At 52.9% G+C, this 139,011-nt stretch overlaps 7 protein-coding genes across 13 annotated transcripts in view; 4 read left to right on the top strand and 3 right to left on the bottom strand.

Annotated features, from left to right (window-relative positions):
* The first annotated feature begins 19,479 nt into the window (after window positions 1–19,479).
* Window positions 19,480–24,438, top strand: NAGS (N-acetylglutamate synthase). 2 transcript variants are annotated; one of them, XM_059998056.1, is made up of 7 exons: window positions 19,481–19,963; window positions 20,530–20,804; window positions 20,919–21,132; window positions 21,433–21,613; window positions 22,167–22,338; window positions 22,437–22,619; window positions 23,823–24,438. In XM_059998056.1, the coding sequence occupies exons 1-7, from the start codon at window positions 19,538–19,540 to the stop codon at window positions 23,974–23,976; spliced, it is 1,605 nt and encodes a 534-aa protein (XP_059854039.1). In that variant the 5' UTR covers window positions 19,481–19,537; the 3' UTR covers window positions 23,977–24,438. The 2 variants fall into 2 exon arrangements, with proteins under 2 accessions (XP_059854040.1, XP_059854039.1); XM_059998057.1 differs by lacking the exon at window positions 22,437–22,619 and having other exon boundaries at window positions 19,480–19,963.
* A 1,109-nt stretch (window positions 24,439–25,547) lies between these two features.
* Window positions 25,548–28,836, bottom strand: TMEM101 (transmembrane protein 101). The gene is made up of 4 exons (XM_059998059.1): window positions 28,700–28,836; window positions 28,193–28,373; window positions 27,160–27,306; window positions 25,548–26,440 (listed from the first exon to the last, which is right to left on the bottom strand). Exons 1-4 carry the CDS (start codon window positions 28,834–28,836, stop codon window positions 26,132–26,134), a joined length of 774 nt encoding a protein of 257 aa, XP_059854042.1. The 3' UTR covers window positions 25,548–26,131.
* A 10,864-nt stretch (window positions 28,837–39,700) lies between these two features.
* LSM12 (LSM12 homolog) lies at window positions 39,701–59,494 on the bottom strand. The gene is made up of 5 exons (XM_059998722.1): window positions 59,294–59,494; window positions 57,313–57,446; window positions 43,736–43,845; window positions 42,203–42,329; window positions 39,701–41,416 (listed from the first exon to the last, which is right to left on the bottom strand). Exons 1-5 carry the CDS (start codon window positions 59,415–59,417, stop codon window positions 41,324–41,326), a joined length of 588 nt encoding a protein of 195 aa, XP_059854705.1. The 5' UTR covers window positions 59,418–59,494; the 3' UTR covers window positions 39,701–41,323.
* A 2,631-nt stretch (window positions 59,495–62,125) lies between these two features.
* G6PC3 (glucose-6-phosphatase catalytic subunit 3) lies at window positions 62,126–66,351 on the top strand. 2 transcript variants are annotated; one of them, XM_059998461.1, is made up of 6 exons: window positions 62,126–62,434; window positions 64,309–64,415; window positions 64,732–64,822; window positions 65,020–65,138; window positions 65,322–65,463; window positions 65,687–66,351. In XM_059998461.1, exons 1-6 carry the CDS (start codon window positions 62,217–62,219, stop codon window positions 66,048–66,050), a joined length of 1,041 nt encoding a protein of 346 aa, XP_059854444.1. In that variant the 5' UTR covers window positions 62,126–62,216; the 3' UTR covers window positions 66,051–66,351. The 2 variants fall into 2 exon arrangements, with proteins under 2 accessions (XP_059854444.1, XP_059854445.1); XM_059998462.1 differs by lacking the exon at window positions 65,020–65,138 and having other exon boundaries at window positions 65,687–65,852.
* Window positions 66,352–68,227: 1,876 nt separating this feature from the next.
* On the bottom strand, window positions 68,228–103,057 carry HDAC5 (histone deacetylase 5). 5 transcript variants are annotated; one of them, XM_059997827.1, is made up of 27 exons: window positions 102,909–103,057; window positions 97,297–97,507; window positions 90,376–90,450; window positions 79,263–79,522; window positions 79,021–79,165; window positions 78,796–78,910; window positions 78,382–78,512; window positions 78,100–78,246; window positions 77,898–78,010; window positions 77,474–77,605; window positions 77,031–77,253; window positions 75,846–76,057; window positions 75,246–75,572; window positions 74,314–74,479; window positions 73,364–73,497; window positions 72,886–73,006; window positions 72,391–72,440; window positions 72,141–72,248; window positions 71,719–71,774; window positions 71,494–71,581; window positions 70,449–70,568; window positions 70,099–70,196; window positions 69,808–69,926; window positions 69,199–69,332; window positions 68,850–68,934; window positions 68,541–68,706; window positions 68,229–68,449 (listed from the first exon to the last, which is right to left on the bottom strand). In XM_059997827.1, exons 2-27 carry the CDS (start codon window positions 97,316–97,318, stop codon window positions 68,410–68,412), a joined length of 3,387 nt encoding a protein of 1,128 aa, XP_059853810.1. In that variant the 5' UTR covers window positions 97,319–97,507; window positions 102,909–103,057; the 3' UTR covers window positions 68,229–68,409. The 5 variants fall into 5 exon arrangements, with proteins under 5 accessions (XP_059853809.1, XP_059853810.1, XP_059853812.1 ...); XM_059997829.1 differs by having other exon boundaries at window positions 90,376–90,447; XM_059997828.1 differs by lacking the exon at window positions 102,909–103,057 and adding an exon at window positions 102,658–102,789.
* A 15,714-nt stretch (window positions 103,058–118,771) lies between these two features.
* Window positions 118,772–132,610, top strand: HROB (homologous recombination factor with OB-fold). Its single transcript, XM_059997956.1, has 10 exons — window positions 118,772–118,873; window positions 120,108–120,158; window positions 123,344–124,513; window positions 125,724–125,807; window positions 126,930–127,070; window positions 127,669–127,777; window positions 127,966–128,051; window positions 128,427–128,552; window positions 130,393–130,513; window positions 132,447–132,610. Exons 1-10 carry the CDS (start codon window positions 118,772–118,774, stop codon window positions 132,536–132,538), a joined length of 2,082 nt encoding a protein of 693 aa, XP_059853939.1. The 3' UTR covers window positions 132,539–132,610.
* Window positions 132,611–137,192: 4,582 nt separating this feature from the next.
* The window catches only part of ASB16 (ankyrin repeat and SOCS box containing 16), an 8,187-nt gene continuing 6,368 nt past the window's right edge, over window positions 137,193–139,011 (top strand). The window contains exon 1 of the mRNA XM_059996817.1: window positions 137,193–137,493. Coding sequence (XP_059852800.1) covers window positions 137,193–137,493 — 301 coding nt within the window. The remainder of the gene's footprint in view (window positions 137,494–139,011) is intronic.

The raw sequence follows: 139,011 nt of genomic DNA, 5'->3' as shown, positions 1-139,011 counted from the left end.
TGCACGGGCTTAATTGCTCTGCGGCATGTAGGATCTTCCTGGACCAGGGATCGAACCCGTGTCCCCTGCATTGGCAGGCGGATTTTTAACCACTGCGTCACCAGAGAAGTCCCTATTTCTTCATTCTACTGTTGATGGACATTTGGGTAGTTTCAGGTTTGGGGATATTATGAATACTGAGGCTATGAACATCCTTGGAAGTGTCTTTTGGTGACTACGTGTACACATTTCTGTTGAATATATATCCTTGAGTGGAACTGCTGGGTTATAGGGTGTATATGTTAAGCTTTATTAGATAGAGACAGTTTCCCAAAGTGTTTGTACCAGTTTACACTCCCACCAGCAGGAAAAGAGCTCTGGTTGCTCCACATCCTTGTCAACACACGGCATTATCTCTCTGTTGCATTTTAGCTATTCTGATGGATGTGTAGTGGTAGCTCATTGTGGATTTGTTTGGGTTTTTAAAAAAAATTTTTGGCCATGTTACGCGACATGTGGGACCTTAGTTCCCCAACCGGGAATCAAACCCATGCCTTCTGCATTGGAAGCATGGAGTCTTAACCATTAGACTGCCAGGGGAGTCCCTTATTGTGGTTTTAATTTGCATTTGCCTGATGACAAATAAAGTTGGGCATCTTTTCATATGTTTATTGACTTCTTTTGTGAATTTCCTTTTCAAGCCTTCTATCCAATCGTTTATCAAATTGTCTACCTTTTTCTTATTGATTTGTACAAGTTCTTTATGTACTTTGGATATGAGTCCTATACAAATCTCTTCTTCCACTCTGTGGCTTGCCTTTCCAATCTCTTAGTGGTATGATCACTACAGTCCAATGTATCGATTTGCATAAACATTTTAAATTGGCAGCCAGAGAACATATGCATTCTTTCAGGTACTGGATGAAATTATCACTGCGCAGACACACCTCCAGCTCTGTCCAGCTCTGCCTGGACAGGGACAGGGGACTCCAGAACCCCAGACAATGGAAGCCCTAGCCACATTCACACTTGAACCCACATTCTCACCCACACGCATCTCCCCAACCCTGAATCTGAATGGCAGGTCCACGCTAATTGGCAAGCATCCCCACTTCAGAGTGAATGGGCTGGGAAGCACATCCCACGTGGCAGGCTGTCAGGAAAAGCTGGAGGACTCTGGAGCACAGATTGGATGTGGTCAAACCACTTGCACATGTGGGAGCCAGTGAGTGTGTTTTCCCATACATGGCCCTGGGTGCCTGTGTAGGCTCGCCTCTCAATCAAGGACTTGACGAGGAAGCCACCGCATGCTCAAATGTATTACTCTGTGTCTACGATGTGAACAGTGCCTCTGAGGGTCAATGCTGTAGCGCAGTGCACAACCTGGATCCTAGTACTTGGCAGCCTTGCTTTCAAGCAGGAATCAGTCAAAATCAGAGAAAGTTTAGCCAAGGTTCTGGCCAAAGTAGGAAAAAAATGTAGATTTAAGCATGTGGCAGGAACAGGCATGACTGCACAGGACTGGACAGTCTTTCAAGCTAATCAGATGTCAGTAAGGCTTACCCTTGAACTTGGGCCAGGCTGGATTCTGCTCTCAACTGGGAGTCTGGGCCATACACCTATGACCAGTCTATGTTCGGCAGGCTTTCCTGGTCTGGGCAGTTGCTCATTTTTTCCTAGATAAGACAGTTTCTCCCTCAGGCTACCTTGGGCATGGGGTATCCTAAGGAGGAGGAGAAGGGTGGTGGCCCCAAGTCTGCAGCCTCCAGCAGTATGTTGAGGTCCTGAAGGTGCTAGGAGTGGAAGATGGGGGCCAAAGGAGGGACGTGGGGACAGAGCTGACAGCCCTGGGATAGAGCAGGCAGTGGGACGGGGGGTGTTGCCCTCCAGGGGCTCTCTGGCCCTGACCCCTGCCTGGTGCAGTCCCCAGCTCTGGGGTTTGCTCAGTGTCCCACAGTCCCAGCCCTGCTGGGACACAGGCAGCCTGAGTCTCCCACTTCTGGGACCCCAGGGGTGTGGGTGCCTGTCCCCAAGGGGAGGAAGGGGAGGCTTGTTAGGGAGCAGTGGACGAGTAGGTCCCTGAGGCCTGGCTGGAGGGGACGCTGCAGGACGTAAGGGCTGTGCCCTGGAGACTCACACATCACAGGATGGCACAGTCCCTCTGATACCTACTAGCGCCCACTGCCAGCACCCCACAAGCTCAGGCACCCAACTGTCACCTTCAGGGATGTAGACACTTCACACATGCTTCCATTCAGACCCACACGGACTCCCACCGGCTCAGGGGCGCACCCTCCTGAAACTGACAATGCCCCGCGGCTCATCAGCACCCCACACCCCCCACGTGCCCACTCCCCACGCTCTCCCACCAGTCACCTCATACTTCGCAGCTCTGGCCAGGAAGTCGCCGTCGCACCCTCCCCGCCCGGGGGTCCCGAGCATCCCGAGGCAAGCGGCTCCTGTTTGCGCAGCTAAGTGGCATCTGTGTACAGAGCTGCGCGCTTATCTCAGCAAACACGGTGCCCGCCGCCCGCCTGCATTAGCCCCGGCCCGGAACCCTTCCCCACCGCGCGCTCATCCGGCCACCGCTGATAAGGAGCGGAGGGGACCGCCACTCCCCGGCACTCCACCACCTCCGATCGCTCCGCGGAGCCAGGAAAAGTGACCGGATCCCTGTCAGTGGAGCTCCAACCCAGGCGAGGCCAGAGCCCCTCCAGCGCCTCTCCCGTTGCTGCCCACTGCTGCTCGGTCAGCCCTGCTTCCTTCCTCTCCCCACCGCCCGGACCGTGGCCATCAGCCTGGCTGCCGCAAGAACACCTGGCTGTCCCGGCCTCCTTCCCCTTGTGGGATCCACGTCTTGACCTGGATTCCCAATGGATGTAAGCAAGAGACTCAACAGGAATTCCTAAATATTACCGCTGCTGCTGCGGCTACTACTAGTAGTAATAATAATCATCAAAATAATATCAACTTGACCAAGGCTTAGCGGGGGCACAGGGCTGCCTGAGAAGCATCCTTATCATCTGATTTCATTTTCCCAGCAATTGAGTGAGGGAGGCAGTGTTATTAGCCCCGGTTTACAGAGGTGGAAACTGCTGACTTAGAGAAGTTGAAAACCTTAGCACATGGATTTAAACCTGGTGCTGCCTGAACCCAGAGCCTGCACCGGCCTCCTCAGAAGACACCAGCTGGTTAGTCCAGCCTCCTCGGTTTACCGATGGAGAAACTGAGGCACAGCCAGGAAGGCAGCTCCCAGACCGGCCTCGGCACTGCCACATCTGTCAGGCACCAAGTCGGCTCTGAGGTTACCGATGCTGATTATCTAAGTCTAGTCTCAACTGGCGAGGTCGTTAAATCTCGATTTTGCTCTTAATTAAATCCAGTCGGGTTACATAAGTCGGTGAGAATCACAGAGACGCCTATTTTAAAAAGTAAGGAAGGGCAATGCACAAATGACTCACAAATGTGAATTGATTCAATTCCACTATTAATCAAAGAAATGCAAATTAAAACAGATACTTTTTTTTTCTATTAAAAAATGTTGGCAGGGCTTCCCTGGTGGCGCAGTGGTTGAGAATCCGCCTGCTAATGCAGGGGACACAGGTTCGAGACCTGGTCTGGTAGGATCCCACATGCCGCGGAGCAACTAAGCCCGTGCGCCACAACTACTGAGCCTGTGCGTCTGGAGCCTCTGCTCCGCAACAAGAGAGGCCACGACAGTGAGAGGCCCGCGCACCGTGATGAAGAGTGGCCCCCGCTCGCCGCAACTGGAGAAAGCCCTCGCACAGAAACGAAGACCCAACACAGCAAAAATAAATATAAAATAAATTAATTAATTTAAAAAAATTTTTGGCAAAGATTTTTTTTAATGATAATGCCCAGTGCTGCCCAGGCCCCTTTGCAAACACCAGAGATAAGACTATAAAAGAGGGACTTCCCTGGTGGCACAGTGGTTAAGAATCCACCTGCCAATGCAGGGGATGTGGGTTCGAGCCCTGGTCAGGGAAGATCCCACATGCCACGGGAGCAACTAAGCCTGCGAGCCACAACTACTGAGCCCACGCACCACAACTACTGAAGCCCGCTCGCCTAGAGCCCGTGCTCCGCAACAAAAGCCACCACAATGAGAAGCACACACACCGCAACGAAGAGTAGCCCCCACTCGCTGCAGCTAGAGAGGGCCCGTGCACAGCAACGAAGACCCAACACAGCCAAAAATAAATAAATAAATTTATCACCAAAAAAAAGGCTGTAAGAGAACTTTCAGAAGGCTGATAATGTGTATAACCTTTCAACCAGAGTTTCCATTTCTATGAATGTAACCAATGGACACATCCAGAGATAAGCCAGGATATTCATCATAGCTGCAATTAACAATAGCACACACACAATAAGGGAAACAACCCAAACCCCCAAATGGTAAATATAGTATATAGAAAAGATGTACTATTTTAACGGAACCATTAAAATCACGTTTTAGAAAAATGTTAAATGATATGGAAATGTTTATGACATATGCTTACATGGGGGGAAGCAGAGTACAAAAATAATTCATATAGAATGATTCTGAGTCTGTAAATATATATATATTTATAGGAAGAAATATTTCTATATATATTTCTAGGAAGAAATCCAGTAGGGATATTCTATACATTAAAATGTCGATATATGTCAACTGATACACTTTGCTGTATACCTGAAACTAACACAGCATCATAAATCAACTATACTCCAATAAAAAAATTGTTTTTAATTAAAATTAAAACAAATGTTAAGAGCATTATCTCTTGGGATGGGATTACAGGTGGTTCTTTGTGCTTCTCTGTAATTTTTCTAGTTTAGAATGAATATGTATTTATAATCAGAAAAGTTCTAATTGAAAAAATCAAGAACAAACAAAAGAAATGAGAATAAAAGATGTATAATCGACCACCACCTCCCTGGCCCAGTGTCAAAGTCCAGCCCGCCTCTCCCACCCCTTCCAGCCTCTGGCCACGAGTGAGGGCCCAGGTTAGGACCAGAGCCCAGTGGGGCTGTGGTCTCAGCAGGGAAAAAGCAGAGGCCAGACTCAGGACCTGAGAGGAGCAGAGACCCACGATTCACCAGGATTAGGTAACGAGGTGGAGACACCCCCTTGGCCCATAAAGAGAGAGGTGAGTGTCCAGCAATTTCTCCCCTGAAGACACATGCCCAAGTGTATGTCCAGGGAGGACGGCCTGTGGGGTGTCTGAGGAGGAGGTTGGGTGCCCCATCGCTCCCATGGTTCACCCCAGGATGGGGTCACTTGGTTTCCCGTGACTTGTGTACCCCAAGTTTCTGTAGCCTTGCAGCCTAAAGGAAAGGATCATCTGAGGACTGTGGCACCAGGCAGGCTTAAACTAGAATCCCAGCTCTACAACCCACTGTTTTTCAGCAAGCCACTTTGCCTCTCTGAACCTCAGTTTCCTCTGAGGCATAAATGGGCATAAGAACACCCTTACAAGGGTCATTGTAAGGACCACAAATAATGGAAAAAATGGACAGAGTGTCTGTTAAACGATACCCGAGGTTGTTTTGCCTGCCCCAGGACTCAGAACCACGGGACCCCGTCAGGAAAGCCTGCGTGTTCTGGACTCCCCACCCAGTCATCTGCTCCCATGTGGATTCTCACACCCAGCTGCCACAAACTACTTTTTGAATCCCAACTCTACATGTGTTTGCTGCACGCTAGAGGCACTGCTAAGCATTTTACATTTAATCCCCAGAGCACTCCTATGAGTTCCGTGTTATTAGTGCCATTCTACTGATAAGGAAACTAAGGCTCAGAGAGGTTAAGCAACTTGCCCCAGGCCCCACAGCAGGTAAATGGCAATACCGGGGCTGTGGGTCGGGCCAGTCTAGCCCTGGCCTGAGCTCTTTCTTCTGTCTCAGGCTGCCTCATGGAACCAGATGCCGTCACATTCCTTGGGCCCCTGCTGTTCTGGTGGTCAGCACCGATGTGGGTGACTGAGGCTGTGAAGCCATGTTTCTATTATTGATATTCCCAGACTGTGCAGAGCTCTGCCTTCCTCTGCCCTGATTAATTACACCAGGAGCCTACTGAGAAAATCAGGTCCCTCTCCCCCAACCCCTGCTGTTCTCTGGCTTAATTACTTCTCCTCCTGGCTGTAATGAATGTCTCAGGAAGCTTCATAAGGAGCTGCGGTCTCCATGACTCAGCCCATGCCTCCCATAGCCCTGTCCCTTTGGGCTCAGACACAGGCCCAGCCTCTGCCCCTGTCTCCTACCCCTGCCTCTGTGCCCCGGCTTCAGCTACAGAGAACATCTGTGGGAGGGAGACTCCCAGCCCCTCAGCCTCCCTGCCCCCCATGGAATGCAGACCAGAAAACCAGACACAACAGGTCTGCCCCAGACTGGGGGCAGTCCCTCGCCCAGCAATCTGCCCGCAGGCTTTGGAGCAGATGCTCGGAATGGCAGTTCCTCCTGGATCCCTACCTGCTTACAGCCCCACGGGGCCAGCTCAAAGAGGCCATTCTTTCCTTTCCTTCATTCACCCAATGTTCCCTGAGCACCTACTCTGTGCCAGTCCCTGTTCCCGGCACTGGGAATACAACAGAGAGCAAGAGAGACAAGGCGTGCGTCCTCCAGCAGCTTACGGTCTAGCAGGAGCACAGATGCAAACAAGCAAACAAACAGATACATACAACTATTCATAAGGAGGGGGAGAGTGGGAGCAGAGAGTGACAGCTTGCGGGGCAGGGGATGGGCAGGGAGAGATGGCACATACTCCTCCATCCCATGCTGTCTAATCCCTGTGCTGGAAGTCCTTACAGCAGTCTGCTCTGCAACCCTCATACTTCAAGGCCAACGTGGTCTTACTGGATCATCACCTCCCATGACCCAGGGCTTCGGTCACACACACACACACCAGCCGTCTCCCAAAAGAACCACAGGGAGGAGAGAGGGTGATGAGCAATGAAGGCAGGGTTCCTGGTAGCCACCAGCCTCCCCTTCTGCCTCTTTGCCTTTCCATTGGGGGTCCTTTATCCCCCCATCAATCACCAAAATAATTTCCAGGTAGATCAAAGAGTTAAATGTAAAACTAGACTGAACCACTGGAAACCAGGAAGAAACAGAACGATCAGACCTCTTGAGGGAAAAGCTCTTTATGAGCATGAAAACACTGGAAGAAATCACAGAGAGAAAGGTCAACAACAGCCTTGCCCACGGAAGCGTTAAGCGTGTGTGCGTTTCATAAAAGCACAGCCGAAATTACGACTCAGACCTCCTCCCTCTGCTAGACTAACGCCTAAGCTCTTCCAGCTTTACTTACACAAGGAACTTGGCCCCCACCCCACCGCTCACCCACTCTGGGTCAGCTGTCACCCCTGACTGCTGCCTGAACCCCGGCTGCTCGACCCTCTATCAAAGCAGACATGAAACTGCATTGGGACGGAGCTTTCTACTTCGATCCTCATGGTGCTTGGGTACCTTGATGTCTTCCTGTTTTCATAATCTCCGTGCCCAGCATACAAAAATACTTCACACAGAACTCAATAACCTTTTTAGTGTTATATGTTCTGCTTCCCTAGGTTTTGTGTTTTTTATAATTATAGTAATATACACATAACATAAAATTTCCCGTCTTAATATTTTTGAGGAACTGCCATATTGTTTCCATAGTGGCTACACCATTTTGCATTCCCACCAACAGGGCACAAAGATTCCAATTTCTCCACACCCTCACCAACACCTGCTACTTTCTTGGGGTTTTGATAGTAGCCATCCTGATGGGTGTAAGGTGGCATCTCACTCTTGTTTTGATTTGCATTTCTCGGTAACTATTTTTTTTTCAAATGAAAGTCAACAGACTAAAAAAGAAATCATCCTTATGGTCGTTATGACAAAAGGTTAGTATATTTTATGTGTAAAATGAATGTATAAATCTCTAAGTAAAACAGTAGAATCTTTTGATAAATGGCCGTGAACAGACAACTCCAAAAGAGGAAAAGCAACATTAGAACAAATAGTTTAGCATCATCGGTTACAAAAAAGACAAAATGGGACAATATTTTACCTGGTAAGACTTCAAAACTTAAAAAAAAAGATAAAACTCACTGCTGACAAGAGTGCTGACAAAGAGACACTCCTTCATGGCTGATGAGAGTGTATATTGGTACAACCCTTTCGAAAAGCAACTTCCAGGGACTTCCCTGGTGGTCCAGTCGTAAAGAATCCGCCTTGCAATGCAGGGGATGCCGGTTCGATCCCTAGTCGGGCAACTAAGTCCGAGCGCAGTAACTACGGAGCCCGCGCCTCCTAGAGCCCCTGCCCCACACCTCACAACTAGAGAGAGAAAACCGGAATGCCACAACTAGAGAGGAGCCTGCACGCTGCGAGGAAAGATCCCGCATGCGGCAACTAAGACCCGACTCAGCCAAAAATAAATAAATAAATATATTTTTTAAATGTTAATCACTGTATTGTACAACTGTAACTTATATGATATTGTACATCAATTATATTTTCATTGGAAATAAAAAGAAAAGCAACTTCCAAAGACTCAAGAGCATTAAAATTATTCATGTACTTGAACCCAGAAATTCCGTTTCTGGGCACTTACTGAAATAAACTCAATTTAGAAATCTAAGCACAGGGACTTCCCTGGTGGTCCAGTGGTTAAGAATCCGCCTGCCAGTGCAGGGGACACGGGTTCAATCACTGGTCCAGGAAGATCCCACATGCCTCGGAACCCGTGCACCACAGCTACTGAGGCCACGTGCTGCAACTACTGATGCTCGCGCACCTAGAGCCCGTGCTCTGCAACAAGGGAAGCCACCGCAATGAGAAGCCGGCGCACCACAACGAAGAGTAGCCCCCGCTCGTGGCAACTAGAGAAAGCCCACGCGCACCAACGAAGACGCAACGCAGCCAAAATAAATACAGAAATAAATAAAAGAAATCTAAGCACAAAAAATGTGCACCACAGTTTATTTATAATAACAAAAGCTTGGAGGCATTATAAATATCTAATAATAGCATATTCAATATTAATTTTAAAATATTCCTATTGCATAACACCATGCAGTCACCCAAAACATGGTTATGAAGTCTATGGGATGAAGCTGTCTAGGATCTAATGTTATGCGGGAAAAGCAGGATCCAAAATGTTACCTGCAATAACGTCTAAACTAGGGAAAAAATTAAGGGTAGTAAGTGTATATGAAAATATACGGCAGGCTGGTGGAAACTATCTCTGGCTGATGGACCTATGCGTAATTCTTCTTTTCTTCATTTTGCTTCTCTGTGCTTCCTCTCTCCACACCAGACCTCTCCCCAAACCGATAACATAATTAAAACATTTCCCAAACTTTTCTGAATATTGATCCTTAAAAAACGTCATTCAACAATATGAGGGAATTTTAATGCATAAAGTGCTAATTAGGACGTTGTTTATAATCATACAGAAACTGGACGCAAATCAAGTTTTAATAATAGAAAATTAATTAAGTAAGTGAGGGAATTTTACCCTTGTTGAAATCTTAGGCAGTCACTACAAGGCCGAGTTAGGAAGTGCTATCGGTTGAATTGTGTCCCCAAAAAGATACGTTGAAATTCTAACCCCTGTACCCCAGAATGTGACCTTATTGGGAAATAGGATCGTTGTAGATGTAATTAGTTAAGATGAGGTCATACTGGAGTAGGGTGGAACTTAATCCAGTATGACTGGGACTTCCCCAGTGGTCCAGTGGGTAAGACTCCACGCTCTCAATGCAGGGGGCCTGGGTTCAATCCCTGGTTGGGGAACTAGATCCCGCGTGCATGCCGCAACTAAGAGCCCACATGCTACAACTAAAGATCCAGAATGCTGCAAGGAAGATCCCGTGTGCCACAACTAAGACCCAGTGCAGCTTAAATAAATAAACAATTTTTAAAAAATCCAGTAGGACTGGTGTCCTTATAAGAAGAGGAGACACTCAGGGAGAAGATTGTCAGGTGACAGTGGAAGCAGAGATTGGAGGGATGCATCTATTGATACAAGGCAAAGAATGCCAAGGATTGCCAGCAAACACCAAAAGTTAGAAGAGGCAAGGAAGGCTTCTTCCCTACCAATTTCAGAGAGAGCATGGCCTGCTGACACCTTGATCGATTTCTAGCCTTCAGAACTGTGAGACAATAAGTTTTTGCAGTTTTAAGCCACCCAGTTTGTGTCCTTTGTTAAGGCAACCCTAGGAAATGAATGCAGGAAGTAATATGAAAAATGTTCGTGACATCCTGATAAATGAAAACTCAGGAAAATTAATATGTACACAATAACACAGCCATGTTTTAGAAATATATAAAAAAAGCCTGGAAGGAGACAGACCAAATGCAAACAGCAGCTGTATTACTAGACTAGGTGGGTTTTGTTTATCCAGTTTTTCAGTTGTTTCCCTAAATTACTTTTATAATGAAAAAAAGTTTTATTTTTTTTAAAAAAGTATATCCTAATTATAACCACCAGCTCCTCTTTCCATTCCCACTGTCAGGACCCTGGCCTCTCTGCCAGGGATCCACCACTCCCACTCCTCCCACCCCATCCCACATCCCTTCCTTCTTCCAAGAACCCGGCTGGGATCTGGCCACTCTCCTCCTCAATATCCCTCAGTGGCTCCCCAGGTCTGTTTAATCCTCACCCACGGCACTGGCCTCAACCCACCCTGGGCTGTGCCCTTCCCTCCCCTTCGCCTGCCCACCACACTAACAGTCCAGTCGAGGAACATTTGTACTTTCCCTGAGGTTTCTCAGTCGGAGGTAAAACAACCGGTAAGGTAGTGAGGGAAGCGAGTTTTCTCCCTGCTGGGAAGACGGAAACAGAGGATCCATCCCTGCGTAGGAGGGAGCGAAAATCCTATTCAAAGCCAGCCCGAGGCCAGTCTCTGAGGCTGGGACCCGAACCTGCGCGTCTGAGGCCAGATCAAGGCAAGGACCGTGCCCGATCCCCGTCTCTACTCGCCCAGCGCCCTACCGGGTACCCAGTGGGAGCTCCATTAATGCGTCCCGTCCCGACTGAGGATGCCTGAGACCCTTCCTCCCATCTTTGCCCCAAATAATACCCCCACTCCTTTCAATGCCTTGGCCCCTGCCTCCCCTCTTTGACTGTACCCTCACTCCCTGACCTGCGGGCTGGGTTTTCAGGGAAGAGGGTTGGAGTAAGGGATCCGAGAGAGGCACGCGAAGATGGGGTGGCTCTGGGAGGGTGCTGGCTGGGGGTGGGGGTGGCCAGAGCTCGGGGTGAGGGGCGTAAGTCTTGGCACGAGAGAGCCGGGAGTACCCCGCCCCCAGACCCACCGCCCAGGGTGCGTTCCCACCGGCCCCTCGCGCGGATCTCTTTACTTCGAGGATGTGGGCACTGCGGGCGGACTGGACGCGGCCAGTCCGGGACTCACCAGGATCTCGTACCGCGTGGCCGGGCCGGCGTTGCCCTCTCGTGGCACTAGTGTGTAATTACAGCCTGCGGGCACACAGCGGAATCCGTCTCCGCCAGCCACTGACGACCAGAAAAGTATTTTGGGGTGTGGACCTACGCCCTGAGTTCCCTGAGCCCCGGAGGCTGACTATTCAACCTTAGGACAGTTTCCTGAGCCCTGAGGCCCCACAATCCCCTACCTACACATTAACCTCACCTCTGGACATGCACATCTTAGGATGAACTGTATGAAATTTCCATTAGTTGACCTTTCTGATGTATAAAAAACACACATACTGTCCCACATCTCACCTTCACACATGCCACCCCACACATACACACACACACACACACACACACTCCCCTCTCCTCTGGAGAACACACAGAGCTTTCAGCCGCGCGACATGGAAATACTGTTCCACTTAGCCCCACACTACCTTAGCCATGAGTCCCACACAACACCTAACCCCTGCCCAGCCATAAATGCACCCACAACCACCCTCAATCCTCACCCCAGTGTCTTCACCTCTCCCTCTTCACCTCCTCAAACTCACTAGGGACATCCCCATATAGAAAGCCACCTTTCCTGACCTCTAGGGACCAGCCCACATCTCTGCTCCACTACTTTTCAGACTTGAATGCCCATAATATCCCCTGGGGATCTCATTAAAATGCAGATTCTCACTCAGTAGGCCTAGAGTGGGCCCCAGATAGGGCATCTCTAACCATCTCCCAGGTGACGCCACAGACCATGCTTTGAGTACTGTAGCCCTGTTTCTTTCTCCAGCCTCAATTTCCCCAGGAGTTCCACGCTATGGTCTCATCCCACGCCTCTCCCCAACCCTCTGCCACCTGGTTCCCCCACCCTGCCTCCCCACCACCCCACTGAAACAGAAAACTCACTAATGAGTGAAGCCAATGGCCTTTTTTTTTTTTTTTTTTTTTTTTGCAGTACGCAGGCCTCTCACTGTTGTGGCCTCTCCCGTTGCAGAGCACAGGCTCCGGACGCGCAGGCTCAGCGGCCATGGCTCACGGGCCCAGCCGCTCCGCGGCATGTGGGATCTTCCCGGACCGGGGCACGAACCCGTGTCCCCTGCATTGGCAGGCGGACTCTCAACCACTGCGCCACCAGGGAAGCCCAAAGCCAATGGCCTTTTCTCAGGCTTTGGGGCATCTACAGTGCGAGCTGCCCTTTCCTTCTTCAAACATCACCACCTGTGGATTCTTGGTGACTCCTGACTGGCCTCCTACTCTGGACCCCCTCCAACCTCTCCCCTTTCTACAGCCCTCCCTGGCAGCTCATGCCCGGGATCAGGGGTCTCGTCCACTACCCTCTCCACACCTCTCCCGCCCAGACCCCTCTCCTGAGCTCCAGGCCCCTTTTCCAGTTGTCTGCTAGGAAGCCCTGCCTATACCCTGAAAGCACCTTACCTCCACTTGTCTGAAACCAGCCTCCTAGGATCTCTGTAATAATGGTGGGAATTCTGTGGTGGCCTAGTGGTTAGGACTCCACTTTTACTTCCGAGGGCGCAGGTTCGATCCCTGGTTGGGGAAATAAGATCTGTAAGCTGCGTGGGGCAGCCAAAAACAAAAAAAGGTAAAGCCTAACTTCAGGGCATTATGTGAGAATTAAGTAAGTTAATATATATCACGTGCTTATGGCAATGAAAGCACTGAGTCCTAACCACTGCACCACCAGGGAATTCCCAGAATTTGCTATTGTTATAGTAGCCCTTCCTAAATACACCCAATACCTAGAGATTATAAACTGAAGGAAGACCCTTCCTATCATAGAGTTATGGACAAATCCTGCTTTTTCTCTCCCTCTGTTTCCTTCTATCATCTCAGAGAAAACGTCCCCATCAGATGCTAACACGCCTGCCTGTGTGCATCAGGGCATCACCTTTCTTACACTGCTGATAATCTATTCCTTTTTTTTTTAAATTTATTTTGGCTGTGTTGGGTCTTCATTGCTGTACGGGGGCTTTCTCTGTTTGTGGCGAGCAGGGACTACTCTTCATTGCTGTGCGCAGGCTTCTCATTGCAGTGGTTTCTCTTGTTGCAGAGCATGGGCTCTAGGCACGCGGGTTTCAGTAGTTGCAGCACGTGGGCTCAGTAGTTGTGACTCGCGGGCTCTAGAGCGCAGGCTCAGTAGTTGTGGCGCCCCAGCTTAGTTGCTCCGTGGCATGTGGGATCTTCCCGGACCAGGGCTCGAACCCGTGTCCTCTGCATTGGCAGGCGGATTCTTAACCACTGTGCCAGCAGGGAAGTCTCTCTTTATTGGCTTTTGAGCGGCAAGCAGCCAGACCCCGTTGTCGGTTACAGATCCCTGTATAGCACAGGGAACCATACTCAATATCTTGTAATAACCTATAATGGAAGAGAATCTGAAAAAGAATATGTACATAAAACTGAATGATATAAGAATATATAATATATACAACTGAATCACTCTGTTGTACACCTGAAACCAACACACATTGTAAATCAACTATACTTCAATAACAAAATAAAAATTAAAATTTTTTTTTAAAAAGCACATTTCAGTTCAAACCAGCCACATTTCAAGTAATGAACAGATACATGTGGTTAATGGCTGTTGTACCGAACCCCTCAGAGTCAGAGAATTAAAAATAAAGGGGAACAATAATCGAAGGACAGCAGTGTTCAGAAAAGAGGCTGCCTGCCTGTTGCAATAGGGGAAGAGGGGCGGTGGTTCTCTGGGAAGAAGCCACCACAAGTGTTGATGGAAACATTGTCATCATCTTCATGGTCTCCACAGAGCTTGTTCCATCTTCAACCCTGACCTTGTGAACTAAGGATTACTCTCTCCTGATTAACAATAAGGAAACAGGTTCAGTAGTCTAAGGGCTGGTCCAAGGTCACACCGTGAAGGAGAATTGGGTGTGGGATTCAAGCCCAGGGCTCGTGACTCCTCGTCTTGGCCATACCGTGCTCTGGAAGAACGCGGAACGATTCCTGAAACTCCAAGGGACTCTCGTGGCTTCGTTCTGTCCCCAGACCTCTCTCAGCTCCGTAGTACACTGCGAGCACTGCTCTCCGCTTAAATGATGGGGTGTGCTAACGTGCTGGACTCGGGGACACCACTGAGGGCACGACAGGGGCCTCCGGGAGGGACACCTAGACCTTACATAACAAAGGAAGAAGGAACGGAGACCCAGGACAGCACAGTGGGCAGGAGAGATGAAGATGAATGTAAAAGGGAGGCTTGGCGCTATCTTCCAAGCAGATCAGACTAAAGACCGGAGAATGGGTCGGATACCACCTCTGAGTTCTCATATTTGTTTCCGGTAACATCAACGTAACTTGATGAATGGTGATTCCTGATAAGGAGAGTGTGCCCAAGCAAAGCAGGTCCGTTGGCCAACGCACAGCAAACCAAACGCTGAGATGCCATGGTTCGCAGCCGAGAAAGAGTTTACTCACAAGGCAGCCAAGTAAAGAGATGGGAGAACAAGTCTCAGATTACCTCCCTGAAGTCCGGTTGTCTATTCCTTTTAACAAACCCCCGGGGCAGCAGCGAGAGAGAGGCAGAGAGTAGGGAGCCCCCTGCTGGACAAGAGGTTCATGGCACATTTGGAACTGAAAATCTTATAGCCATAAATCTGTGGGTTTCCTCCTCCACGTTGTACTATGTATTTGTGGAGTATTTAGCATTTCACATATTTATGCCTTGGAGGGAAACTATGCCTGGAAGGAGAAAACTAGCTTTTACTAAGTGTTTACATTATGTCAGACTGGGAACATGCACGTATGGGAATTCACTGAATCTTTAATTTTGCAAACGTCCAAGCATTCATAAAAGTTGGGAGATTGTATAGTGAATCCCCTGTATCCATCATCCAGCTTCAACAAGTAGCAACTCCTAATTCATTGTGGCTCTGTTCCCCCACCCCGCTTTCCCTTCTCCTGGGTTATTTTGAAGAAAATTCGAGGCATCTTATCTTTTCATGTATAAATATTCAGTATGTATACTAAAAGATATGGAATCATTTTTAAAACATTAACAATCATATCACAACTAAAAAATTAATATGTCAAGTATTTTTGTGCTCAAATGTTCCTGATCGTCTAATATTTTATGGTTTGTTTTTATCAGAATCCGAATAAGGATGAAAAGAGGCTTTTAAAATGCTTCTTTTGATCTATAGGTTCATCCTTCCCCTCCTACTCTTTCCTTGCAACTTATTTGTTGAAGAAACCAGGTTGTTTGTCCTATAATGTTTGCGAGGATTTGGCTGACTGCATGCCCACAGAGAACTTTACATCCTCACCACGATTCAAGGAGATTAAGTTTTCTTCCCCCATTTTACAGGTGAGAAAACTGAGGCTCATAGAAGTTAAAAGCCTTGCCCAAACCTTTGCATCCTAGTAAGTGGCAGAGCCCAGGCCTCCTGACTTCCAGCCAAAAAAAAAAAAAAAGGGACAGCTTCCTCAGAGCACCTAGTTCAGTACCTGGCACATACTGTGTGCTCCTCACTGGTGGAGAGGGCCACCTTGGGGCTGCCTGGGCAATCCTAGGGCCAAGTCCACGAACACAGATTCCACAGACCCCACAAACCATGAAGCCAGACTTTTCTTTCCACAGGCTCTGCTTCTTTCTCTCTGTCCTCTCTTCATTAATTTATCCAATAAATAACTACTGGGCACCTCTCACATGCCAGATGCCACCTGGGCATATGAATGAGTATGGCTGTGTGCCTCTGTACATGGGTAGATGGGTATGGTCTCAGGGAGAAGTGGGTTCTACTTCTAACTCTGCATGTAGTGTGTGTGTGTACACAAGTCTGTGTACATTTGCATCTCCAGATCTAAATATCCCTGTGGTTGTCAATGACTACAATTGGCTATATAGTTGTGTGTTCTCAGTATCCTTCCATGTAAACGTGCGTGTGTTTCTATGTGTGACACGGTCACTGAGAAAACCTCCACAAATGTACACAATTCTGTATGCATATGTGTGTCTGAGTGGACCTGTGTCTCTCTGTATGGCTGTGTGTCTACACACGTGTATCTATGTGCACATGTGTATCTGTGTGACTACGGATGCTGGAGCTCTCCATGTTATATCTATACGCTCTGTGTATCTCTGTACGCTTGTGTGTCTACACACCTGTGTATCCGTGTGCATCTCAAAGGGTGGCGTGGGTCTCTACTTTTGTGTACTCTGTGTATCTGTGTGTATGTCCCCTCTGGTGCTGTGATGGGGACGGTCACCTATCAACCCTCACCTGCCCAGATTCCTGTCACCTCCATGCCCACCTATACTAAGTGGCGGTCAAGGAGGACTCCCATGGGAGGGAAAACCTTGGCCCTTCAAACCAGCCCCTGTGCCCAGGGCTGAGGCCCCTGCTGAGGGGAGCGTGTAGAGGGGTTGGAAGGTTGTGTCTGCTCCCAGCATCTCGAGGACCCGAGGCCTGATTAGAAGATAGGAGCCTGACTCTGGGCCCATTGACAATAGGCTTTGCTCTGAAAGACGAAACATCAGCCAGCTTCAGAGGGGAAAACATAAAATTCAAGCGGGAACCGTAGGCCCACAATGATCCTGTAGGCCTTCAGTTCAGACGGGTGGGTCAGGTAGGGATGTGGACCCCATACCCACAGCCATCTCCTCCAGAAAGCAGGGCCAATTCCCCAACCACGGGCTGGCCTTCTCCAGGGAGAGTGACCCCAGGGTCACCCGGCCTGGAGTTAATCATCTACTCGGGGTATCCCTGGGCCCCATTGGCTGCCTGGGGACACGGCCCTCTGGGCTGAAACCCAAAGGAGAGGAGAGGAGTTCCCCAGCCAATATCTGCCCCACCGGCCCAGGGGAGATGGGGAGGATGCTGTTGGCTACTGGACCTGGTGGGCCCTCAGGAAGCCCACAGTTTGGGAAGGAGACAGCAGCCCCCCACTCAGGAAGCCCCAGTCTGAAGGGAGAGGCCATCCTTGCCCTCACGGGGGCCCCAACCTGGCAAGAAGCAGGACTCAGCCGCAGCTGGGGAGAAAGGACCTAAAAGGGGTGTACGCTTTAGTTGGAAGAAGCGAAGAGGGGCCAGGGTAGGGGCAGAGACCCAGAGCAGCAAAAGCGGGAGAGACCCAGAAAGAGGAAGTCTGAGTAAAGCGTGGCCCGGAGGGTGGGCGCTCTGACGACGGGTTTGGATGGAGAGACCAGGAAGGGGAAGCACATTTGAGGTTGAGGGTCTCTGAGAGCAGAAAGAAGGAAAATGATTTGGGCTCCAAGGGTTAAGACCACCTCCTCTAGTGGATTCTGGGAAGTGTGGGGATCGGAGGGGCAGCAGTAAAGAGAGAAGAGAACGAAGGCCCTGGAGGTGGCCCCTCAGAGCAAGGGGTACACACCCTCCCTGCCATTGCTTCACTCTGTTGGAACTCAGGATTTCTAAGTAGGAAAACGGAAAAGTCAATGGAGGAGATCACAGAGGTCAGCTCCCGTCTCCCCCTGCCAGGAGTCTCCTGCCCAGGACGGTGCGTGCATGTGCTGTGCCGTGTGTGTGTATGTGCCTGCTCGTGTACGTGTGCACGTGTTCACGCGAACGTGTGTTTTGGTGGGGGATCCTTGGCAGGGTCAGTGCGCTCACGCAGCATCCTCTGGGACACCCAGGAGAGAAGAGCCCAAACCGCTGCTCCCCATTCAGGCAGAGCCTGACACCCAGCACAGGGAACACAGAGCTGTACAAAAGGAAGGAAAGAGCAGGGGGTAGGAACTCAGGATGTCAAGGGTCCAGCCATGACACTAACAAGCTGTGTGACCTCGGCCAAGTCACCTCCCCTCTACAGTTGATTTCACCGCCCTCTGTAAAGACAGAGGGTGGGACCCCACCGGGATAGAGTGTACCCGAGGGCAGGGTATGTACAACTGTTAGCACACCAGGTGTTTTTAGGCAGCACAGGGGATACAGTATTAAGCAACAATGAATCACATCCTGTGAAAGTTTTCAAGTCCTTTTCAAATCTTGCTTAAGAGCATGGATCGGGAGCAAAACTGCTTTGCTTCAAAGACCAGCTCCACTGCTTACGAACTCAATGACCTTGTCCCTCACATATTTTTGTGCCTCAACTTCCTCGTCTATAAAATGGATGTAGGGCCTCCCTGGTGGCGCAGTGGTTGTGAGTCCGCCTGCCAATGCAGGGGACATGGGTTCGTGGCCCGGTCCGGGAGGATCCCACATGCCACGGAGTGGCTGGGCCCGTGAGCCATGGCCACTGGGCCTGCACGTCTGGAGCCTGTGCTCCGCAACGGGAGAGGCCACAACAGTGAGAGGCCCGCGTACTGCAAAAAAAAAAAAAAAAACAAAACAAAATAAAATGGATGTAATAATAATACCGATTCTGGAGTCGCTGTAAGGATTAAATGAGTTACTATGTGTGAAGTGCTCTGCACAGTGCCTGGCGTTCTGCACGTGTCAGCAGCTATTATTCTATCTTGGAGAAAGCCTCACAGTGTGCTAGGGGACCTCTCCCACCTGGTGCCTGCTAACATTCTTTGTTCCCAAGAGAAGCAAACGACACTAACCAGCTGGAATTTATAACATTTTGTTCTCTCTTTATTTGTAAGACTTTCTTTCGAGTGATAATGGCCTTCTAGTTACACTCCTGATGTGGATAAATTTTAAAATTAAGAAGTTCATTTTTAACAGGACAGAGGCATCCCCGCCCTCCACGCTCTCACTCTTCCCCCACCTCTCCCCCCAGTCTCCTCCCTCAGCCAGGCGTCAACTGCAACCTGCTCTCCCCTCTTGCCCTAATCAGACTCCCCCTTAATCATTCAAGACCCCGCAGAGCGCCAAATCCACCTGTGGGTCCCCTGAGCCCTTCCTGGAACCGGCCTTGGCAGCAAATTAAAGACACCCAGCCACCGTTTATCTCTGCCTCGTGACTCTCCCTAGTGGGTTCCATCCCCCCACCCCAGGGGCGGGGATCCTGTCGGCGCCGCCTTCTGACCCATGGCCTGACCCTCCTCAAACGCACCCGGAGGCGACTCCGCGGCCCCCGTCGGCGCCCCGCCCCGGCAGTCCCAGCCCCGCCCCGCCGTAGGTTAAGAGGCCCCCAGAGCCAGGAGCTCTGGACAGACGGTCACTTTTGGGGGGGCGAGCTGGTTTGGTTGTCATGGCGACGGCGCGGTTGGCCTGGGCCCTGCGGGCCGCCCCTGCGGGCGGGAGGCTGCGCGGCCCCCAAGGCACTGGGGGCGCCCGGAGGCTCAGCGGCAGCACGTGGCGGCGGGCGGCCAGGGGCACCAGCCCGGGACGCCGGCTCAGCACCGCCTGGGCGCCGGCCCAGCCCGCCCAAGAGGAGGCCGAGGGCGCCGTGTACGACATCCACTCGCCTGCAGCGGAGGAGCCGTCGTGGACACTGCCCCCCGCGCCCCCGGTGTCCCCCGACTCCCCCGGGCCCCCGGCCGGCCGCTCGCTGGTGCAGCGGGACATCCAGACCTTCCTGAACCAGTGTGGGGCCAGCCCCGGGGAGGCGCGCCACTGGCTCACGCAGTTCCAGACCTGCCACCACTCCGCGGACAGGCCCTTTGCCGTCATCGAGGTGAGAGAGCCCGGCGTCGGCCGGGTCACAGACAGGGGACGGGGGTTGTGTAGCGACGTTTTGCCAGGCATGGCAGGAATACGGACTCTGGGCAGCGGAGCCAGGAAGGGGCTCGACGGAGCCCAGACGAGCGCCTGGGACTGCGCGAGGCTGTGCGCTCCTCGAAAAGTCTCGCGCCCAGCCCGGGTGAGGAGCCTCGGGTCCCCAGCCCGTCAAACGTGATGCACCAGAGAAGTCCTCCCAACCTGGGCGCAGTTAGGGGTTCAGTTGGCAGTTAGGGAACCTGGATAGAAGCCGCCTGCGTCACCCCTCCCCCTATGGTGTCCTACAGTCCAAGGTCGCAGGGAGGAGCGGAGGGAGGAACACTAGTGTGAGATAAGAGGATGGCAAGACCCAACGGGGCAAAGGGCGAAGCAGGTGGGCGCAGGTGGCCAGAAATGGAGCCTGACAGCTCCTGGGCAGGGTGGGGGCCCCGAGAGGGCCCTGAGGGCCCGGCTGTAGGAGCAAGCGGGTGCAGCAGGAGTCAGGGCCGGTGTCGTGCCCGTTGAACGCCCACTCCTCCGCAGGTGGACGAAGAGGTGCTCAAGTGCCCTAAGGCCGTATCCAGCCTGGCCTTCGCCCTGGCCTTCCTGCAGCGCATGGACATGAAGCCCCTGGTGGTCCTGGGGCTGCCCGCTCCCACGGCACCCTCGGGCTGTCTTTCCTTCTGGGAGGCCAAGGCACAGCTTGCCCAGAGATGCAAGGTGCTGGTGGACGCCCTGCGGCATAATGCCGCCACTGCCGTGCCTTTTTTTGGCGGCGGGTCGGTGCTGGGCGCTGCTGAGCCAGCCCCTCATGCCAGGTTAGTGCTGACCCTGCGTGCCCCTGCGTCCTCAGATCACGCTACTCCACCCGCCCAGCCCCAGACCCGCGGGTCCTGGAGGCAACCTCCTTGAGCACCACGTCTGGCCCCCAGCTATGGCGGCATCGTCTCGGTGGAGACCGACCTACTACAGTGGTGCCTGGAGTCGAGCAGCATCCCCATCCTGTGCCCCATCGGGGAGACGGCCGCCCGCCGCTCCGTGCTCCTGGACTCACTGGAGGTGACCGCGTCCCTGGCCAAGGCGCTGCGGCCCACCAAAATCATCTTCCTCAATACCACGGGCGGTCTGCACGACAGCAGTAACAAGGTGTGTCTCCTCCTTTTGGACCCCACTCCTCGCGACTCTGCGCCAGGCTGAGCCCCTCTCTTAGGTCCCCTGCACGCCTCCCAGACGGGCCCCAGAGTCACTCTCTCTCCAGCCGCATGAGTCGGAAATGGAGTGTCAGGGAAGGACTCAGCCTATGGTGCTCAGATCTGAGTCCCTTACTGGCCAAGGACTTCGGGAGGAAGTAAGGGAAAAGGGGTCAGTGAGGAGAGGTCCGTGGGGCGGGGGCACAGTCCTTGTCCGGCTGCAGGTCGGAGGCTCACCCCCTCGTCCTGGACACAGGTCCTGAGTAACGTGAACTTGCCCGCCGACCTGGACCTAGTGAACAACGCCGAGTGGGTGAGCACCAAAGAACGGCAGCAGATTCGGCTCATCGTAGACGTGCTCAGCCGCCTGCCTCACCACTCCTCGGCCGTCATCACCGACGCCAGCACGCTGCTCACCGAGCTCTTCAGCAACAAGGGTGAGGGCCGGGGCGGGGGGTGCGCCGGGGTTTGGGGAGCCAGGAGAAGCGGCTTCCTCTCCAGACAGTAAAGGCTTCCTGCTCTTGCCAAACCTAGGGGAGGTGAGCAAGGAGGTGGACGGCCCTGGGCTAGAACTTGGGTGGAACTAGACAGATGGGAGGGACTTGGGTGGGTGGGAGGAACCACAGACCCAGCGGAACCAAGTGGAATGGACAGAGCTAGGAAACGTGGGCGGGGTTTGGACGGGTGGGCGGGACCAGGGGCGGGGGAGGGCAAGGGTAGGCGGGACTAGGAGAGGTAGGTGGGACTACAGGCGATAGGCGGAACTTGAGGGACAAACTGCCTGGGGAAAAAGCAAATCCCTTAATGAAAATCGCGCATAAATCTATGCAGATCTTAGGAAGCGTCTCACTATGGAGAGCTCCCAAAGAGAGTAATTGCCCCACTAGCCCCTGTCCTATCTGGAATCCCCATCAGGCTGCGCAAACGGAGGAGCGAAGGGTACCTGGATCTCGGGCCGAACTCACCCCTCCTCCTCCATCCCACCCCCAGGGTCCGGGACGCTGTTCAAGAACGCCGAGCGGATGCTGCGAGTGCGCAGCCTGGACAACCTGGACCAGGGCCTCCTAGTGAACCTGGTCAACGTCAGCTTCGGCAAAAAGCTCCGGGACGACTACTTGGCCTCGCTGCGCCCGAGGTTGCACTCTGTCTACGTCTCTGAGGGGTGAGCCTGCGGGCCCCAGAGGGCAGGGACCAAGGGACAGAGCCGGGGAGCTTTGGACCAAGGAGAGGTCCCAGCCTGCCTCTCCCCCGCTGCGCCAGGTACAACGCGGCTGCCATTCTGACCACGGAGCCTGTACTTGGGGGCACCCCGTATCTAGACAAGTTTGTGGTGAGCTCCAGCCGCCAGGGCCAAGGCTCCGGCCAGATGCTGTGGGAGCGCCTGCGGCGGGACCTGCAGACGCTTTTCTGGCGCTCCCGGGTCACCAACCCCATCAATCCCTGGTAGGTCCCGCCCCTCCCGGCTCTGGGCTGGGCCCCGCCCCCACTCTCCTCTCCAGCTCTGGCCAGCTACGCCCCGGGGACCACCAGCCAGGAAGGCTGGGCCTCCCCTTCTTTCATTAGCCATTCTTCCCCAAGGGAAATGGCCCGCTCAGTGTGGCCCCACATTCCCCAGGGAGTGGACCACACACGGAGCCTGAGATTTCCCTAGAGGCAGAGCACACTTAACCCGGCTCTGCCCGGCTAGGGTAGATTCCTTGAAGACAGTCTCCACCCGGGAAGCAGCCTGCCTCTCCCAGGGTCTGCAGAAATCCAGCACCTCAGGGCTCTATTCCAGGCCGAGTTGCCAAGCTCCGACCCCAGGCCCACTGCATCTCCAGTGGAACACTCCCTCCTCTCTTTCCTTCTGCAGTTATCACCTCATCCCCCACTACTCTGCTCTGTGGGCACCAAGAAGTGAACAGGAACCCCTCCCCGGGCTGCACAGCCAAGGCAGTGTGCAGAGAGCAAAAGAGGGCCTCACTCTAACCCTCCTAGCTGTGTGACTCTGGCTAGTTAGCTAACTTCTCTGAGCCTTAGCTGCTTCTCCGTGAAAAAAGCATACCACCACCAGGCTATTGGCTAATGCTATAAGGATAAAATCAGATTACACACCACAGGTCCTAGCAGAGTGTCCAGCATGTACAGGCATACCCCAGAGATATTGCCAGTTTGGTTCCAGACCTCCACAATAAAGTGAATATTGCAATAAAGTCAATCACATGAATTTTTTGGTTTCCGAATATATATAAAAGTTATGTTTACACTATACTGTAGTCTATTAAGTGTGCAATAGCATTATGTCTTAAAAAAAAGTGTATATACCTTAATTTTAAAATACTTTTATTGCTAAAAACTGCTAACCATCACTTGAGCCTTCAGTGAATAATCACCTATTTGCTGGTGAAGGGTTTGAAATATTGCAAGAATTACCAAAATGCAACACAGAGATACGAAGTGAGCAAGTGCTGTTGGAAAAATTACCCTGATAGACTTGCTCCACACAGGGTTTCCACAAACCTTTAATTTGTAAAAAACGTAGTACCTGCAAAGCACAATAAAGTGAAGCGCCATAAAACGAGGTATGCCTGTAGTAGGTCCTCAGAAAATGAACCAGTGAGCAGTGAGCGCTGGCCTTGCCTAAAACCTGTCTCCCACCTCCACCAGGTACTTCAAGCACAGCGATGGCAGCTTCTCCAACAAGCAGTGGATCTTCTTCTGGTTTGGCCTAGCCGACATCCGGGACTCTTACGAGCTGGTCAACCACGCCAAGGGGCTGCCAGACTCCTTCTGCAAGCCAGCTTCTGACCCAGGCAGCTGACCCTCTCTACCAGCCCTGCAGGCCCTGGGACAGCCAGGGTGGACCAAAAGCCATGCCTGCTGAAGGTGACCCGAGGCAGCCACAGGCCGGACCAGGCTTGTTGGCTGAGTGAGCTGCAGAGAAGGCAGCAGCCCCTACTCTACCCTGCCCAGAGGGGGGCACCCAAGTGAGGACAAGTGCAGGAAGGAGAAGGGCCTGCCCAAGACCCCCTCCTTGCTCCAAAGCCACAACCAGATGGCCTTGAATTTTCAGTGTAGGGATTTGGGGGGAGGAGGGCTTGCCTTTGAGGGCTCTACTCAAGGCTTGAGGGTGGGCCAGTGTCTGTGGTCTCTGTGCTGTTTTGAGGCTCCCTTGCCCAAAATATCACCCACATCTGCCTGATATTCTACCATTCGTTTTAGTTCCTTCGGGTCTTGCAACTTTTCAGGAGACCTTGATTAAAATGCAAATACTTGTCTGAAAGTCAGCTCACACTTGAAAGGAAATTAGCAGTGACCCTCTGGAAACAAGATGTTGAGGGCTGGGGAACCTCTTCCTAGAGGGAAGAGAGGAGCTAAATGAGGCCGAGGCCCCCAGATGAATGCTGCCACCACCTCCCTCCCCCAGCTGTCAGCAGTCCCGAGAGACTCCCCTACCCCTTAGTTAGGAAACATCTTCCATGCCACAGACCAGACTGACAGCAGCCCCAGCTCCCTTTCCAGGCAGGGCTCAGGGCCAAGCCCAGACTTGGATGTTTTCCCCTGGGCCCCCCTGGAGGTTGTGTCTCCATCTTTGCAGGAAGAGAACATCTCAGACGGGTAGGAGTCCAAAGCCTGAGGTTTCATTTCACATTTCTGTCCCCCACCGTGTGCCAGGAACCATACTGGCTGCTGGGGCTACTTTCTGTCAGGAGGTGTGCGGACGAGTAGGGAGAGGGTCACCATGGCGCACACACGGGGCTGCTGTGACACAACCCACCCCCAAGAGAGGGCTGGTGTCCCGTACATATCTGGGCGTGGGCATCAGACAGACCTGACCTGGAACCCAGCTCTGTGGCCTGAGGCAAGCTGCTCACCTTCTCTGAGCCTCCATTTCCTCACCTGTGAAATGAAAACTCCTCAGCCTCATAGTGACACTTATCAGTTCTCTCCCTCCAGCTGCCCTCACCAAAGGTTTCTTCGAAAAGACCTGGCACCAAATGGGGAGGAAAAGCTAAGCCACGAGAGGGACTGAAGTGAAAGGTCAAAGCATATACCACAGGGAGCATTCGGAGACTTGAAAAGAGAGCCAAAGGACTGTGGGAACTCTCAGAACAGGGGGAAGATCATGGGCGGATCAAGGTGGGGCTTAACCAGATATGGTATTTCAAGAAACCCGAGATCAATCCCAGCCAATGGCTAAGTGCCCCGTGGGGAGAACAGAGAAGCAAAGCCAAATGTCTATATAAAATGTTTATTTTCGGAGGACTGTGTGGTCTGGTGTTTGGGCGGGCACTCACCCCCACCAGGCCAACCACGGAGCTGGAAACAGAAGGCCAGAGGCAGGAAGCTGGCTGCTGCCTGTCCCACCCCTGCAAACCCCAGAGTAAACTGGGGCCTGCTCTACCCTCAAGGTGGGTGACAGCTAGTGCTGTTTCTGCCCCAGCACACCCTGAGAGCCCACATGACTTCCGTGGTGCCCGGCCCCTCTGCTCCTCCTGGGCCTGAGCCACGTGTCAACGTGCACACTCACTCGCTCTCAGTCTCAGAAAAGCACTGCGGAGCCTAGCTACATCTGCCAGGTTCAAAAAGGGCTGTTTCACATTGGCTCTCTTCCGGTTCTCCTCTGTCTCCCACTCTCAGTACCCCACCCTAGCCCTGCCTTACTCCCTTCCCTGGGACAGGAGACCCAAGGGAGCAGCTGGCCTCAGCTCTCCTCATAACAAACAGGAAAAAGAAACCTGTAAGGCAGAGTCATCAGGGCTCCCACCTCACCAAGGCCCAAGCCCAGGAACTGGGGAAGAGACCTGCCTCTTACCAACACACGCACACACATGCGTACGCACACACATGCACACAACGCAAGTGATCAAACAAACAGACCAAAAAGCATAAGTAAACATACTGGGCCAGCAAGGAAGAAGGTAGGGTAGCCCTCACTGGCTCCCTGCACCCATCTCAGACTCCCGCTGTGCAACTCAGCCGTCGGTGGCCAGGATGACAGCGGCCCCAAAGATGCCCACGCTCTCTCCAAGGAGCTTCATCTGGTTCCAGAACTCAACACGCCGCGTGTTATGCCAGTAGGCAACGTTGCCATCAATGAGCAGCATAACCGGGGGCAGCAGAACAGCCAAGATCTGGGCAGCCAGGGTCACGTAGTAGCCTGACAGGAAAGCCAGGGCCAGGACGCCATACAGCACGAAGAAGAGCTGGATCATCAGCTCCCCGCCCGGGAGATGGTTCAGGTACGCCAGCCGGTCCTCCTTGCTGTGCTGCAGCGAGTAGGCCTAGAGACACACCATCCTCTAAGGCTCTCCAACAGGCTGAGGAGCCTGTCTGGGTAAGGCCACCCCTGGCATGCAAGCAGCCCCTACAAGGTGGGCTTCTGACTCCCCTCTCAGACTTGGGGGCTTTCGGAAAGTAAAGCCTGTGTCTCCCCATCTGACTAGGGAGCTCCATGGGGTTAGGACCTCTGTCTCTCCTCACTCTGGGGTCTCAGAAGGGAGGAGGTTCCACGGTCAGACCGGGGCTCTCACCTCTGAATACAGAGCTCTGCACATGGGAGATGGTGCCCAGCAACTAAGATGAAGCCAAGTGACTTGGGGCCTGTTCACGTCCCCATCCACACTGGCCTCCCCGAGCACCAGGGAGGACATAACTGGCTACACTAGGCAGCCCCATCAGCTCTAAGTGGCAGAGTCCCATCTAGGACCTGAACTCTACCCAACCTCTCCTTTGTCCCCTCTCCCAGTCCTCTGGGGGCTGAAGCCATGAGAGGACCCGTCCCGCTTGCTCTTCTGGCTCTCAGGCTTGGGACTGAAGGGTCAACCCATCCTCTTCTCTCCCCAGTGGCAATAATGCCGGAAGAAGGGCCTCTCGGCCAGGTCTCAGGCACTTGAAGGGCCCCCGAGGCCCAGAATTTGGCAGGGGCCACTGCCGGGAGCCAGGCACGGGCTCACTTCTCACTCCCAGTCAGGCACCTCCAGCCCACAGTCCCCCAACCTACCACGCAGATGAGGTAGATGCCCAGGAAGACCTGGCCGGTGGACTGGAGGGAACGGCTGCGGGGTTTCCGACGGTACAGCTCCCCAGCACCGCTGGCCAGCACAAGAAAGCCACCGATGATGGCAACTGTGCGAGAGTACATACGGACCTAGGCCGAGGTGAGGGGACCCCAGTCAGGACCTGAAGCCACCACACTTCTCCTGGCTTCCCGGAGCGCAGAACTGCCCATCTCTATACATCCCATTCCACCTGATGCACCCTCTTACCATTTCCAAGTGTGGTGGGCAGGTAGAGCAGAGATAGGTAATTTTTTTTTACCAGAAGTAGAAACGGAGGCCCAGAGGGGTTAATAAAATTGTCCAAGGTCCTACAGAAAGTAAGTGGCAGAACCCAGATACCAAGCGTTGCCCCCCTCCCCACCCCCAGGTCTGCACACTCGAAGCCCAATGTTCTTTTTGCTATATAGTATACGCTGTTCCATAACTAACCATTGATCTCACTGTCCTATAGCTATTCACACATCTGCCTCCCCTGTTGGACTGACAGTCCACTCCTTGCGGGTAATGCCTTGGTCCAGGCTTATCTCCAAGCCTGTAGTGCCTGGCACAGGTCCTGGCATCTACAGGCTTAAATGCTGCCCTAGGATTAGATAAATTTCATAAAATCGGTTGGGTGGACCAGGTACTCTCTAAGGTCCCTTTTGCCCTAAGAGTCTGAGATAACTAATGGTTTAAAGGGTTCTGGGAACCAGGTGACCTGGGTTCTGGTCACACCTGTAATGCTAACTGTGGTGTAACTTTGGGAAAGTCTGTTTTGCATCTCTGGACCTCAGTTTCCACACTCTGAAGGGGAGGTTTGCGTGGTGTCTAAGGTCCTTCCATTCTCGCCGTCTGTAATAACCTCTACGCGCCTGGGGGTTCAGCCTTTCCAGGCTTCGCACTGTGCTCCTGGATAGCACCAGGCATCGCCCAACTGTCCCGGGCATTGGCTCCCCAACACCCCAGCGAAGTCCCACTTAGGGCCGAGGCGCTCACCTTCAGCCAGTCCCCGTAGTGGACGTAGCCCCCGATGTAGGCGGCGTAGGTACTAATGGCCAGCTGGAGTGCGGCCCCCAGAGCGAACCAGCGCCGCTTCACTCCAAAGGACATGAAGCTAGCGCACAGCACGGCCGCCCCCATGTCGAAGTACAGGTAGGGCACTGGGATGTCGGGCTTCCTGCGAGCCGGGAGGGGGGAAGGAACGAGGACAGCATGAAGCACAGAAGGAAGCGGGGAAAAGAGCCTTGAGACCCCTTAGGTTCCCGCAAGCTCCACTGCTTCCCCAAACCGGCGGCCCCTCTCATAGCTAGGACCCCCCCACACTCCGCTCCACGCCCACCTTGCTCCGGACCAGAGTCCCCAACAAGTCCAAGGTCCCAATTCCTCCCAGTCCAAGGGTCCCAACTTCTGGGCCGCAACTTCTTCCCCACCTCACCGCACCCTCGTTGCTGGGACAGGCCGGACCGCCCCCACCGCGTTCGGCGGCCGCGCGGGCCTGCTCACCGGCGCGCCTCGGCCCTCTCAGCGTACAGCATCAGCTGGCTGAAGCAGCCCCAGAACGGGCAGCGTGTGAGCAACACCGAACCCAACTGCATGATCAGCTGCAGCATCCACCGTCGCGAACCTATCTTCGACGCCATCTTGAGGAAGGGCAGTCCGCCGCGGCCTCACCCCGCGGCCCAGGAGGCCGGCGCGAGGACGCGACGCACAACTTCCGGCTCTCGCGGGGTTTTTTTCCCCCACTTCCGTCAGGAAACAAAGCTCTCGCTCTCTAGTTCTGGACCGAAGGAAGTGTTCTAGCTGCAGGGTTGTCTTTCCTTCTGCCCATGGAGGCTCAAGGGTCCCTTCTTGTAGCTGCAAAGTTGAAAACTAGAGTAGAGGAAGGAACAGTAAGCGAACTAGCCTTTGAATGCAGCTAAACTTAGGCTCCAACCCCTAATGCAACCCTGTGACTTTGGGCATATCGCTACACTTTCCAAGATTCATCTGGGAAACGGAGATGACGCCTATCTCACAGGGTTGTTGTGAGGTTTAAATGTGACAGTGTTGGTTCGAGCACATAGTAGGGGTTCAATAAATGGTACACAACACACACCCCAGAGGAAATCCCTCTGCTTCTGTTAAAGCTGAAAGTAGAAGGTTTTCCCCATAATTCAGAAAGACACATGCACCCCAATGTTCATTGCAGCACTACTTACAGTAGCCAGGACATGGAAGCAACCTAGCCAGGACATGTCCATCAACAGAGGAATGGACAAAGAAGATGCGGTACATATATACAATGGAATATTACTCAGCCATAAAAAGGAACAAAATTGGGTCATTTGTAGAGACATGGATGGACCGAGAAACTGTTAAGAGTCTTTACAGAATGAAGTAAGTCAGAAAAACAAATATCATATATTAACGCATATATGTGGAATCTGAAAAAATTGGTATAGATGAACTTATTTACAAAGCAGAAATAGAGACACAGATGTACAGAACAAACATATGGATACCAAGGGGGAAAGGAGGGGGTATGATGAATTGGAAGACTGAGATTGACATATATACACTATTGATACTACGTATAAAACAGATAACTAATGAGAACCTACTGTATAGCACAGGGAACTCTACTCAATGCTCTGTGGTGACCTAAATGAGAAGGAAAACCAAATAAGGGGGATATATGTATACATATAGCTGATTCACTTTGCTGTACAGTAGAAACTAACACAATGTTGTAAAGCAACTATACTCCAATAAAAGTTAAAAAAAAAGAAAAGAGGTTTTCCTAAGAGCCACTTGTAGAGAAGTGTGATCTTGGTCTGGCTTCCTTCTGTCCCCTGAGAGAAGAGAGATCTGATGTGGACATATGGGACAACTCAGGCAGTCCATTTCTCCAGCTCCGACGCTCCCACTCTAGCCCAAACTACCACCTTTTGTCAGTTTAGCTGCACCAGGTTTCCAACTGGTCTTCCCCACTTCTCCTTTGGTGCTGTCTGTTCTTAGTTCCTCTATTTTATGTTCTCATAACCAAAGGGCACCCTTCCTTTGAATCAGCACGGTGGCAATTATATATTTGTGATTTTTTTGTTGTCATTGATGACAAGATTAACACTAGACTGTGAGCTCCATGAGGGCACGGACAGTGTCTGGTTTCTGTTTACAATTATATCCTCCGGGCCTAGTAGACAGGATGCATTCAGGAAATGTGTGCCGAACAGATAAATAAATGAAAAGGTGTTACTGCTATTTCTTGCCTGAGGAATCATTTGCTGAATAAGTAAATGAGCAAAAGTTCTGGACACTCTGGGATTGCCACCACAAAGCCACCCCCACCTATCTTCCTGCACACCCCACCACCACCCTGCAACATACAAATTCATCTTCTGATATTCAAGTTAAGACTCTACAAGCACTTCCACAAGGCCATTTAATTCAGTTTTCATTCCCTGGGAAAGGGGCCTCCTGCCCAAGAAACATTTCTGACAATATGAATTTAAAATTCCCAATCAGCCAGTGAAAGCTTGGGACAACAAAACACCTTTTCACATCTAATTTCTTACAAAGTCACTAGGATAAAGCCTGGGTATGTGAGAAGGGATGTATCCAGGCAGAAAACTAGGGAATGAGATTGTGTGATTGCGGGGTGGGAAGACGCCAGTCAAGGGGAATGAGAAAAAAGACTGGGTTAAAGGTCATTTTGCCTTCCCCTCCCACCCCTCCCACCCCCTACCACATGAGGCAAGTTTTCTTCACCAAAATGCAGGCACATACTACAGAATCAACTTTCCAACTGATTTTCTTTTTCCAATCTCCTCACCCAACCCCGATTCAAACGGGACAAGACGCACAGCCATCGGGAAGGAGCTAAGGTGTTGAGAACTGGGATAGTGTACATCCACAAGATAGTTCTAGGAGCCTGCCTGGGTTGTGCCCACGGGAACAGTACCCTTACCCCACCTCCATCATAACTTTAGCAACCAGTTTCTGATCAAGTCCCCAACAGCAGAGGCCAGGGACATGTGTGAGGAAGGGGAAGGAGATGAGGATTAATGCTTTCCTTGTACCCATCCCACCCCAGTTCCCTCTGGTCTTCAGTTTCTACCTTTTAGTGTCCTCTTCCCCAAAGAAGTGTTGAGGACTAGGGGCCAGATCCCTCTTTTTCTAGGGCTGGAAAAGATGGCATTGTGCTAGATCGGGGGAAATACGTGAGGAGGGTGGTTGGCCCTCGGCCCTGAGAGATGAACACAGCCATTTCTCTCCCCTCCCACCATTCCTCCCACCCTGCCTGGGCAGACAACTGAGCCCCGAAGACTTCTAAGGACCATCCCTTTTCCTCTCTCACAGCTTCATCTTCTCCCCCTCCTCCAGCTGCCTCTCTAGAGGGCTCCCCTGCTCTCCAGTTCTCCTGGGGCCCCACCTGCACTTGCACTCAACCATGACCACAGCCACATTGACTAGAATGGTGCCCGATACCTAGCCAAGGCAGAGCTGGGGCTCCGCACTGCTTAGCACCGCCCCGCCAGCCGCCCAGGGCCACCACAAGTCATGCTACCCAGGTCAGCCACACACAAGCGCCACAGGTGGTCCAGCTTCCCAAAGGCCCACCGCAGGTCAGTCGCAGACCCAGGGGTTGCTGGTCAGCAGCAGCAGCATGCCTGCTGTCCGGATGCCCGCCACATCTTGAACTTGACATGCTGCAGCAGGCTGCCTACAATAGAGAGCTGGCCCAGCGCCTGCAGGGCTGCAAAGGCCTCAGCCTCCTGCTTGCTGACGTCGGTCCCAGCCAGAGAGCACCTCCAGGCTGGCGCCCCTGACTCGCTGTGCCGGTTCCCAGCCAGCCCCGCCCGCACAGGTGGAAGAGGCCCCTGGCTCCAGCAGTGCCCAGCTCAGCCCGGCTGTGTGGCTCAGGTCCAGCTGCCCCAAGTTTCCCAGGCCCCACAGGCTGCAGGGCTCCAGGGTAGCAAGCAGGTTGTGATAGGTCTAGACAGAGCAGAGAGCACAGGGTGATGGAAAAGTCTGGGCACAGGTGAGCCAGCTGGTATGGCTGAGGGCCAGATGCTCCAGGAAACCCAGGCCCCTCAGCCAGGGCTCCACCAGCCAGATCCCACGGGACACTGTGAGAAAGCAGCGGCACCACAGTCCCCACAGGCCCTGGAAGGAGCCACCTGCCAGGTGGCTGAGACTACTGTGGCTCAGCCCCAGGAGCTAAACGGTCAGGGAGCCTGGGAGGGGGCTGAGCAAGTGGAGGCCCCCACAGTCCACACAGTGCCCAAGGCTGGGCAGGTACATGGTGCTGGCCACGCTGCCGCCAGACTCCCAGCAAGGCCAATGCCACCATTGTGGCCACGGTCACCGTAAGGAAGGAGTGGCCACACCTGCCCCATCCTTGCCCCGTGAGGGGCTGGAGTGAGGGTGGCACCGGGCCGTCATGGATGCTGAGAGCCCACGCCACCCTCCTCCACCCAGGAGCCCGGGGAAGCACGGTGATGCCAGGAAAGAAAAAGACACGCAAACACCATTCAGAGGTCGCGCCATGTTGCCAGGTCCCCCAACATGGTCTCAAGGTCACCTTCCCTCCATCTGCCAAGATTTTACCTGCTACCTAGGCTTCTGGCAAAAGCCAAAATTTCAGCCTGAGACCCCAGCAACCAGATCCCCCAGCCCCAGACACCCGCCCCCCCATTCCATTATTCCTACTAGGATGACAGACAATCGAGGAAGGCGGCCTTTTTAATCCTCTCGACCTTTTTTACTCACACTCCACACCCCACCTCACTTATTTCCCACACGATCGCAGGAGAAACGCTGCCTTCTCCTACAAGAAGAGCTTCAGCTAGATCCTGGCCTAATTTGGCCACTGAGGTCAGGGACTCAGGCGGAAGCCCTGGGCACTCACATATATTCCTGGCACTACTTGCTGAGTGCAATCCCAGCCCAGGAATGGCAGAGGAAGCTCAGCTCTAGTTACCTGCTTTGCTGGCCTCCTGCCAGAGCCCCACCCCCCAAAGCAGGAGCAATCAGCTCTCAGGAAGCCATAATCCTGAGGGTGGGGATGGAGGACAGGTTGAGGAAATCTCCAAGGCCTTTTGGCCTTATATCCAGGGGAGCAGGACCCTGCCCTGCTTTTCTAAGAGCAGGTGTTCCCCCCTCCACCTCTTTCTCCCTTCTGGAGACCCAGGCCCTCCTCTACTTCTTGTCAGGATGGCAGCTGGAGGCCCCTTGGAGCCCTCCCTCAAGTGAGGAAGCAGCCAGGTGTCTCTTCTTTCATTCTTACTTCCTGCCTAAGACATCTGGACGCAAAGGAAGGGAATGCTCGCTCTTGTTCTCACTAGGCCAAAGGTCAAAGTACTCCACTCTGGCCTTCCAGGAGTACCCAGCATCTCCTTCTGAAACAGAGGGGTCTGGGGCCAGGGTACCCCGTGCTTCTGCCTTGCCCTGGGAGGCTAAACAAGTTACTTTCTCTCTAGGTTCCTGAGTGTGCTCACGAGCCCCACCCAGCAAACTCTTAAAGAGAATAATAATAATGGCCGTATGGAAGAGATGGTTACCAAGGGCCAGGCATCTCATTAAAGGCTTCATTTAATTCTCAACTAAGACACTCATTTCACAGATGCGGGAACTGATGCTTGGCAGGGCAAGGTAAGTTGCCAAGTCATACTGCTAACTAGTGGCAGAGGTGAAATCTGACATGACTCAGGCTTCTTTGAATCCAGGCAAGCGCCTAACCACTAAGCTACAAGGCCCCAAAGAGTGGGCCACTGTTTCCCATGCCAGCCAAACATCCCCCTAAGAAGTCAAGGTCCCAGGTGAATAATACAGATGATGCCCAGAATGGTAAGAGCAGCTGAGCCACCACCAACGTGGGAAATTAGTCTCGGCTTGTGGTTGATCAGACTTGAGCCCCTTTGAATTAATTCAAGTGTGATCTCGTTCAAGCAAATTATACCGGAAAAACTTGAGGAATCAGTCAATAATCTTTGAGAAAACATTACACACAGAGGGTTGCCAGAGACTAGAACTCAGCACAAGTTCCAGTTTTCAAAAGTCGATAAATGTAACAACAGTTAACAAAATTTAAAAAGAGCTCATGAAACAGGTAGTCTCATCAGTTACCGAAAGCATGATGGCCACTAGGTGCCCACGTGAGTCTACCCAAACAAGTTTATTTCCCTTTTTGGTAAGAGTTGTCATGTGGCTATCACAGACAAACATCTGGATCTTATTAAAGTCTCTCATGATATCCCTTTAGATAATATGAAAAGACAGTTTATAAAAACTGGAACACAACGTTGGGATGGATAACTAGTATATTAGATTATAGCACCAAAATTTTTTAAAAGCTCTTAAGAGGCTGGAATAGTTGGCTAAAAATAAGCCATTTCACTGGAGAAGACAAGACAGCTCCCAGTCATATCTGCCTGTTTAGCTACTTCAGTGACCCTCACTCAGGGACATAAAGAGCAAGGACTAGAGTGCAGGAGACCGGAGCTCTAGCCTCAGTTCTAGAGCTGCTGCGTGGAGGACCAAACAGCGAGGTACAGCTATCACACGTTGCTTTTCAAAGTAATGAGCTCCCCATCAATGGAAGTGTTCGAGTAGGGGCAGCCTGTCAAGGATGCTATAAGAGTGGATATTTAAACTGGGAGGCAGTTTAAATATCCATACAAGCTCCAAAATCGTTGGCATTTCTCAGTGCTAGGATACCTGTGCTGAGCTTCGGACACCACACCTGGGCCACCCCTGGAACTAGAAGCATCCTGTCTAGAAGCACACTGTTCACACACTGCCTTCTGGAGTTACATGGCTGCATATCCTTCCATTAGCCAGTGCATGTGAATGACGGCACGACACTTTCATAAAGGTTAATCTGAGCAAGAACTGAACTGTATTTGACAGGAGCATGCATTGTAGGGGTCAAGGGACCACGGCTATAATCACTCCCCCTTGCAAACATCCTCAGCTGAATTCCCTTCTCCCACCACAGTACAGACCTGATAAACCTCCCATCCTGCTTACACCTAACCATCCACTCTCTGTGTCTACACCAAGTCACTCAATATGACTCACACAGTGGCCACGCGGTTACACCCTGATGCTTGAGCAAGCACCTCTGAAGAGCACTCAGCAATCTTAAGGTAGTTCCCTCACGTGTTTACTGAACCACTGGCCACATACTCCTTCACCCCCAGCTCCCTGCCAAATCTACAAACTCACCTGCAACGGTACTATCTTCTCCTTCCTTCCTCTTTATTATGGAGGAAGAGCCCCCTTCAATCAGAGGCCAAAACCCCTGCTGTGGCCATGGATCCTCATCCGCTTCTCGGCATTCAGGACGAGGTCACAACTCCTAAAAGTCTAGCTCCAGCCCACTCCTCTCCTCTGAACTCCAAGCTCGTTATCCAGCTGCCCATTTGCCATCTGCTCTCCAGCTTTTCATGGGTGAGACAAAATAACAGAACTCCACTTTCCCACAAACCTCTTCCCCTCCCACTGTTGGCCATCCACTCAGATGTCATTCTTAGTTCCTCTTTCTCTGACCACCTTGCCCTCACATCCAATCTATTAGCCAGTCCAATCAGTCCTGCAATGTTTCTGCCACCACCATCTCTTCTCTGAACCACTGCAACAGGCTCTTAATGCCAACAGTCTTTCTGCTTCCACTGCTGCCATCTAACATCAGCCTACATCCCCTGACAGCTTAAAACCCTCTAACACCTTCCCACTGTGTCTGAGAGCAGAGATTCCAGTCCCTGCTACAATGGCTACAAGGCCCTGCGTCATCTGGCTGCTGCCAAGTTCTCCATCTTGCTCACCAGGCTTCAGCCTCCTACATTCTAGCAGTTCCTAAACATCCCTAAGCTCCTGTCAACCTCAACTTTACCTCCTGCTGGTCCCTCTAACCAAGCACCCTTTGCTGGCGCCTTGTTCTTCAGATTTCAGCTTCAATTACATCTCAGGAGCCATCCCAGAATACTCTCTTTAGAGCAGTACACGTACCTCCCTACAGTAAGCATAAGCAACTACTTTAAGACTAACTGCTGCAGTCAGCATCAGGATTAGCTGGGGGAAAGGGAAGAGAGGTTGGTTGAGAAGTCGCTAGAGAACTGCCTTACCTTGCCAGTTCAGGAACTTAGTTTTTTAGTCTTTTCAACAAAACTGGAAATTTGGGAGGCCACAATCTGACCTACCTTGGTCCTAGCTGCCGAGGTCTGCTCTGGAGAAACCTGGGGGAGGGCCCCGGTGCTGTTCAAGCTGGAACCCGGTAAACCCTCCTCCCCAGCTCCTCCCATGTTCTTTACTGGTCCCTCATCCTTTTTCCAAATTTGACTTCAAGCTTTCCTCAAAACTCAGTCAGCCTGGACCACTTTTCATCTTGGCTCAGGCAACTCATCCGGTTATTAAACTGATGACTTTCAAAACTCTACCTTCAGTCTTACCTTGATGGCTGGATGCTAGGGAATAATACATTATCCTCGCCTTAGGGCCTCAAAATTCCTCATCAGACCATTTAAGATAAACCCAAATAACTATAATGCAGGTTATACATGCCACACGGTACGAGTGATATAAACACATTGTAGGAACCCCTTTCCATTCTCACTGTCAAAGATGGCTTCACAGGTGGCACTGAAGCAAGATATTGCAGGAAAGGACAGAGAAGATAAAATAAAATAGAACAGATTATTGAGCTTGGAAGTAATCTTAGAGATCACCTAGCCCCCATACCTTTTACATGTATCAGTTCTAAGGTGCCAACTGATTAAAGAGTGCACTCTGTGGGCTGGGGATGAGGGAACTGGTGGGCAAGTTTCTTTTGACATGGTGAAGCACGCTGCATTTTCAGAAATGCAAGGGTCAGGGAGAAGGGTGTTAACATCTAGAGGATATGAAAGATGTCAATAATGTTTTGGGGGGTGGTAGATGGAACATATTTGCCTTGCTTTCTCATTTTCCCGTAACAAGCCATGTCAGGTTTTTATAATAAAGAAGAACAAACCCATTCTGAAACTTCATTGCCCAGCAGCAGTCTATCACCAGTGGATGGCAGCCCAACAGCACCCCTTTTTCACCTGTAAAGTACTTCACGCCGTTATGTTAAACCCCTGAAGTCTAGGCAGTACATGACGATTTCACGTTTCTTAAAGGGGAACGTTCTGGCACCGGCGGCCTCCAGCAGGGATGGGAAAGCAAATCTGCCACGTAAACAATGACTATCCTCCAACCCAGATGACCAATCCCAGTTCCCAAACTCTTGTCCCCAGCCTGTCCCCACAACACATCCCGTACAATGCAGCTTCTAAGCTTCTAGTATTACACATTCTCAGTATCCTCCACATCAGCAGGACAGTAGATTCTATTTCTGTGCATGACTGAACGCCCTCTACATCTTCCTTTACCAGTATGTCTTATGGGAAAACAGATTTTTGACACACACACTCTTACCTTCAAAAATGTCAAGGAGGGCTTCCCTGGTGGCACAGTGGTTGGGAATCTGCCTGCCAATGCAGGGGACGCGGGTTCGAGCCCTGGTCCAGGAGGATCCCACATGCCGCAGAGCAACTAAGCCCGTGCACCACAGCTGCTGAACCTGCGCTCTGGAGCCCGCGAGCCACAACTACTGAAGCCCGCACGCCTAGAGCCCGTGCTCTGCAACGGGAGGCCACCGCAATGAGAAGCCCGTACACCGCAATGAGGAGTGGCCCCCGCTCGCCGCAGCTGGAGAGGGCCCACGCCCAGCAACAAGGACCCAATTCAGCCAAAAATAAATAAAATTATTTTTTAAAAAATGTCAAGGAGCCTTTACCATGAATCAGTGGTTCCTAGGCTGCAGCCCCTTAACTAATATTGAAGTGCTTGAGCAATATTCAATACACGAAACATAAATCAGCAATGAGCTGTTCAGACTTACAACAGCACAGATTCAGTATCAACTCACCGTGGTAAGGCTGTTTTACCATACTGACCAGACGCTCTAATTAGCAGTAAACCCAAAGGCATGTATGTGGTAGTGCGGTGGTGACCGGGTGCTGGGGTGTAAAGGTATGTGTGTTTCAGGAGAAAGGAGAATGCCTCAAAACTAAGGAAACACTGCAAAACCCCCTGTACGTGTTCCACCATAGATGCAAGCCCTCTGCACCACATTCAATAGTTCAATGTTCTTTCCATCCAGGGCACAACTCCTGCCCCTCTCACCAAGCTCCTCTGTGTTCCACCCCAAACCTGGCTAACAAAGTGAACAATACACATACCATCAGTTCGTAAAGTCACAGGGAAGCACTAGGAGCCCACAAGTGCATAAAGCCTGGGGTTTGTCCCAGCGCTGCCACTGTGGGCAGCGGCAGTTTCTAAACAAGTCACTTAGCCCTGGTGGAACCCACTCACCTTCTGTAAAATGAGTGGTTTTCAAATTATAATCAAAGAAACTTCTCAGAGACTTCAGGGAAGAGGTAGGGATGAAATCTGTAAGAGACTGAGAGGGCAGGGCTCCGAGGCCCCCTATCTCTGCCCAAATGTTTTACATATTAGCCTCACTTAAAATGGCATCTAAACAAAGACTTCTAAAACAAAGCTGGAGCTTCTGAAAACCAGGTAATTCAATCTCATCTCCAGATTTAACAACCCCAGGACCAAGCTAACATGTATACTAACATTTACAGAGTACCTTCTAAGTATTAAGCATTTTAAATATCTTATTTAACCCTTCACATCAGTTCTAGGAGACGAGCATTAGTTTCATGTTTACAGGTGAGGAAACTAAAGCTTGGACAAATAAAATGACTTATCCACAGTCACAAAGGGAGGAAATGGAAGTGTGAGAATTTGAAGCTAACTATTTATGTCTCCAAAGCCTTTGTTCTTCCTTCCACACTGCATGTCTTTCCCACCATACTAACTCCACCTCTTGAATTGCTCAAAGTTCCCCCACATCATTTCATGAAATAAAACCAAAGAGTCAAAAGTGCTTCCTACCAGAAACAGTTGGTACCCACTGTCTCCCATTCACAGACCTAGAGACCAATGGGGAGAAAGTGATGATGTGGGACACGTGACACAGAGCTTCCTTCCAGGATTGCCATTTCCCATTAACCACGTTCACTTCTTTAATCACATCTCTCAGGTTTTCTAGACCTCGCAAGGGCGCCTCTCTTCTCCCTCTTTTATCTTCTCCAGAAGTCTACATTTCCATGCGGACTAAATCAAAGGCTTGGTACTTTAAATCAAGTTTTGGCCAACGGCAGGTGATATGAAAGTATACTTCTTAGTCTTCTCTCATTTTTCCTCCAACCAGTCCTATAACAAATGGTCTCATGTATGTACCCACCCCCTTTATTTCCTCTACTCCACTTACATGCAGCTCCCAACCCTGGATCCCCTTCTTAACTTATATACCTGGCACTGTTTTCTAGATGAGTTCTCAGTGGTAGAAGGAGAGAGGGTAAAGAGTAGGAAGCCAGAGAGTTTAAAGGGAAAGCTTAAACCAAACACACACATCCTCAGACCCCTCCCTCTGGGGCCTCTAGAGCACGCACAAACCCGAGACATGAGTGATGGTTAAAAAAATTTGGGTTTTATTGTTTTTGCTAAACAATACTAAAAAAAAAAAAATTTCATTTTGAAGGCAGGGCTTGAATTATTTAATTTTGATCCATTTATTTAATTAAAAAAAAAAGGAAGGGGAAAGAGATCATGGCCAAAGCAATAGTAGTTAACCCCCACCCCACCCCCACAGCTCTAGCCAGTCACATGAGCATCACCCACCTCCCACGCCACGGTGCCTGATATTCAGATGGTGGTACACTCTACCCACTGGACCGCCTTGCAAGTGCAGGGGCAACGGGTGCCAGTCTAACTCTCAGCAGGTTAGTCAAACCAGACAAACCGGTGGGCTGAAGTCCAGAAATTCTTCCCAGGTTTTCTGCCCATCGGCTGAGCACATACAAACTGTCATAAGCTTGTAAAACTTAAGGGGGGGTAGGGAAGGGCATAAGAGCAGGAGGTTGGCAGAAGAGAAATGATAGGTCACCCAAGCTTTCTCCTGGGCTAGTGGCTCTGGATACAGACTTAAAGAGAGGTCGGAACAGGCAGACTCCAGGTTTCTCATGAAAGAAAACCATCCTTCGAGAAGGAGCTGAGATGTGCCGTGCAAAACAGTTCTTCCTGCAGAGGGCACAGGAGAAAGGGCAGTGGACGCTCCCATCTAGGAGACAGGAGAGTGGTGAGGAAGTTCTTCTAGTACCGTGAAGTAAGACAAAGGCAGAGGGAGAATCCTGAGGTTTTTGCCAAATGGGAGACTGGTACACATACAGTTAAAGACTAAAAAGCTACCAGGAACCCTCAAAGCCAGATCCCATCTGCATACACTGGCTCTACAAAGTGCTGCAGGAGATTCTTGCTGTGAACTAAGTCAAGTCAGTTGCCTGGCTATGGGTGGTGGGGAGGACAATACACTTTTATTTTCAGAGGGATGAGGTGGGAAGAGTGGCCATGATCTAGTAAAAAGAGACCTGCAAGAAGCAGAAAATATTTAGAGAACATTTTAATATATATTTTCATATATATATTTAAAGTTAAGAAAAATAAAACTAATTCAAGCCATGCCCTGTGCAAAAAAAGAAAAACAAAACAAAACAAAACAAAAAAAAAAATTTAAAGTGAGACCTCTGTCTGCTGCTCTAGTCTCAACTTAAGTATCACAGTCAGCTTGTTACTTTTATTTTGGAAGAGAAGATGTAAAAGTTTCTTTCAATCACTCAGAAGGCAAGTGTAGCCACTTATAAAAACAGAATGGCAGAGACAGACTGGGAAAGGAAAGTCAGAGGTGAAAGGGCAGAGCAGGAAAGGAATTTTCAAAAATAAAATTAACAAGGTGACTGTTCCAGAAGGGGGCTGTGAAAAGGACATGGTGGACCGAAGTCTGTTAGTCAAGTAATGATTCAACTTTTAAATTATTCTCTTGTTCTTTTCTGTTGGGTGTTTTGTTTGTTCAAGTCTAAGATTTGGAAATGCTGACCCTTTGTTGACAAGAGCCAACAGGAAATATGGAATCCCTTCCCTCCCCCGGCCTGCCTCCGCTGAAGCCACCACCATCGCCTCCTTGGCTGGATGCTGGAAGAGTCCTCTGTATGTGTGGACTCAGGATGACAGGGCAGCCTCCTTCTGTGGTTGCTGGGCTTGTGAACGCTGCAGTATCTTTTGGCTTTCCACGTCTCTAAAATGTTTTTCAACCTGAAAGAGACCAGTCAGCCTAGATCAGAAAAAGAGATGGGCACACAAGGCCTCCCAAACAGTTCACTCTAGACGTCAACAGCCCGTCCTGGCTGTCTAGCTCGTGGGTTATTCAGCACCTTTGCCCTTGCTGTCTGTTGGCCTTCCCGACAAGATAGCTGGGGGGATCCTCTTGTTTCAGCCACATTTTTTTGCAGCTTCAGCTAAGACTGTCTAAAAGAAGGGGAATCTATAAAGTAGAGTATGAAGGGAGATTATTATGACCCAAACTCCCTCTCCCCTCCTTACACAAGTGCAGAATGAAAAGCTGGTGGGGAATTACAGTCTTAAAACTTTTTACATCCACAATGTTGGTCTCTCAATGCTCAGTTTGTTTTTACAAATGCTGCAACTCAATCTAGAAAGTCAGATGACACATGAAGGGTCACAGACTCCAACAGCCACTGATGTACACCAACCAGCCCTTCTCGAGAAGAACCCTGCCTGGGTTCAGACGCAATATCATGGGATGGTCTGGATAATTCCAAAAAGCCACACTGCAGAGGACACAGGGTTGACCACTCGCTTTATTCTGCACCGCCCAGTGGTTCCACACCCCCCAAGTGTCCAAGCCATGGCTGCAGAGCACCATGGTGCCGGGAGGCAGGGTGATCAGGCAGGGCTGCTCGCAGGCTGGCTGTGTCGAAAGGGGCAGGGACTGTGGCGTAATGTCTTGCCCTGAGGCTGGCGGGGGGAGAAGGCTGAGGAATCACCCTCTCCCTAAGGTTTCACGGCTTCTTTACTTACTATTTTGCGTACATGGCTCAGTGCACTCCCCTCTTTGCCTTTACAGTTTTCCACTTGATATGGGGGTGTAATAACAACTTCTTCCATGACTACGATGTTTTTTTCTTGCCATTTACAGTCTTTAATGCTGGAAGGAGAAGAGAGCAGGTGAAAGTTACCTCTTGCGGGGCATCCCACACCTCCTGCCTGATGAATAAATAACTCCAGAAAGCTAACCCCAAGTTCCTAGCTCACCACTCAGCCAACAACTGGTTGCCATCAGCCCACAGGGAGAAGTAGCCAAGAAACATTTCCTGGGCACCACTGGCTAGGAAAAGCAATGAAACCAATGCACACTTATTCCAAGGATGGTCCAGAAGAGTTAAGAAGCATTAGGGACCTGAAAAACCGCAGAAAACTTGGTGGCAGCCTCAGAAGTCCAAACTAATTTGACTTACAAATAAATAGCTAGGCTCAGGCCACTAGATTCAATTTAAATAGCAGCCTAGGGCAGGGGTTGGCAAATTTTTTCTGTAAAGGGTCGGACAGCAAGTATTTCTGGCTTTGCAGGCCATACAATCTCTGTCACAACTACTCTGCTGCTGTACCTCAAAAGCAGTCACAGATGATACATAAACAAATGAGTAGATCTGGCCCACTGGCTGCAGTTTGTCAACCTTTGGCCTAGGGGGAAATGTTACCTTTAAAAAGACAGAACAAACTCCCCATCTTATTGCAATCTGTACTCTGCTCCCCACCACCCGAAATGATAGCTGCTCCTCAAACTGGCCCTTCTCAATTATCAGACAGCTGGGTAACTTGCCAGACTGGGAAAATCCATCCCAGTTCACACTTGGGGGAACCTAGGGCAGCTGCCACTGCTAAGAGAGTTCCTTCACATACCTGTAAATGCTTAGATACTCACACCATGGCCTCAAACAGCTCTGATGCCAGCTACCATCTGTGCACCAGACTCAGGTGGTTAAATAGGGTAACAGAAGGCAGCAGGAGGAAGGGGGAGTGTCAAATGTTTCCGTTTTTCAGCAGCTAGGGAAGCTAGTGGAGAGTCAAATGACTTCTGCTGTGACAAAATGTCTTTTATGAGGTGGTAATAAGGTGGCCTTCTGCTCTCCCTATGTTCACCCCAATATATAATTGGGAAGAGGGAGACAGATATAACTTTCCCTTAATAAAACTGCATCAGCTTTTAGAGAAAGGTACAAGATCAAAATAATAAAAGAGAAAGAAATCACTAGTTCTAAATTATGGAATACTAGGTCTGGAAGGGACCCTTAGGGATACTCTAATCCAAAACTAAGTTCTACAGATGAAGAAACTGAAGCCCAGAGCAGACAACTTGTTGGAGATTACACCATTCTGCCACATAGAAAGGCAACAAGCGCCGCACCCCTGGAAGCCGAGGTACTGCTAACACACTACCCAGCTTCCCTTGTGACATTCATAAACACAACTACCCCAAAATCATCCACCAGACAGCACAGCCAGGCAGCATCACCCCCGGGGCAAGGGACCCCTATGCTCCCCCCAACTCACGTCTTGTGTATGGTCTGGAAGAGCTGCTGGCCCTCTAGGGAGACACCAGCGCTGATTGCATAGGCCTGGCTCAGCTTCTCCTCCTTCTCTGTCCGTGCTTTGCTGGCAAGCTAGGGTGGGGGAAAGGAAAGAGACTCAGAAAAGCGTTCACCTTCATCCTTCCTTCAGGACCTAAGTTGAGGAAAAGGTGCTGGAAAAGACTGATTTGGGTAGATTCAGTTTTCTCAGAGATCAAAAGTGAAACAAACAAAAACACACACAATATACCTCAACAGTTTCTGCTATTCCTGGCAAACATGCGTTCCTTCCAGTACTTACTGAATGCCTACCATGTGCCAGACATTCACTGCACTAAGCTAGAGATACAGCACAGAAGGGGGCAGGGGAGACCGACTATAAACAAAAACAAACAAGATAACTTCAGACAGAGCTAAGTGCTAGGAAGAAAACAGAGCAGGACAAGGTTATAGAGTATGACTGGGGGGCGGGGGGGACCCTACCTGATGGAAAGTGATGGTCAGACATAAAAGGTAATGCACACATTTCTACGAAAGGAAAGAATTAAGAATTTTTATCAGCTAGTGCGCTAGAGCCTCAGGTTTAGAAATAAATGTCTACCACACCTTCAAAGACCAGGATTTGAAGTTCTAAAGACTCAAGCATTCTAGTACCATTATCTGTACTCACATAGGGAGCCAGGACTCCAGGAAACCTAACCGTGGATACCGTCCACCGACTTGGGCTGTAGATACCATGCTCTTTAAAAAAAAGGAATGGTCTGCATTCTACCGCGTGTCTGTTCCTTAACTGCCCTCTAGTGGAACAACCATAAACTGATCAAGAATTGTAGTAAAATCTAGTAGGTCTACTCAAATCTAGTAAATCGCTCCCAGCAGGGGTGGGTATCCTGTCTATCCCTACTGCCCCTCTAATACATTTCTGGTCCCCAACCCACACTATTGGTTGCTAGACTACAGAAGTACAAATTCGAGTGGAAGCCAAAACAAATACACTGATGGTTTACACGAGAGGCAGATAATGCATCTGAAAGTCAAACAAATGACTTGGAGATTTTCAGATCCATGAACAAGAACATATACTTAGTATACTGATGCTGCAGCATACTAAAGAGATATGCACAAACATACACATGAGAACACCCAACCTGTCCCCAAATACCAGCTCCTTAAATGCAAAGAGAGATCATACCTCCAGCACATTCCCAAAGTACCTAGATGCTTGGAATTCTTAAACATTCATATTCTGCTTTAACAGTGACCTTTCAAACCATAAGCCAAACATAGTTCTACAGCGGGAAAAATAAGCAAAGTGTCTAATTGTTGGTAAAATGAAGCACTTTCTTAAGTGTGGGTTTGACTATGAAGAAGAGAAAAGGAGGCCTTCAATCAGGTTAGGGTAACTGAGGAGTCTCAACTGCCCCTGAGTTTCAAGGACTGTCTGAGGGAGGAGGGGGTATGAGCAGAGCTCATACATGCTGTCACTTCGGACTCCCTAGGTAAAAGCGGGAAGAAAGGCCAAAACTCTGCAGTGATTTAAAGCCAGAGCTCCCTTTTCACTTGGTCCCCAGGACATGGAAAGAGACAAATACAGCAGCAGTAAATAAATGATCTTTCAAGCCAGGTTCTGCCATTGTGGTCCCACCAGGCTCCAACTTTACAGAGAAGGAAAGGCACAGGGCTGACTCCCCTGAGCACTGGCAATCCCAACTGCAGCAAGGAAGCCTCGTGGCTTGAAAGCACTCAGTTTCTATGGAACGAGAACTGCTAGGGGTGTGTTTTAAGCAGCAACAAGCAAAGCTTACTTGGTCACCAAGAAAACCCTAGTAACAAGGAGTTTCCTTGAGTCTCACTTTCCAAACAATCCTGAAGAAAATCTGAAGTCTCCAAGGAAAGAAAGGAAAACTGGAGGGAAGCAGAGCTCCCTTGGATTAACCAAGCTCCTGCAGAGCTCCTGAGAAGTGGCTAGTGGTCAGGCAGATGTCTACCCCATGAGCAGGCAGAAGGGTCTCACTTTGAGGTCTTTTAAAAAATATTTATCCCTGAAGACCAAAAACATCTCCCAATGTTGGGTCAGACAAAGCTGCTTCTATAAAGCTTGTGTTGCCTAGATAGTAACAGCACCCATTCAGGAAGACAAGAGTCGGCTCAGGAAAAGCAGGCATCCATGCAGAATATTTAAGAATGGAACTGACAAATTAAGCTGGGGTTGGGGAGGGGCAGGAAGGCTGGAAGAAGAACCAGTTTTGAATTTCTGCCAGAGGCAGAGTAAAATGGATATAAATCTCAGCCACAAGTGACTTGTTTAGACAGCCTGAGTCAAATCAACACAATGGTTATAGAACAATGATTTCAAAATACGCCCTAGCCACTCCCACCCCCGACCTCCGCCAAATACCTGTTGTACAATCTCTTCTAAAGGGTCTGAAAGCAAAGGAGAATGGACTAGATGACTCTCCATCTCAACCCATAGTGCAGACTGATCCCAAATGCTAAATGATACAAGGGAGAGCCTTGGAAAAGTCAGCAGAAGTCAGTGTAAGCTGACTATTTCAATTTGCCCCAATACCCTCAACTACTCTACCTGTACCTGCAATTGTGCTTTGGGGATTTGGATTCACAGCAAACCCTGAAGCCTCCAGCTGCCAGTTTATGAACTATTTTCATGGCTATCTGAAAATGCTTAAACCTAATATTCAGCTACACAGATCTGCTTTCACTAAGAAGCTGTATAAATGGGGTAAATTTCTGCCACAGAGAACTGCATCAATTAGGCAGGAGGAAGATTACCTTCACAAAAAGAATCTAGACATGTTTCTTCTCAAAACTGGGGTGAGAAGGGAAGGGAGATTACCCTGCTCTTTTCACACATGTTCCTGAAAACCCATAACAAACGTGGATAAGCCTCCTTTTGTAAAGCAAGTGACTATCACTCTACCCTCAAGTTAGCTGTAGCTCTACATTTCCCCACATCATATTTTTGTAAACTAATGCATATCTATAAACGGTCCAGTTACTCCAAGTTCATAAGTTTATGGTTACTGTCAAATCGCCAGACAGAACCAATAAAAGCTGTCCCCAATAGAGAAGGTGTAGGGTGTGCCTTTTAGGCTTCGGAGGGTCTTCAGGACTGCAGTTTTTAAATTCAGTAACTAAAATTAAATTAAATTCAGTAACCATACTACATTCATTTTCAATGCAAGCATGCTAACTGCTGGCCTCTCTTCCAATCAAAACTGAAGCACTAACCGGTTAGAATCATAAAGAATGTTAAAGGCACCAACTTTAAGAATACACTGGGTTCAGGCAAACTGAGAAGCACAAACCTACAAATACATGTTACTAATGTACATGTGACCTAATTGAAATAACTGTACAAGACAACCTGCATTTATCTACCCCTCCTTTTATTTTGCACAATTCCCAGTGAAAACATTCATTCCTTGTCTACTAACCAGTTCTTCCTCTCTTGGCCATTTTATATATAGCATCTTGATGTGGGCAAAACAAAGTGCATGAACGTGTCTCCAAAGCACATCAATATTAAAAGGCTTCTAGTCATGCCCGCTGCTGGGTAACCCTCAAGTGAGTGAATCAGTGAACAGCGGCAACACATCTCTCCTCCTGCACTCAGTGACATGGAGAAGAGGAAGCAGCCACAACAACATAATCCAAGCATCTTGTTATAACCTCATCTTGTTACTTGGTAACCAGCTGGGCCATCTTATTTCCACATACCCAGACCAGGAAAGCACAGGTGCTGTGAGGAATCCAGAGGGATTCCTACTGCAAGTATTTAACAGGCTGTGACAGCTGATCCAACAAGGGAAGCAAAGTCCAGAGAGGAACCTGCTGGATGTGACCTACTGACTCCACTGAGCCACTCTTGGTTTGTCTTCCCTCTGTATTCGGGCCTTCCAACCAGCTGCCCTCACTGAGGGGTTAGGAAGCACTGCAGCTGCTGCCCAGAACTGGCAGTGCTGCCTGCAAGGCCTGATGGAGGCTGAGGGACGGCAGACCAAAGCAGCCAAGAACCACTGTCATCTTAAGGGCCCACGCTTGCTCCTGCTGTTTCAATTCTGGGGTGCACTCCTGGAAAGCCCTCATTCTTGGCTAGCAACAAGAAGGCTCAAAAATATTTCTTCTGGGGCTTCCCTGGTGGCGCAGTGGTTAAGAATTCGCCTGCCAATGCAGGGGACACGGGTTCGAGCCCTGGTCCGGGAAGATCCCACATGCCGCGGAGCCACTAAGCCCGTGCATCACAACTACTGAGCCTGTGCTCTAGAGCCCGTGAGCCACAACTACTGAACCCGCATGCCTAGAGCCCGTGCTCCGCAGCAAGAGAAGCCACTGCACTGAGAAGCCCAGGCACAGCAACGAGGAGCGGCCCCCACTCGCTGCAACTAGAGAAAGCCCGCGCACAGCAGCGAACACCCAACGCAACCAAAAATAAATACATAATATAAATAAATTTTTTAAAAAGTAACCTGAGATAGATGAATAATATGAAAACCCCAAAATAACCCAAATATTCATCAATATGAGATTCATTAAATAAAGTTATTTTAAAAAATATATATATATATTTCTTCCAACTATCAATATCCCCAAGTCTTCCTGCTCCCTGGCTGAAAGCTCCTGTCTGAAAGTTTCTAAAAAAATACTGTTCTTTACAACCTCAGATAGCTGGGAACTCAAATAGAGAACCCTGCTTGAAGTCATGTCCCAGAATACATAACAATGAACCAAAACACTGAATCAAACAGGGGAACAGTAGAGTCCAAGAGGCCTGGCAGTGAACACTAAAATCCTAAGAGCTAATTTGTTGAGTGAGAAATTACTCCACGCAATGCACGGAACAACACGCTTTACATGTATTAAATGTTTAATCTTCCCAACAATTCTGTGAAATAGGGACTAAAATTACTCCAACTTAACAGATGGACTTGCCCAAGTTTACCAAGTCACAAGTGGGAGAGTCTGGATTTGAACCCAGACAGTCTGACTCCAGAGCTTGCATTCTGAACTCTGCACTATACTCAAATAGTTCCACCTAAGAGAAATGTTGAAAATACACTTATAAATTTGAATGTAAAAGAAAATGTTTTATAAAAGAGAAAACATTTTAAGCCTCAGCTGCCATCTTCTTTTTATCAGTGAATTCTGACATTTCCATCAATGTCCTCTGTACAGAACACAATTGTCTGCCTTTTAATGAAGGGCCTCTGTTTTCTGAAAAGGGTCCCAGTCTCACCCTAAACCTCAAGGACATCCTTTATTTCTTTGGTTGAAGGTAATTCATAGGAATGCATTTAAGAAAACAGATCCTATGTGAGAAAGCATTTCAGGCCGATAATAATGGGCATTCCCTGAACCCATCATTTTCTGATGTGCCAAGACTAGAGAAGGTAAGTCAAGCAAGTCTTCTGCACTAGAAAGTTAAGGTACATTGAGAGTGTTGAGCTCTGATGAAAAACACCGTGCAGCAATTAAACTCCAATAAAGATGTTTTAAAAAAAAAAAGGAAAAACACCCTTGCAAATCCAGGGGCCACAGTGCCACCTCAGTCTCCAGGCTCTGACCACCATATTGCTGTCGTACAATACAGGCCAGCCTCAAGACAGTCAGTACACGCTATAAGCAAAGTTTTATACTTCACCTGGCTTAGAATAAAAACTAGTTGCCAGCAAAGTCAATAGTTTTTCTTAGTTATTTGTAATTATGTCAACAAACACTATTCATAGCTACAAAAGACAGCTAAACCTCCTGGACACCAACAGAGTAACTTCCTAGTCCCAAGACCCTGACACCAGCACTGCTGTGGAACCTCCACAGGACTCTGCCAGGAAAAAAAACTGGCGCAGATATAAACTGAAATTTGACCTCAGCAACCTATCTGTGAGAGTACACGCTCAAATTAGCCATCTCACACATGGCCGTGAGGATTAAGGGAGATAACATGGGTGAAAGCACTAGGTGAGTTGTAAAGCACTGTACAAATATTAGCTGTTAACATTATTATTATAATAACATCATTATTATTAGCACAGAGAAGGTGGCTTGTGGGTTATTTCAAAAAAATTCATATAATCCAACCTTCCTTTAGCCAATGAGCTCAGGGCTCTCTCTCTTCTGCTTTCTGTAAGAGCTGCTAGAGAGGCTATAAATCCTTAACAGAATAAATTCCAAAATATAACTGGAATAGTAAGTTGGAAAATGCACTTTATGTGCCAAAATGGGGGCTTTGCTTATAGAATAAAGAGTTGATTTTATTCAGAGATAGTGAAAGAACCAAGTGCTGTCGTTTCCTGGGCTCTGAAGAGGGCAGAAAAAGAAAAGTAAAAATGAAAAGCCACCCCCTTGCCACCCCACCCCAAACAAAAGAGATTCCAGATCAAACCCCTACCTACCACTCCCTAGCTACATGAATCTGAGCAAGATGCATAACCTCTCTTGAGCCTTAGTCCATTCATGGGGGCCCGTCCTAAAGGGTTGTTATTGGAGTTCAGTAAGATACACATCTAACACCAATACTGGCACTTAACTAGTCCCTTCCTTCATTTCTAAGAACTGCCACCAGTTTAGCTCACTGACAGAACAGCAAAAGTTTTTAAAATTGCAAAGATGGACAAACTGAAGTCAATCCAAGTCAGCTTGATTCCATTTAACTTCCCTCCCTTTACCTAATGAATTGTGATTTATTCTTCAAGACCCTATTCCACTGTTACATCTGAGAAGGCTTTCCTAAAATGTTCACTACTCTAAGCCAAGGATTGGCAAACTACAGCCTGTGGGCCAAATTCAGACAACCACCTGTTTTAGTTAAGTTTTATTGCAACGACCATGACCATTTGTTTACATATCACCCACGGCTGTTTTTGCGGCAAAGGCAAAGTTGATAGTTGTGACAGAGAATGTATAGCCCACAAAGCCTAAAATATTTACTATTGGGCCCTTTACAGAAAAGGTTTGCTGCCCCCCTGCAAAAAGTTAAATGCTGCTGTCTCTCACCACTCCCAAACATGAGATTTTTGAGGGCAAAAGCAGTATCTTAATCATCCTGACATTCCCAGCACCAGGAAGGCAGGGGGAGAGAGAGGGAAGTCAGATCAAAGGAAAAGAAACCTTGACTATTAGAGATTCACAGAACAGCTCCCAATGGTTAAGTGGCTAACACACAGTCATACAACAATTCACTAGCAGCCCAGCTGTGAAAAGAACCCAGTTCTTCAAACTCCCCACATTCTACCACACTATACTGTTAGCTTTTGGCATGGTATATAGATCCTTTAACTTTCTAGTTCATGTACAATTTGCTTCACTCTCCAGGGTAGTTTCTGGTATTTATCTAAGCTAGCCTTAAATTCCAATGCTAGAACTTGACTGCACCACTTGTTTTTTTCTTCCCCCCAAGCCTGGTCTCTGCCAGGAAAATTAAACCAGTTAGAATGCCCCTTTCTTAACACTGTAAGAGATACTACCACTGAGCTATCAGTAAAGTGCTTATTTTGAATCGTCTCTGTGTCAAAGAGATAGAATGCAGGGGTGGCTGCAACAACACACCTATGGCACGTCTCTGCCAGTCACCTGGGCCGAGCAATCTGTCTTTTCACGTAGACGATTCTCCCCACACCCCTGTGATGTCAGGAAAGCCCCCTTCAGAACCAAACTCTTGACCTGAGGACGGCTCCACCAAGTCAGCTGGCTGCCATGCACTACAGCCTGAAGTGAGTCATGAGCTGTAGCCTGGAACACCGCACCCCCTATTATAGTTATCAGGTTGACCCCAATGTTTTAATGCCACCAAATGTGACCTCTTTCAAAGGTTAGTGATTTTTAAAATGGCAGTCAATCACCTACCTCTCTGACTTCAGCTCACACCACTCACTACTTACTGTGTCCCTGTTACTCAGCAATGATGGGTTCTTCCTCTTCACCCCACACTTGCTTGCATCTTCATGACACTTCTGTGAGGAAGCAGCTGTCTGCTCAGAGTCAGGTGCAAAACTTACTGGTGGACTCTAACCTGGGACTGTGGCCTTGACAACATATTTTAATCAAGTGAGCCAGTAGGTTACACGTAGCTTCTAGAAGCCAGAAAAATTTTATCTGACAAAAAAGTCTTGCCTTCCCTAGACAAGTTATTTTCCTTCCACTTTCACAATATGAACACATTCTACCTTTTACTAATATATACATAGCTAAACATAGGGTGGTCAAGTCGTCTGATTCTACTTGGTGATAACTCCATACCTCAACACATTAGGGTCAAGATATGGTCAAGGTCTCAGCTAACAGGATACGTCCATGAACACAGGCCACAATGCAGTAGCTACCAACGACCCCAGGAATTTTCTCACACTTGAGGATTATCCCTCACATCAACAAAAAGCCGTACGGTTATGCTAAATCTTAGCTTTCAAGCTGGTTAGAAATCAAAACAAAAACCAAGTCAGTTCTTCCCTGTGTGACATCATACCTAAAGGTAAGCAATGACGTCAGTTCCTTTCAAAAGTGAACTTTGTGACTCTTCCATTTTCTCAGCCTTCCCAGGCCCTTCCACTCCCAGACCAATCTCCCAAGTATCATTTTTATCCAAAGGCAGCAAACTCATTCTTCACTACCAGGTGCTGATGAAAAGCTCTTTGAATCTCTTCTTCCTGGTTCTTCTTCCATTTAATCACTCACTGCTGGTTAGTAAGGTACAAATGGGTAATAAATACTCAAAACAGGCTGATCAATCAGTCAGTGGTTTGGTAAGGGAGGTAGATGCCTTATCTGTGGAGTTCACTTTTCCATGCTTTGTCCCTTTTCCTGCCTCCTGCACAATATACGAGCATCTCCTCCAGAAAGTCTTCTCCAAATCAGCAAAGTGAAAAGAAGACTTACATATCATTCGATGCACTGGAGGCATTTATCCAAACAAATGAATACCTAACACTTGCCTTGGCTGTCTCAGTGAGTTTTTTCCTAAGAGTCTCAGGAGTTGAAAGCACAACCTCTTAGGTTCTGTGACTGCTCACACTAACCTCCAGTACTCAGGCAAGAGTTCACTTAATTATGCCCCTTGATAACACTGCCCTGGAAACTCACATTAATTCTGGTCACAACAAGAGGTATCCAATATAATTTTGATTTTCCCCAGTCTTGGGTTGGCAAGTTCTGATATCTGAGTGAATGTCAGATCCAGTATCAGGAAAGACTGACATAGGAACAGTGCCAATGTTCTTGGCTGCTTCCCTTTGTCATACTGTCCCTCTCCCCCCATCCTGCTCCTACACCATAATTCAAGGAACATCAACTGGCTGCACATAGCTAATGCGGGAGAATAGGACTAACATCTGCCAACTCTGGTCAACTTGACCTAATCCTCCAAACAACTCTATGAGATAGGCACTAACATGATCCCATCTCCATAGTGAGAAAGCTGATGCTTAGCAAGGTTAAGAGGCAGAGAAGTGACTTTAACGACTTATCCACTTGGTTCCAATGTTCTTTCTACTAGACCATTCTGCTCCTGACCACACAACACAGATGTTTCTCTTTACTCAGAAAGATTACTTAGGATTATAGATATCTGCATACTCATTTCATGTCATCAACCTACTCTATAAGTTCCTTGGGTATGCACACAGAAGCAGAAAAAACATGGGACTTTGCCATCAAAACATTAGACCTGAGTTCAAATCCCAGCTCGATCACTTACTAGTTGAATGACCTTAAGCTAGTGACTCATCCTCTCTGAGACTCAGTTTACTCTTCTGTAAGATGGTGATGGTACGCACACCGTAAGAACTATTGTTAGGATTAAACGAGATGTCTACCGATTACTAGTTCAGAGCGTGGCATGTAAAAATACTAGTTCCCACACTACTTGCCATATAACCTAGAACAAGTCACTTAAACTGATAAGCCTATCTTCCCATCCGTTAAACTAAAAGGAAAAGAATACACTCTAAAGATCACAAAGCATGGTTTTGAGAATGAACCTAGATGTGTCAAAGCTCTTTGTAAACTGTAAAGCCCTAGAAAAATGTAAGGTGTGGTCCCCAACAGAGCTTACCACAATGCCTTGCACAAAATAATTTTCAGTAAATGTTTGATAAATGCTACATAGAAGAGAACTCTGTTAATACTGACATGTCCCAAATCATCTGAGAGCACTGCTAACTCATGGGCAATCTCTATCCCCAGAGAACAAAATGTGGAGTCAACTCAAAGGAACTTGTTAAGAAACACTTTACTTCACCCTACCATGCAGACCCTGGGCTCTCATCCTCATGCAAGATTTAAACCTTCCTTGTGACAGAAAACTAATAAGCCACATGGTGAATAACCTGAACCTCACTTATGATTGGCTTTGGTGTGCTTTTGTACTTTTACAGTCAGGAAATTCTAAACAATTTTACAGGGTACAATGTTACTGTGGAGAAGATAAAATGACATTCAAAACTTCCACCTTCTGCGACCTCACTGTCATCTTCCAAGCTTCCTCCTACATCTCACTGCTGTGGACAGACATAGGACATCTTAGCCTGCAGTGAAAGTGCCAACCAAAAACTAAGCAAGCTCATCTCCAAGAATTGCTAGTTCATACCATCTCTAGTTGGGCTGGAATTAAATATTTCCTTTAAAAGGCCTTCTATTCCATTTCCTGCTGGGTCGGAGTAAATATCCGGTTTATATCAACACGTTTAATTAAACACAGCACTTACTATGTCAGCAAGATGAGCCATCATGTGATGTTATCTTCCACTGCAAGTGGAGTACACAGGTAGTGCTCCCTAGACTGCAAGTATCAACAGTTTTCTTCCAGGGATTTCAAGGCACTTTAGTTCCCTTCTAAAATGCTTAAACAATCCTCCATCCTAAAAAAAAAAACCTCAAGCTCATGCTCTTAAATGAGATGAACTGTTCATGTCATTCAAGCAACATGTAGTTGCCCAGATTAGCTGTTTTCAGTAACAGTAAGAGCCCTCAGGAAGAATCACAAAGCATCCTCAAAGGTTGGTTTCAAGGGAAAACCAATATAGCTTATTCATAAACAACTCTACGAATGAAAAATGAATAAATGAAACCCAAAGATAGCCCTCCAACCTAATTTTAGTCTTCAGTTTCTGACTCCTTTTTCAAGACTTGGCTAGCAGGCCACAAAGTAAGAAAAGTAAAGATTTCTGGTATTCCACAATCTATTACTTCTGGCTGCTTTCTTGAAAGAGTGGGTAAACAACTAGTTTACAATAATGCCAGTAGACAACTGACCAGCAGAAAGCAAAACCCTAAAGGCAAAGATAATCCGCAAACTAATAACCAAGAACCATTTATACTTGAAGTCAAATGTAAGAAAAGAATTGCTTCTCAACAGCTCCCACTTAACAGTCCCACCCACACCACTCCAGCCCCTCTCAGATAGATGGTGGCACTTGGTGGTCATAAGAGCAGAATCTTGTATCTTTTAAATTTGAGAAAATCATCCCTCTTTCAGATAACCTTTCCTCAACTACTCACTAAAGGTTGTTGACAAACTTCTCATACCCTACAAACACTAAAGGATAACTTAGAGCCCCTTTCACCCTCAACATACCAGGCATAAACTATTTTATTTGAAACTTTTAAAATCTCTTCTGGGGACTTCCCTGATGGCACAGTGGTTAAGAATCCGCCTGCCAGTGCAGGGGACACGGGTTCGAGCCCTGGTCCGGGAAGATCCCACATGCCACAGAGCCACTAAGCCGTAGCACCGTAACTACTGAGCCTGCACTCTACAGCCCGCGTGCCACTACTGAGCCTGCGCTCTAGAGCCCACGAGCCACAACTACTGAGCCTGTGCTCTAGCGCCTGCGCTCTAGAGCCCGCGAGCCACAACTACTGAAGCCGTGCACCTAGAGCCCGTGCTCCGCAACAAGAGAAGCCACCGCAACAAGAAGCCTGCGCACCGCAATGAAGAGTAGCCCCCGTTCACCACAACTAGAGAAAGCCCGCACGCAGCAACAAAGACCCAACGCAGCCAAAAATAAAATAAATCATCTCTTCTGCTAACAGAAGATCATCCAAAGACGACCTATACTTTAATAGGAGGACTGAGCCAGTGTTCTAAAAGTCTATAAGTCTAAGAATGGGACATTCTGTGCGCAACAGCCTTTAATATGAAACCCAAGACCCTTCTGAATCTGTCCTCAGACATCAGTAAAACAGAAAAGTGTGGCACTTCCCTGGGACCTAGTAAGAAGGGAGCTCCAGATCTGAGGTAACTGCATTCTGCCGGCCTCAGTCACTCTCCTTTGTTTCAGCTGCCTGAGTGTCTCCCTGCTTTGCTGAATTGTAGCAAACACACTACATTCCCAAGAGAGGCAAGAGAATATACATTATTACAATACTCATATACAGGGAAAAAAACTTCCACCACACTAACTCAAGAGACTTAAGGCAACAGTTATGAAAATTGAAGGCCTAACTTACTCATTCAACAAGTACTTACGAAGCACCTACTCTGTGCAAGGCTCTGTATATTTAGTGATGAACAAAACAGGTATAGCTCCGATCCCCACAAAACAAATTTTGGTTAGATAGAAAAGTAAACAAATGATATACAATTATAATTACAAAAAAGCTATGAAGAGGGTAACCTTAAGTCGCAATTTGCCCAGGACACACCAATCTATACTTGGTGTAAAACAAAAGCACCACCCACCCCTTTACTCTCGAAAATGTCCCAGGTTGGACTGTAAATGATATGTCACCTTATCTCTGAAGGCTAAGGTACTGTAAGCGAGAATGGGGGCAAATCACTTTAGCCCGAATGATCAGAGAAGACTTCTTGAAAGAGGTGCCATTAAACTGAGTCCTGATGGATACGACTCCAGTCATTCTGAAAGGGTGTTCCCAGTGCAGGGGACAGCAAAGGCTACAACAGGGCTTGGGGTATTACTATTATTGATCAACATGAACTCTGGCTAACAGAACAAAAGAATCAGGAAAGTTATTTGAGGGTTCCCAGAGACCAATTTGTACATCCAAGATTAAAATATCCTAAAACTCTAATTTTGTTAGACCTCGAAATTCAAACATAAAGACAAAAACAAAGCTCTAAGGCAGTGGTTTTCAAATTTTTGTAGGTCATTAATCCCTCTGAGAATCTAAAAACATATTCCAAATCTTCACCCAGGAAACATATATTCTCATGTGCACACATACACAATTTCAGGAGGTTCAGAAGCAACGCCCCTACCCAACCCTCCCAACACTGGAAGTTCACACATGGACTGCAGGTTGTGGGGGCGGGGGGCGGGGAAGCCCTCTTTCACAAAGGACAAAAGCCAGCTCTCAACTCTATTTCTCTATTTGGGCATTAAGACATTTCTTAAAATCTTCTGAAGATACCCAGGAATAAAGAGAAAAGTTAAACTGATATATTTTTTTAAAAAATATATCAAAACAAGCAATTGTAAATCACTGGAAAAAATGAAAAACAAACAATGGACAATGTATGTACCACCAAGAGTCAATGAGACTCAAATTTCCCATCATTTTGGAGAACCAGAACTGCCCTCAAGTCCTTACCTTACTAACATTGAGTGAAGCTAGGGGAGGAGGGGTTTCTGTTCGGTCATTAATTATTTCCACTTCTGAAACATACTGTAAGTTTATGAGCAAGATGTCTGCGTGGTTGGGCTTTCCACTGGAAGAGGGACATTCTGGTGAAAAAATAAAGTTAAGGAAAATAGGGGCAAGCAGAGAACTGACACATCCCAAAGGGGCATGGAAAACACAATTCACCCAAGGCTTGTGTAAAAGGTGTGCCACAAGCAAGAGAGGGAGCCTCACAAGAATCACACCTCTCCTCAGGAAATCTCTGCCTGTCACTTTCCTGCCGCACAACCCCATAACCAAAAGATCTCAAGCTTTTCAAAGCCAAACACGATCCAAAACTGGAAGCCTCAACAGTGTTTCTGTCACCTTCTCTTTACCGGTTTTATGAAGAGGCTTAATACAGTTTTAATGCCGTTATGTATACTGTTTGTCTTGAACCTAATGAACCACACTGAAGAGCAAGTACTTTCTGTTCTTGGTATAATACTCCCTATATCTAAACAGTGCTCTTTTCTCTTTTTCAGATTTGAGATTTCCCATTTTGCACAGGAAAACTACAACACTGGAAAGGAAGCTCACTCAAGGTGACCCAGCTAGCTAACCCATTCATTCATTAATTCATTCATTCACTCACTCACTCATTCACTCATTCTCCAACCATTTCTCAAAAGCATACTGTATGTCAAATAAAGGTAGAGTAATTCTTCATTCCGAAACCCTTCCAACTAAACCACTAATGTAAAAGGTCTTACTTGGTCCAGGTATGAAGTCTTGTGTTCAAAAAACAAAAATTAAAAAAAACCTGCAACTCTTCTTGCTGTAATTAGTTTCAAAGGACATCTTCCTAAGCTACAAATCCACAACCAGTAGTTAAATGAATTAAAATACTTGCCAGTCAAAGGCAGCAGCAGACTCAGTAAGAAACTTCCTTTTGAAAGGTGCCATAAGAGATTACTTAAAAAAAAAAAATCCAAATAAACCCACCTGTGGCTCAAATAAAAGGGGAAGGGGTGGCATATTTATTACAACCAGGTAGTATTCCATTTCCACGACTGAGTTTCCTGGAGTAATTCAGAAATCACTTCCACCCCAAAGAAAGAGACCACCTTTTCCATTCTGTTAAACACTGACACATTCAAAAGGGAAGGCTACTGCTATGGAGAAGTCAGGACTCCATGTGCTGAGCTGACAAGAGAAGACAGTTTACTCTTTCACCTGTAACCCACACGTCCATACATAAGCCCCTGAAAAACGTGGTCCTCTCTCTAGACCAGGTTTCCAATACAAACATCCCCAAAACAGCAACTTCCAAATCACTGAGAAGCCGAAAATTCAGCACTCCCTGCCCCCAGCGGCACCACGCATACACAAGCACCAGCAAAACAAGCCCCTATCCCCAGTTCTGCTACAAACTCTGTCCTGCAGTTACTCTCCCCCCAAACAGGCGAGGCCCATTTGGTTACCACCCCACCGCCCTTTCTTGGACCAAATCCCATCAGTGGACAACCCCTCCTGAACTCCATACCCTTGTACCACTCACTAGCAGTTCCTTACTCTACACACCCCTTCCCCACATGATTTTACCCGTCCCCCTCCCATCCGGGCTCCAATCACCAGCCCCCTCCCACGACCACCCCTCTCCGGATTACTGTGTCCCCTCTCCTAGCGTTCCCCCCGAAAAGCAATCAGCGTGTCAAGCCCCCCTCCACCCACCCACCCTCGATCGGGGCCCAGCTCCCACAAGGGGTGGGAGACAAGGGTCCCCAAGGCGGACCGAGGGACCCACGAGAGGGGGAGGGGAGCTCAGGGCCGTGCGCATGCGCTCCGGGCGCCGCGGTAGCCGGTCGCCCCTAGGCCCGGAGAGGGCCCCAGCCACCGCCGTCGTCCCCCGCCCCCCCACCGCCGCACATACACGCCGGCCCGGCCTCGGGCTCCGCGCAGGGAAGGATACTTAAAGCCAGCATCTTGGACTGGTAGTCGAAGGCTACCACCTCGCCCTGCAGCCGCTGCTCCTGGCACGTCCGGCACGACACCTGGCTCCCAACGCTGAAGTACTCGCCCGGAGGAGCCGCCATCTTGGGAGAGCAGCCGCGGCCGGCGGCGGCGGCGGCAGCAGCGGGCGAAAGCCGGGCCCCCAGTGAGCGCCGCGCCGCGACGCACGGGGCGTGCTGACGTCACACGCTAGGGCGTGGCCTGGACTGGGTGGGGCGGGAGCCTAGGTGGATGAGGAGAAAAGAGGAAATAAAGAGGAATGTGAATAATTACGTTTGTGCGGCTGCGCCCGGTTTGTAACAGGCTTGCAAGGTCCGTTTTAGAAGTTAAAGATAAATGACCTACGTGGAATGAAAAGGGGAGGGAGGAGGGAACTGCAGTCTCCCTTATGTGCACACCTTGACACAAGAGTTTGATGAATGAACTCTATATTTTACAAATGAGGAATCCGAGGCCCAGAAGACTTAACTAAACTTGCTCAAAACGGTTACACCTAACTAAGTGGTAGTGGAAAGAACATTGGCTGTAGAGTTAGCTAAAACGGAATCGGAATTCCACTGAGTTATGTGACCTTGAGCAAATTACTAAGCCTGATTCTTTTCTTTATTCCTTCTGTATTACCACTGTTGAGCATCCAGCAACCCTTCGATGTAGGAATCAATATCCTCATTTTACAGAGGAAGTAACTAAGTCTTAGACTAAACTTTGTCCAGGGGGGTCGCACAACTAGCAAGGATCCGTTCTACCTGTTTCCAAAGGCGGTGCTATTTACTGCTATGCTAATTAGATAATACCTCACAGAGTAGTTAGGAGGAGCGGGAGATAATGAGATAATGTGTACAAATGCATGGCACGTAGTAGATCCTCAATAAATGGTAGTTCCTCCGTGATCACCCATCACTGTTGGAACTCAAGATGCTTCCCCATCTCCCATCTTGCCCTCTCCTCTAGAAAACCGGGCAAAGAGCCAGAATGAGGAGCAATGGTATTGACAAAGGGAGCCTTGGAGCAGGAGTTTTGGGCCCCCCATTAATGACTGTGTAATATACGAAACAGTTTTCTTAACATGTAAGTACGATGCAGATGCATTTTCAAGCCCTACCATCACCAGTTGCCATCCCTAACCCACCTACCCTTCCACTAAAGAAATTCTAGAGCCTCATGTATGAGTAACAACAGGCAAAGAGAGGGAGGCAAAGGGCCAGTCCTGGCACTACTTAACCTGAACAAGTTTCAAAAGTGTTTCCTTGCCTTGCAAGAGACATCAACTTCCTAAAGTTGGGCCCGTATTAGTACAATCATTGTAATAGAAATAAACATACTGCTCCCTCATACTTGGGTTTTTCCAGAGAACTTTCACATCTACCCCATAACAAGTCATACATAACTGCCACTCCACCTTTTATATAACATTGTGATTATAGGTTCTCATAAATGACTGCCAGGCACTGTAAGGAAAAGCTTCCTGGAAGAAGTGGAAAAATCTGAGATCTGAAAGACAAGCAGGGAGAGTGGCCACATTCTAAGCAGAGGTAACTGCAGACGTCAGGACCCCTAAAAGGAGAGAGCTTGGTGATTTCAGGGAGCGTAGAGTAGCTCAGAAATATCATGAAACAGAATGTGGGACTGGGCTGGTAAAGGTTGTTGTGGCTAGAGGCCAAGCAAACTTTCAAAGACAGAAAATTTAGGCTTTTTCCTTGGGGCAATTGAAAAACATTTAGCAAGGGAGCAAAATGAGATTTGTATCCAGCTTCCTTTCCCCACACCCTTTTAATTAGTGAAATTAATCTCTTTCCAAGAAGAACCCAAATTTACATTCTCATTTTTACCCCTCAAAAACTCTCGAAGAACAAAGTTGCTTGAGGTAGGAAGGAACCACTTCACCAGTCTCCTCCCACCTCACCTCTGCCTCTAGGCAAGACCTCACCTAGAATTGCTGAGATTTCTATTTTCTGTGTGTTCCTCCAAGGGATTATTCCAATTTTTGTCGTGAGTGTGTGCCTTTCCTCTTCCTTTACCAACCCAGCTACTATCTCATGGTTTATCTGCCCAGCGGGGTTCTGGAAGGCAAGATGACAAGATGACGAAAGGAGAGGAGCAAGGCGAGCACAGAACTGGGAGGAAGGGTGATTTAGACTGTGCTATGCGTAACAACTCTCAAGCCGTTAGGCATGACCCCTCAAAATCAAGAGGCGGATCTGTCAGCCTCCAAATCAACAGCAGAGGAATTCAAGCAGGAGAGTCTTGGGCTGGGGGAGGAAGGCGTGTACCGATTAGCCAGCTGTGTGTGCAAACGTAGGGGCCCGCTTCAGCACCAACCAGGGATGCCCGGCTCCCCGGAGCAGGGGTTGTCCCTAGCCTTCTCTCCAAGAGATCTCGAAATATTTTTGGAGGGTAGCTGTACTGGAGGAGAAAGGTCTGGTCTGGAAGGAATCCTGGCCCGGGATATTACATATCCATCTTCACAGAAGTAAAGGAGGGACCCTGGACGCACCGCCGACCCTCAGGTTAGTCTGTCCCATGACCCGGAACAGCAGCTGGAGCCGCCTCTACGCCCTCTGCCCACGTGCCGGCAATAGCAGCCACGTGGGGCTCTGCGGAAACGCCTTCGAAAAGATTTGTCCCCTGCGCTGCCCAGTAGAGAGGGAGGCCCGGGAAGAGCGCAGGAGGAGGAAACGGTACCGGCAGGAGGCCTGGCTCGCGCGAGCCTGAGGCTGCAGGGGGCGGGGCAGGAGGCGGGGCTTTCCCGGCCAACGCCAGGGGGCGGGCCTCGGATCCGAAGGGTGGGCTTTGGAGGGCCGTGAGGAGCTGCTTCCTGGTCGCCTGGACTCCTCGGCTTCCGCCTTAGCTCAAAGCCTGGCCGGGCCGGCCCCGTGGTCGCCATGGAGTCCACGCTGGGCGCCGGCATCGCGATGGCCGAGGCGCTGCAGAACCAGCTGCCCTGGTTGGAGAACGTGTGGCTCTGGGTCACCTTTCTGGGCGACCCCAAGAGCCTCTTTCTGTTCTACTTCCCCGTGGCCTACTACGCCTCTCGCCGGGTGGGCATCGCGGTGCTCTGGATCAGCCTCATCACCGAGTGGCTCAACCTCGTCTTCAAGTGGTGAGACAGCGAAGCCCTCCCGCGTCCTGGTCCCCCACCCCCAAAGGCCCTGAGCCCTGTGCAGTCCTTGATCTCTCTCGTCAGCTGCCTCAAAGGCCTGGCTTCCCCCCCACCCCACCCCGACAGTGAACCCATGGCCTTAAGACGTCCCACCCCTACCCCGTGGCCACTGACTTTTCCCCTATGAGCATCTTTGTGCATCTTGGACCTCAGAGTCCCCATCCTAATCACTAAACTAGTGTTTAACGGGCCTGATCAGAGAAATCACCTAAGGGGGCGTATTTAAAATGCAAATACCCCATTCCACCTCAGACAGACAGATTTTGAAACTCCAGGGGAGGGGCTGGGAATCTGTATTTTAACAGGCATCTGTGGTGACTTAAGTAGCAGAAAGTCCTGCTTCTCAACTCACTCTTTGATTCATTTATTCATTCGTTTATTTGACATAGTTTTTAAGAAGCATGCTTTGTGCCAGGCTTCACACTAGTGGCTAAGGACAGAAAAGGCTTGCAGATTAAGGTGTGGTCCCCCAGACCGTGGCCAGCAGCATAAGGAGCATTTGAAAACTTGCTAGAAATGCAGAATCTCAGGCCCCACGCCAGAGCTACTGAATCAGAATCTGCATTTTAGCAAGGACCCCAGGCGATTTGTGTGCACAGTAAATTTCAAAAAGCACTGGGCTAAAGCATTGCCTTCCAGGGAACACTTTCTCTTCTCCCTTTTCCCCTTCATTCACTAGTAGGCTCTGCACACAGACTTAGAAGCCAGGAAGCCCAGGCAAGTGGGTGGGGCCCTTGGGGTGTATCTCTTTGTGCCACCTGTTCTCTCTTGGGTGCAGAAGGCATGCAGCTGCACCTCCCCTCACCCCTCACCACTGTCTCTGTTGCCAGATTGCCAGCCTGGGGGAGGGAAGGGAGGTTCATAGGAGACACTTGAATGGATGGGCTGGAATGACTTGCTGAAAAACAAAATACCTTCCCTTCCACTCTTCTCAGCCAGGGCTTCATCCCTGCTGTAAACGGAAAGCAATTGTCTGATCATTTCCTTCCTACTGAATTGCTCTTTGCTTTGTGCTCTTCTTCCTCAGAGTCTGTATAAGCCTTCCTCTCTAGTCCTGTTCCCCTAAGACCGCCCCCTTGGGTAGACACCCTTAATGCCCCCCACATGGCAGAGCCCCTGTTCATTTCCTAAGTATGTGTTGAGCATCTGGTGCATGATCCAGGCTCACTTTTTGGCAGGGAGAGGCAAGTCCCTTCCGCACCTCCCTCCCCAGCACTTGGCTTCCTGCCAGCATCTCTTCTGCTCTCCCACCTTTTCTCTTTCTGGCCACAGCAGCCTCTGCAGTGTGTTTCCCAGGGTCCAGTGAAGCACCTGGCTAAGCCAGTGGATTTTGAATTTTTTTGTCTTCCTTATTCTCTCTCAGCCTCCTTGTCCATTCCCCACTCCCATTTTCAAAGACCAGAGGCTTACCTAAGTAACTCAGGCTGGAATTTGGGAAATGGAGAGAGGAGAAGCAGGAGGGTCAGTGAGGGTCTGGGGAGGGAGGGCGAGGGGCAGGTCCTGGGCTCTCTATAGATGGCAAGAGCAGAGCTGGCCCTGTAGCGGGAGGGCTAAGGATGGGACTTCTGAGCATCTCAGAGCACACACACGCACACACCACAATCTCTTGCCTCCTTATCACTTTAAAAAAAAAATAGCATGCTTTCTCCTGTTCCAAGGTAAAAAACCCTGGCAAGGCAATGGCACAGAATTGGACACCCTTTCTGACTCCAGCCTGTAAGCCCTCCAGAGTACTCCAGGTGTCCTTCTGCCTCGGCCCCCGTTCCCCTGGCTGTGTGTGCGTGTCATGGCATCTCGCATCTGTTCTCTTCTAGGTTTCTGTTTGGAGACAGGCCCTTTTGGTGGGTCCATGAGTCTGGGTACTACAGCCAGGCTCCAGCCCAGGTTCACCAGTTCCCCCCTTCTTGTGAAACTGGTCCAGGTGAGAAGCCTCAAACTTCCCTCTCCCAATGTGGTTAGGGTTCAGTGAGTGTTTGGTCGTACTTTTCAGCTAGGGCAACCTAATCAGAGGCCCAGCCTCTCAGTTACTGGGCCAGAGAACAAAGAAACCCAGGGAAGACCATGTTGAATTATAGGAGGAGAGCACCCATGCCGCTTCAGGGCAGAGGGAGCTAAGGGTCAGTGCTGGAGGAAGGCTCCCCCCTCGGCCACGGGGAGGCAGCCGTGTTGAGCGATCACCAGGGGCACCTGGGTTCCACCAGCATCCTCTCACCACAAGCTTCTAAATCCCCTGGCAGGCAGCCCTTCCGGACACTGTATGATCACAGGAGCAGCCCTTTGGCCCATAATGACGGCCATCTCTTCCCAAGTGGCCACTCGGACCCACAGGTACACCTTGGCATTGCCCACCAACGGGGGCAGAGGTGATGGTACCCTGGACCCAAAAGACCCAGCAGCAGGGCAGCCTGGGAGCTGGAGTTCTGCAGACGCCAGGGCATCTGGTCAAACTGTGAGGTGCCTGGGTGCTGAGGGAAGCGCAGCTGTGCGTGGACGCCTCCTGAACCATTTGCCTCTCTTCTTTTTAGCCGCTGGGTGAGGGTGATACCTAGCTTGGCTTATTGCACCTTCCTGCTGGCGGTCGGCTTGTCCCGGGTCTTCCTCTTAGCACATTTCCCTCACCAGGTGTTGGCTGGCCTAATAACTGGTGAGCAACTGGGGCAACAGGGTGGACCCAGAGGGTGCCGTTGGCAGTGGGAGGACCAGCGTATGATCTTCCCATTGTACAGCCAACCCCAAGGGCCCCCTTCTCCTGCCAAACTACCCTGCGGCTCGGGGTGGGGGTCATATCCCCAAACTCCTTGAAGCTGCTGTCACCCCACTTCCCTAGGTGCTGTCCTGGGCTGGCTGATGACCCCCCGGGTGCCCACGGAGCGGGAGCTAAGCTTCTACGGGTTGACCTCACTGGCCCTCTTGCTGGGTGCCAGCCTCATCTATTGGACCCTCTTTACACTGGGCCTGGATCTTTCTTGGTAAGTCCTGCTTTGAAGCTTGGGCAAGTTGGGGTCTCACCTATACCTGGCCCGGTGGGTCTCTGGTTGGTTGTAGCTAAAATGGGACATTAGCTGTTCACAAACATTGAGTCTCCTGGGGTCACGGCAGAACATGGCGGTAGGCCCCAAAGGGGTGGAGAGCCATCAGCCCTCTAGGACCCAGGGGAATCTCTCTCCTGGCAAAGACTCTCGCTCCCCACAGGTCCATCAACCTAGCCTCTAAGTGGTGTGAACGGCCTGAGTGGGTGCACTTGGACAGCCGGCCCTTTGCCTCTCTGAGCCGTGACTCAGGGGCCGCCCTGGGTCTGGGCATCGCCCTTCACTCCCCCTGCTATGCCCAGGTGCGGCGGGCATACCTGGGACATGGCCAGAAGCTAGCCTGCCTTGTGTTGGCCATGGGGCTGCTGGGCCCCCTGGACTGGCTGGGCTACCCGCCTCAGATCAGCCTTTTCTACATCTTCAGTTTCCTCAAGCACACCCTCTGGCCATGCCTGGTCCTGGCCCTCGTGCCCTGGCTGGTGCACACGTTCAGTGCCCAGGAAGCACCACCCATCCGCTCTTCCTGACTCTAGGTGCCTCCTACTGCCACTTTCCCTCTCCCAAAGCCCACACACTCCGTGACCTCCACACTCCGGGGAGGCAGCCCCGTCCCCTTCCAGCCCCCAACAGGCCCTGCTCATGGTGAATTTTCTACTTCTCCCACCACCTGGTCTCAGCCCCAAAGAAGGGCCTTCTCTCTCCCAGGAAGGCTGGTCCTTCTCCTGCCTTCCCTCCCATGTCCCCAAAGGGCAAAGGCAACAGCGAGACCAGTGGGTTCCTGTAACACTGTGAGGGGCTCAGAGCAGCCCCAATAAAGCCCTTCCACACCTCTGGACTCCTCTCTTGACTCTGTGCACATCTCCACTGGACTTGCCCGTGTGGCTGCAGGTGGAACCCTTGCCAGGCCACCTGTTCTGCACCCGCTTCAACCCTGTGCCCCCAGAGACTGAGAGTCAAAAGGAACAGGGAGACCTTCAGCCCGGACCCTCTCCCCACCATCACCACGTAGGCCACACAGAGGTTCCAGGAGATGCTGTGGCTACGTTCAGTGAAACCTTGTTCTTAACCCACAGGACAGAGATCCCACTCCCTCCCACCCCAGCCTCTTGTTTCCTAAATTGGCTAGTCTAGGGGCTGGAGAAAAGTAGTTTTTTTTTTGGCCAGGAGGGGGAATGAGACCCTCAACTCCATTTGAGAGCCCAGAGAACAGAGACATTGGCCCCAGAAGGCACTGCCAGAAACAAGTTTATTTACACAAGGACACACAGTGTAACAGGTTACACAATACTTAACTGAAATCCATGTCCAAGGAGACAAAGCAAGGAGTGGGTTTACATGAGAACCAGACCAGCCGTGGGGAGAGGGAGGGTAAGCGGCCCGGAGCTGGGGCTCGGCATGGGGAGGCCTGGTACCCTGGGCCCAGCCCCAGCCCCATCCCCCAGGAGGATCTAGAACACACTAACAACACACAAGACACAAGCGCACAATGAACCAATGGTGGTGGGACTCCCGCCCCTCCCCTGGCTCCCTCAACCCTGCTCAGGCCCCCATTAGGATAATAAATATGTAAACAGATTGGTGGAGCCCTGGGGACGGGAGGAAAGAAAGTATATGCGGTGTTGGGGAGAAGGAGGGAGGAAGACTCAGCCCCCTAGGAGCTGCTTCCCATCTTTGGTTTCCCACAGGCTGGAGAGCATTTGCTAGAAGCCTTGTGGGCTCCTAGCCCTGGAAACAAGAAGGCTAGCAGGGCTTCTGGGAAAGAGAAAGGGCAGTGCCCAGCCCCATCCTGGTCTTAGTTCCCTTGGGCTGGTGGCCCACAAAGGAAGCCCAGGAGGAAGGCAAGCTACAGCTGAGGGCAGACTCCTGGGTTCTGGCCCTGCCCCTTCTAGAACTCCCACTCACCATCCCCAGGCTTCAAAGCCAAAGGCCCCAGGAGAGGAAGGTGGGCCACTGACCCTTCTGCTTGCAGCGTGCTGGACGGCTGGGGAAATCTGGTCCTGAACAGCAGGGGGGCTCTCACCAGCCTGGAGCCCCCCTGCAGGGACCACCTTCTCCCCGCTCCCCAGACTGTGCCAGCAGAGGGGCAGGGAGGCCGACAGAATAAGATGGAGAGCAGGCCCGGTTCTGCGCCTCCCCTTGGCCCCTCAGAACCCAGGAGTGCAGCTCCAAACCTCCCCCCACGCTTTCACCCTCTCCAGCCCCTGAGAAGGGGAAATAGGCCCTGAGGAGGGTAAGGCAAGACAGCCCTGCCCACAGACCTCAGGCCCACATCCGACGGCACAAAGCTTCCCTTCGCTGCTGAGGCCAGGAGAAAGGAGGAGGAGAGAGGGGTCTGTGTGGAGATGGTGAGGACACTGGGGGAAAAGAGTGAGAATCGCAGGGCGGGAGCCCACCTCCCCTCCACGCTACACCTTAAGACTGTAGAGGGACCCTCCGGACCCTCCCCTGGGGCTGGAGAGGGGAGGAGGGTGAAATTAAGGCATTTCCCCCTAAGTCAGCTGAAGCCAAGGCACCAAACTTACTGTTCCCTCCTCACTCGGGGACCCCAGGACCGGAAGGTGCTATCTGGGCCCCAGGCCCACCTTGAGCTGGCCCAAGCTCCAAGGGGGACAAAGACAGAATGCAGGAAGTGGGTGTGGGATACAACGTGAGGGAAGGGCTGGAAAGGGTACCCCTGGCCCTACAGAGGGCGCAAACTTCTAGAGCTGAGACATGGGCCACGGGGGGTGGGGGGAAGGGGGGGCCTGAGGCAGCTTAGAGGAGCAGGAGGGGCGAGGCTGAGAGACCCACACGGCAGACGTTGTTGAATGTGTGACTTTTTGTTTTTTAATAGAAAAAATAAACAAAATCACAATGATGAAGCCCAGAGGGGTGGGGGCCAGGGCGTCACAGGGCAGGTTCCTGCTCCATGGGCTCCTCTGCTGGCCTGTGGGCACAAGCACAGGGCAGGGCACTGAAGCACTGTGGGATGGGGGCCAGCGGTCTGCGCGAGGGCAGGGAGGTGGGGGGCACCTCACCTGGGGCTGTGCTCCCGGCCTGCAGCAGCCTGGGCCTGCTCGGCCCCCACCGACAGCAAGGCCATGGCGCTCACAGTCTCAGCCTCCTCTGTCTCACCGGCCTGGGCCTCCCGCAGGGAACGGCCTAGACCAGCAGCGAACCTCTGCACACAGCTCCAGTGTTTGCCTGTGGATGAGGGATGGGCCGGGGGTCAGGGAGAGCCAGAAACCCCCAAACGTACGGACACCCCCAGCCCTAGCCCTGGCGTCACGCAAGCTCCGCCCCCTTGGCAAGCTGGGCCCTGAGTCCCTCTGCCTGTGCCCACGCACTCTGGATCTCGATGACTTTCTCTAGCGTGGCCACTGCGTTGACGTTGGGCTTTTGTTGCAAGACTGCCTCGTCCAAGGGCTGCAGCTGGCAGGGGAAAGAAGAGAAGGCTTCGAGTGGCTGCCCCTCTAACCGTCCCGCCGTTCAGCCCCATGACAGGGGCAAGCATAGCCTTTCTGGGGAAACCTCTATTTAGAAAGCCTTCCCTGGCCACCACCTGTCCTCAGGAATCAGGAAAACCTCCCCAAGGGCCCTCGGTGCTGCCTGACCCAGGAAAGGGACCCTCCCTCGCTGGCCCCTTCCCCCTGGCCTACTGGCCCACCTCCCCCAGTCCCGCTGTGCACCCCTCACCTCCACGCTGAGCAGAGCGGAGACACAGGCCTCAGAGGCATCACAGATGGCGGTCAAGTCGTGGCCTCCCTCGAGGGCCAGCACCACCCGGCCCCCTGCCAGCGTCATCAGCTGCCTGGTCAAGTGGCCAAAACCTTTAGGGACGGGTGAAGGGAGGAAGAGGAAACGGTTAAAGAAAAAACTCAACTCAAGAAAAAGTCAGAAAGGAGAGAAAAAGAAACAAGAGATGGGACAAACAGCACAAAAGAAGATGGTGGATTTAAACCCAAATAGATATCCATAATAAAATTCAGTGTCCATGGACTAAATGCTCCATAAAAGACAAAACGTAAGAGGCTAAAAAGATCCAGTTACACATCTCCCAAGGAGCACCATGAAAAACCACCACTGAAACATGAGGGATCAGCGAGCTCCATCCCTACAACTCCTGGAGGAGATGCTCCCCCGCCACCTGCTTGCCCCTCAAGGCCAGGACTGGCAGAGGGAGAGTGGCAGGATGCTGCCAGGACGATTCCAAGTCTTAGACCTGCCTTCAACCCTCCTCCCAACCTCCCACTCGACCCCACCTTCACTGCTCCATAGCCTCCCTCGATCCCCCCACAGGCTCACATCTGGCGGTGACCGAGTAGCCACCCAGCGGAGACAGGTGTCCCTCGACAGCATCAAATCCGGCGGAGACCAGGACCACGTCAGGTGAGAACTCGTGGGCAATGGGCATCACCACTGTCCTGCAAAGGGAGGGCCCAAGCTGACCCTGGCAGGTGGCTCGGCCAGGCCTCCCCAGGCTCTGCCCCCCACAGAGCCGACCCCCTCCACCCATGCGGAACTGAGTGCCTTCTGCCCCTCCCGAGGCAGGGCCCGGGGGTTCCCACCCCTCCCTCGGCTCTTCTCAGTCCCCACCTGAAGGCCGTTAGGTACTCCACGTCTCCGATGGGGGGATCCACACCTCCCGTCCATGCCACGTTCACATTGTACCCCACGCCCGGCCCTCCGCCAACCTGGCAGCATGGTGGGGGAGGGGTTACTCTCACTGCCTGGGGATCCCAGACGTTGCCCCGCCCTCAGCCCTGCCTCCAGCCCTCACTCCACTGACCTCTGTTCTGCATGGAGGGGCAGTTGGCTGGCGTGGTCCTCCCACTAGGAGCCCAGACTCCCCAGGTACCAGCACCACCACGGGCCTCCATGGCTCCCTGCCAGGTCCCATTCTGCTATCTCCCCGAGGGCCCCACGTTTGAGCCCAGGAGCTGTACCTCTTCAGGAGCCCCAGAGCCCGGAAAGAAGTTCCCGTTGTCATAGCGATGCAGGGAGATGTAGAGCACGGAGGGGTCGTTGTAGAATGCTTGCTGGGTGCCGTTGCCGTGGTGAATGTCCTAGTGGGAAGGGGCGGGAGCGTCAGGGAAGAGGCCCAGGGTCTGACCCAAAGGTCAAAATTCTGCTTGGCCCACCCCAACCCTGTGGTGGACTCTGGGGGTGCAGCCCACCACTAGCTACGGGGCATCTGTGTTCTGTCCGCCACGGAATCACCCCACGCTTTTCTAACCAGGGTCTGCGGGCTGGGACATGGCACTGCACAGAGGAGACACAAAGCCAGGGGACGAATGTGGTGGATCTCCCTGCGAGCCCACTCTGCTCAGCAGTGTGGAGGGAAACAGTACGGCTAGTCAGGAATTGAAAGCAAACAGATGCATTCTGAAGGAGAACCCAACGTCATGAACTTTGAAGCCCAAGCTGGGCTTCGAACAGATCAGATCCCTCCTTGCTGAGGCCTGCTCCTCACAGGGAGCGGTAGGGGCCTTTCCCTCTGCTGTGAGAGGCAGAGGCGGAGAAGCACAGCGTGGCAGCAGGAGCAGAAATGCCGGGGCCCACAGGCCTGATCTGAAACCCAGTACCCAACATCCCAAGCTAAGTAACCTTGGTTGGGTAAGTCCCCCAACAGCCCAGTGTCTCTGTTTATCGAAATGGACATCCTACTACTTAGGAAGCAAGGCGGCCACGAAGCAGCACCGCGTGTCTGGCACACGGTCAGCCCCCAGTCAACAGGGACTCCAGCAACGGCAGGAGCTGTCTCTACCACTCAAGGCAGAAAATCTCCTCGGCCGCTCAAGGCTACGGGCTGGGGGCCAAGGTGGACCAGGGGCTAAAAGCATTTCGAGTCTCCACTAGTGAGGAGGGGGGCCCCATGGGACTGTGAAGGCTGGGCTAACAGCCCCAGCACGGGCACCTGAGGACGAGGGCGTGGGGCTGGGGTGGAGGCTTCCTGAAGGCTGACCCTGGTCCCACCAGCCCACTGCCTACCCAGTCCACGATGAGAACCTTGCCCACATTCAGCTTCTGCTGCAGGAGTTTGGTGGTGATGGCTACAGAGTTGAAAAAGCAGAATCCCCTGCGGGGGTGAGCGGAGAAGAGCGCAGGTCGTCAGCCTTAGTGGACGTTTGCTCACAGATACACGCGCATCAGCTCTGCTGAGAGGGAGACGGTGTGAGGGCAGTGGGTCGGGGGCAGGGCTGCGGTGGCACTCACATGGCTGTGGACTCCTCCGCGTGGTGTCCTGGGGGCCGGATGATGGCAAAACCATTCTGGAGAGGTACAGACGGAGGGACAAACAAGAGGCAGACAGGCGGGCAAGGTGGCCACGAAGTGGGTGGACACAGAAGGAGAGAAGCGTAAGTCAGGACGAGAACATACGTCATAAGCATCAATCCCACGACCTTTAGGAACGCCAGCCGAGGGCCACGTGAGACCCATGACAGCACAGACCTTAGTGCCTCTTGGTCGTTCCCGCTTTACCCCTCACCCCCCAGCTGGCCTGGAGCTAGCACCTCCTCCCCACATCTGCACCTGAGAGTTGAGATTACAGAGGATGGTGCCTTACTGACAGGAAAGCCACAGCTGCCCCCATCACCCGCTCCTGAGGCAACAGGACCAAGGCCCCACACACTCACCTTGAGCTCCCCCGTCGCCACCTTGAAAGCCAGCTCCACCAGGCAGCCCACCGCCATGCGCACGGCACTGGAGGAGTGCATCTCATTCCACACGGTGTCACTGTCTACCTGCGGGGGCAGGAGAGCAGGCTTCAGCGTGCCCCCTGCAGGGGGAGGGCGAGAATGGGGGTGCAGCTGTGGTGGGCAGGAAGGGAGGGGCTGGAGCTGGGAGCACCACCCACCCATCCCCACTGGCAGGTGCCCTACTCACCCCGATGCCCCCACAAGGCAGCATGGCGTACATCTTCTGGCTGATGGGGCCTGCAGGGAAGAGGAACAGAGCTACTCTGGAAGTTGCCTCAACTGCCAAAGCCGCAGGTTGGGGTGTGCAGAGGGCAGTAAACTCAATCACAGAAAAAGAAGGCTAGGCCCCAGCACACGACAGGCCTCTGCAGCCCATGCCAGCTGGGAGATGTCTGTCCCCCGTGCTGGGGGGGGCATCCTACCTCTGGGGCAAATGGCAGGGAGAAAAAGGGGCCTGACAGGTTAGGGAGAAGGGCAAAGCCCATCACCAGGCCTGACCTGTCACCTCCCATCCTCCTGCACACATCCCACCAGCATGCCGTAGTCTGTGTGAGTGGCGCCCTCTGGAGGCGTGCAATGTAGCAACTGCGCCCACGGGAACCCACCCGCCTACCCCAGTCCCACCGGGGCAGAAGACCTGGCCTGGCCCGGCCCACGCCCCGCCATCGGCCGGCCAGCTCACCGAGCAGCTTCTTGCTGTCCAGCTTCTGTCGGTTGAGGGGGCTGGTCCCATAGAGCAGGGTGTGGTATTCGGAGTGCACCGTCTGGATCTCGTCCAGCGTGGCTTTGCGACCCCGGATCCGCTGCCAGGAAGAGAGGCCGGTGAGAGGGATGGTACCACAGGCTCAGCTCCCCCGAGGCCCAGCCCCTCTCTCTGCCCCACAGCCTGGGGCACATGGGGCCACTTTCTAGCCTCGGGAGATCAAAGGTTGTTGAGAAAGTATGCCCCGGTCCCCCAGGGACCCCAGTCCAGGACCCTCCCCCATTCAGCTGGGGATCATGGGGGAACCAGGCTACAAGGGATGGAACTGGCAGGTGCCTGGGGGGCCTGGCCCTGAAGTCAGGGGTGGAAGAGACCCAGACAGAGGCTTCCCCGACAGGGGAAACACAAAGGCTTTCGCTGGGTTTGAGGTGGAAGCTGGAAGGACGGGCTCCCTTACCTCACACTTGCTGAGCAGGCCTGTCTCCTGCAGCCGAGACCAGATGCTCTGGATCCGGCCAGCGTGCTCAGGGTGCACGTGTGTGTTGCCGCACATGCACTGGTGCTTCAGCATGAACGTGTCATAGACCACACCTGGGCCAGAGACACACCTGTCAGCCAGCACTGCTCTGGGCCGTGTGACAGCCTGGCCCCCGCCATCCTCAGCAGAGCTCACTGAGCTTTTCCCCAGCCCACCCTGGTCCCAGCACCTCCTCACAGGCACCCCAGCTGCCCTCCCACACACCTGCCCCTCTTCTTTTCATGAAATTCCTTTCCCCCATCGCCGCCTGTCAAAAGCCTCCCTGCTCCTCAAGGCTCCAGCAGGCCGTCCTTGACACCCCCGTCGGTTTTGACCTCATGGCGCATCCTCCTTTCCCCTCCTGTCACAGCCCCTGTGTGCTGCCCCTCTACCCCCCGATGCACCCCACTGGTGAGTGGGGACCGTCCTCAAGCATCTGTGCCCCTCAGAGCCCAGCACAGAGCAGTTTCACATGGAAGAGCTTCTGGAAGGGACTGAGGCCTCACAGGGCAGAGGGAGCTAGAACAGCAGGACCAAGCTGAGACAGTGGGCTCCCTCCACCTAGGCCTCCAGGGCTTGTGTGGCGAGGGCGCAAAACTGGTGGTCCCTCAGCAGTGGTGGGATGGGCCCCTGAAAGACGACGCTGCCCCAGTGGGCAGGGACACTCACTGCCCTCCCACTGACGCAGAGGCTGCCACCACTACCACAGGTGGCTGTGGTGCAGAGGGAGGGGGCCAAGGCCTGTTTTCTCTCCCTTCGGGATGCTCTGAGGGGCCCTGGCCCTCTCTCCAGGGCAAGGGCTGTATCTTATCTCTTCACGATGCCCAAGGCTGGATGCCATGCACAGGCCCCCTGGCAGATGATGTGAGGACAGCGGGCGCGGGGCTCACCTGTGGTGAAGAGGTGCTTGGTGGGCTGGTCCGGGGGGCTCTTCATGCCCCCAGGGGCAGCAGGTGAGGACTGGGTGCGGCCCAGGGCCTGATGAGGCACAGTGGCCAGGCTGAGGGGTGCCTGGTACACCTGCAGAGGCTGCAGCTGCTGGGCATCTGCAAACACCTGGGAAGGAGGAGAGTGGGAGGGAGCCTGGGTGAGGCTTAGTCTGAAATGGAAGTGAGGACAGGTGGCCTCCCAGGGGGTGGGGGGCCTGAATCCAGCCCTTCTCTTCTGTATCGCCTCCTCCCCCCACCCTCCTCCCTCCAGGGACAGGAGACACTCCAGCCTTAGCCATCCTCATCTCCATCTCCGAGGAGATGGGGAGAGATGGGGGGGGGGGGGGGGACGTGATGAGTCATGCTACCGGAGTAGCATTGAGGTAAGAGGCTGGGAGGGACGGGGGTGTGAGAGGGGGTGGGATGAGTCAGGCCCGGAGGGCTCAGCTGTGTCCGCAATGAATGGAGTGCGTGCTAGGCACCAGGGCAGACTGTAGTAACAGCGGGGGCGTGTGTGTACACACGCACGCAGAGACCGACGCACAACCGGCCCTACGCAGGCAGAAACGCAGATATACATGGACCACGTGCACGTGCACACGTGCGCGCGCGCGCGCACACACACACACACACACACACACTGAAGCAGACAGGCGGGGGCAGTCACAGACGCAGGGAGGGGCTGGCAGACGGGGCACAGACAGCTGTGAGACTGACACAAGCAGCTCCCTCCCTTCCACAGCCCCTTGTCTCTTTCCTGCTCCCCTTTCACTCTTAAAAAGTTGTTCCTGCACAGCCTGGAAACTGCAGACTGGGGAATGGGAAGGGTAAAGGTGGAAAGATAGCGGGGAGGATGCAGGGGTGGTGATCAAGGGCTGGGGCGGACGGGGCACCTTTTTGTAACCAGCACTGGACTCCTCCAAGTCGGGCCCCTCCTCAGCACCACTCTCGCCCTCCTCATCCTTGACCTGGATGCAGTCCTCCTCCTCCTCCTCCTCCTCCTCCTCCTCCTCCTCCTCCTCCTCTCCCTCCTCCTCCTCCTCCTCCTCTTCCTCCTCCTCCAGGTCTTCCTGTGTGCTCTCACTCTCCGTGGAGCCTTCTCGGGGTATGGCCAGGGCCCCCTCCCCCAGGAAGGCCTCCTGCTGCTCTGTCAGCTCCTCCTCTGTCTCCTCGGGGTGGGTGGTGGGCTGCCGTGGCAGCTCCCCAGTCTTGGTGAGGATCTAGGAGCAGAGCAAGGAGGCACGTCAGCTGGGAGGGGGCGCAGCTGTGCAGCCTGCGGCCCAGGAGGTTCTATCCTTCCCTCCTCTCTCCCCGGCAGACAGCCGCCCAGCCCATACAGACCTTTGATGTGAATCAGAAAAAGGCAAGGCGGCTCCTCTGATGCAGCCTGGGGAGTGGCCTGGGTGTCAGCCCCCTGCCAGCCCCCTGCCAGCCCGGCACCCTCTGTGTCCTGACCCCAGCACGGCCCCGGATGTTTGCTTCTCCCGGCTCACCTTGCCCAGCTGCAGCTGCTGCTGCTTCTGCTTCTCTAGGAACTGCTGGTGCTGCTGCTGCATGACCAGCTGCTGCAGGGCCTGGGGGCTCTGGGGCAGCGGCGAGGACTGAGTGCGGCTCAGGGGCCGGTGCCGAGGGAGCTTGCCCACCGTCCGCATGCTGGTGGCCACGCGCTCACCCGTCACCAGCGGGGACTGCCCGTGGAGCGGCACTGTGGAGGTGGTGCGGGGAGGGGAGTAACCATCACTGTCAGGGCACCAGGCTCCCACTCCCACCCCGAGACTCTCCCCCTTCTGGAACAGCGCCGCCTCCATACTCAGGAGAAACCCGCGAGGGGCCTGGAGCACCCTGTCCCCAAACCTGAACCCCATTCTTCCTCCTCCCCACAACTGAACAGTCTCGCAGCTCAGAGCCACCACCTCCGGCAAGACGTCCTGGATTCACTTACGAGCACGTATAGTCTCGGGCCCTCCGTGTGCATGAACAATGACTAGTTCTCCCCAACTGCAAGACCTCCCTGATCATGGACGTGGATCCCACCCAGCTGGGAAGCCTGGAGGCCAGGATCACGTGTCTTTTAAGCAGGACCTCTTCTGATGCCACCAGCTACTTATGGGCTGACTGTCCAAAGCCGCGCTGTCCAATCCCATAGCTGCCAGCCACACGTGACCACTGAGCACTTGAAACATGGCCTGTCTCAACTGAGATGTGCTCTACGTGTGAAATACGCACCAGATTTCAAAAGCGGCATGAAACGAAGTAAAATGTTTCATTGCTAACTCTTCATATTCATTTCATGCTCAAATGATAGTATCCTAGATATACTGAGTTAAGTATATGTTATTAAAACTAATTTCACCTGTTCCTTTTTACATTTTTTAACGTGGCCACTAGAACACTTTAAAGTACACATATGGCTTGTATTATATTTCTACTGGACAGCACTGCTCTGGAATGTGAGCTCCATTACGACGGCAGAGTTCGGGAACAGTGCCTGGCCGGCTGTAGGTACTCAATAACGTCTGTAGAATATGGAAGAAATCAATGATGCCATGGAGGGGAGCTGTGACAGGGCTGGTGAGTATCCCCGGCTACTTCTCCCTGGCAGTTGGTCCTTCCTTGAGCCCTCAGAATGGGGGGGGGGGCCTGACACCCCCTCCTTGGACAGCTGCCCGCCCACTCACCAGCAATGAGGGTGCTCTGCTGCCGGGCCTGCTCCAGCAGCAGCACATGCTGCAGCAGGGAAGCATGCCCGTGGGGGCTGGTGTCGCCCTCCAGTGCCACGCCCAGCAGGCAGCCGGGGATAGAGGATGTGCTCATGAACTTGCCCGTCAGTGCACCACCCTGCCGCAGGGACTGGAGGGCCTGCCTCTCGGCCTCCTGCTGCGTCGAAAGCTTTGGGGAGGCCTGGGGAGAGGAGATGGAGATGAGGGAGGGGTTTATACTGCCCCCAGTCCTGCCGACTTTGGACCAGCATCCCTCACCTACCCTCTGCCCACCCCCAGCTCTGGGGGAGGGCCATCTGATCTCCATCAGGACCCTGGGAGGACAACAGCCCCAGCCGGGGACATCCAGGACCGAAGACCTCAACACCAGAGGGAGGACACGGTATGTGCCCCGTACTTACGGTGAGGTGCGAGTTGGTGACAGTGACCGTGGCCTGCAGCCCTAGGGAGATGTTGGGCAGAGAGGGAGACGTGTAGAGGCTGAACTGGTTGGGGGAGCTGTCCAGAGGGAGGGCCCGGTGCTGGGGGAGCATCTGGGGAGCAGTTGGGAGAGACAAGCATGAGAGCAGGCAAAGGGGGGCCACCTGGGGCCAAGGCTGAGGGCTCTGAATGGCGCCCCGCTTCCTGCACCAAGCCCCACCTTGCGGGGGACTGAGAGATAAGAGCCCTTCAGAGGCCCGTGGGACAGATCCCACTTCGGGGCAATAGGTCCCTCTAGCCTGTCCACGCAGGCAGAGGGTCCCTGCTGGGCACGCTCAGCCAGACAGACTGGACGGGACAGAAAGCAGCGCTGGCCCACCCGCCCAGCCCTTGGCAGGCCTGTACCTCGGTGGGGATGTTGGGGACTGAGCCAGTAAAGCCATTCTCGGCGATGGTGCTGTGGGAGCTGTTAGGAGAGCTGGGGCCGGAGCCTGGCGCGCTGTTGCACACGGCTGCCGCTACGGGAGAAGTGGCTGTCACCTGGGCCTGCTCGGAGCCACCCCCCACTCCCCGGCCCTCAGAACAGGGACAGGAGAGGAGCCCTCACCTCCAGGCCCGGCACCTGTGATCTCAACAGCTCTCTTCTTAAAGGTGCTAATGACAGTCCCGTCCTTGCGACGCAGGAGGGGACTGCTTCTCCGCTCGGCCACCTTCTGCTTTAGCCTCGAACGTACTTTTAAGTTGGGTTCGGAGGCTGGGGAGAAGGCAGCCGGGGCTCAGACACACGCACACAAACGGACACACCTGCGGCCTAGCCTGGCCCCTCCACATTCCCACCTCTGCCCACCCCCCCACCCATACCCTGGGAGGCCAGGTTGTACTCACTCACCTGTTTTGCGGAGGGGGAAGTCATCACGGCTGTCGTAGGGCCCAAGCAAAGGCAGTTTGTAGGAGGGAGGCGTCCCAGGGGGGCCGCTCTGGGGAGGGGAACTCTGGTCCAAAGAAGCATGGTGGGCTCCCCTGCAGGGTGGAGGGAGGGGAATGGAAACAGATGTAGGTTATCACCCAGGCAGCTGGACCGGCCACCCAGCAATCTACATTTATGAAACATCCGCTGCATATGGGGATAGGAAATGGATCCTGGGGAGGGCAGCGAGGAGACAAACAGGGGTGGGAGTCTCGTCTCCTAGGAGAGGTTACAGGGCCCCTATATGGCTTCAGGCCAGGAGCCCCTTGCCATCCTGCAGCCAAGCAGCCCCTGAGCAGGACACCTGTGCAACCCGTGCCTGCCGAGGGCCATTACCAGCATTTGGGATGCTGTGGGAGGGAATGGTTGAGGCCGCCTGGTGTGGGCTCCTTTGACTTCGACAGGAGGAATTCCTGGAGCCTCAGCTTCACCTCGGTGCTGGCGATGGCACCTGCGGGACAGGGCACAGCTGACCAGGGAGCTTGGGGCCAGGTCCCCACAGCTGGGAGGCGTGGGGCGGGGCAGGAGTCCCAGCTGGCCCCGGGCGGCCCCAGGCCTTACTCTCTTTGCTCTTCTCCTTGTTTCGCAGAATGAGCAGCTGCTGCTCCAGCCGCTGCTTCTCCAGCTCCTCCTGCCGTTGCTGCTCCCGCTGCCGCTGCTGCTCCAGCTCCTGCTGCCTCTTGGCTGCCAGCATCTCCTGCTGCTGCTGCAGGGGCGCAGGGGGAGCGAGGCTGGGTGAGCCGGGTCCGGGCGGGGGTCAGAGGTCTGGGTGGCCCCCCACCCCCGCGCCCTCCCTCGCTCACCTTGAGGTGCTTCTGCAGCTGGACCTCATGCTGCCGGGTCAGGTGGTCGTGCTGTTTCTGGAACTCAGCGAACAGGAGCTGCTTCTGCAGCTGCTGCTGCTGCTTGAGCGCCAGGAGCTCCTGTTGTAGCTGCTGCTCCCGCAGCGCGGGGTCCACGGGGCCTGCCAGCGCACCCCGCAGCTCCACGGGGCTGGGGCTGCCTCCTCCCCCGCCCCCCATGGAGCTGGGCATGGCTCCTGGCAGCACCGGCTTCACCTCCACTGCGGGGAGAAGAGACAGGAAGGGGTCGGTGAGCCATCCCAGACCCCACCGGGCCCTGGCCGCTATGCCTGGGGCCCAGAAAGCTACCAGGCAGGACTACTAGACCCAAAGAGAATGGGGGAGGGGGGAGTCAAATCCCTCTGCTCTGTGGATACAACCTTCTGCCTTAAATAGATGAGATCGAAGCCATGAACTTCACTAAGAAAACGTGCAGGGCTTCCCTGGTGGCGCAGTGGTTAAGAATCCACCTGCCGATGCAGGGCACACAGGTTCGAGCCCTGGTCCGGGAAAATCCCACATGCCGCAGAGCAACTAAGCCCGTGCGCCACAGCTACTGAAGCCCGCGTGCCTAGAGCCTGTGCTCCGCAACAAGAGAAGCCACCGCAATGAGAAGCCCACGCACTGCAATGAAGAGTAGCCCCTGCTCACCGCAACTAGAGAAAGCTCGCATGCAGCAACGAAGACCCAACACAGCCAAAATTAAATAAATAAATTTATTAAAAAAGGAAAAAAGAGAGAAAACATGCATAAGCAAAGCAGGGTACCTGGAAGATCACGAGTGTTCAACGAAGAATATCGTCATTGATAGTTAAGGCCACTGAGCATTTTATGTGAGTTACTTTAGTGATAAGGAAATTGAGGTTTAGAGAGGTGTAAGTAACGTGACCAAAGACATACAGCCAGGTGATCAATGAACCAAGATGTGATTCCAAACCCTATACTTTTTTTGTTTGTTTGTTTGTTTTTTTGTGGTACGCGGGCATCTCACTGTTGTGGCCTCTCCCGTCGCGGAGCACAGGCTCCGGACGCGCAGGCTCAGCGGCCATGGCTCACGGGCCCAGCTGCTCCGCGGCATGTGGGATCTTCCCAGACCGGGGCACGAACCTGTGTCCCCTGCATCGGCAGGCGGACTCTCAACCAATGCGCCACCAGGGAAGCCCCAAATCCTATACTTTTAACCACCGTCCTTCCTGTGCCTCCTCCCCCACCTCTCAACACCACACAATCCCCGCCAAGAGGCCTATATACTACAGGAGAAACCGAGGCACAGACGTTAGTTCTAGAACTAACGTGGCTAGCAGCCAGGGATCTCACTAAGCCCAGGAGAGGCCTGTGGAGAGCCTCTGGGCATCCCTATCTGTTCCCCTTTTCTCTGCCCCACACTCAGCTAGGGCAGATGGGGCAGGCAAGAGAGGCTATGGGAATACGGGGTGGGGTGGGAGCCGGAGACCGCAGGAAAAGGGGGGGGTGCAGGGCTGCACCAAACCAGGGACAGGAGGGGGCTGGGAGTCAGACTCGCTTCCTTTGCTGGATTATCTCCTTTCAACAGTTTTATTGTAATTACCCTGAAAATGCCGCTATATATAGAGTGAGCCAAACAGCAGCTGTGCCTGGGGGGAGGGGGGAAGAGAGAGAGAATGGGCGGGCAGGCGCGGGGAGGAGGTGGGAGGAGGAGACAGGAAAGGAAAGGGAATCAGACAGGAAGAAGGGTAATGGCAGGGGGGGCTGGCTGGAGCCAAGGCAGAGATCTCAGAACTCCAGTCCCAGGGAGAACCCGCGGGGAAAGGGGAAAGGGGTGGAGGGACCTGCTGGGTCCCAAGACCTTGCGTCCAGGCCCCCATGTGGACCATGGACCAAAGGGCCCCAGGAAGTGGCAAAAGATTCCAATGGGTTTATGGGAAAGATGGGTCTCGACCTCTTGATCCCTGTATACTGTCCTCTGGTCACTGAATGTCACTCTCCACCACTGCCCTATGGTTGCCAGGGCAACTGGACAAACACCACGCCAGCAGGGAGCCCCAAGCCCAGCCCACACCCCACAAAGCCTCCTGACGCCTGCAGGAAAGGGAAGGCAAGCTACCCACTGCCTGGAAAGGAGGAAGTGAGAGAGGCAGGGCCAGACCGTCTTGTTTCTTTTCCACTTCTTTCTCCAAAGACAGCCCTCACTTTCCCCACTCCAGCCCAGGGAGGCCACAGGGAGCTGGGCAGACTTTCTGGTGGCAAGGAGGCCCACTCCAGCCCAGGCCTGCAGAAGGAAAGACCCCACCATCCTGATGGCTGCCGGTGTCCCCTGCCCTCGCGAGCAGGCCTCTGCCCAGGCCCCCACTGCCATCTCTTATCAGGAGTGGAGAGGGAGCCGGGAGGGGGGCTAAGGGCTGAGCTAAGAAAGGCTCCCACACCCACTGCAGTCTGTGAGCCTGGATCTCTCCAGGGAGCCTGCACTGAACAAGTGTCCCCCCCAAGGCAGGGACAAGGCCTGCTGAAGGCCAAGGCCATGCTACCCTCATGGCTGAACATGGCTCCTGGGACCCATTGGAGATGGGAGAGGGAAGGTGGCCTGAGCAGAGTTATCTTTCATGCTCCCCACTAGCCCTTCTTCCCCCAGCACTGCCGGGCACATTCCTCTGTGGTTTGCCCGCCAGCCACACTGACGACTCTGCGGCCACAAGGCCAGAGCCACATCTGCAGGAGTGGCCAGATGTGACCAGGAGGGTGGGGTCCATGTCCTGCCCCAGCACCAGGAGGAAAGGCCCTGGGAAACTACAGAGGCCCTTTCTGGAGGTGGCCGGCCCTGTCCAGGGTGCAAAAGTAGGGTGGCAGCAAGGACCCAGCAGCCAGCCTCAGGTGTCCCCAGCCCTGGAAACACTCAGCAAGGTCCCGGGCTGGCCGCAGTGTTATCTGTTCCTAGGCGAGGCTGGCTTGGCCCACGGCACTCTGATCACTCAGCCAAGGTGGACAGGCTTCAACCTGCTGCTCCCGGCAGTGCCGGGGCTGTGGGAGCCGGATGCCAGCCCGCCTGCCCGCCCAGGGAAGGGCAGGGGTCCAAGTGCTCCTGGCTCCCAGCAGATAACCCTGCTTGGGCTGGAACTGCCACCAGCAGTGCTGGCTTCCCTTGCAGGAGCCCTGCAGAGAGGGCGCGGGCTCAGGCGAGGGGACTCTCCCACCAGGGCTCCTGCACAGCCGCTGCCACCGCTGCCACCGCGGCAGAGATGCTAGGTCCTGTGCTGCAGTCGCAGCCTCAGTCCCATTGGTATGCAGGTGGCGGGGCGGCCGGCGGGCTCTGCCACACAGCCTTGTTCCCACACAAGTAGGAAGCACGAGCGACTGGGAATATTAATCTGCAGGCCCTGTGGGGCCTGGACAGGATGCAGCAGCCCGTGGGTCTGCAGGTAGTAGCCCAGCTCCATCCAAGATGGAAGGGGCTGCGGCTGGACAGCTGGAGTCAGGGAAAGGGTGGGGGGAGGCACAGAGCCCCCCAAATGCAGTTTTCTGGGCATGACACCTGGAGTGTGGCTGGCCTTGCTCCCCTCGAGGATCTGTGCCCTCTGCAAGCTTAGCATGAGCAGAGCAGGTGGTAGTGGCTGCCTTGAGAACCAAGCACCTGGAAGGGGAAATGGGAGTGTCATGATAGGAGGAGGCTCTCGACCGCCTCCTGGTGGACTGAAAAAGGTGGCAGGACCTCTGGAAAGGGAAGAAAGTAGATGGAGGACAGGCTGGGGACTCTGGCCAGCAAAGGCCTAGGAAGGGGTCACATGGGAGGGCACGGCATCCTACCCCAGGGCTCCTCCTGACAGAGAGCTGCAGAAGTGGAGAGGAAGCCGGTAACTGACCCAGGGACCTCCTGCAGAGGCAGACAGAAGGGTTCAGGTCTGCCCGCTCCATACTCCTCCCCTTCCGGGGACTCTGACCCTGCCTCCTGGGAGCTGTGGCCTTAGGAACTGGCAGCAAGAGCATCCTGTCCTCCAGCCTTCGGAAGGACTAACCAACACTGCCTCCCCGGAGAAGCCCCGGCCCAGGCAGCTGGGTAGGCAGCCATCAGAAGGGCCCCGCACACACCAGGCTCTGGCTTAGAGCAGACCACTCTGCCCAGCTCATGGGTACAACTGAGCAGCGCCAGTGATACTTCAGTGACACTTCCTTCCCATCTAGCTGGGCCTCCGATCTCTCCATGAGCCCCACTGCCCCATCAGCCCAGCGGGGGCTCCCACAGCAGATTCTCTGGGCAGTACAGCCAGGGATATCCTGACTCCTCGGGGCAGGGGCGGGGCCGGGGGGGGGGAAGGATGACGCAGGTGCTGACAGGGTAACCTCTGGGATGACTGCCAGCACAGACTTAGACTAAAAAGAGAGTGTCCAGGCAAAGGGACACTGCCCCCCGAGCAGACAAGGGGTTCTAGGACACCAAGAGCAGGTTTTTAGCAGCACCTTTGGGAAAAGGGTTCAAAATAAAAACCAAGGTCAAGCCTTCCTCCTTGCTCTGAACACAGCACAGGCCATGCCCCAGCTCCCAGCCTTCTCTTGGAGAAGTCACCAACTCCAGTATCCCTGTGACCCAAACCCTAGCAGCAAGGAAATGGTACCTTGAGTTCCCCCTGGAGAAGCACCAGAGTGGGTAGACTGACCTGGCTGACCTAAGCAGCTTAACAATTGGCTCTAAAAAGACCCTGCTCCCAGAAGCCACCAGCCACAGAAGGCTGGGGGGAGGAGGGGAGCCAGGGTACACAGAGTTTGAGGGAGGGGTGTATTAAGCGGTTTGGAATGTCTACACAGGATGAAAACGAGGCCTCTGCAGATAAGCCCTGGATCTGAAGAGCTACCCCCAACAACAAGAGCGAAGAGGGAGAAAGGGGAGGGACCATCTGCTTCAGCTGCCTCGTGTCACAGACAAGGAAACCAAGCCTCTCAGGGACTCAAACCCAGGTGTCCTGGCTCCCAGCTCAGGCGGGCTCCGTCTGAACACTAACCTATGCAGTGCTAACTCCAGTGCGGGGCATCCTGGGTGCTCAGCAAGAGCCAGCCTGGCCCCTCTGGAGAGGCAGCAGGCTGGCAGCCCACCCTAGAGGGCAGTGCCTTCCACCAGCACCCAGGCCCTCCGGAGCTCCCTCAGCAGTCTGGGGTGTCAGCAGCTTCCTTAAATGTCAAATGACCTCGTTCTGTTCCTCTGGAGAATGGGAAAAGGCTCTTGTCCCCTTGCTGGCCTTGAGGGATTTTGGAAGGAGGCAGGGAACAGCATTTCACACTCCTCCCCATGACGCCGATGACCCCTCCCCACCAAGGACGGTTTCCCATGATCTATTTCTGGGCTCTTACGTGACTAGGGAGGCCAATTTAGGCTCGACAGGTTCTACCACAATGCAGACAGTATTTCCACATGTGCGAGCTGGGGATGACGCTCACCTAGCAATTTTCCCAACTCCCCATGCAGCGCAAGCCAACACACATCACGTAATTGGTTAAGAGCGAGGGCTCTGGAATAAGAGAACACCAGGGTTCAAGTCGGCCTCTGCCACTTCCCAGGGCAAGACACCAAGCCCCTCCTTGTGCTGCGTGCGGGCATCTGTGAAATGGGAGGAAGAACAGCACCCACCTCCCAGAGCTGCTAGGGCTCCGGAGAGATAACACGTGCAGTGGGGCTTGGCGCAGAGCCTGGGAAAATCTCAGGAGGCTCTAGTAGAGGCTATTAATGGCTGACATTTGTGTGTGTCCTGGACCCCTCTGGCGGTCTAGTGAAGCCTAAGCCCTCTTAGCGCTCTCATTTCAGACCGTCCCAAGGTCACTCTGTGGTCCTGTCCCAATCAAAGCCCTTCCAGTGGGCCCCACACAAGCTGGAGCAGCCGGCAGCTGGATCCCAGCGCAGGAGGAGGCATCCCTGGGGAGAGCCTCCTCCCGATGGCAGCTCTTCCTAGCCTGTCTCTCCGGCCTCCCCTGCCTTGTTAGCTCCAAGAAGGGCCACCCTGTCCTCTGAGGCTCAGCCCACAGCGGTGGGATCCCTCAGTCCCTTAAAAGCATTACTTAACACAGGTGAACACAAGCTTTGGTCCCTGCTCTGGGGCCCCAGCTCCCGGCAGTCAGAAAGCCTTTCCAGGTATCTAACTTCGCTGTGCCTGCTGCAGGCAACACCCCTCTCCCCAGGACCATTCTACATCCACCTGGGGCCAGGACTCGGGTGACCCGAAGCCCCTCTTAGGCGGAAGCAACGTGAAACTGATGTCAAAGACTTAGAATGTCACTGAAGGGAGTGCCAGCCGGGTCAGCCACTCAACTCCCCCAGCTGACAGAGGAGGAAAGCAAAGCCAGAGATGGAAGAAATTCATCCAAAGTCACCTGGAAAGGAGGCAGAGGAGCCGGGGCTTAACCCTGGGTCTTCTGGTTCTCTCTTGCCTCCCACCAAAACCCAGGAGAAATCTTGAAGGCTATTCCTGAACTTAATGACAGCAGGGAGACAAACTCCGTATGAAGGATCCAGGGATCTAGATGGGAGACCTGGTTGGCCCCAGAACCCCAGAGCCAGGAGTGCAGGGGAAAAGGGGGCCAAGTGAACGGAACCCCCAGAAACCTTGAGGTAGACTGTGCCACTCAAGGACCTTAAGCTTAAGGGATGCAGAGCCCTGGCGGAAAGCACAAAGCATCTCTCACCGGCAAAAACAGAGTTAGTCACTGGTCTTGAGCAGCTCTCTGGAGGAGAAGCAGACTCACTTCTCCCAGCCCAGCCATTTCCAGGAAACACTTGGGCACTGAGCTAGAGGCAATTAAAAGACACACTAACCATTCAAAGTCTGCAGATGTCGCTGGGACTGCTCGCTCCACACCTGGGGTGGACAGCAGGGGCTCCAGGGCAGGAGCTCTGCCTGCACTACTCCCCGAACACAGCCCAGCCCAGAGCGTCCAGCAGAGCGCCCTGTCCCCCTGGCCACTTGTCGTAATCCCCTGCCCCGCTGGGATTTAGACACCTGCTCCCCAGTGTCTTAAGACATCCTCCGTCTCCAGACTGCCAGGCTGCTGGGAGCTGGATTTGAATCTGACTGAGGCAACAGCCTCCCTCCCTCTGCAGCTGGCCTTCTCCCAAGAGTCCCAAAGCCCATCGAGGCCTTCTAGGGAGACGGGTGACATCCACGGGCAGGCTGCTAGGCCCCATGACCCCTGTCCATAGGACCCCTGCCCATACTCCAAGCATGGTCTGAGCCTACTCACATCAAAATCATCTGAGATGTGTTAAAAATGCTGGTTCCCGGGCTGCCCTACGGAATCCGAACCTTGGGGTGGGGGGGTAAGGCTTGGGAATCCTAATTTTAATAGCTCCCCTCGGTAACTCTGTGGCAACGGAAAGTTTGAGAACTACTTTCTCACAGTGTCCCCCGCTGGCGGCATTTCTGCTGCCAACCTGACAGCTGTTACAGCTGTGTGCGTGGACACGGTTAATCTGATTTCCTGTCTGGCAGCTGTGCAGCAGGGAAGGGACAGCTGAGGGTCTCAAAAACAAGAAGAGGGGATGGGGTGGGGGGGGTGGGGGCAGGGGAGGCTGTCTGAATGGGACAGGGTGTTCAACTTTGTTCCTGAGCCCGCTTCTCCCGCCTTGGGCCGAAATCCCTACAGGGAGGGAAACAGCAGATCCAGTGGCCCCCAGTATTGGTAGAAAACAGTCTCCTCCCAGAAACCTCAGGAGCCCCCCAAGACCAGAATGGTCTCTCTTGTCGAGGAGCACAAACTTTGGAAGCAACAAAGGCAGACCCACCACATAAGGTTGTGCAGGCTGTGTACTGCACAAGGGCACCCAACTGAAGGGGCAAGTTGGGGGCTGAAGTCTAGCCCATGCTCCCAGTGCTAAGCCATGCACTCTGGCTTGAGGATACAGCCACCTGGAAGAAGGGCCGCCTTTAAGACATTTGTCCAGGGAAGCTCTTGTACGGGTTAGACGTCGCCCTACACAAAGCCCTGAGTCGGAAGCCCAGCCATCATTTACTCTGGGACCTCGCGCAAGTTCCTTAACTTCTCAGATCCTCCTCAATTGTAAAACATAGCTATTAATACCTTTCCGAGGGAGATAAGGTAAGGAAAGCACCCTAATACCCATCATTTAGTAGATTATAATATTAATTCCCCTCCCACCCCAGTCTCGCACTTCCGACCTACCCACACCCCTATGCCTACACACCCACCTACCTAGCCAAGCTTGGAATGGTATGAAGAACGTGAATAAGAATATCCAGGGGGAAACCTCAATACCAAAACCAAACCCCAAGGCACTTCCATAGCATCCCTTCCTGGCATAAGCGGGATTCACACCCTCCCTCACTGGGGAAAGAAGACTCCTCCTCCACACCTGCTTTTAACATCCTACACGTTGCCCAAGCAGCAGCGCGCTGCCCAGTCCAGGCCAGAAGGAAATCCAAGGTCCAACAGAAGGGAGGCAGGGGATCCCCCAGCACCGCATCCCTGGGAAACCCTCACCAGAGTTCAAGCTCCTGGGCTCCCCGAGCCGGGACCGAGCCTGTACGCGAGGGGTGTCCACTGTGTGCTGGGCTGTTGCAGGAGGAGCCAGGCAGAGACCCCATCTATCAAGGAAGACCTGACGGCACTAGCAGAAGCTGTGTTTTGTCCCCGTCCTCAAGCAGGAACAGAGGCGAGCACCCCACATCCTTCGTGGGCTCGCCTGCCAAGACTCTGGCTCACCCACCAGGGCAACTTACCATATCTGTCTATTCACCTAGAGGGCCAAGCCCCAGAATAGAGCCCAGGAATCCTGCTGTGAACCCTGGATGCCAGTCCCCTCAAGCAACATTCATTCATCCATGTGCCAGGCACTGTGCTAAGTGCGCACAAGACAGTCCAGAGAGCCAAGGATGCCCCTAAAATAGGGCTCCAAAGACTTGCTGCTGGAGCGGGCGGAGAGTTCGGGGCAGACACCCACCGTGGAAAGCCCCTTTTCCACAAACCCTCCGGCTGGGGAGACTTGGCAACACACACGGCCCAAGAAGCGTCCCTGGACACCTGCTTTTTTAGCCACAGGCTTTTGCATCCTGTCTGGAGACTGATCAAGAGATGGAGAGAGGAGGTGGCGGGGGAGGGTTGGGGGGGGAACACCAGGCTGCCTGGCCCTCATGGCCGTGTTTATCCGGGGTGGATTTTTTTTTAACCCAAAGGTTAAAGCGTTTCTATTTGAAACATCTATTTACATTCCAGAGTCCAAAAAAAAAAAAAAAAGGCAGCCGAGCTCCAGGCCTATATCTGTCCCCAGCCGCGTCACAGACACAGCATCAGAGCTGCGCAGGGGGAACATTCTTAGCCCTCTCCCCGAGCCGCTGAGGTGACTCACGCCTCCCTCCTGCCAGCATGGACCACGCCACCGCTCAGAAGGCTAGGCAGCGTGCATGTGTCGGGGTGGGGGGTGGGGGGAGGGACTGGCTGGGGGGTGGTCTATGCAGGGACAGGGAGCCTTAGGGAAGTGATGGGATCAGCAGGGTTCCAGCCTGCAAGGACTCTGGGGCCCAACTAGAAAGAGGATGAGAGAACGTGCTGAGGAGGAAACTTCAGGCCAAGCGCCAACTGCTTCTGGGAGGCAAGGGGCAGTGGGGACAGGAGGGGTGGGCTGCTATGGCATCTGCCGAATGGGGCAGAAGCACCCCCCAGGCAGATGCTCTGCACAGTCAGCCCTTTGCTTGGCAAGGGACCACCTTGACTCCCAGAGGCTTCAGGATAGGAGCGAGCAGGCGGGTCTTTAGCTAGAGCTGTGAGCTCCACTAGACCAGGGCTAGAACGGCCCTCTGCGTTTACACCCCTCCCAGGGGACTGTGCAGAGACTCTGCACGGCTGGCCCCAAGGTTCCACCCCCCCCCCATCCCAGGGGCCTGCACGGGCACTCTCAGGGCTGGTCCCCAGGGTTATGCCGCGACCTTAGGAGACTACATGGGCATCCCTGCTCAGGCAGATGGTAGGCTTGGTTTGAAGGCTTTTCCAAATGTTCCCCAAACCTCCATCCTCTCACACATCCCAGTCCAGCTGCAACCTTATCCCTGGACAGCTTAGAGTCAAATCACTGGCACTTACACAGGCACACGGCTCCCACCTTCCAGTTCAAAGCCTGGGACCCACACCCACATATCCAGAGGCAAAGACTCCTCACACATACACACACAGACGCCCACACCCAAGTGCCAAGCCACTGCCAGGAGGGGCCAAGCGGGCATGGGTCCAGCAGGCCCCTCCCTAGAGGAAGCATCTTGTGGTGCCGGCCTGGTGGGGAGGCTGTGCCAGGAAGGCCTGATGCTGCCAACAGGTTCCTGGGAGGGAGGGAAGGAGTGGCCCGGCTCTGGGGGACGCCACCCCCAGCCGAGAGCCAAAAAGGTCCCCGCTGAGAAGGTGGGAGGGCTAGGGAGTCCTCAAGCCCTGTGAGCCTGAGTAACATTCCTTCATCCTCATGGGCTGAGGATAAACCAAAGCTTGGGGGGAGGAGAGGTACGGGGGAGCCAGAAGCCAAGGCAGCCAAGGCCCCCAACATCCCAGCTGCCGGCCTCTGCCTACCTCCACCACAACTGCATCAAGCCTCCTCCCCAGGTGTGTGATTCCCAGGGCACTCCTGACCGGGCACCGGCAGAAATCACTGCACTGGACCCTCTGACCCTAAGAACCCAGCCAGAGGAGTTGGGGTAGCCTTTATTCTTATGGACACTCGGGCCGTGGGTTCCTCCCTTGTCCAGACCCGGGGAGCAGACAGCCTGGAGGCAGGTCACTGACCCACTTCCTCCCCTCTGACCATGGTGCCAACTAGGCCAGGATCCTCTAGTAATCCACAGCCCCCAGCAGCTGATGTCGACCCTGCCTGAGGCCAAAGGGACTCGAAGAGATGCAGCAGAGTGCAGCTGGAGGGCATGGTGGGAGGGCAGGTTTTGGCCCAGGGAGAGCAGGGAAGCCCATCCCGGTAAGCACACCTCCCCTGACTGCACATATCCTCAACAAAGACCTCCAGGAAGATCCAAGCAGGACCCCATCTGGGTGAGACTTGGAGCCAGACGCTCAGCCCCAGAGGCAAGGATGCCCAATGGCAGAGGGCAGGCGGGGACACCGAGGCACTTACCTGCCACAGGGAGGCCATGTAGAGGGGTCCGAGGCAGGATTTCCAAGGATGGTTCCCGGCCTGGCATCCCATCTGCTGAGAAACAGGATTCCGTCTCATAGATGGTCTGCAGCATCTCCACAAGCCCCTGAGCCTTGGGCACCAGCAGCATGCCCGGCAGGGGGCCGCCTGAGGCGGGAGTCGGCCAAAGGGAAGGTGGCTGGGCGGGGCCCTCGCTGCTCAGGGGCTCCCTCAGGCCACTGCTGCTGGGACCCGCGCTGCGGGGAGGTGCCTCATCCGGCCTGGGCACTGCAGGCGGCAGGAGGAGCCAGGAGCCCCGGAGCCACAGGCCCAGCTCCCTGCTAGAGGGGCATCCAACCACTGGCCCTTCCAGAGCTCCCAGAAGCGGGTATGGCTGAGCACTCAGGGGACAGGAAGGGGAGCTGAGCAGGCAGGCGGGCTCTCTGCGTTCCCTCCCAGCCCTGGGTGACAGCTCTGGGCCCGGCTCCCTGCTCCTCCTTCCCGAATGAGCCGCCGGCAGCTGGCAGGAGACTGAAATAGCAGTTGGGGGAGGGCCCTGTCTATAAATAGGTGGAGCATGCTCAGGGAGCCGCCGGCCGGCTGCCAGGAGCCCGGGCCTGGCGGAGGCCCCGAGTGGGGGAGGGGAAGGCGCGTTCCACCCCAGGAGGAAGCGCCAGGCAGGGGGATGGGGACAGGGGAGGGCCTGCATTCAGGGCCAACGCCACAGAGCCGGGTGGCCAGAGCCTGCGCTGGGGAAGGGCACACGCTGGAATACCCACGCATCTGGGAGCAGCTCTGGCGCTGCTCTTGGCAGGCGAGGGGCTAGAGACCAAAAAGCCAGATTTCCTCCTCTATCTGCCCTCTTGCCATCCAGAGCAAGTAAAGGAGCTGGAAGGGTCTGGGAGAGGGTGGCAGACAGGGCCACCTGGCCTAAACTTGCATCTTCCCTGGAGTCCCTCTAACAGCCGACGGATGGGAGTTGATTTAATTTCTGCCCTCTTTCCGAGCTGGGGGGTGGCTCCCCCACCCCCTCAACCGGCAGGGAGACCCCCGAGCAGCAGCTAAAGGGCAGCTCCCTCCTACCCATTAGGGGTGTCACCTCCAGAGGCTGCTCGGCTTCCTTCCAGGGGGCAGGGAGACTCTTCCTGGACGGGCCTCACCCCACCCAGGGAAGGGCACCTGGGAGCACCTGCCCGTTCTCAGAGCACAGGTAGCTCTTCCTGTGGCAGTGTGCCAGGTGTAATGCTAAGAGCAGCACATACATCACCTCGTTTATTCTGCACGATCACCTCAGAAGAGAGGTGCAGACGGGGAAACCGAGGCACAGAGAGATGAAGTCGCTCACCCTAGGTCATACAGCTGTTTCAGTGGTAGGTCTGGGATGTCTGAAGTTCAAGTCTGACCTCTAACCACCACAGCCCACTGCCTCCTGCACAGGGAGCACACGAAGCTGCCCCAGGGTTTCCATTAACAGGTATAATGACCCCCAGTTCCCAGGCAGGAAGAGACTTGAGGTTGGAGCCCCTTCAGGAAGCGTCAAGGGGCTGCCAGCATCCAGCCCTTCCCCACCAGCCAGCAGCCCCAGGCCTGGCAGAGCAGCCCCGGCTCCTGGGGCCCTGCTGGCACCTAAGGCTAGAGCGCCATGAGGACTGGTGACACCCGCCTACCCAGCCCACTGCTGGCCCATCCCTCCTCCTGAGGTTGTGCCTCCCACTTGGCCCCCTGACCTCACTGGAGCCTTTTAATAGCCTGGTTATTCCTGGGTCTGTGTCCCCCTCCCCCTTCCTGACGTCACAGTGGCTATTTTGGAGCCCCCTCCTGGCCCCCTTTGCCCCCAACTCTAGGCATGGAGCCAGGGACACCTGTCCTCTCCCTGGACTGGATGACCTCACCCTCCTGTCGGGAGCCCAGGAGGAGCTGGCCAACCAAGGTCACAGTAGCTGTGGCTCCCGCCAGCTGGGGATGGCAGAGGGGCCTCCTGCCCTCAGGTGGGGGGATCACGTGGATGGGTAAGGGGCAGAGGTGGGCTTTCCCAGGCCCTAGACTGGCTGGCAAGATGTATGTTGAGGGAGTTGGAGGTCAACAGGAACGAAAACAAAGCTCTGGAGCCTCAGCTTCTCAGCCAGGGCAGACTCCAGAAAACTGGTGATGGAGCAATGCTCCCCACAGGGCTCTGGAGTCGGTGGACATTTCAGGGTAGGTCTGGGGACTTTGCTCAGCACCCCTTGCCCTAATCTCATCCTAGCCAACCAGGCTCTCTCAAGAGCAAGGGAAGGGAAGGTCAAGGTCTCCTTAACAGGTGACAGGCAGCAGACTCAAGGGAACCCAGAAAGCTGGGGGCAGCAGCCCCTCCCAGCCAGGACTCCACCCACCCACGCTGAAAGCAACCAGAAGGGCTGGCTAGCCCTGTCCTGACTCTCTCTGCCTGCCCCAGGCACAGGAGAGTATGGTAGGGCAGCCCCGTTCTGGAAGAGAGGAAATCATCAGTTACAGTGACTCAAAAGCAGGGGCGCCAGAACGTGGAGCAGTCAGAAACCTAAGCAAACACAACTCCCTGTTTAGGAAAGCTGGGAGCACCCAGGAGACTGGGCACCCAGAGGTGGCCAGAGCTGGGGACTCGGGGCAGTTCCCAGCACTACTATGACTTCCAGTAACAGCTTGAAGTGGGAAGTGAAGTGTCAGACACAGCCAGACAATCCTCAGTGTAGTTCCCAGAATCCTCCAGGGGAAGACAGGAGGCCTGGGATGGGGACAAGTGTCTTTTTTTTCCTTCGGAGATTCAAGTCATGCAACAAAGTCTTCCTAATGTCTAACCGCAATCCTTCTCGCTTTCTGGCCCCTCTCCTTGTGGTTCGCGTCTCTTCTCCATCCCCACGCATCTGGCTCTCCCGTGTGTCATCCCACAGACCTTACAGAGCACCCACAAAGCGTGGCTTACAGGGGCCCCGTTGGGAACAGGCACCGACCCCTCCCTGGTGCCGCAATGACCTTGCTCACTCTGCTCCCTCCCCTGAAGGCTGGGCTCAGGCCTCCTAACCCTCTAAACCTGGAGGAGGAGAACCTCATGTGGCTCCTTGAGCTCTCGAAGGCTCCCACTTCCTGGGCTCAAGAGGCTGGAGTGGGGGCCTGACCGAAAAGAAAAAAGCAAAGTCTGCTCTGTGCACAGTAAAAAAGCCAAGGGCTGGCCGGGGAGCACCCCACATGGAGTGTGGGGTGCCAGCTGCCCTGGGGTCCTGCAGATACAGGGCCTGCCTGCCCTCCGGTTCTCTCCTGCCCTTGCAGCCCAGTCATGCTGGAGCCCGTCAGCATCGCCCAGGAGCTGCCATGCGCCAGGTCCCATGCTAGGTGCTGGCTGAACCCTCTCATTTGAGACCGAGTCTGGGAAAAATGTGAGCACCTACTTTGGCATCTTGCACATCCCCTCAGGGTTGAGCCTGCCTCCTCCGGACGCCCCGTGCTAAGCCTTCAATCCCTCTGGAATGATGGGACAGGGGAGGGGAGAGTGGGGCAGATCCTGATCTACAGTGAGCACAGAGGTGTGCCAGGGGGGCATCTAAGTGGAGAAGGGACACCAGAGTCCACTTCCCAGACCCCCCGCCCCACGCCGACTCTGACCCACTTTCTCCGCCTTCCCTGGGGGCTCAGAGGCAGAGCCCAAGGCTGGGAGGCGGGACGCCGAGGTTCCTGGCTCCACCCCACGCCTATGCCCCAGTTTCTCTGGTCACCCAGAAAGGAGGGGGCAGCCAGGAAAGGGAAGGAGAGAAAGTGTGCAGCGAGCTGGGAGGTGCTGGGCCAGCAGGTGTTGTCATGAAGCTTCTCTCCCTCCCAAGCTGGGGCTAAGGAACCTGGCCACCTTCTCTCCTGGGGCCCTGTCGCCCCACAGACTGGCTCGAGCCTCACCCTTGCCCTCTCCTCTGGGCAACAGCATGGAGGACAGGGCGGGCACCAGAGTGGGCCCAGGCTGGCCAGGGGCACAGTCTGTCAGTCCTTCAGTCCCACTAAGGGGAGCAGAAATGAAAATAAAGCCTCGCTCCTCAAGTCCCCCGTTGCCTGAAGAGAAGCCAGCCCCCGGGCAGTGGCCTCCTCAGGGAAGCGGGCAGCCCATCAGCGGCTCTGCCTGTACTCCCGAGACTGCAGGAGAGGCAAATCAGGTCAAACGCTGGCCCTCGGCCCGGCCCAGAGGTAACTGGATCAGCTCCCACTCCCTGGGGAGGACGGGCGAGCCCCAGAAGTAAACCTCTCCAAATCTCTACCTGCCACCCCTCACCCGGAATGTGCTCTCTTACTAACTTGTTTGCTATGAAGGCCGGGATGGACCGTCTTCTATTTTTCTTTTCCAAACAGGGAAGTTCCTGCACTGAGAGAAATGGAGGGAAACTGGCCCTCACCCAGGCCTGCCGTTCTGCGCCCTAAGGAGAGAGAAGTGAGTCTCGGGACGGGGTGGGAGGTGCTCAGGGGCCGGGGCACCCAGGCCCCGGGTACTAACCGTTCTCATCCCCACCTCTATCCCCAGCCCCACAGCCTCATGCTCTTCCTGGGGCGCCCTGTGAGGTGTCTACCCGGGATGTGGACATCCAGCTACAATTCGTGGTTTCATTTGACTTCCGTGGAGTCCAAGCATGTGGTTTCCAGGCTTCTGCCAGGCGCCGGACACCCGCAGCCCCAGCCCAGATGCCACCCTGAGCTCTGGGAATGGCAGATGCTGGGCCCCTCGAAGGGGGAGGCTGTGTGGAGGCTGGCCCTCTCCCTGGGCCAGAGCAGCTGGAACTCCACAAGCGGGAGAGCCAGGCCCGGAGCCCCGGGAAAACTCGGTGGGAAAGACTTCAGGGCGCTGCCCTGAACAATGACGACGATCCCAGCTCTGAGGTCTGGCCACAGTCCTAAAACCAGCTTCCCAATCTCTGGCCCCCTCTCTTTCTCCCTCCTTCCTGAACACGAGAAGACGGCATCTCCCCCTGCTGGGGGGAGCGGGAAAGCCAGCCAGGAGGCACGGCCAATTCCATAGGCCCCACTCTGGAGGCCCCTCCTGGCCCAGCTCAGCGCAGATGGATACCTCCAGCCCCTGCCAGCCCTGGCACCAGTGGCTACAAGGGGGGACTCGGACCACCTGCATGTGGAAAGGCAACCCACTGACCTGATCTATCTGAGGCTGATTACCTCAGCCTTTCACTGTAAGGGAAGAAAATCCCAAAGCTGGAAGACGTCCTCCCCACGCCACCAACGGATGCCTCTGGGAGGCTCCTGTTCCCTTGGCCAAGGGTTAGACCCCAGGCCCGGTGTGACTGGAAGTGGCTCCTGGACAGGTCAGCATAGTAGCTCAGAGGAAGGGAGCGGTTGGCACCCCTGCCGGGCACAACTGACCCTGCAAGGGGCAGTGTCCAGCTGAGATGGCCGAGGGGTTGATGAGAACCCACCAGGCCTCTCCTTCCCTTCGCCAGCCCCACCTCAGAGGAGGAAGCAGGAAGTCAGGGCAGCCCCCCTCCAGCACCAGAGTCACACAGACCTCTCCACGTCTAACACCTGGCACAGCCCCTGCAGGGGGAATGGAGGCAGGCAGAGGCGGGAGGACCTGAGGGGGAGCCACAGACCCTGCAGGAGGGGGCCCATCGGCAAAGCTGACCTGGTAAGTCTCAGGAGCCCAGCCTCCTCCAGCTGGCTCTCTACTCTCTCTGTGCCCGGGGTATGTCATGCCGGAAAGGGAAAGGGGAGGGGGCACAGCCTTGACCAAAGCCAAGCAATCCCGCCAGCTTCGGCTTCCCTGAATCGAATCTGCTGGAAGCCCTGGGGCCGTGGTCAGGGCCACAGGTCGCCAGCAGGGGATCCTCACAACAGGAAGCATGAGATTCAGCACAGTGACAAGGACAGGGAACGAGAGGCGAAGGGGCCTGCATGCCTCCCTGCTGCTGCTTCAGTACCATCCTGCAAGTGGGTTCTGGTCTCTAGGCCCTAGTTTCCCTATCTCTAAAGAAGGAGAAATAGCTCCCACCCTTACAGAAAAAGATGTTAAGTGACCGGATGGCCTGTGTGTGGGGGGGTTAAAGTTGAGCAAGATGGACTCTGATCCTTTAAGTCTATGCAGAAGGAGACAGCCAAGGAGGGAAGGCAGTTATTACTCTGACCACCCTGACCCAAGACCCCCCGTGACACTCCTGAGGGTCCAGCTCAGGCCATTTGGACACATCCTCACGGGCACGAACCCAGACCCACCCGTTCACAAAGCTGCCTGGAGTCCCACCCCTAGACTATTTCTGGAAGCACCAGGCAGGCTCCCACGAGCAGAGGGGAATAAGAAACCTCAGAGACCCCGAATTAGGACTCTCCCATGTCCAGGGCATGTCTACCTGGACTCAAAGGAGAGAGCCGAGTCTCCTCCGCCAACATGTCACTGCACGCCCACCCCAATACCACATATCCCAACATAGGCTAAGGCTGAAGGCCCTGCAAAGCTCCAGTAAGAATAAAGTATGGAACACAGAGAAACACTCCACCAGGAAGAGGACACCACCACAGAAAAGGAAGCTGGACGTTCAGCTATCATAGGGACCTTCTTCCAACATCATCCCCGCACCGCCTGCAGAGGTTCAGGGGCACACATTCCCCTCAGCCCTGCCTGTCTTGGTGAACAGGGCAGGGTGGCACGGAATTGAAGGCCCCCGAGTTGAGAGGGCAGGCCTGGGGACAGAGTTGAACCCATGCCCTCCCAGGGCCAGGCTGGACCGTCAACCCATCAGTCTCAGGTCTACCCCATGGTCAATCACTTTGGGTTTGCCTCTGTCCTTTTCTCACGATGCTTCTCCACTCCTCACCCCTTGTTCCCTTACGGCTCAGACCCTGAAGGGCAGCTGGCCTGGGCTGGATACCCATACAGCCCATTACATCCAAAGCCACCCCAGGTGCCTTCTCCAGCCTCCCAGCTCTTACCCGACTCGGTGGGAGAGTTCATGCCGGCTCTGGGCCCGCAGGAAGCTGGCGTTGGGGGCTGGGACGGGAGGGGGTGGAGCTGCGGTGATGTCAAGAGAGACAGACGATAACAGACAGACGGACGGGACAGGAGCCCGGGGCCGCTGTGCCTCTAACGCCCATCCGAGGCCATCCTTCGGGGCGAGGCAGTCAGGCACTCAGAACGGCATCCCTGGGGAGAGACGGAGCAGGGTTAGAGGTCCCCAACTCTGGAATCTGAGAGTCGAAGGAGACCTTGGAGCTTGTCAGTTACACCTAGGGAAGAGAGGGAGGGCCACGGGCCCAGGGGCACAGAACTGGACCAGACCCTGGTTTCTTCTCTTTCTAATTGGTGAGGACGTCAGCCCTCAAGGGAAGGGAAACGGCTACAGTAGCCACAACAAAATTCTTTTTTAGGTGACAATGTCCACTGCCAGGTGGGGAGACCTCACAGACTCCCAAGGGTGCCTGACGTGGGAGATGGTGCTCACCAAAGGAGAAAGTGCAGGGAAAGTGCTTCTGAACTCTGTCCAGGGCAGCGGGGAGACGCAGGGCTGACCTGGAGCCCCTCGCAGAACTTAAGGGAGAGACTGGTATTCCAGCCCCAGCAGCCTGAGGTGGGACTCTCATCTTCTCCCTACTCCCTGATCCTTGTGCCACCCAACTCTGGAAACGTGATGTGCTTCTGTCTTGGTCTCCCCCATTCAACAACAGGTCAGAAAAAAGAGGGCAACAATTGCTTTTCCTCTACCCATTAACCATGCTGTTTCCAAGAATTTCGAAAGACAGAGACGTTCATCCCACATCCAGTGCCCTCTGGACTGGGGGTCCAAGGCCCAAGCCCAGGGCCTTGTGTGTGTTGTATAGGTTGTGCCCTGTGCAACGAGGTCTGAAATCCAGCCTTTGCTCTGCCTGCCAAGCTACACAGGCTAAATCCACCCAGAATAAGGGACACCGTTTTCCAGTTTGTACAAAGGCACCAAAAGGCCCAGCAGTACACCTGCTGAGGCCAATACAGTAAGAGAGGATGTCCCCGTACTGCAGGACCATGAGTTTGCCAACCTGTCCCCACCTCTCCAGCTCCCCACCTCGCTCCAGCCCCACAGCTAGTCCTCAAGCCTCAGACACTACACACGCACCCACCTGGGCCCATCCCTAAACAGTCCACGATCCACCCTAGACACGATCTCATTCGTTTTCTTCCAGATGAAGGCAGGCCCTCCAACACCCAGTGAAATCGAGGTAGCTGGAAGCGATCGATGAGGCTGAGATTTAAACCCTAACTCTGCTCCCCAAACTAGGAAGAGACACTCAGCTCCAGCCCAGGACAGCCCACCTCCTGGCAGGATAAATTCTCGGTAAGCTCTGCATTCTCAACGATCGCCAGGCGTGGGGTCCATTTGGAGCCGAGGAGCGCAGGAGTCAGCCACGGCAGGGACACAGGAACATACACACAGACATGCACACATGTGTGCCATGCACAGAGTAGGAAGACCTCAAGTCCTCCTAGGCCTGCTGCCCCCTAGGTTTGGACTCTGTAGCTGGAGAAAGGTGCACTCCGATGGGGAGGTGGGAGGAGGCAGAGAGAAGGGGCTGAATTGCTCCCAGAAGGTACAGGTGTGGGGCAAGGACAAAAGAGGCTGCGCAGGACTGGGGCCAAGCTCAGGAAGGCGGCAGGTGGGCTTGTTGGTGCCCTGGCAGGGCCCGCGTGGGCAGACAGCTCAGCCCATGCCCACCCCGGGGCTGGCGTCCAGCCCTGCTCACACCCTTTCCCATGGGCTGGGGAACACAGGTTCAGAAATTCCCATAATTCCCAGCAGCCCAAGTGCCCCAGCCCATCTCCTTAGTGAAAGGAACCTCCACAACAGGGCACTCAGGAGGGGCAGAGCCTCCGTGGTACACAATCTGCGTTAAGATCTGCCCTGAGCCCCCATCTTCCTCATCCCCTGGGGAGAAGAGGAAGGGAGGGGCTCCTAGAACTCCCAAGGGGCTCAGGACTCTGTTAGGCTGCACTCCTGCCCACCCTGCAGGATGCAGCAGGACCCCGGACCCCCATCCACCTGTGGAGAGTGTCTGCCAACACCCCCATCAAGCCTCCCTGGGAAACAAAGCAGCATTCACGGTCTAATCAGGACAGACAGGACAGGTGTAGATTTTGGACTAAGGAGGGCCATGCAAGGGGAAAGGGCAGCTTTACGGTTAAAACCTGAGCTGTTGGGTGCCTCCTCGGCCAGAGAAACTCACTGCTGACCATTTGTTGTAGGAAGGTCTTGGTGGGCAGTCAGGGACCAAGGGCTGTGTGGCTCCTGGCACTTTGCTGCCAAACCAGTGAGCAGCCTGGCTTCCGTGACATCCCAAGTAGGCAGACCGCAGGGCCCTGGCCCCATCCCCTGAGAACTCTCTCTTCCAGTCAGACCTCTGGCCCACTCCAGGATCCAAACCCACTTCCCACCTCCAGCCAGGACGGCAGGTAACCTGCTGCATCTCACCCTACAAGCTCATGGCTAAGCCGGGGGAGGAAAGGCAAAAACCCTAGGGGAATATCCCGGGCTCCATTCACGAGCAATAAAAGCTCTGGCAGAGGGTGGCAGGAGAAGGGCAGACAAGTGAGGGACATGAGGAGGACGCAACGTCTCAAAGGCCAGAAGTTCACAGTGCTGCCCTGCAGGTATCTTGTCCCTCAAGGAAGCTGAACTCCAGCACCACCAGGTAGCCGCTCTGCCAACACACCAGCTCCAGCCCTGCTAGAGGCAGGCCCAAGTCCTGAGCACTGAGGCTGGGGACCTGTTCCCAGGTCAAGGCAGCCAGGTGAGCTGTCTGAACCCAATCCTGTGAGCCTGAGACTGCTCACGATATGAGATGTGCCCCCAAAGACGTCATCAGAAAGCTACGAGCCCAGACATCCCATCCCAAGGCACAAAGGAACTCTCATCTTGACCCCTCCTGACCGTGGCCACGGCTGATCGCTTTCCCCAGCCTCCAAAAGCTTCCATCGCCGTGTGCCTTCCCCCAAGCTGGCCCACCAGAAGCCTTCAGACATCAGAGCCAGGACGGATGGCTGACTTGGATGTCCAGGGCCCAAACTAACGGAGGGGGGAGGGCAACAGGGGAGGAAAAAAGGCACCAGGCTGACAAATTCATTTTTGCAATCGGCCCATCTCTGTTTGTCTGCTCAGACGCAGCTCCAGGCATCTGCACAAGCCAGATGGACGAGGCTGCTATTTCTAGAAAAAGAAAAAGGGTGGGGGGGGGGGGGGTGAGAGGGGAGGGAGGGGCAAGACGGAGGCAAAGGGCAGAAGACCGGGTCTGTTTGCCCTAAAACCTCACGCAGAACGGTACCCCCTCACCAGCACGACCAGACAGAGTCCCCATCCAAGAAACGGCTGGGGCCGAGGCTGGGGTGAGGTGGGGTGGGGGAGAAGAAAGGCAGAGAAAGTTTAATTAGCCAAAGTCGGCTACAATAGGCCCCCTCACGGGCTGCATCAGGTTTTCATTCATGAGCAAGCACCAGTGCTCCAAAAAATGCCAAGAACCGCACCCCCTCGCCGTCTCTCCCCCACCCCCCACCAACAGGAGTGCGTCCTCCAGCAGGCTGGCTGAGCCTGATGCCATGTTCCAGACATCCCTCCTCAAAGGGATGTGAGTAGGAAGAATTAATTATTAAAGAGCAGCTGGTACTTCGGCACCAACTGCACTCCCCCCAGCTCCTATAGCTGATGCCCCCTCCCCCCTGCAGAAACACAAACTCCCCGCCCCACACCACCACCCCCCAGCCCCAGCCCCCATTTCTAAACACACAGCTAAGATGCCACCCCTAGGGAAGGGAATGCAAACCTTTGTCTCTGCAGCTACTTAGAGTGGGTGGGGCATGTGATAGTGCTGCCCTCCCCCCCCCCAGATTACTCCATCCAGCCACAGAGGAGGATATATTGGGAAGGGGAGGCTGGCACGGAGCTAACATGTCCTCCATCCTTGCCCCCAAGTAAACTGCACCTGGTATGTCTCTCTGGCCCCTGGCAGGCATACATTCCCGGCATACAGTGGAGACGCTAGGGGCCCACCCCTCTAACTCAGAGACGCCCACCCTGCCTTGTCTGGACATAGCCCAGATCCAAGTCCAAGGGGAGACAGAGCAAAGAGAAGATTCAAGAGAAGGGGCAGGAGGCAAACTAAGGGCTCCCCAAGCTTTGTGTTTAAGAGGAAGAGGAAGGAAGGAAGACTGAAATGAAGAAGCAGGCAGCCCCCAACACGGCTCACCCACCATCCCCAGCCCAGCCCAGCCCAGCCCAGCGCCTAAACAGCCAGCATAGGCTCAGGGCCCCTGTTGCCTGGAACTCGAACTGAGGACCCTCCCTGCCTACATCCTCTGAACCTGAGGAGGCCCAGGGCAGGACCCAGCTCCAGGCTCCAGTCCTGCAAAGCAGTCTGGTCATGGGTCCTTCTGGCTAAGACTCCTGATCTCCCACCCCCTGCCGCCTTTTGTTCCTATGGTCTGCTCCATCCTTCCCTCCCAGTTAGACCCTGAACCCAGTCACCACCATCATCACCCCCAGTCGCCAAAGCTCATTCCAGGCCCCAGAAGCACAGTGGTCACTGTCAGAGCGGTGGGTCTCTTGAGCACCCCCAAGAGCAACTGCAGCTGCTACCCTTCCTCTTTAGGGACACACCTCATCTCAGAAAGCCAACGGGGGATATCAGGTGGTCACCTCCTCCCCCAAACGGGGTGCTCCCACCTTCCCCTCTTCTCTCCCCACAACCAGACTCCCAGATTAATTACTTATCACCCAGCCAATTCTCATCTTCCCCAGGGGCCCAGGGAAGGGTGGGGTGGGGAAGCAGCCTACCCAAGTTAAAAGGCACAGGCAGTGTCCCTCTCTCTGTGAGATACAGACCCAGGATGAAAAATGGGGGGCCTCCACCCCAGACAAGAAGGGGGGCAGCTTTCATCTCCTAGCTCTCTCTCTCTGGCTCCAGGGTGTCAGACGGGAGAAGAGGGTGGGAACAAACGCAGTAACGCCTCACGGGGGAGGGGGTGAGAATAATGGGAGAGAGAAGTGAGGTGGGCCCGCAGGCCCCCTCCTCAAGCACGGATGTCAAGGACACAAAATCAAGGATGCGTTCTGAGGTATGGCTAGAAGCGCTGTGGGGTGGGCAGCGCCCCTCATCTCAGAGTACCAAGAAAGGGTGTCCAGCGAAGAGGGCTTTGCACAGAAAGCGGGTGCAGGGCTCAAAACGCCCTGCAACGCACCACGCGCCTCCCGGGAGAGGGCAAATCAGACATCCCCGGCCGGTCTCCCGGCCATCTGGGGGTGTAGGTAGCGGGAAGACGGGCCCCTCCCTTACCTGCAGGGAAGGCGCCCCTGCCTGGGAGGGGCGGGGAGGGGCGCGCGCAGTAACCCAGAGGCCCGGCTACCGGCTGGCGATGCTCCCGGGGGGCGCCTACTGGCACCCGGGCGCCGGGAGGGAGGAAGGGGGGCGCGGAGCGCGACGCGCGCTCGGGGAGCCCGCGGGCAGCGACGGCGGGAGGAGGGGGCGCCGCGTCGAGTCCGGGGAGCCTGGGGGAGATGGGATCGGGGCTGGTGGGGCGCGCTCACCCCCTGCGGCTCGAGCTCCGGCTTCGCGGGCGGCGGCGGCAGCAGCGGCGGCGGCAGCAGCGGCAGCACCTCCTCGACGGCTCCTCCATCTTTGCGGCGGCTCCTCCGGCTCCGCTCGCCGCCGCCACCAACAACAACATTCGAGACGTCACTGCCGTCACGTGACTCGACCCGGAGCTAAAAATAGACCCAGACCACCCCCCCACACACACCCCCACCCCCAGCTTCAGCCACCAGCAACCCCTCCCCTCCTTCTTGGCCCTCCCCGCCGGGCGGGGCCAACAGCGCCACCGTGACAGCTTCTAAAAGGGCCAGTACCCAGCAAAGAGTTGGACTGGGGAGGGGAAGGAAGGCAAGGGATCGGAGCCCTGGGAGTAGTGGTTGAAGGAGCCCTGGGAGTAGCGGTTGAAGGAGCGCTGCAGGCTTACGGGCCTGGCTGCTGGGGGCTCGGCGTTTGGGATGCGCGATTTTCCTGCCTGAGCTTCCTCCACTTCCTTTTCAAACCGTGGATGGTGCAATCGTTGCCTGCCTAAGCGGCTCCCTAACACGCCCTCCCGCGGTGGGGGAGGGGAACTGGGGATGGATTCCCAGGGGCTGGGAGGGCCGTGGAGGCCCCAGCTAGGGGTCCAGGCTGGGGGTGGATGTCTGGGACAAGTCTCGAACCCGCCAGTTCCGACCGCACACGCTAAATGTGTGCCAAGCAAAAAAAAAGAAAAAAAAAAAAAAAAAAGAATGGGAAAGGCCAGGGTAGAGCTGTAATGTAGTAACAGTCCAAGGCCTTCAAAGGGAAGACTTCCGGTCCCTGGCTTCGGCGCCATCCTCTTCTACAGCTCCCCTTAGAACACTATACGAGTGTGTGTGATAGAACCTAGGTGGTTTGTCAGTGACCCGGTCATTCCACTAACGAAAATGTATTCTAAGGAAATAAATATTGTTGTGTTCAAAACTGAGTATAGAAGGAAAGAGATTGCTTCTAATGATGTGAAAAGTTGGAAGCAACCTAACTATCCATCGGTAGGGGATTGGCAATAAACCAAGGCACATCCATTCAGAGGAGTACCATCCAGATCCAGACATTTAAGATGATACGTCCATAGTGACCTGAAAAGGTGCTCAAGGTATACGGTTCTCTTGAAAATCAGAAATCAAACAAGTACTACAGAATTGTTCCATTATTATAAACAACAAAAAACTAGATCCATATGTCTGAATATGTTTGTATATCAAAAAGCCTATAAGAATATATGCAAAATATTTACCTTTGCTTTCCTCTTTATCTTTTTCTGTATAGGTGAAATTTTGCAACTATCATGTGTTACTTATCTGATCGGAAAAAGTGAATATATAAATGTTTCTGTAATAAATTTATTTATTTATTTTTGGCTGCACTGGGTCTTCTGTGCTGTGTGCGGGCTTTCTCTGGTTGCGGTGAGTAGGGGCTACTCTTCATTGTGGTGCGCGGGCTTCTCACTGCGGTGGCTTCTCTTGTTGCGGAGCACGGGCTCTAGGCTTGCGGACTTCAGTAGCTGCAGCACACAGGCTCAGTAGTTGTGGCTCGCAGGCTCTAGAGTGCAGGCTCAGTAGTTGTGGCGCACGGGCTCAGTTGTTCCGCAGCATGTGGGATCCTCCCAGACCAGGACTTGAATCTGTGTCCCCTGCACTGGCAGGCGGATTCTTAACCACTGCACCATCAGGGAAGCCCAATGTTCTGTAATAAATGATAAAGGTTCTTGCTACAAAGTATCTCATGAATAGGTCCCACCTGTCTTCATCCCCACCCCTTTTCTGAAGCCAAATCATGCCTCACCTGAGATATTATAGCTGCCTCCCCAACCAGTCCACTCCCCACATCCATCCCAGCCTTCTCCCAAAGTCAGAACGACCTTTTTAGAACACAAATCTAATCAAGGGAGGGCTTAAAACTTTTCCAATTTTGTCACCGAAATCTGTATCTGTCCCAGAAGAGTGGTTTTCAAACTTTAGGGTACTCACAAATTACCTAAGGAACATGTTCAAAATGCTGATTCCGGAACCCCACTGACAGAGGTGGGGATGGGGATGGGCCTAGAATCTTCATTTTTAGTAAGTACCACAGGGAATTTTGCTGCAGCTGGTCATACTTCTCCTCATACTTGGATAAAAAACAGCCTAGAAGCTTCTACATGATCTGGTCCCACCTCACCTCACTTCTCTTAGCTCTCTATACTCCAGCCATTGTGGCTTTCTCTCATGTCCGTGAATAGTGTGTCCCTTGCTCCCCAGGACCTTTGCACAGGCTGTTTTTTCTTTCTGGAATACTCCCTTCCCCTCTTCTCTTTGCCGAGCTAACTCTTACTCCATAGAGCTCAACTAAATATCACTTCTTAGGACTCTGCACTTTCACTGCCAAGGGCCTGGGTTCAATCCCTGGTCAGGGAACAAAGATCCCACAAGCTGCAAGGGCGTGATCCAAAAAAACATCACTTTCTATAAGAGGTCTTCCTTGGTCCTTTGATTAAATAAGATCCTCTTGTTACATGTGCTTTCCTTTTTAAAAAAATATTTATCTATTTATTTTTGGCTGCGTTGGGTCTTCATTGCTGCGTGGGCTTTCTCTAGCTGTGGAGGGCGGGGGCTATTCTTTGTTGTGGTGCGCGGGCTTCTCATTGCGGTGGCTTCTCCTGTTGTGGAGCACGGGCTCTAGGCACGCGGGCTTCAGTAGTTGTGGCACGCGGGCTCAGTAGTTGTGGCTCACAGACTTAGTTGCTCCGCGGCATGTGGGATCTTCCCAGACCAGGGATCAAACCCGTGCCCCCTGCATTGGCAGGCGGATTCTTATCCACTGCGCCACCAGGGAAGCCCACATATGCTTTCACTGATGCTGATAACAATTTGTAACTATACATCTATTTATGGCATATGGCATCTCTTCCCCTAATGAGTGTTAAATGACTTAGCCAGGATAAGCACTTTTTGACTGTGGACTCTGAGCAGAAAGGCCACCCCAACAAAGTCATCCTGTGTCACTCCAAGACAGGGGTCTTCTTGCCTCTATCTTGTAATGATGGTGCCACCCATTTCCCGTTATTCTTGTGCCATCTTATGATGTCTCTTGGGTGGTTAGGTTGGGTTGGGATTTTGCTTTTTCAGTGCATATACTTTACCTCCCCGAGCAGAGTATGAGCCACTTGAGAAAAGCCGTAAGATCATATATATTTTGTTGCCTTTCCAGCACCTAGCACATCACCTGACATATAGCAGATAAAGTTTCAGGGACACTGAAGACTCTGGAATTTCTTCTCTCAAGATCTCAGAACATGGGGAAGAATCTCCCCATGTGGTATGATAGATGTCAGTAACTGTCCTATGGCCAGGCCCTTTCCATTCCGCAGATGAAGGGACTGAGGCTCAGAGAAGCTAAATAACTTGCCCAGTCACAGAGTTCATGCAAGCAAGAACTAGGATTGAGACCCACATCTCTCTGGCTCTCCCACCAAATACTAGGAAAAGGGCCTGGGGCAGCTGGGCTCCCAAGCCCGGCTCTCCAGCCCTGTTCTCTGTAGGTTTCTGAGATCAACACCTTGTCCCCGCCATGGCCAAATGCCCCAGAAGTTAGGAGAATTCACCATATGGGGCCCTGATGAGCCTTCAGATTTTTCCTTCTCTGGTAAGTGGGGTTAAATAATTCCACATGAATTCTTCTTACGTTTCTTGAGCACAAACGGTAGGTGCTGGAGATATAGAGATGAAACTGCCTTTAAGGATCTTAGGGTCTCTCACAGAGAATAAAACTATCTTTTGTTATGAGTCCCTCGGGTGGGCCATTGCCAGGACCATTCACCATGGAAACAGGAGTCACGGGGTTGTCTCCTTAACCAGTGCCTCAGTTTCCCAATTTAGAATGATCAGGCAGATGGGATCTAGTAGCTGATGGGAAAACTTCTGACCCTGGGACCCAGTGGTGAATTTGGCCTCTTGGTAGAAGGAGATCAATCTCGGAGGAGAGCCAGGTGTTTAACCTATAGCCTGACAGGTTGGCAGCACCATTGGACTTTGAGAAGGAGGCATCAGGGCTGGGGAGAAAAACGAGGAGTGGTGAGCAGCAGTGCCAGGGGCTCTGGGAGTGGCTACTCCTGTCTAAAATCATGAGAGATGTCCTGGCCAGTTCTTGGAGCAGGACAGAGAGCAACCTTCCTCCCTGCTCTTCCTCCCTGCTCGGTGAATGCTGCGGAACTAACAGCTACACCCATCTCCCTCCACATCCCTCTCACTCACACAGCGTCTAAAGTTAGCTTTAGGGACTTCCCTGGTGGTGCAGTGGTTGGGAGTCCACCTGCCAGTGCAGGATACACAGGTTCAATCCCTGGACTGGGAGGATCCCGCATGCCGCGGAGCAACTAAGCCCGTGTGCCACAACTACTGAGCCCACGCGCCACAACTACTGAGCCCGCGCGCCTGGAGCCCGTGCTCCACAGCAGGAGAAGCCACCGCATTGAGAAGCCCACGCACTGCAACGAAGAGTGGCCCCTGCTCGCCGCAACTAGAGAGAGCCCGTGTGCAGCAATGAAGACCCAATGAAGCGAAAAATAGATAAATAAATAAATGAATAAAAATAAATAATAATAAAGTTAGCATTACCTGGGGAACAGACAGGGCACCCAGTGCCAATGTGCTCTTACCTGCAAACTCTCACCCAGAATCTCTCCTGGGATAGAAAGCCTCAGATCCATGGATAGAATTCCAGAGGCTCTGGGGTGGCCCTTGTCAGAGTGGTCCAGCCCACAGCTCTGGTCCCTGGTGGAGCAACACTTTTTAGGTGGCCCTGCCGGTCTCCAAAGGGTGCCTGGTGTGGAAATAGTCCAGCTGTGCCTAAATACAGCCTCGGGTGGAAAATATTTAATATAGAACGAGGAAGAACGGAGCTGATAAACTCATGCAACACGGATTTACTGGATATTTATCAAAGGAAATACGCATTCTTTAAAGCTTTTATCAATTACCAAGGGCAACTTGTACATAGAGGCATGTTGTTTCTAGTCCATTCAGCAAGAATTTATGGAGCTCATTGAAAAATCGTCAGGCTAGCACAATACTAGGTACTTTGGGGACTGCAAAAATAAATAAATAAATAAGAAAACAGGACAGGAGATGAGAAAACCTAGGTCCTAGGATCAGCTCCATCCGGGTGTGCTATTGGATGAGTCCACCTGGGCCTTGGTGTCCTTATCTGGGGAACAGAACTGGACTTCTGTTCTCCAAGGTTCCTTTCAGTCCTGACCCTCTGAGAATCCCAAATTAGATGTGATGACAACATCCAGTGTAGTGCTAGGCTTCGAAGTTTAGGCCGGACCTTCATTCCTTCAGCATGCTTTAAGGTTCAGTCCTGCCCATGGGCGGTTTACAATACATTCAAGAGTCAAGAGAGTTTATTTCAGGGCAAACCATTCATGTGCCCCAAGCCACAAAGCAAAGGAGTGTCACTGAGGACTGAGTTATGCAGAGTGTAATGAAAACTGCCCCCAGGATGCCTGAGCGTGACCCTGGACAAGTCCCTTCCTCTCCGTGGGCCTCTGTTTCTTTACCTGTAGGATGAGAGGGTTGGACTGGATTTTCTTCCTTCCAGCTGGAGACATTTCTGGAGGGTCCAACAGGTGAAGTTGAAAAGGAAAGATGGAAAAACAGTTTCCTCCTCCCCTCCCTCTCCTGCCTTCCTCCCAGGACCCCCTCCTCCAGGCTTGGGGCAGAAGGAAACCTGTTTCAGGCCAGCATGCAGGATATAGTCACGCTTGACTATTTGAGATGTTTGGAAGAAGAGCAACATACAGGTGCCTGGGAAGGCTGCTACCCCCTGGACCTCACTTTGCTCATCTGTAAAATGGTATAATTGAACAGATGACTTCTGAGGATTTTTCCAGCTCTGTGAGCTAACGATTCTACAGCTGTAGCTCTAAAAAACCAAAAACAAAACAAGTGGCTAGAGGAGAGGGCCTCAGTCATTCCTCACTTGAAAGCCTTACCTAGCCCTCGACACTTTCTGTCCTTTCCCAGGCCTCCTACCTCCTATCTTCCTGGGCCAGAGATTGGAAGCCGGTCACTGTCTCTTCACTCGGCGATGACCGAGCCTTGAGAAAGCCAGCGCTGTGGCTCCTGGAATAAGCTGTGAATTTGTTTAAAAATAAAGACAATTCTGGGTGCAGCTACCACCATTTGTCATGGTACCTTTAATATATATGTTATGTAGAGAGAGAAAGCAGAAAAAAGCTGCCAGTATATCGACCAAGAGCCTCGCATAGCAGCGAGCTACCTGCTAAAGGACAGCAGGTGACCAGGAGGCCTGGGACAGAGGTGGGAAAAAGCTTCCCAGCCTAACTCCACCCCCGCTACCCGCCAGGACCCAGAGTGACCCACACGGAGGCTTCTTACCCCTCTAGCAGCAAGAAGAGCAGGAGGCCCAGGGGACTGTAGCTGAAAAGGAAACCTACGGCCTCCCCCACCGCCCTGCTGGGACCTGGAAGTGAGGCCCAGGATTTCCTGGACTATACGGGGTTCCTGCCTGCCCGCTGAAGAGTCAAGGCCACATGAGCACAACAGTGCAAGGGCAGTTATGGTCAGTCACATTCCAAATGTCTGCAGGTCCCTCCAGGGCATCTTCTCTGGGTGGGGTGTGCATGTCGGGGAGGGGACAGAGGGTGCAAATGTGCCTGCCCTCTGGGAGCTTATGATCGTGTGGAAACAACAGAGCCCCAAGAAGCAGAGTGAAGCAGTGGTGAGGAGGGAACCTGGGAGACACAGGCCAGCTCTGTCTATAGAAGCTCAGGCAAATCATTTGCCCTCTCCGAGCCTCAGTTTCCCCTCTGTGATCGGAGGTTTGGACACTGTGATTCTGGAAGGCCCTCTTGGCCCCGAGGTCATGAAACTATAGAGAACAAGACACAATGGACTGATGCTACACGGAGGGGCATGGGCCACAGCCACACCAAACTGGCCCAATTTGTGTCTCTCCAGCAAGTCGTCTTTGGTTGACAAAATTTTGTTTTGTTTTGTTGGCTGCACTGGGTCTTTGTGCTGCACACGGGCCTTCTCTAGTTGCGGTGAACAGGGGCTACTCTTCGTTGTGGTGCACGGCCTTCTCATTGAGGTGGCTTCTCTTGTTGCGGATCACGGGCTCTAGGTACGCGGGCTTCAGTAGTTGTGGCACGTGGGCTCTACAGCGCAGGCTCAGGAGTTGGGGCACGCAGGCTAAATTGCTCCGCGGCACGTGGGATCTTCCCGGACCAGGGATCAAACCTGTGTCCCCTGCATTGGCAGGCAGATTCTTAACCACTGAGCCACCAGGGAAGTCCCGACATACATTTTGCCCCCTTTCTGCTAAACAGTTATTGAGCAACTTCCTTTTGAAAGGCCCTGTCACGTGTATTACCATTCTCACAATTCTACAAGGCAGATGCTATTCCATCTTAGAGATAAGGAGACAGAGGCCCAGTGAGGTTAAGCAATCAGTAAGTGTCAGGACCAGGGCAGAACCCAGGCTCTGTGGGTACAGTGCCAGATGAGGTCTCCCCAGGTTTGAAGGGTCTCCCCCGAATACGCAGAGACATCGCGGTGTCATCTTTCTCCTGGGAACTCCTTGCGGAGCCAGGACCCCACAATGAGAAAGCCTTGATTTACATGTCTGGAAAGGACATTCCATCATCCTCAAGCAGTAGGGCCTCTCTAGCACACCCACTGAGGACTCGTCCTGCCCAGCAGACAGACGGAGCAGCAGGCAACAGACTTTACCTGCACCATTTCACTTCATCCTCCCAACTCCACAAGATGAGTGTCCTGTTGCTATTATTATTATTGTTGTTGTTATTATTATTGCCCCCACTTTAAAGATGAAGGATCTGAGGCTCAGGAAACTTAAGGAACTTGCCGAAAGCGGCAGACTCAGTATGTAAGGATACAGGGATCTGACCCCAGGTTATCAGAGCCCAGAGTGCGATCAATTTAACCACTGGACCCAGCCCCAGTGAAAGGGTAAAGACCTAGACCTGAACTGATGCTCTGCCACTTACCAGCTATGTGAACTTGGAAATTTACTTTATCTCTTAGAATTTCCTCACTCATAAGAAAGGACAATGACCTCCTCCTCCCTGGGTCGCTAGAGCAGGATTTGGGGTACCCGTGTGAAGAGCTAGCACAGGGCATGGCAAAGGGTGAGCCCGACCCTCACCTCCAGCCTTGGTGTTACCACCCCTTGGTTCAGGGCCAGCTGTAATGCTCCGGCCACTCCCATTCCCTGAGCAAGGAACTCACCTTCTACGCTGGAAATGATCTCTGCCCCACCCTCTCTCACCTTGCAGCTTCCGACTCCTGAGATCCCCATCCCACTCTCCCAGACTTAGTATCTATAGAATTGCCCTAGGGGTGGGTGGAGGTGCAAGCCCAGATGTCCACCCCCAGGTCTGTTTCTCTGCCCCAGGGATGCTGTAGGAACAAGGATTCCAGATTAAGGTTGCCAGAATTGGGGGGCGGGGTGGGGGTGGGGGGAGGATTCCCAGTTAAATTTACATTTCAGATGAACAAGGAATAATTTTGTATACTTACATAAAGAGCTCCTGACTTTTTTAAACTTATTTATTTTTATACTTATATTTTAAAATTATTCCTTATCTGAAACTCAAATTTAAGTGGGTGTCTTATATTTTATCTGGCATCCCTCCTCCTAGACCTCAAGTTCAGGTTGGAAGACAGCCCAGCAAATGGCTTTTGTTAAGAGTTAAGAGTTTTTAAACAAAAAGTTACCCATTTTAAGGATACAATTCAACATTTTTTTAGTAAATTTACCAATTTCTACAACCATCACATAATCCAATTTTAAAACATTTTCATCACCCAATAAAATGCCCATTTACAGTTAATTCCCATTACCACCCTCACAAATTGCTTTTTAAAATATTTAATAATTATTTTTTTCTGTTGTAAAATGTCACACTCTTTTTTTCTTATATAATTTTTTTTTTTTTTTTTTTTTGGCCGCGTGGAGCAGCATGCAGGATCTTAGTTCCCCGACCAGGGATCGAACCCATGTCCCCTTGCAGTGGAAGCGCAGAGTCTTAACCACGGGACCGCCAGGGAGGTCCCAAAAATCACAAACTCTTAATGTAGAGGGAGATTAGAGAAGTACAAAGAAGAAAATAAAATCACTCCTAAGTGCATAATTCAATGAGAACAATTATTAGTAATTGGGTAAATGCTTTTCTTTTTCTTTTTCTTTTTTTTTTGCGGTACTCGGGCCTCTCACTGTTGTGGCCTCTCCGGCTGCGGAGCACAGGCTCCGGACGCGCAGGCTCAGCGGCCATGGCTCACGGGCCCAGCCGCTCCGCGGCATGTGGGATCTTCCCAGACCAGGGCACGAACCCGTGTCCCCTGCGTCGGCAGGCGAACTCGCAACCACTACGCCACCGGGGAAGCCCGGGTAAATGCTTTTCTGATCTTTTTCCTATGTTCATATTTTTTCAAGAAATGGGCTTCCCCGGTGGCGCAGTGGTTCAGAATCCACCTGCCAATGCAGGGGACATGAGTTCGAGAAGTTCCCACATGCCGCCAAGCAACTAAGCCCGTGCACCACAACTACTGAGCCTGCCCTCTAGAGCCCGCGAGCCACAACTAGTGAAGCCCGCGTGCCTAGAGCCCGTGCTCCGCAACAAGAGAAGCCACCACAATAAGAAGCCTGCGCACCGCAACAAAGAGTAGCCCCCGCTCGCCGCAACTACAGAAAGCCCGCGCACAGCAACGAAGAGCCAACACAGCCAAAAATAAATAAATAAAGTAAATAAATAAATTTTTAAAAAAAGAAAAATTGTATCACACAGTATACAATATCTTACTGTCTAATTTTTTAATGTAATACATCATGAAAATATTCCCATGGCATCAAATCTTCTTCCACAACATCATTTTTAAAGGTTGCACAGCATTCCATTGTGTCGTTTTACCAGTTTCTTTATTCAATCCCTTTTTGATGGAAATTTGGGTTGTTTCAAATTTTTCACCATTTTAAATTATGATGCGATGCACCCTCTTGTAGCTAAATCCTTACACACATCAGTTTTTATTTTCTAGGATAAATTCTTAGAGGTAGAGCTGTTTTGTCAAAGGGTCTACACATTTTTAAGGTGTTTGATGATTTATTTCCGACCCTGTAAGGGACACCACTGTGGGACCAAGTTGTCCAAGCCCAGGTGACATTCAGCCCAAGAGAAGAAGGCTGATTGATGCTGGGTGGTGGGGTTCAGGCTGGGGGTTGGGGGAACAGGTAGAGGAGGGCAGATGAGAGCATCTACCAGGTTCTGAAGATTGTCAGGTACTGGGAAGACACTATGTGGGACTTCCCTGGAAACCAGAGGAATGCTGCTGCCCTGCCCCATCCCCTCCTCACCACCAGCCACAGGTGCTCCAGACAGCAAGCTTCACCAGCTCCTTCCCTGCTGACCCCTGTTGGTCTTGGTGCTCCAGGCAAGCTGGAGGTCGGCTCGCAGAGACCCAGCCGGCTGCACCCTGCCCTGAGCCCCGCCCACCCCCACGGTTCGGAGAGAGTCAGCCTCCCGTCCAAAGCCAGACCTTGGCGCCCCACCAGGTGTCCAGCCTCCTTGCCCCCACCTCCCAACCTTGGAAGAAGACCATCCGCGAGAGGCTTGGGGGAGGTGGGTGTTGGACTGGAGGCGTAGATCTTGTGATGATTCACATGCCACCGGAGGGGAGAAAGGGGCTGGAGGATGAATGGATTGCAAACCAAAGGGAGGGGCCAAGGAGATGAGCTTTAGTGCCTTGATCCGCCCGCGTCAGTTTCTTCAACATCTGCAGTGCGTGGGGTTGAGCGATCCCACCGGGGGGTTGGGGGGTAGGACTGGGAGGCTGGCTGACGTTAGCTTCCCGCCTGCTGGGTCGGCCAGAGCAGTTCATGAATGACTCACCTCATTGTCAGGCTGATTCACTGCTCGCCTGGGGACTTGCGGGGGGTGGAGGGGGGAGCTGGTTGGGGGGAGGCGGTAGCAGCCCCCTCTGTACGTCTCACACGCGCGCACACGCGCATACACGCGCGGGCGGGGCTCCAGCGGGTCTATTTCCCTGCTGGGGTCGGGACGCGATGGATGGGTTTCCATGATAAGAGGGAGGGAGAAGCACATCACTTGGTCTGTGGAGAACAAGTTTGAGGTTTCTGTCAGTAGTCTACCTGTGACTATTTACATTTAAATTAATTAAAATTAAATCCAATTAAAGCTTCAGTTCCTCAATCTCACCAGCCACACTTCAAGTGTTCAATAGCCACATGTGCTCTTATTAATAGCTACTCTATTGGACAAGGCAGAAAGTTCTATGCGACGGTGCTGGTCTACACAGCCTTCACACACATAATGCCACACAAACAGACCAGCCCTTCCCCCACTCCCATACGCTCAGACCCCCACCCTCGTAGGTAGCACACAACACACACTTAATTCCACACACATTCCACACGCTCATTCAACATGCAACACCCACCCACCAACACAGCCACACAAAACTCTCAGTGTGTGTACACACTTCCAGTGTATGCCACTGTCCATACCAAGACAAACGTAAACACATAAACACGCATCATCACCCTGAATTGCATACAACTGTTCATACGATCAAAATACAAATTAGGAAGAAATGCATTTGCAAATATGCTGAAATAGATACAAACTCAAGCCTTGTGGTTCCCATAACAAATCTCAGCACAGGTTTGCAAACTCAAGTAGAGGGGGAAGGGAACCCACATTGTTTAGCCCCTGCCAATGCGCCAGGCATGGAGTTAGCCATTTCAATGCATTAATTCCTTTAATCTCACAGCAACCCTGTGAGGAAGATGCATTATTCCATTTTCATAGAGGGGACAACTAAGGTTCAGAGAGGGAAAGCAACTTAGTCAAGGTCACACAGCCAGTTAGCAGCAGGGTCAAATAAGAAACCAACATTTGCCTAACTCCATAGGCAGTGCAGCATGCTGTCTCCAAACACACACACACACACATACACACACACACCCCACACACACACAAATACAGGTTTTCTCTCTCTTGTGTTTAAGAAGGTGAGGCTCCGCTTCCAATAAGTACAGGTACTGTACAGGGAAGTCAGCATGGATTTTCCTAGACTCCTTTGCACTCCCTTCTGACAAAGGGCATTAGGTCATTCAACAAACGCTTACTGAGTGTCTTCTGTGTGCCAGGTCCCATGCCAAGTGCTGGCTCACAAAAGTGAAACCCTACAGTCAATTGCCCTGAAAGAGTTCAAAGGCCAGCAGGGAGGTGTCAGGGAAATTTGAAGGCAATACAGGGCATACAAGGGACCTAAGCTATCATGGAGGTAGCCCCCAAGTGCAAGGAACCAAGAAGGAAACCTGGGTGTGCCTGGGGCAGTCAAGGAAGGCTTCTTGGAGGAGGCAGCATGTGACATGAGGCATGAAGAATGAGTGGGGTGGAAAGGGATTGGTATTGACTGGGATATTGGTTGAGAGATGAGATAGGGCAGGGGATCAGATGCCAGGGCATTGCAGTCCCTGGGGATTTTATATGTCATCCTCAGGTGACTGGGAGGGATTGAAGAATTTTTACAGTGGAAAAATAGTATGCCATTTGCATGCTCAAAGAGTGGACAGAAAGGAGGAGAGTTTGGACTAGGGAGACCATGCAGGAGGCTATGGATGGCGATAGCCCAGGCAGGAGATGGTAAGGCCTGATGTAGAATGTAAGGCATCCAGACAAGATAAGGGATGGAGGGGGATGAGGGGTTAGGGTGTATCCTGGTCCTGAGACAGTGCAAGGCAAAGCCTTCTGACCCATGAAAATGTAATAAAAGCCATGATTTTCTTTCAGAATAAGGCATATGTGCATAGGCGCATGATGTTTTGGGCAATTATAAGGGATTCATATTCCCTAAATCCCCAGGTTAAGAACCTAGTTCATTGGAATTCTAAAAGGCAAAACAACATAATGGGGACTTCCCTGGTGGCCCAGTGGTAAAGAATCCGCCTTCCAGTGCAGGGGATGCGGGTTCATCTCTGGTGGGGGAAATAAGATCCCACATGCCTCAGGGCAACTTAGCCCACACACTGCAACTACTGAGCCCGTGTGCTCTAGAGCCCGTGGGCCACAACTAGAGAGAAGCCCCTGCGCGGCAACAAAAGGTTGCACATGTTGCAGCAAAGATCCCGCGTGCTGCAACTAAGATCCAGTGCAGCCAAACAAATAAATAAAAATAAAATCAGGGGCTTCCCTGGTGGAGCAGTGGTTAAGAATCCACCTGCCAATGCAGGGGACACGGGTTCCAGCCCTGGTCCAGGAAGATCCTACATGCTGCAGAGCAACAAAGTTCATGCGCCACAACTACTGAGGCTGCAATCTAGAGCCCATGAGCCACAACTACTGAGACCACATGCCATGACTACTGAAGCCCGCGTGCCTAGAGCCCATGCCCCGCAACAAGAGAAGCCACTGCAATGAGAAGCCCGCACACCGCAACGAAGAGTAGCCCCCGATCGCCACAACTAGAGAAAGCCCGTGCAGCAACGGAGACCCAACGCAGCCAAAAATAAATTAATTTAAATAAATAAATAAATAAAATAAAATTGGAAGATGGAAATTACGGTGTGAGTAGGAGTTGATATTATTCCTTTTGGCTTTTTGGGCTCTGTGGTGTCCTTTCAACTGGAGCTGACAGAGCCCAGATCCAGGGTGAGCTGTGCCTGGGATTCCTGGGAGGAGAGGGGGGCTGTAAATGGGAGGGTTGGGGTTTTGTCCTCTAGCTCAGAAGCACAGAGACCTTGAAGGAATTCCTAACTTGAATGAGAATTAGAAGTCCAGGTTTCCTTTCTCATCACCATTCTGGCCTCTATTCTGACATATGACAGGTTAGCTGGTCCACATGGAGTAATGATGGAAGCCATAGGCTGCCCAGTGGCCAGGCCAGACCAAGCAGGCTACCCTAGGGAAGATCCATGGCTGGTTCAGATCAGATTGTTAAGAACTCGAGTCAGCTACCTTCCTCCTGCCTTTTGAGTCCTCAAAACCATGCAACTCTTGTCTCTCTGACTATCTCTCTTGTGACAAGCAAAAAGGGAAACTGAGGTTGGGCTGAATCAGTAACCACAGTAGGCTTTAGTGATAAGAGCTGGCCTTCCCAGATCTCTGGGCCCCTGCCCATCTGTCTGCACAGCTCTCCTGGACTCTATCTTTTGATCTGTATCTCCCTGACTTGTTCATATTTTATTTATTTATTTTATATATTTTTTGGCCACCGTGCGGCTTGTGGGATCTTAGCTCCCGAACCAGGGACTGAACCCATGTCCATGGCAGTGGACATGGTCCTAACCACTGGCAGTGGACATGGTCCTAACCACTGGACCACCAGGGAATTCCCTCCCTGACTTGTTCATGAACTTGAGAGCACAAGGAGTCATTCATTTCTTCATCTCCAGTGTCAAGCACTGTGCCTGTTAAATAGTGGTCGCTGTGTCACTGATTCAATAACTCTGTGGGTCATTGTTCTAAGTGCTGGGATACAAAGTTGAACAAGCCAGACAAGGTCCCTACACTCATGGGGCTCATATTCTAGTGAGGAAGACAGACAGTAAAGATGTAAATGATGGGACTTCCCTGGTGGTCCAGGGGTTAAGAATCTGCCCTGCAATGCAGGGACGCCGCTTCTATCCCTGGTTGGGGAACTAAGATTCCACATGCCGCGGGGCAACTAAGCTTGTGCGCGGCAACTACTGAGCCTGCGCCACAACTAGAGAGAGAAGCCCGTGCGACGCAATGAAGAGCCCATTGCACCACAACGGAAGATCCCGGGTGCCGCAACTAAGACTCAATGCAGCCAAAAATGAATAAATAAATATTTTTGGGCTTCCCTGGTGGCGCAGTGGTTGAGAATCGCCTGCCGATGCAGGGGACACGGGTTCGTGCCCCGGTCTGGGAAGATCGCACATGCCGCGGAGCGGCTGGGCCCGTGAGCCATGGCCGCTGAGCCTGCGCGTCCGGAGCCTGTGCTCTGCAATGGGAGAGGCCACAGCAGTGAGAGGCCCACGTACCACACACACAAAAATAAATAAATAAATAAATAAATAAATATTTTTTAAAAGATGTAAACCATGACAATTATAAATAATGAAAAATGCTGTGAAGGAAATTAAGCGTTGTGATGGGGGGAGGGATGTTACTTGAGAGATAAGGTGACAGGGAAGATCTGAGATCTAAGCTGAAACATGAAGGATGAAAAGAGCCTGACGGAGAATACCTTGCTTAATATACGCGTGGCAAGAATAGATGGATGGATGGATGGAGAGATGAACAGACAGACAAACCAACAGGGTAGATTCTGGTGTGAATCAGAGTCACGCTGTAGTACTCAGTCCCTAGTATGCTTAACACAAGAGAGGAGGGTGGGCAGGATGGGATGCAATGGGCCCCAAATTCCCAACCTTGCTCTCACCTGAGCGCGCATTGAACAAGCGGATTGGGCCCTAGGGGCCGCTGGGAGGCGACCGAGAGCTCATTCGTTTCCCTTTAAGGCCGGGGCGGAAGACTGCGGTGAAGGGCCTTTGTGTCGGCGGGATAGAAATAGACCTGCCCCTTTAAGAGGGCGGAGATGATGAGTGGCGGCGGCTTCGAAAGCGGCCTAGGACGCCAGCCGCAGCTTCCCGACCACCCACCTTCGGCCGCCACCTGGGCTGCAAAGACGCCTCTCTCCGAGCTCGCCCCAGAGACTCTGTCGCCCGGACTCTGACCCTGCCACCTGGACCAAGGCCGAGGCCCCGGTGACCCCTAGAGTCGGAGTCTACCCGGCCAAGCCGCGGCCGGAGACTACCGGCCGTCGCCATGGTAATGCCCTGCCTGGGACCACCCGGCCGCCCGGTCTCCTGGCCGCAAGGACCTGCCTTCCGGGTTCCAGCCCCTCCCCCGTGCGAGCTGCAGGGCCGGGTTAGGGTTTAGGGGAGAGCTCGGTGGGGTCGGGAGGCCTGGGCCCTAGTCAGGGCTCGACATGGACACGCCCGGACCCTCAGGGAAGGCCTCTCCACTCACCTCCCTCTGGGCCTCAGTTTCCTGCCTCTTGCCTTCCATTTCATCTTGAAGAACTCCTGTTCATCCTTCCCGGTGTGCTCAAACGTCACGCCTCTTGGGCCCTCCTTCTCCCCCTAACCCTTCCAGTCTGATCCTTGACATTCCGGGATAGGTCTCCCTAACTATAGCTCTTGCTGCTGTGGCGTCTGAGGTTAGGCACAGCCCTTGACTCTAGGAGTGAGACACTTTTAATGTTGGCCACAGCAGCCCTGCTGCCCAGAAAGAAGGAACTGAACTGTGGACTGGGAGGCATCCCACCCTCCTGGGACCCTAGCTTTTGGGTGTTGGATTAGATAAAAACTACTGGCTTGACTCTCAGAATCAAGGCCACTAGGCTGGGGCATGCTTGGATTTATGGGAGTGTCCGTTATGTTTGACAAAGGTTCCAAACGCCAAACCTTTGGGATGTTGCAAAATCCTTAGGCCCACTGCACAGTGCTGGGTCTAAAGAATGACGCAGGCTCCCGTGGGCAGTCTTCTCTTTGCTTCCTCCCTCTTATTACAAGATTAAGGCAGGGCTTCCCTGATGGTGCAGTGGTTAGGAATCCGCCTGCCAATGCAGGGGACAAGGGTTCGAGCCCTGGTCTGGTAAGATCCCACATGCCGTGGAGCAACTAAGCCCGTGCGCCACAACTGCTGAGCCCACGTGCCACAACTACTGAAGCCCGCGTGCCTAGAGCCCATGCTCTGCAACAAGAGAAGCCACCACAATGAGAAGCCTGCACACTGCAACGAAGAGTAGCCCCTGCTCACCGCAACTAGAGAAAGCCTGCGCGCAGCAACGAAGACCCAACACAGCCAAAAAAAAAAAAAAACCACCAAATAAATAAATCTTAAAAAAAAAGATTGATGCAAATGGACCTGAGTGAATTATTTTACAAGAAAGGATTCTAAGTCATCTAAGTCTTTAAGTAAATCCCATCTCTTCTCTCCTCATCCCTTATTCCTCCCCCCAACACTAGCAGAAAAACAAACAAACAGAAAACAGTAAACCTGATGGTCTTGTTAGAATTGGGAAAAAGCAGAGTGAGGACAGAATGTACTTGCAAACGGTGTTTCTCCTCCAACCTCAATTGCTTTGTTTTCCTTTCAGGCATGCAGTCTGCAGAAGCTGTTTGCTGTGGAAGAGGAGTTTGAAGATGAGGTAAAAAAGTGTTGGTGAACAGAGATGGCAGAGAAGGTCTTAAGATGTAAACACCCAGGCCCAGAACCCAAGTTTCCTTTTACTTGACATGTATATCTTTTTTTGTCTGTGAGAGGCTGAGAAATGATGAGAAATGTAAACAACCCACTTAACTGTCTTAGAAACAAATGAAAAACCAGAAAGATGAGCTGCTTAACTGTCATCCTTTAAATTATAAGGGCCCTTGCCTGGAAGCTGTGTCACGTAGATGATTGGATTCACCTTCACGATGACATACTTTTTTTTAATATAAATTTATTTATTTATTCATTTATTTTTTGGCTGCGTTGGGTCTTCGTTGCTGCAGGCGGGCTTTGTCTAGTTGCAGCAAGCGGGGGCTGCTCTTTGTTGGGGTGTGTGGACTTCTCATTGCGGTGGCTTCTCTTTGTTGTGGAGCACAGGCTCTAGGCATGTGGGCTCAGTAGTGGTGGCTCACGGGCCCTAGAACACAGGCTCAGTAGTTGTGGCACATGGGCTTAGTTGCTCTGCTGCATGTGGGATCTTCCTGGACCAGGGCTCGAACCCGTGTCCCCTGCATTGGCAGGCGGATTCTTAACCACTGAGCCACCAGGGAAGCCCCACGATGATGTACTTGATGTGGGAAGAAAATTTAGGGAGAGTCAGAGACAGCACAGTTACTGGACAGCAGGAGGCCTGGGGTCACCAACTGGCTACCTGAGCCAGGGCAAAGTACTGCATTCTGTGGCCTTCCATTTTCTCTCCTATCACACATGATGGCTGTTCTTCTGCCATAAACATTCTTCCCTTCCCGCTCTCTCCTCAGAAGATGACACGTTAGACTAGATCTGAAGCTGGCATGTTAGAATCACCTCTGCCGAGGCCCTACCACGTATCAGTTACATCAGAATTTCTGGGAATGGGTGCAGGCAGGGGTATTTCTAATCTCTGGGTGCAGCCAGAGACCACTGAACTAGTGATCTGCACAGCTGTCTTCCCACTCAGATCGAACAGATATAGTTTCATCTAGGAGGCCCAAAATTGCTATCTCAAATCCTTTTCAGAAAGAAACAGGATTTAAGTGAGTAAATCTCCAAAAGGTAAATTAAATTGCTTAAGAATACAGCACCAGGGACTTCCCTGGTGGCGCAGTGGCTAAGAACCCGCCTGCCAATGCAGGGGACACCAGTTCCATCCCTGGTCCAGGAAGATCCCACATGCCGCAGAGCAACTAAGCCCGTGTGCCACAACTACTGAGCCTGCTCTCCGGAGCCCACGAGCCACAACTACTGAGCCCGCGTGCCACAAATATTGAAGCCCACGTGCCTAAAGCCTGAGCTCCGCAACAAGAGAAACCACTGCAATGAGAAGCCCGCGCACTGCAACGAAGAGTAGCCCCTGCTCGATGCAACCAGAGGAAGCCCGGTGCGGCAACAAAGACTGAACGCAGCCAAATAAATAAAAAAATAAATAGATGAAAAAGAAAGACTACGACACCAGCAGCCAGGATGGCCTCCTGACTCCAGTCTAATGTACATGGAAACTATTAAACTACATTTATAGACTAGAGTTGCTCTAGTTTATCAATGACAAGCCATTCAAACCTACTTTTTTGTCTCCCAGTGATTTGCTTTAAAAATCACGTTTAGAATTTGTCCGGATGCCTAATTGGTGCCTAGTGAGATGGTGAATGCTGCACCAGGGGCCCTTCTGGCAGCCACAGTCCCATGCTTCCCTTCCTCTGAGGCTTTTGGAACCCGAGGTTTGAAGGGAAAAACAGACCTTCCTCAGATCTCTTAAAATTCCATCTCTGGCTTGTCTCATTCATTGAGGCCCCAAGACATAGTGACAAAGGCACTTATGGGTCCCAGTCCTGGTTCTGTGAAGTTACTTAACCTCTCTGAGTCTCCGTTTCTGTATCCATAAAACAGGGACAATAATAGTACCTATTCATAGGGTCATCATGAGAACTCATGGAGAGAATTCTGGTAAAATGTTTACATGGTACCTGGCACCCAGTGAGGTTTTTCAAATGTTAGATTTTGTTATCACTTGGGGACTTGATTTTTGTTTTTACAAATAATTCAAAACTGCCAGGTTTGTCAAGGAGATATGCGTCCTTGTCTTTGTCTTTCAGCTTTGGAGATGTGTAATTACGGGCTGAAAAAAATGACCCTCCTGGGTCTTACCAGGTCATGGTAGGACTGCTAGGCTAGTAATGGAATTAAGAGTGAAGGACTCTGACAGCTCAAGTTTCTGTTCCATGACCAGTCCCTTTCCCCCTTCCCAAGACAGATGACATCATGTCTGAGAGTGAGCTCTTCAGCGGAAAAGGGCTGCATCACCTCCCAGGGTCATCAGGATTTTCTTGCTGTTGTAATTATAATATCATTATTACTAAGTCCTAAGGTAGTCCTGTTAGAGTATGCTACTCTCCTGATAGTACACGAAGCAAGAAAGATCCTTTCTCTAGCCTGGACAGTCCAGTGCAGCAGCGGGGGGTGGGGGTGGAGGGGACCTTCCTGTCAGTTAAATCAGCAGTTCTGACACCTTCAGAACAGGTCTGTTGCTCTTGAAGGTGTCAATCTCCCCTTGCTTCCCAACCGGAATCCATACTTCGTTTACCTGCCTGAAAAGCTATATTTAACTTCTATCTATTTTGCAGGCTCCAAGGACTCTCTGGCTTACTGAAGACTAAGCGTGTGCGTGCGCGTGTGCGTGTGCGTGTGTGTGTGTGTGTGTGTGGTGGGGGTGAGGAGTGGGTGGAGGACAGGCAGCAGGACCAGATGGATAGATGCCTAGTGCACAGGTTTGACACCACGAAGCTAGTTTCCTTGAGATGGGTGTGTGACCTTGGATGATTTGTTTGACTCCTGGGTGACCTGGTTCCTTTGCTTCTCCTACTGTTCCCCCAACTGCCGCCACCACCCCTCGCCACCCCTCACCTGAGACTGAAGAAAGAGAGAAGCTACCTGAAGACTTAGCCTTAGAATGCGTCTGGTAGAAGCCTCGTTGTGGGCTTCTGGGCAAGGTCAAAGGTGGTGAGAGAGTCCACCACTGCCTTTCACACCTTGGTTTCTTGTTTGCGAGTATTTGCACACACAGACACACCACATACCCGAAACAGTGAAAGCAGAGTGTTTCTTGATTTCCAGATGCCAAGACCTGCTGTCTCTGCTTCTTTGTAGGATTTCTTGTCAGCTGTGGAGGATGCAGAGAACCAGTTCGTTGGCTCACGGCCTGTGAATGCTGGGTGCCTGCGACCTGTCTCTTCCCGGCCACAGGAGGCCCAGCTACTGCCATGCCCCACTGCTCCTTCAGAGGCTGCGGGCCTGCCAGCCCTGGGACTCCGCCTTTCTACCTCCGGCATGCCCAGGGCCGTTGAAGGTCCACCTTCCACAGGAACAGCTCCCCTAAGGCCTGTCTCAATGTCCAGCAGCTGGACTGGCAATCAGGGAAGAGTGACACTGACAGAAGTGCTCAGTGAGACCCCAGTAAGACCCCAGTCCTCAGTCTCCCACCCCCAGCTCACCTTCAAGAGCAAACAGCAGGTGATTGGTGGCTTTGAGGGGCCTGAACAAGATGAATTTGATAAGGTCCTGGCAAGCATGGAGCTGGAGGGCCCCGTCATGGAGCTGGAACTTGGAGTTAGCGGTGAGGCCACAGGAATCCTGCCCACCTGGTGGCGGGAGGACTCAACATTGGCTAAAAAGGCCCGGGCAGCTGATCTGAGCAGACCTTGCCAAAAGGGGCCCATGCCTGCAACCCACATAGCTGGTATCCCGTCAGCTCGGGATGTGCCCCCGGATCCTGTTGTCCGCTGTGGGACTCCACAGTCCCACTTGAGGCCTGGTGCCACGGGTAGCCTTCCTGTCCCAACTGCCTCGGTGGTTCGCGGTCAGCAGCCCCATTGGGAGGTCTCTCCCGGTGGTCCCCCTCCTCAAGCGCCCCAGCCTCTCCAAGCTGCTGGCAGGCTCGTTCAGAGCAGCCCTCAAAATCATTTCCCTGGTCAGCCATTCCCGTCTCCAAATGCCTGCTTAACTGGCAAACCTCATTTTCTTACACCACAAACTCCCAACTCAAGCTGTGCTACTCCCTCAAGGACTATCTCTGGATTATTTCCTCGGGGGCCCTTCCAGCCCCGAGCTCCAGCATCTTCTGTCAAGTCTCCTGTCAGCACCCTGAAGGGCCCCCGTCCTTCCCCAGTCCCTCAAGCTGCTCTGCAGACGCCCATCGTCACGAACCACCTGGTGCGGCTGGTCACTGCTGCCAACCGGACACCCCAGCAGCCCGCTTGCACTTCCACCCGCGCCAAAACACGCCGCTTTCCCGGCCCAGCAGGGCTCCTGCCTCACCAGGTGAGTGACGGCTTCTCTCTGGCCAGAGCCTGAGCTCCCCAGGCTGCTGGGGGCCCAGGAGAGCAGCAGAGTCCCAGAGGATCTTCACGCCCCCCCAGGAAGGGGAGGAAGGAAGTGCAGAGAGGGAGCGCTTCCAAAGCTGTGGAGGAATTCAGAAGAAGTGGGAAGAATTGAATGCTTGAAAACCCACATGCGAGATGCTTAAGGCTTGAGAATGTCACAATTTCCATACGTTTGTTGAACATCTACTGTTTCCTAGCACCAGGGCAGAAAGATTCATTCACTTATATTTGCTAAAGACTGGTATGTGTTGGGCACTTTGCTTGGACCTGAGAATACAGAGATTAACATAGAAATAGTTCCCGTCCTAAGGAGCTTCCAGGAGAGTGGAAGAAGCAGACACAAACGATTACACATAAAAGGCACAGGGAGAGTAGAGGTCATTCCCTGGGTGCTGGGGAGACACTGGGCTCCTTGGGCTTGCTGCGTGGGCTCTGGAGGGATGAGTAGGAGGTTTACAGAGGTGTGTGTCAGGAGGCTGTGTCTTGGAGGACATTTCAGCAGTGGAAAGACGGGAGAGCGTGTGCAAAGGCACAGATGCTCTGGGAGAGCCACAGAATCGCTCGTAGCTGGTGTGGGGTCAGTGTGGGGGAGTTGGGGCTGAGCTGCGTGTGTAGATTTCGGCAGCAGTGGAGAGACAGGGTCCATCAAACTACTCTTGGGTCAGATCCCAGATAATTGGACTCTGAGGATCCAGTCTGGTTGTGATAGGTTACCCCCTTTCCTCACATTTGAAGGGTGTTTGAAAAGATTCCTGCCTGTTAACTTGCTCTTCCCTGGCACTTTTAAGAGAAATCCAAGGAGACCTGGGATGGACCTCTGTAGGGAAGGATGAGGTCCCTGAGAAGGGGTGTGGGGAAAGCTGCCCTTTTACTCATCTCGGGCCTCTCTATTCAAGTCATCGCCCCCGTCAGGAAGCCCTGGGGTTTGTTCCTGGGCCAGCTCTAGCTTCCTCACACTCCCAAAACGATCCCCAAAGCATCTTTTTTGAGCTGCCAGCGAGGCTCCTGAGACTTCCTTAGGAGAGATGTACTACGTGTTAATTGTCCCTGGTAGTTTCCTGAACTCATTATGTAACCCAGACAAGAAGCCGTACTTGTAAATAACAGCTGCTGAGCTTGCTCTCGCCTTCTCCTCTGTCCCCTTGTAGCACAGTGGGAAAAATCTGGACGACATCATGGTTTCCACGCCCCAGACTCCGACTCATGGTGCTCTGGCTAAATTCCGGACAGAGGTAACTAATTCCATGCAAATGTTAACTTCCTGGGGATCGTTCAAGAGTGAGGGACATCCCTACGTGTTTCAGTAGCTGAGGATGAGAGTCTGTGCTGCTCGGCCCGTTCCCTGGGGTCATACACCACAGGGCATTTGGGGAGGTGGCAATTTTCCTGGCATAAAGTGAAGCCTATCCTGATGCCAGAGGGGTGTGAACCGATACCTTGAGTCCAGCCTTCTTTCCCAGCTAAGAAAGAAAGGCCCAGCTAACTCCATCTTCCCTCAGAGGAGGAGAGTGTAACAGTTGTTGAAATTGTATCTCAGGAACGCTGCCTTTCAGGTTTCTGGGAATCAAGCTGGGAAGGATCTGGCTTCATCTTGCCTCTGGTGGGTTCCCTCTTGGTGGGTGAGACCCAGCCTCCCTCCTCCCTGGGATTCTGGTTGACCTGCTCTGCTCCCAGACCCACTTTTGCTTTTAATTCTCTCTAGAAGTTTTTCTCTTTGCTGTAGCTCTGCAGATCCACCAGTCCATTTCAGCTCCAAAGCAATAAATACTCACCTGGATTCAAAGCTTTTTTTTTTTTTTTTTTTTTTTTTTTTGCGGTACGCGGGCCTCTCACCATTGTGGCCTCTCCTGTTGCGGAGCACAGGCTCCGGACGCACAGGCCCAGCGGCCATGGCTCACGGGTCCCAAAGCATTTTTTAATATAATAAGCTGAATAGTTAAAGCCAGAGGCATCCCAGATAAAATATAATTGGTTTCAAAATTGCCTGGAAGCCTATAAATATATGTGGGAGCTCCCTAGCCCTAAGACTTTGCAAGTCCATTGTAAGAGACAAGCATAGATAGCCTTTTGCATTAATGTAATTAAAGTCAGGGCCTGATTTAAAGTAAACAAATGCCTCAGTGAAAGTACTTTTGCTAGTGTACCTTTGCTATTGCTTCTCAGTGAAAGATGTGATATGCCACAAGGTTTCACACACCATTTTCTGAACTTGGAGATACACGAAGGGAGAGAATGTGGCCACCGTGCTGCAGGGAATTCACCCTTGCTCTCCCACCCCTCTATCCCAGCTCAGGCAAGGCCTCTAGCAAAGCGGACCTGTTAATGCAGGCTCCCCTTCTGCTCTGTTGTGCCAGATTGTTACTAGTTCCCAGGCATCGGTGGAGGAGGACTTTGGGCGAGGGCCCTGGCTGACCATGAAATCTGCTCTGGGCCTGGATGAGAGAGACCCTACCTGTTTCCTCTGTACCTACAGCATCATCATGGTGCTGCGGAAGGTAAGGGTCCTGGGTGCTGAGACCCAAAGGGAAGACCATTTTTATCCCTTTCACCAACCTCCTGCCCTGCTCCACCTTAGGAAAGGGGCTCTCTGTTTGCTCCCTGCTACCCCAGGCCTGTCTCTGAGTGGCAACGTGAAGCCCCTTTGGTTGTATCTTCCACTCACCTGCCTTTTCACAGTATCTGGCATAGGTGGAGGTGGGTTATGGGCATGTCTCTGCACATCTGGGCCCTGAATGGGGTAGGGTAAACACACTGCTACCCCTAGAGCTCCCCAGAGGTCAAAGGTCACGTGCAGACGCACGTTAGTACATGTGCTGACGTACTCCTGCCTGTGGCCTGTGAGATGCAGCTCTATATGAATACGTACACATAAACACACAAAAGAAAGGGGGCAGGGCAGACAAATGAAAGGCCCGCAGCTTCAGGTCTGCCAGAGGGAGATGGGATGAGCCCTGTAGACTGCCCCTTGGCCCTCTGAAAAGGAAGACCATCACCACACCAGTGCTCTGCCCCCCTCCCTGGGTTGCCCTGGCACACTTGGGAACCTTACAGGTGGGACGTGGCTCCTCAGCAAATGCCTCTCCTTGTAACCAGGCAGCCCTGAAGCAGCTGCCCAGGAACAAAGTCCCCAACATGGCAGTGATGATCAAGTCCCTGACCCGGAGCACAGTGGACGCCAGTGCGGTTTTCAAGGACCCCACGGGTGAGGAGTTAAGTCCTGGGAGTGTCTGACGAGTGGCCGCATTGAGGTCAGGAGGTGAGGAGGAGCCGCCCTCTCCATTTGCAGTTAGGAAAATTGAGGCAGTGTCCAGCCCCCTTCCCAGCCGGGGCCCAGGCCAGTCACTGTGCTGCCCTTGGCCCTGATACTGATGGGCGGTGTGGTGTTTGCAGGAGAGATGCAGGGCACGGTGCACAGGTTGCTGCTGGAGACACGCCAGAATGAGCTGAAGCCTGGCTCAGTGCTGCTGCTACAGCAGGTACGGGAGCTCCAGGTGGGCCCTGCCCTCCCGCCTCCCGCCCTGGAGGAAGCCCCGGGTTGTCTCTCTGGCTCCCTGCCCTCCCAGGGCCCAGGCAGAGAGTGGCTGCCCCAGTGCAAGCCCTTGGCTCACTGGAGCCGAGTAAAGGCCTGGCTGCCATCCTTCAGGGGGCGGATGGGGGTGGAGATCGTGCTGTGAGGGGCCGAGGATGGGGTACGCAGTGCTACTCTGGCAGCAGGGCTGCGGCAGGAGTGATTTCTGTGACCCTGGTGCAGAGGCTAGCAAGGGTGAGGCAGGCGGGACTGGGTGGCCGCCCGGCAGCACCTAGCGCTCTGTCAGGACATTGGACACCTTCCCCCCCTTTCTCTACTCCAGATCGGAGTGTTCTCTCCTTCACTCCGAAATCACTACCTCAACGTGACGCCCAACAACCTGGTCCACGTTTATAGCCCAGATTCTGGGGATGGGAACTTCCTCAAGCCATCGCAGCCCTTCCCCAAGGTAAGAGGAGCAAGATGGAGTGGGCATGGGTAGGGCCGCTTTCCGCCTGGGTCTTCTGATTTCTTCCCCTCCTCTATCCTGGGGAGCAGGGATGTGAAGTGGACAGTTGCCCTGAGGTGACAAGATGCCCTTTGGGGACAGGGCCATCTCCTCCTGTCCCTGGTCCAGCCACCTGCCAGATGGCACAGTAACAGGACCTAGAGGAGCAGCTGGCTTCTGGGTGGATCCCTGAGTGTCTGATGGCAGACCTGAACATTGGAGAGCATGGGAGTCACCTGAGAACTAACCGAGTTGAGGGTCCACGATGGGGTGGGGCCCTCAGTGAGTGACTGAGGGTTGGATTTGCTGCAGGTGGCAGTGCAGAGAACAGACAGCTACAGATGGTCTGTCACGTGAGCCAGCACTTGCTCTGTATCTTCCCTCCTGGTTTCCACCTCTGCTAGGTGAGGGGGCGCCGGCCCAGAACTCCTTTGGGAGCCAAGGGAGGCTGGGTTCCAGGCAGTTCCACTCCAGGGTGAGGGTGCAGGGCCTGGCCTTGACTTGACACACAGTGTCCCGTCTGTGGCCACCCCCACCTTCCTGGGATCCTGGGTTGTCGTCCTGACCTGGCCTGGGGGTCAGGAGACCTAGGTCATGGCCCTGCTCTGCTGGGAATTTGTAACATGACCTTGGGCAAGTCCTGTCCCCTCCCCTGCTGTTGCTTTGTCTATAAAATGAGTGGGTTAGACTAGATGACATCTAGTCAAGTTACATGTTTAGTTCTAACTTGCTGCTTCTCATCTTTTTCCCTAACCTTCTTCATTCTCTCAATATCACCCCACTTCTAAAAAAAGCATCTTGATTTCCATTTTTTTTTTTTAATTATTTTTTTGGCTGCGTTGCATCTTTGTTGCTGCGCGTGGCTTTCTCTAGTTGCGGCGAGCGGGGGCTACTCTTCACTGCAGTGCGCAGGCTTCTCATTGCAGTGGCTTCTAGTTGCGGAGCGCAGGCTCTAGGGCGCACGGGCTTCAGTAGTTGCAGCGCATGGGCTCAGTAGTTGTGGCTCGCAGGCTCAGTAGTTGTGGCTCACGGGTTTAGTTGCTTCACGACATGTGGGATCTTCCCGGACCGGGGCTCGAACCTGTGTCCCCTGCATTGGCAGGTGAATTCTTAACCACTGTGCCACCAGGGAAGCCCCATCTTGATTTCCTTTTAAATTTCAAGTCACCCCAGGAATTCCCTGGTGGTCCAGTGGTTAGGACTGTGTGCTTCCACTGCAGGGGGCACGGGTTCGATCCCTGGCCAGGGAACTAAGATGCCCCTCGCTGCAAGGTGTGGCCAAAAAAAAAAAAAAATTTCAAGTCATCCGTACTTGTTGAAAAAAATTGTACAGAATAAAGCAATGTGAAACTGACCCTTCTCCACTTCCATTCCCTAGGGCTAACCATGGTTAACAGGTTTAATTACTAATTTTAATTACCTGTTCATATATTAGTTAGTTTGGGGATTGTTAACAGCTCATTTTTAATTCCAGGCTAACTCCTCAGCATAATTCTGAATGGTGTCTTCACTCTCTGCTCCAGTTATAGAGATTCCCTAAAACATCAGATACCAGCAGAATTAGAAAAGAAAGTCGGCCAAAAGTTTTCTGTTTTTCTTTTATTTTTTTAACTGTCTGCTGTTTGGGGTGTTTGGCGTTTCAGCCCCCTCCCCACAGCATGGGCCTGGGTGACTGGCCGCTGCCACGTTCCTCTCTCCTGTCTTTCCTGAGCCCCCACCTATTCCTTTGAGGTTGTTTGGGCAGAACTGTCCAGAGGATTTCAGGGGCACAGGTATTGGTAACCAGATCCTCTGTCCCCAGGATCCAGGAAGCTTCCATGAACGCCTCCAGCATGAGACCGAGAAGCCTGGGAAAGGCCTCAGAATAGCACAGAACCCAGAGGCAGGGGCATCACCTGAGAAAGAACTACTCCCAGAAGCAGGTAAGGCCGTCAGCCCACCCAGGAGCAAAAGCGGTTCTCCTTCTATTTCCTCTTGAATAGCTCAGCCAGATTGTTCCTCCTCCTGTGAGTCTTTGGATCTTACAGAATCTTAACAGAAATCCGCTGTGGTGTGTTCTCTGGCGAGGCTGCAGGCCACAAACTAATTAACACAAAGAATGTGAACCAAAGCGCCCCAGTTTCCAGGCCATGTGCTGTTAGCCACAGGGGGAGGTAGACTGGCACCATCCTTGAGTCTTCTGTGGCCTGATGGCCAGACCTCAGAGGCAGATTTCCCCATAGTGACTAAGCTCCAAGGCCCTTCAGGCGGTGCTGAGGGGTCAAACATCCATGAGGTTAGGGTGGGGCCAGGATACAGACCTGAGAGGCCCAAATACAGACCTTTGAGGGGAGGGCCAACTTGTTCCTCAGGAGGGAGCCTTACCCCGGTGAAGCTAACACAGTCCAGGTCTGGTCCTTAGCTCTTTGATTCAACCCTGTTTGGCCCCAAAGTTCATGGGATTATGGATAGGTGTCGCGACGTTAACCAAATTTCACAGTAGACCAATGGATAAACCACAAAGCCCATTTCTTTATATTGTATGAAAAAGTATCTACCCTGTATGCTGGAATCTTCTCTAGAATCTTGCACTGTCTCCTTGGAAGTCAGCTTGATGACAAGCCGAACCATCATCAGAAGGTTGCTGGTGGTCACAGTATAAGCGTGAGGCGAGTTGCCTGTAGAGTGTGTGGTTGGTGTCATATCTCCACTGTAGGGACAGACCTGCCGGGCAGGCAGCTGCTGGTGGTGGCCGGGCAGCACTAGGAGACACAAATGCGGATTCCTGCTATGATTCCCATTTTCCTAGGCTCACACTGGCTGGCTCACTCCCCTTCATTTAACCTAGTGTTTCTTCAGACGGTCACAGTGTAGCTAGTGAGGGGCAACTTTTTTTGTTATAATCAAATTGCAGTCCTGCTTCCCTGAGTACAGTGCTGGTCACCCTAATTAAATTTGAATGCCCCCAAACTGACTTCTGTCCTTCCAGCAGCAGTGTTTATCGAGTGGGAGCTGGCCTCTGCAGGTATAGTTTCCAGCCGGACTGACTCTAGGGCTGCGTGATCCCGTCCATTCAGCGGGAGTTTTCTAGTTGGAAGCTAGGGCTCTGGTGTCAAAGGGATGCTACTTGGGGAAGTTGTTGACCTCTGTAAACCCTGTTCTCTCAGGTAAAGTGGGGATTCTAACATGAACTACACGAGATGCCCTTTAAAGGGGCCCCGTGAGACCGAAATGAAGTGATGAGTGTAACGTGGGCAGCCCTGTGCTGGCGCCCAGCATGCCCCTGGTACGTGTTAGCTGCCCTTGTTAACAGTCAGAGTAGCAGTAGGGCTTACTGAGGTCAGCTCTGTTTCCAAGTTCTCAGACAGGAGCACCCCATCCAAGAACTGTAGTCGGGGACAGTTACTTTTGTCCCCTCTGCCTACGAGGCACTTCGGGGGAGGGGACGATGATGTCTCCCACTCTGCAGATGAGAAACCAGGTTAATGAACTGTGTGATTCTGAACACATCTAGTGACTCTTCCTGGCCTTCTTTCTCCCTCTGTCCAACGCAGAGGTTGCATTAGGGGACCTCTGCTCAGGCACTGTGCCTCTGGATGGAAAGAGGAGCCATGAAGGCCCGAGGGGAGCCTCTTTCTTAGCAAAGTGGCCCGGGCGTTTTGCCTCTGCCTTTGTTGTGTGTGGGTATGTGGGGGGCAGAGGGGAGGTGGAAGGCGGGCCGGCCTCAGGCCCGTCAGTGTGGGTGCTGGCGGCTGGGCGAGCCACCTTCCTGACAGCCCTCCCGAGGGGCGGGAGCCTTGGCTCTGAGTCACGTGGAGCCCTAATATTATCACTAAGTCTCCCCGCCCTCTCTTCCCCCCCACCCCCCGCCCGCAGATGACCTAGATGGACTCCTGAGCGAGCTCCCTGAGGACTTCTTCTGTGGCACCAGCAGTTGGGACTCCCCCAAGGCAGGGCACCCCCCATGAGCCGGCAGCCTCTCAGCACCCAGGAGAGAGAAGACCAACACAATTGGAAAACAAAGTTCCGGGACTTCTCTGGCTGCTCCCACCCTGGACACTTACCCTGAGAACACCCTCGTCCCTCGGGTTCTGCAGTGCCGTCACTCTGGGTCTCCCTTTGGCAACCGGAACTCTGCCCAGGATCAACCCCAGCTCTACTGTCCTCCAGGCCCTCGGGTGCACATTCCGTCTCCTCCTCCAACAGGGAAGGTGTGCCGTTCTCCCACCTCAGCTTGAATTTAGAGGATGCTGGGCCTGGTCCCTTTACTCCCTAGTCCGCGGGCAGCTGAGGAGCTAAGAGGAGCCGCACCACAGCAGTGGCGACCTGTCCCTCTGGACAAGGAAGGAACGCTCAGACTTCCCTCTGCGTCGTCTCTTGAGGCCTGTAGGTGGCCAGCTCACCTGTGCCCAGGGCTCCCAGGAGCGGGGGCAGGAGGACGGCTGAGGTGCCTTATTCTGAAATAAAGCAGCCGCCTGCTTCACCCACCTCTCTCTCGTTTCCAGCCTCGCTGCTCCTTGTTCTGTCTGCCCTGCTGGTGGTACCTTGGCCAGAGCAGAGCCAAGCCACTCGTTTTCTCTCTCTGTCTCTCTCCTTTTTTTTTTAACCATAAACTTTTTCTTGTAGACAGTTTTAGATTTATAGAATTATTGCAAAGATGTTACAGGGAGTTCTCATATACCCCACACCCAGTCTCCCCTATTGCTGCCATCTTACATTAGTATGGTAGATTTGTTGCAACTAAAGAACCAGTATTGATACATTATTATTAACTGAATTCCATACTTTATTCACATTACTCAGTTTTCCCCTGATGTCCTTTTTCTCTTCCAGGATCTCACGTTACATTTAGCCATCGTGTCCCTTGGCTGTGGTAGTTTCTCCAACTCTCCTTGTTTCTTAATGACCTTGACAGCTTCGAGGAGCGCAGGTCCGCCATGTTGTCGGATGTCCCTCTATGGGAATTTGTCTGGTGTGCCTTCATGATTAGACTGGGGTTATGTGTTTGGGGGAGGAAGACCTCAGAGGTAAGGTGCTTTTCTCATCACATCATATCAAGGGTTGGTGTTGACCTTGATCACCTGGCTGAAGTAGGCTTTGTCAGATTGGCCAGATTTCTCCACTGTCAAGTTACTCTTTTTCTCCCTTTACGCACGATACCCTTTGGAAGGAATTCACTCTGCTGCCCACACTTAAGGAATGAGGAGTTATGTTCTACCTTCTTAAGGGCAGAATATCTACATGGATTATTTGGAATTCTTCTGCGTGGGAGATTGGTCTGTTTTCCCTTATCTTTTGTTCAACCACCCATTTATATCAGTATGGACTCATGGATGTTTATTTTATACTTTGGGTTAGAGTCCACTACTACTTTATTTATTTTGTTGCCAAGCAACTCTTCACCACTGTAGCTTCTCTGTACCGCTTTTCAGGCAAGAATTGGACGAGGGTCATGGGTGGGGTGTAAAAGGTCTAATTATACCAAGTTGCCAACCAACCTTGTTTTCCTTTCTGGAATGAAGGGAGGAAAGGAAGATTCTCTCAGCACATGGTTGAGGGGGTGTGGGTTAAAGACCCCAGTTTGGCAGCCAGCCTCTTCTGCCTCTGCGTCAGCCTTCACCAGGCAGCTGTGAGTCAGGACCTCCAATGGGCTTGGTGCGGCTCTGGGAGAAGGGGTTAGGCTCCCTTTTTCCAAAGAAAAGCTGATCCCACGGATCCCAGTCTCAAAGCTGAAGTGAACAGGTGCTTTAAGAACTCCATGTTCAGCTGGCTGCTGGTGGCAGTGGGGCTCTGTTCTAGAAGGCTTTTGTGGCCCAAGCGCAGGAACAAGAAGGGGCTAATTCACCAGCACCCCTTTCACACTCTCACGGGGTCTTCCTACCTGAGCACACCACGCACTTCTTTCTCTTCCCCGTGCTGCTAACTCCCCAGCTCCACCTCTGTAGCTTAGATCTGGGCCGGAGCCGCCCATCTATGCCGGGTGGTCTTCCTGCACCTAAACCAGCCCTGCCCCTGGCCTGCGGTGCCCCCCCGCACTCAGCCCCCTTGAGCTGTGGTCTCTGCTGCTCACGATCCTGACAGATGCCCTGGTTTCTTGTGTGCTTCATTCCCCCCCACAGGCTCTGAGCTCCCAGAAGGCAGGCTGGGTATCCAGTTGCCTGGCACTGTTCCTGCCAGTAAAACTGGGCTCCCTGTGGGTTCACGTGTGGGTTGAAGTAAAGGCCTCAGGAAGTTAATGCTGAGGATAGTTTTTCCGCCCTCAGGAAGTTAAGGCTAAGGATAGGGGACTGAACATATGGTACCTCTGAGGACTGATCTGTAGTCAGAGCACCTTCAGGCCTGTGACAAGAGCTGCAGAGAGGCTGGGGAGGTCAGAACAGCCTCAGGCCCCACCGACCATGACTACCGTGAGCCTCGGGAGAAGGCCCCTCTCAGCCCCGTCGCGTTTTGCCAGCTCCCAGCCCTGGGAGCCCAGCTCCGGGTGCTCAGCTGGGCTGTTGGCTGGGCAATTAAAACATCGAACGGGCGCCTTTCTCTGAGGATCTCCAAGCCCTCGCTGGGCACGATCTCATTCCTCCTCTGGGATCCCCCACCCTGGAATACCACGAAGAGGCTGGGGCCAGAGTGGGTGAACAGCAGGGTAAGGGCAGAGCTGGAAACAGCCCAGGCTGCTGCCACCCACTTGGGCAGGCAGATGAGTATCTGCCCCGGCGGAGAACAGGGGCCCTCAGTCAACGTGCTACACGTGAGAGGCCGGCCCACGACGAGCCAAGGGCTCCTCAGCAGCGCAACAAGATCTGCTGTGCGCCAGGCCCTGCTGGGCACCAGAGCCCCAGCTGAATCCGTTCAGGTCCTGCTCTGGAGCGCGCATCCAGAGCGGCAGGCTGTGGTCCACGGCACCTGGGGACAGGGGCTTGACAAAGCACACGGAAGGTCCTCCAGGAGCACGGATTGGGGGGTGGCTGGAACCGCAGGGGTGGGCGACCTGAGCAGGTGTCTCCCACCGCAGGTGACCTCTGAGGTGGACTTTGAGGGATGAGTCAGGAGGGAATTCCAAGCAGAGGGAATGGGAGGGAAAGGCGAGGATCCGTGAGGGGACAGCTGCCTGATGTGAGGCCAAACCAGGGCATGGGGCTTAGTGGGAAAGGGCAGGGCTTGGAAGTCAGCAGACGTTTTCAAGCTAGGAAATGAACTGTTTAGATAGATCCTTCCCATTGGGCAGTGGAGCAGAGGGGTTGTGGCCAGAGGAGGGAACACCAGGTAGGAGGCAGGGCTGGTCCAGGTTAAAGGCCTTGAGATGGTAACTGAAGATGGGAGAATGGGAGCTGGAAAGTGTGTGTGTGTGTGTGTGAAAGTGTGTGTGTGTGTGTGTGTGTGAAAGTGTGTGTGTGTGTGTGTGTGAAAGTGTGTGTGTGTGTGTGTGTGTGTGTGTGTGTGTGTGTACCGGGGCAGCCATGGCCTGCAGCCAGGGCGCGATGGGGACAGGCAGACCCTGAGGGGCCAAGGGGCTGCCCCACCACCCACTGGCTGAGAAGAGCTTCTGGGGCCAGGGCTGACCTCCCTCCTGCCCTCCCCTTCACTGCTCGGCGGCCAGCACCTAGTGCTGTTTCACGGCCTCATTCTTCCCCCTAGAGGCTCGTGGAAGCACAGCCACTTTGACTGAGTGGGTTTCTGGCTTGAAGGTCTCCTTGGTCCCCAGAGTTGGGAGGTCAAGCCCTTGGTCCTCCTCAGGCAGGCATGTAAGCCCTTTTAGGAGCTGCGGGGGGGGGAAAAAAAAAACCCTAACCAAGACGCATTAAAGGCAGTGTTAGGGACCATGCTGTCCTGCTTGGAAGGTGGGGAGAGGCTCTCTCACCAAAGTGCACCATCTACAGAGTCAGACCCACTGTGGTCCTAGTCTGGCTGCCCCGTCACGAGCTGTGACCTTGAGCAAGTGGTTTCACCTCGCTAAGCCTTAAGTTCCTCATCAGTAAAACAGAAATAAGGCCACCCATCTCAGAGGCGGTCAGACTGTGATCATCAGCCTGATCATATAATTAATTGTCAAAATCAAGCTTGCTGTTTACCCGGGCAAGCCAGAAAATATGTATGGTCACCTGAGTGAAGATGGATATAAAAGTGATTTAAGTGCTGTTAAGCCCTGTGTGTATATGTGCAGATGCCAAGAAGAGGGGTTCAAACTCTGACTTCACCGGCCCTTATTTCCTGGGCAGGGGTCTGCCCTCCAGACAGCATCAGAGAGACCCTGTCCCGTCCATTTCCCTGATTGACTGTTTCACTCACCTCGGACCCTGCCAACCCAAGATGTTCACTCCAGAGAAGTGGGAGGTGTGGACCTGGAGCTCAGCTGAGGGCCGGCTCCCCAGCTGGAGGGTATCTGCAGGGGCAGGGGCTGTCCCTAGCCGCGGGCTGGGGGTTGGCCCAACACTTTCTCTGCACCAAGATCATGACTCTGGGCAAACTGTTTACCAGAACAGCAAAGGGCCTATTTATAGCCTCAGCTGCTCCTTTCCCTGGGTCACGGGTTGGGGGCAGGGTGGCTCCTCAGAGCAAGGGTGGCAGTCGGGCTGAGGGAACCTGCTCTGCCCAGCTGCCACTGCCCAGACCCCTGGATCCCTCCCCATGGCAGGGGAGACCTTCCCCTTCACCTCCTCCACCCTGCGCTCTCTCCGCCTGAAGCGGGAGTGGCTGGAATGGGAGGACCGGCGGCGGGCTGCAGCCCAGCAGTACCAGAGCCAAAGGTGCCCCTCGAGTTCCCGGACCCAACTCACTCGGCCGCGCCGCTCCTGCCGGGACCCAGCTGTGCACAATGCCCTGTTCTCCGGTGACCTGCAACAGATCCAAGCCCTGTTCCAAGATGAAGGCGCTGCCAACATGATTGTGGAGACAGTGAGCAACCAGCTGGCCTGGTCAGCTGAACAGGGTAGGGAGCACCCGGTGGGGGCAGAAGAGGAGGGAGAGGGAGGAGGGGAGGGTGGGGGGGGAGCCTGGGCCCCATCGCCCCCCTCCAGACCATAGACTAGACCATCCCTTCCCACTGCCGATTCCAGCTCCCTCCTAAACAGAGATGAGGCATGCTTAGTGATTTGTATGTCTTTTCAGATTTCAAGTTATAGTGACATGTTATATGACTTCCACAGGAACACAGTTGTATTCGAATGCAATCGTTTCTCTGAATGTATCTCCACGCGTGAATATTTTTTCTTTCATAGAATGAAATTACACTCCAGATGCTATTTATAGCCTGTTTTTTTCATGTAACATCTTTCTATGTCAATAACCATAAGTCCACATAATTTTTTTTTTTTGGCCATGCCGCGCGGCTTGCGGGATCTCAGTTCCCCAACCAGGGATTGAACCTGGGCCCTCGGTACTGGACGCTCAGGGTCCTAACCACTGAACTGCCAGGGAATTCCCCACGTAATAATTTAAATAGGTGCATGAATTCTACTGTATGGGTGTGCCATGATTTATAGAACTAGTCCCCAAATAGATTGGTTAGATTAGGCTTCTTTTTTGTTTTATTTATTTATTGCTAAAAATATTTATTATTTATCTATTTAGGCTGCACCTGGTCTTAGTTTTGGCATGCAGACTTCTTAGCTGAGGCATCCGAACTCTTAGTTGCGGCATGCGTGCAGGGTCTAGTACCCCAACGAGGGATCGAACCCAGGCCCCCTGCATTGGGAGCATGGAGTCTTACCCCCTGGACCACCAGGGAAGTCCCTAGGTTTCCTTTTTAAAAAAAACTATTTTAAATAACAGTATGACCAACATCTTTGTGTACTTGTTCAATGATCTTCCTTAGGATCTATTCTGACCAGAAGGTTTGTCCATGTAAACCAAATGATTGCTCTGTTCTTAGGCAGGAGAAAAGAAACCACCCCCGCAAAAAAAAAAAAAAAAAAAAAAAAAGATTGACAGGAGATTGCCTCACACCCCACCCATGGATATGGGGGTTCAAAATCCTTGGAGAGCTTATGCTCTCACGGTCACCACCAGGCCAAATTCCTTCAACTGTTAGAGATGTGACCCCACCCAGGGCACCCTGGTCTCCTCTTCCAGCATGTCCACCATCTCCATCTCCCAAATGGAACTTGGCCTTAATTTCAATCCTAATAAAAAACAAAACATGCTTTACCCAAGATTTAGGAAACCCAGGGATTTACTTAGCTACAATGCAAACAACTGACAGCAGGATATTAGCCATCTGTGTCCTTCGAACAAGACCTTGGCGATTTCTACAATTCGGATTCAACACCAGTCCCGTGATCGACCCCTCTTCCCACTCTTCTTTTCTCTACCTCCATCTCTTATCCTCCCTCTCTGCCCTTCCCCCCATTTCCATGCCACCCTCCCCACCCCAGGAGCATCCTAGGACTTCTTCAGCTCTGCTCTGGCCACTCCCTGAGTCAGTTCCAGGCACTCCTGTGTGTAACTC

This window comes from Delphinus delphis, chromosome 19 (genome assembly GCF_949987515.2).
Source record: "Delphinus delphis chromosome 19, mDelDel1.2, whole genome shotgun sequence".
In the NCBI taxonomy this organism is placed as follows: domain Eukaryota; kingdom Metazoa; phylum Chordata; class Mammalia; order Artiodactyla; family Delphinidae; genus Delphinus; species Delphinus delphis.
Note: the sequence above shows the minus strand (reverse complement) of the source record. Positions and strands in the feature narration are given on the sequence as shown.

Coding starts and splice junctions, on each gene's coding strand:
- NAGS (XM_059998056.1), top strand. CDS start 19,538: ATGGCGACGGCGCGGTTGGCCTGGGCCCTGCGGGCCGCCCCTGCGGGC. Junction 20,805..20,918: donor GAGCCAGCCCCTCATGCCAG/GTTAGTGCTGAC, acceptor TCTGGCCCCCAG/CTATGGCGGCATCGTCTCGG. Junction 21,133..21,432: donor TGCACGACAGCAGTAACAAG/GTGTGTCTCCTC, acceptor TCCTGGACACAG/GTCCTGAGTAACGTGAACTT.
- TMEM101 (XM_059998059.1), bottom strand. CDS start 28,836: ATGGCGTCGAAGATAGGTTCGCGACGGTGGATGCTGCAGCTGATCATG. Junction 28,374..28,699: donor GAGAGGGCCGAGGCGCGCCG/GTGAGCAGGCCC, acceptor CCCGGCTCGCAG/GAAGCCCGACATCCCAGTGC. Junction 26,441..27,159: donor GCATCTACCTCATCTGCGTG/GTAGGTTGGGGG, acceptor GTGTGTCTCTAG/GCCTACTCGCTGCAGCACAG.
- LSM12 (XM_059998722.1), bottom strand. CDS start 59,417: ATGGCGGCTCCTCCGGGCGAGTACTTCAGCGTTGGGAGCCAGGTGTCG. Junction 43,846..57,312: donor CTTCACTCAATGTTAGTAAG/GTAAGGACTTGA, acceptor CCCCCACCCTAG/CTTGCCAGCAAAGCACGGAC. Junction 42,330..43,735: donor TTCCAGACCATACACAAGAC/GTGAGTTGGGGG, acceptor TTCTCCTTCCAG/CATTAAAGACTGTAAATGGC.
- G6PC3 (XM_059998461.1), top strand. CDS start 62,217: ATGGAGTCCACGCTGGGCGCCGGCATCGCGATGGCCGAGGCGCTGCAG. Junction 64,823..65,019: donor GTGGCCACTCGGACCCACAG/GTACACCTTGGC, acceptor TCTTCTTTTTAG/CCGCTGGGTGAGGGTGATAC. Junction 65,464..65,686: donor CTGGGCCTGGATCTTTCTTG/GTAAGTCCTGCT, acceptor CGCTCCCCACAG/GTCCATCAACCTAGCCTCTA.
- HDAC5 (XM_059997826.1), bottom strand. CDS start 90,526: ATGCTGCTGGTGCCCAAGGCTCAGGGGCTTGTGGAGATGCTGCAGACC. Junction 71,775..72,140: donor TGGCGACGGGGGAGCTCAAG/GTGAGTGTGTGG, acceptor GTACCTCTCCAG/AATGGTTTTGCCATCATCCG. Junction 69,333..69,807: donor CTACTCGGTCACCGCCAGAT/GTGAGCCTGTGG, acceptor CCGTCCCTAAAG/GTTTTGGCCACTTGACCAGG.
- HROB (XM_059997956.1), top strand. CDS start 118,772: ATGGTAATGCCCTGCCTGGGACCACCCGGCCGCCCGGTCTCCTGGCCG. Junction 127,071..127,668: donor TCATCATGGTGCTGCGGAAG/GTAAGGGTCCTG, acceptor CCTTGTAACCAG/GCAGCCCTGAAGCAGCTGCC. Junction 128,553..130,392: donor CATCGCAGCCCTTCCCCAAG/GTAAGAGGAGCA, acceptor CTCTGTCCCCAG/GATCCAGGAAGCTTCCATGA.